Here is a 124,342-nt window from a genome sequence, read left to right on the forward strand (position 1 = left end):
GTTCTTAACCTCTTTGACCTCGGGGCCCAACTTTTTAAGTACAAATATGCCTGGGGCCCGTTCAAATATTAACACTGTTTTGTATTTACTTATTGATATAATTATAGGTTGGATTTGTATTCAATGACTAAAATAATAAAATAAAAAAAGTTTAACAATCAAAAACCTGATACAGTGATCCTCACAAGGACATTTATTTATTATTTGTATGTAAACCTGCACAAACAACACTACCTAACAATTCATGGAACAGACAAAGTTAATATAATAATTTCAAAGGCCTGAGCCTGGCGTAACACAAAAACAACTATTACTTTTACTGCAGAAGCGATGGAAGGGGGTGCGGCTTATCTCTGTTACTTGTCTCCGCTTCAGGATGACCAGCAGCCGGTCTGATGACCTGATGTGTCGGCTCGGTGCCAGCGTCTCTCTGTTAGACACAAACTAACTTACAGGCGTTCAGTCCCAGTTTCATAAAGTTTTTTGAGGCCCTCTAGGTAGCGCTCGCGGCCCCCCCTATGGTTAAGAATCACTGCTTTAGAGTTGTTGATGGATATATGGTTGTGAGGGAGAAGCTGGAGCGGACCGATGTGGACTACGTCTTTGCATGGATCCTGGATTACCTGGGGGATACCGTAGTCGGACCTGGTGTACTGAGGCATTGGGGCCCCACAAGGAACCCGCTCCATTCCTCTTCTCCATATACACCTCAGACTCAATACAACAAAGTGTCGAATATGCCGGCCTTATTCCCATGTGGGATGACAGGTAATACAGAAATCTGAAACAGGACCTCATAACATGGTGCCAGCGGAACCGCCTCCTCATCTGGTAAAACCAGAGAGCTAGGTGTTGGATTTCCGTCGGGTAAAACCCTCCCCTCCGGGAACCAGATAAATCCAGGAACAGACACTGAGATTGTAAGTATCTTTGTGTTGTTGCACTTGAACAATAACTTGACTCATCACATCAATGAACATTATAAAAAGGGATGGAGGACACTGAAGTATTTTGGAGGGCAGGGAGCGCTTCTAAAGACATTCTTTGACAGATGGCCTCAGCCAGCGGCGGGCTTTTTTTTTTGGTAGGGTCAGCCAATTAGTTTTAGTAAACATCCCAGTAGGATTCAATGCAAAAAAGGGTATCAAACACGCATTATTACTTTGCAGTTAAATATTTAACATTTATTCCAAGAATTCAGTAAATCAAAAAATATTGTTTTAATAAATAATTGTTTAAAAAACAATATTCAGCATATGATAACTGCCATACCGTAACTATTATTAACATCCAGCCGCCACTGGCCACAGCCATCTTCTAAGGCAGCTGTTTTTAACCCGTGTCAGTACTATTACTAGTAATGATAGCAGCGCCATCAAGTGGTTGGAGAAAGGTACAGGATTTAATAGCAATAAACAAGGCTGTGGTGCATACGAGTTATTTTCAACCACTGTAACGCGGGCAAACCAGTGTGCCATGAAACATTGTGTGCCGTTCCAGGTGTGCCATGACAAAATGTCCAATTTCCCAGAAATATTATTTTTATATTACTTTAACAGCATGCAAGCTACTTTGCACCTGACCAGGTCAGCCTGGGTTGCTTTTGAATGAAATTAACTGAGTAAACAAGGATTGCTCATTAGCATTAGTTTTTGGGCAGCTCATGCTCCTGCGGTCAACCACGCATGCGTGATGTTTTTTTTTTCAATGGCTAATATCTACTGGCAATGCCTTCGCGATCAACCTGCGCTATGACGTAACGTTTCAGACTGAAGGTGAATACAAGCATATTCACAGACAATACGAGAACAAATATATGTGGGTTTTTTACATTTAAGCATGTGAATGTGTTGAGGTGGAAATCCTAACCACAAGTATGTAGTACAAGTAACCACAAGTCTTAAAATGAGCATGATATGTCTTCTTCAACTACAAACGACTACATGTCGATAAAAACAGTCATTTCATCTTGTAAAATAAACTCAACAGAATTTTTTTGTTGATCCAAATACTGCCTTTGTTATTCTTTCCAACATTCACAACTGCTGGTGACTTGGTCAGAAAAACAACAACTTAATTCACTGTCATCCAGAGTCTTCACTTTGTACTCTCCTAGTTTCCTGTTCCAATGCCAGAAAAACCTTACTTATTTCTAGAGTCCCCTCTAGAAGGCGGTAGTGCTTTCAGGGAACGGTGATGTTATGACCAAGGAAATTTTCGTCCAATTTTTCCTACTATGTTTAGGACGCCTTGCGTTCTGTCTCCAAGGTAGAGTGGTTCCCGCCTGTCAACCTATTCTCATTTCCCCTTATCCAGCACTACCTCTGGCGGTCATCCCGGATTCATAGAACTTTCGTTTTAAGCAATCTAGATACAGTGATATATGTAATATGATTGTCAGAAAATCGGTTTGGAATGTTTAATTTTGTTCTAAAAGAGTTGTATATCTAGTTATATTGATTTAGGGATGGGATATAGAAATGCTCTCTGAATATTTAAGCTGCACTGTGCCCTTGATAATAAGTAACCCAGTACTCGTTTTACCAGTTTAAATATGAGCGGTCACATGCTGACAACACATAAAGGTTTTTAAATAAACTTGATGTAAAAGCAGCCGAGCTCTTGATTTATAATTAATACATTCTTTAAAAGGTGTATAAGTTAACACAAATCTTTTGAGTGTTTTAAATATCTTGGACCAGGAAGCGAGCTGTGTTCAGTACTGGGCACATCCCAGTATTCAGCGGCAACAGTAGTGCAGGATTACTTCCAGAGAGTGAGTCGGGGCTAGAGAGACACCGTTTGAAGCTGGCCGGGTGACTTTACGTTCAAGGGCCTTATCTTTGGCTTGCACTTTGCCTTGTCTGTTCCAATGGGCCAGCCTTTAGTTTATGGAGGGTCTGCGGCTTAAGGCAGGATGTTTCTTTCTATTGGTTTTGATGTTTGGTAAATGTCCTTGAACAAAAAATGCTTTGCAATAAACCACTTCTAAAATCATACCTTGGAAGTCTTGATTCATGTGTGATGTCTCTCCAGGTAAATGGTACAGAATGCAATGTTTTACTAGAAACAATGTTGCATAAGCAACAGGTGTGTGCATGTGTGTTTTTTTATGTGTGTGCACACACGTGACACGAGGAATACCCTTCAGCAGTTGAAACAAAGGAAAGAACAGGTGAAGCTGCCAATGTGTCACAGACCGCATACAAACACATATTACAAAATGCAACAAAAAGCACATTATTCAGTCATCTCAGGTGCAAGAAACACTTCACTTCACACTGGGGTGAATTTTACATGAATCTCATAAAAGCATTCATGGAAATAATAATCAACTTTTAACTTTTTTTTTTTAAATTTCATCAGATGAGTACGTATGTAGGGCTGTAACAATAGCAAATTTGTGTTGTGCAATTATTGCATCAACATTGTAAACCATAACGCAGCAGCATTGGTCCTTATTCAGGAGGTGGGGAGACTCTTGCGTATGCTGCACTCTGGCTCCCCTTGGCCGGGGCGTAACAATCACATAACATCCAAAAGTGTTAACCACAGACTCATGCTACTGCGATTATTAGATCTTATAGAAAGATTTTTACTTGAAATAGTTTTAGTGTTTAGCTATTTTTACTCTCCTCGTTTCATGTTTTTATTAATCAGCAGATAAAAAACAGACAGACACAAGGTTTAAAAAAAAGATATTTATCATGTCAGTACCCATGATGTTTCACAATACAAAGGCATGAAAAAAGATTAAGAACATTAAAATCGGTATGGCATCTTCCAAAAGCTAATTTTTCATTCATAAATGTGTCTTGCGATGTTGGTCACTGCAGTTTCTTACAACAGAATCACAGATTTTCTTTTCTCCAAGTGGCCAGAAATCATTAAAAAAAAAAAAAAAACTTGTATAGTGTAACATGACATGAAGAAATAACAATCAGCAGACATTCTGTGGTTGAGAGACGTATTAGTAACATTTAACATTCTGCACAACATGAAAGGCCAAGAGTTCGCTGGGTAGGAGACGGTCCTGCTGTGCCCTTTGAAGCGTGCCCCCTTAAGTGAGATAGGCAAGACGATGTCCGTGATTCTGCTGCACCTTGTTTCCTGTTCAAAGCAAAGTAGATCTTAGTTTGAAATCAGGACCAAACCTTCTGTGATGTTAGTCAGATATTAATCTAAAGAGAACATTTGATGTCACCAATACTTTCTAATCTGTTTTCCACTACCTACAATTAAAAGAAATAAAAGCAATTACTAGAAAAGAGCCATGTTGGAGTTGTATTTCAACCATTACATCAGAGGGGCGCCCTGCCCCTTGAGCAGGCCGTTTCGTCCCCACGCATACGCGTATATGTGCACATACGGGAAACACTGCAGCGGTGATGGACCCTGCATACTTACCGCCTTCCCTCTGGTGCTCCAACATACACCCTGGGCCTTACGTATCTCAGCTGCCTGGCTCCATCCCACAGAGCATAAATATGAAAATTAAAAGGTTTATTTCTCAATTCAGAATTTATAAGAAGTGGGTTTGAAAGACAATGGGGAAAAAAATGAGAACAAATAGGTAAGCTACCATTTAAGTGGCTCTCGGTTCTTCCATTTAAAGTTATGCAATGGTTAGCATTTAGCAGCAAGCAGGCAGAGTAAGGGGTGGTAGGAGAAAGACTTATAGAATCCCATTATTAGGATTCCCACTGCAGATTGTGGCAAGTCCCCCCATGCAGCATTCAAGGGCTGGATCAGTCTTATTTTTATCAGAAATATGCACGTAAGCATAAATGTCACACAGAGGAAGGTTATTTAAATAACTCCAACTTTGATTTTGTGTCAATTTTGGGGCCACTGTGGACAAAATATATTATATACCACCTTTCAATACAAAGTGCTTAACAATATGCACAAGTTTTAAAAAATACAATCAAGCAGTTTATAATAAAACAAAAGCGCTCGTGTTTCTGAGCCTCTCATTTTACTGACAGTCAGCACAAGCAGTCTTGGTTTAGATTCTGCTGTCCCACCCTTCTCTCCATCAAGCCCAGCAATATGGATAGTTTCTCCAGCAGTGTGGAGTATCTGTTGGCTCTCTGTGGAGGCCCGCGGAGTGGCGCTCTACTTGTGGCCTGCAGATCTGGTGGCAGACCGGTGGGCTGGTCTCTGCTGGAGGCTATGGTTATAGGTAAATGGTATTCTAAATTCTGAATTTAGCAAAGAAACTAACCCCTGGGCATTGAGCACAACAATATAGATATAGACAGTCTTATTTACTTATGTGGATCACAAAATCAATTCATCATTTTGATATAATTGTGCATGTTATTTGGGCCACAAACATATTCCCACAGAAATTTCATAAGCTTATTGAATGTTTTATGTACAAAATTGCCATTTCTAAAGTGCAGATGAATGCAGTGGAGGAGCTGTACCTATGTGTTGAGGTGACGGCCTCCCTGTTGCTCCTAACTGGGTTTGGGCTTCTCTGCAGACTTCTGAATCTGTAAGAAGGAACGAGAGGCAAACCACATACAGACGTTAGTGTGTGCTCTCAAGATGTAAAAGAGAGGAAATGCCAGAATGCGCTACTTAAAACCATAAGAACATACCCACAGTCACTCAATTATTGTATTTCCAACCTCATTCAATGGACAAAAGGATGATTGCGTTGATACAAAGTCATTATCAGCAAACAGAAAGTAGATGCAGCTTCATCTAACTACCAGCGGAGGGCGCAAGTGTTCTTAAGCCATTAAAAGCCATTTAAAACAAGAAACAACAGGCCAACACAAAGACTAACGAACAATTAACCAAGACCCAAAACACCCAGAAACTGGGGACCAGAAAACAAAAAGCTGTATTTGATGGTAATGAAATTAATTTAAAAACAAGGAGATGTGTAAATGGGAGCGGAGGGAAATCTGTCAAGATTTCGACTGAGCTGCAGATGGTTGAACTCAAATTAGGCAGTTAAAAAAAAACGCGCAACAACAGGCAGAAATGTTACTGTAACTGTACCTGTGATTGTTCTTTTAGGAAATCTGGTAGCTGAAATTCACCTTTAAAGACCTGGAAAAACAAAGAACCAGGTTTAGAACTAAACAAATTAATTGAACCTGACTTCATCATCTGGATTACCATGGCGAAGATTTACCAAATCATTCCATCACAAACTGCTTAGCTGGTCTTGGTGCTGCATTCAACATCCATGACCAACTAGGTATTATTTAAGAAATAATGAGAGTTTAAAAGGAGTCAGGCTAGTTAGGTCCTATTTCTAAGTGTATCCCTTTTTGTATAAATTATGAGACTAAATGAACACCAACGTTAGTTATAGAGATTTACAAATTCTCAGCTTGGATCAATTCCATTCATTTTATAGATACTTCCTTAAGGCAATATTATTAGAAACCATTCCATAACTTTGTATCTTTCGTCGAGCTCTCATCTGAACTAGCCTGGCGAGAAAAACAAGTTACCCTTTCTTAAGGACACAAAAAACCTGAATGAGCTGCACTTTCCCGGTTTCAGGCAAAACTAATATTAATTATTAGGATACGTCACTAACCCCTCACATAAAACTTTTGGGACCATCCTTCTTCACCAGATACACCCAATACGATGCATAAAAAATAGTCAGCGCATTTTGTTTTACCTCTAGAGGTAAACAATGCAAGAGAAAGAGTGACAGCATAATGCCCTCTAGTTGTGCACTAGGTCAGACGCTGTCTATTTCGCATGCTCCAGATCAGTCTTCAGAGAGAGGGCAGACTGGTTTGAGTTTGAGGCGCTCCCGTTTACTCCGTCAGAGTTCACATTTTCAAATCGTTCAGTGTTTGAGGCTCTCGGGCAGACTTTTCGAGCCCTTTATGAACCCTTTCTGTAAATCAGCATTTTTACAAGATTTCAAGGTCCTCTACACTCTGCGATGATGTCACACACTGAGCTACGTCAAACACCCCGTGTAAATGTTTTTCCAAAACTATGATTACAAGAAAGCCGTTGGGAGGTATGCGTATTCCCTTTTGGCACATAATGTCAAGCCCTACGTTTGAAGAATTTTTGGGAAAAGTAAAAGTAATTTCTCTTAGGAAAGTCATAGCACACGATTCCCGATGGGTCCCGACACTTTCATGAAGTTTGAGACATGTGCGAGCAACGCTGCAGGGGGAGAAGAGAGAGTTGACCGCTTCGGAGGCCCCAGTCAACATGGTCTATGTGGCAGCAAAGTGCTTTTCCAGTCATATTTACACAATTTAAAAGCACTCACACGCAACAACTGACCAGGTGACCGTGAGGGTACAGAGATTAGGGGGTAGCTAGGGATTGGGCCATGGCCTCATTGCCCAAACGTGTCCATGTGTTCAAAACACGGGGCAGAACCAAGCTGGTAAAAAGGGAACCATCCAGATTTGTTTTAATTACTATTATAGATAAATATAAATATAAGTATTGTATTATTTATGTGGTATTTAATCAAATTCTGGTATCGTGACATCCCTACTGAGTTCTGATACTCCCATCAAAAATAAAACGAGTCCTGTCAGTTCGTAGACTGCATACTGTTTAGGTCACTATGGAATGAACCTTGAATATATTGAAAGTTATGCTCATTGCACCAATTGTACACACAAAAACTATGAAGATAGTACTTGTTCATCAGATGATCAAGAGTGTCAGTACTACTTGTTATGTTTCAGTTGGTTTTATAAATTATTACAATTTAAAGCAAAATAACACTGGTGGTTGATGTTTAAAGAGTAACCCGAAACCTAAGTTCAAAGAAATGTGAGATCTGAGATCTGAGAATGTATTCATGATGACTCATTATATTTTTAGTCTGGCTTCAGTTCACCACCTCACCCTTGATAAAATGGCTGTATGCATGAGTCAGATTTCCCAATGCCGGTGATCACATTCTCCCATCAAAAACATCTTTAGAAATTACAACCATTGCCTGGTATAAGTATACATTGCATTGCTTTGTGCTTTTCATATGCTATACCATTATTAACCATACATTTGATAGTAAAAGCATTAGTTGTTTTCTGTCTTGAATGAACTCTCACGACCTCTTGAAACATTGCTTTACCTGAAAGATGTTGAAAGGATAGCAAAGGGATAATATGGAATATTAGCTTGTTTGCAACAAGTTGTACTAGAATACTGATATTTTTAAGTTTGCTTTAAAGTGGCATCAAAGTGATATATTGTCACCATAATCACTCCCTGTACGGTATTACAGTTTATTACGCAACTCTTTTCATGGAGATTACTACAATTTTCTTCAACGTTCCTGTGAGCTTGCTCCTACTTACTCCTAGGCATTTTGTAGCTTAATTAGCAAAAGGTTATTTTGTTTGAAACCTTGGTTTACACTTTAGTCCTCCTTGTGCGACCCTGACAGACTAGCCATCACTTTAAGGTTCATGTTGTTTTTGTCTTCTCTGTTCTATTGTACTGTAATGTTTTACTTATCGGATGTCAAAACGCCGCCTACAATGTTTTCCTGTCTGAGCTCACTAAAGGCAACTTCCCACAAACTAAATGTCAACAAAATTGACTAAACGAGAATCAAAATGACCACTACAACCCTGTAGGTGGAAAAAGACCCGGGAGTGTCCATCCGCAGAGCCCACTCTCGCAGAGACCAGCACAATAAGGTCAGCCAAGGTGCCTGCTGGTATAAGCTGCAGGTCGGTCTGACGTGCCAAACTAAGCCCAGCAGTGGCTTGCCCTTAGGAGGTTCAATGTGGACACAGCCAAGTCAGTGTCTTTGACAAGCTGCCAGTGTGGAGCCACCATCAGCAGGGGATAGTGTGTGCGTCTACTTTCACATTATGTGGGTGGAAGGATTTCAGTGGTGTTAAGCCCTCAAACAAAATGTTTCTGTCTGAACTGCACTCTAAAATTCTTTCAGACCGGACGTATGCTTGAAGTCACTGCTGTATGTAAAGGTAGGCGGGTGGAATTAGTTAGAAAAGTATCAGTTTTGGTATGGACTGATCATTTCTAACTTTATCTTTGATTATTTTTCTGACTGTGCTATTTGGTAATTGCGGCAGTTCAGGTTATTCACGGCCAGCAATGCAAAGGTGTCTTTTGTATCTTAGTAGTTTCAACACAATAAATGACTACAACATGAGGTTATTGGCCTCAATCCCTAGTTTGCTAGCTTCTTCATTAAAGCATTTTAATGTACTATTAAAAACAAAAAACAAAATACACTTGACTGCGAACCGTTCCAGTGAGAGTTGGAAGTCACATACCAACGATACCATCAGGAACACGTGATCGGAAAAAGCAGCAACAAGATCTGCAGCACCCCAAACTGGAAGGCCAACATTCATTGGAAACAACTCCAACTTAATGCAGAGAAAGAAGAACAAAGCTCTCGCTTTGACTCCTCAAAAGGCTTGTGATTAACAGGCCTCTACCAGATCCGGATTCAGCGTCTGGTCACATAACGTTGGCTGGTTAAAAAAACGGCTGAACTCGAAAATGGCAACGGTAAACATTTAGAACTTTTACATTACATGTCATTTAGCTGCCGGTTTTATCCAAAGAGACTTCCAATAAGTGCATTTCAACCGTAGAGATACAAACTAAGAACAAGAAACAAGAAAGTGCAATTTCATCAAAGAACTTAAGGATTCAAAACTGCTGAGACAAACCAATAAGGAATGCCAGGACAATTAACTTGACTTGACATATAGAGTTTATGGAGTAAGACATGTGAATCTTGTGAGGTCCACATTAATACATCTTTTGGCCACCTTCATTCAATACTCGTTAAATACTCAGTTGAGCTTTAGAGCAGAAAAGTATCCGGCCCAAAGCACAGTACGCTAGATGAGGAAGTTTGAAGGCATTTGTTTCTCATCCCCCCACTGAGTCATTAGCATTATTGTGGAGAAACAAATGAGTTATTGATCCCAATATCCATTTCTCACCAGGAATCACAACAACTGCAACACCTCTTAAAAAGCTATTGATTGTGCTTCATTTACACCAAGATGGAACAGCTTCACTTTAATGGGGCCTTACAAACAGTTTTTGTCGTCATTTTAACAAATTCATTAGCTAGTAAATAAAGTTAGATTTCTGAGTTAAATCAATGTAAACTCAGAGTGTCAGTAAACGTGTCTTCACTTCTATGAACAGAGAGCTGATACCACTTAGAGTGATAACTTGTCCTGCTAGTCCTTACTGGTCACATATGCAGTACAAGTTGTCCTGATGACTGCTTCCAAAATATTTCTCCTCTGAGCAGCTACCCCCAAACTGCATAATATGTTTATTAATCAGGGCAAAAGAGGAGATGAGACAGATGGTAAATATTTGGATGAGGCTGGGTAAAAATTCACACAACAGCAGAGAGCACATTTCCACATGTGGCTTCTCACACAGTGTTTTAGTTCAGAGCTGTTTGCCAGACGTTTTATACAACGCAGAGCAGGCATTTCGTTTTTTTCCACAAAATGTAACAACACAACCCTACAATCATAAGACACATGTTATTCATATGACACATACTGGTTTTGTACAGCACAGAAAATAATGAACATTAGATTCTTTGCACTCTATTTTTAAAAGACACTGGTCTCGGTTTCCTCTTGTCTCTTTTTGGACAACGTCATGTAAGAAAACATCTGTGACGTTTAACTTGAGTCGAGGTCGATACTAATCGAGACGAACACATTTGATTGGCCGAGTAGTGTTGCATTGTGTCAGATGATTTGTTCAGGGTGACTCCTTTCAAAAAGCAACAAAACCTACGCAGCTTGAAATGGAAGCCGTGTCTGCTGATGTTGGCTCTGGTGGCAGCACTAGCAGCCACAACAGCTACTCGCTGGCCAGCCAACAATAAGCGAGGAACACCTGTTCAGGTGGCTGACTGACCTTTTTACAGTCAATGAATGAATGTGTTTACTCAGAAAAAAAGACTGCGTTCTGATAATAATACCAGAATTATACACAATACTGTGACATACATGTTTTGCCATAGCGCCCAATTACATTAATTACATTCCCAACGGCCTCAGCTGCTATGGGGCTACATTAGCATTGCAATTTGTCCAACTTTCAAGGTGAACATAGTTGACATAAAATCTGATAAATCATCAACCTTTTGCCAGTTGACCTTTAGCTTGAAACACTGAGACCAGCATGGCAATCAACTATCTAATTGTTGTGTTTCAACTTTAACCGGTATCAGTTATGATATACGACTGACCTTGCTTTGTGCAGACCATCATTTTTAAACAAGAGATTTTACGTCTGAGATTGAGTTCAGTTCAGAGCAGAACATTCTCCTAAACATTATTGTACCATTAAGATTTTCCGTCATTGGAAGTAAGGGGGCTAGTCAAAACCATTTCCACTTACTTGTAACTTTGTATCTATGGAGACCTTCATTTTAGCAAAAGACATTATGCAACGACCAAGCATTAGCTGCTTTTTATAGCTGGAGTTGTTGCATTTTTCCCAGTTGTCTGTGGTACATTTCAAATATTATTCAGGTTTTCATGGAAATATTTAGGTATGAATCATGCTTGAGGAAAATATCCAGGCAGCTGGGCAGAGTTCCAGACTGTGTGGTTGGAAGCAACCAATCAGAAAGAATTGTTTAGACATTTGCGCAGTCCAAAAAGCTAGAGGTCAATCTTGGAAAACATGCCAACAGTAAATGAACAGACATTCTTCAGTCTGAATTACCTCTTGATCCTAAGCTCATGTCTCCAATGAGCTCGGGAAGTCATCTTCTTCCTAGTTGGTCACATCATTTATACACATTTTCCAATGTCTCAAAATGAGTATGACCGTAACTTATGGATGTTAGCACTGCTTTCATTTTACAATTCATCAGCCTGAGAAATTGGGAACTTAAGTGCTGGGAAACTTACAATCTTGGCCTCCACAGACCTTGAGAGATCAAAGTAAAACAGAAGAGCATAACACTGTGTGTCACCTGAACTTAGATTTAGTAAAAATATTTGAGTTGTAGCTGGGAAGCCTATGCAGTTGTGGAACATTTTTTCCCCTTCATCTTCCCTCCGACTGTGGGTGGGTGGGGATCCTGGTCGTCGCAGGCCCTGCTAACTCCACTGCTCATTTGTCCTTGGGCAATTCACTTAACCCAAACATTGCTCCTGTTCAGAGTGTGATTGATGTGAATGCTAGTTACTGCTGGGCTTGTGGCACTGTGTATCGTAGTTCCTGTCATCAGTGTGTGAATGGTCGAATGATGACGTAGTGTAAAAGTCAGTCGAGCCTGTAAAAAATTAATATTTGAATGTAAAAAACAACAGCAGCGGCGCGACTAGAGCTACAACAGCTTCAATCTGGTTTGATTATTTGCTGTTTCATGCCAAGGAAAAGTTCAAAGTTTACCACAGCACAGCTCGCTCTGAGCGTTGAATGTCGGTTCTATACTCAACTCTATATGTTAAGAACATTTGTTTCAATCACTGAATGAAGCCTGCCAAATTTATGTTTGTGTAAATAATATGTTGTTAAATATGTTTGAACTTAAAAGAAATTACATATACAACTAGTTCTCGATGTATTAATTTGTCCCGTTATTAATGTGCAACCTCAGCGAGGAAAGGCGCTGCAGTGGCGGCTTTGCGCATGCACGCGTGACTTCATTCTGGACGTGACGCATGTCTCCTCCATAGCAACTAGATATTTGGATATATGTGAGTTTTTAAAGCAAATATTCCAATTTCATTTTTGAGCAATTTTGACAGCTTTATGTGATCATTTTTAGTGCAGAGATATATTATTCAACATCCGAGTCAATTAGGATGAACAAGTCCAAATATACTTGGTTTCAAAACCGAAATCTTTAGCTACGGTGAGGGGAACATTTTGGCTTTAAGCCGAAAGAGCGGCGAGCCTCTGGACATGAATGAGCCGGTATGTCGACTTTGGTCAAAAACAGTGGCAACGAAAAGGGGCAACGCAACTAAACAAAAATCTCATCTAAAACGCAACCATCCCATCTAGTCTTTGAATATGAACTACTGTCTGTTCCTCCAGACTGCGCGCCTGCCTCTTTGGCCCAATATACATACCGTATTTTCGCGACTATAAGGTGCACTGGATTATAAGACGCACCTTCAATGAATCTCCTATTTTAGAACTATTTTCCTATACAGGGCGCACCGGATTATAAAGGCGCATAGAATAGAAGATACTGCAGTAAAACGTTTGACTGGGGCTGCGTTATGCATCCACTAGATCAAACTTTATTAAGCGTTCACTCCCATGGTAACGTTGTTCAAACGTGAATGTGGATATTAACAATATCTCTGAACCTCCAACTTTCGTCCTTGGTTAATGAAAACATTCTTGGCAAATGCTTTCGTGCATCTTGCACCGAGAGGCAGCGCTGGAACAGACGGTGGCGCCTCACGGCGGACCGTCAGCTCGATCCCGAGATACTACGAGCTTTTTAACTACAGCAGCTTTAATATACGCTGTTGGAGCTGGAATTACCGCGGCTGCTGGCACCAGACTTTCCCTCCAATGAATCCTCGTTAACCAGTATGGATCAACCAATTGATCCATATATATGGCGCTCCGGATTATAAGGCGCACTGTCGTTTTTTGAGAAAAAAAAAAGGATTTTAAGTGCGCCTTATAGTCGCGAAAATACGGTATACCATTTACTAGGGTTTCAATTCATGGTTCCAAAAGGCTTGCGCGTGTTGCAAAGCAATTGAGGAGGGACAACAAGAGACCAGAGATGCAGCTACAGAAGAGAAGAGCTGTGTCTGTTCGGAGGGTTTTTGGTTTGGGAAAATCCGACATAAGTTTCATCAGATCAGAAAACGTTTTATTACAAAGTCAGTCGAGCCTCCGGTGGCAACACTAGCAGCCACAACCAGCTAACACGCTAACTAGCTAACACACTAATGAGATAACAGGCTAACGAGCCGGCCAGTTGCGAGCAAGTTGGCCAGCGAGTGGCAAACAGCTGATCAGGTCCTTTTCGGGGTCAAGGAATTTGTGTTTACTGTCACATACCGGGATGCCCTCAGAATGTTTGTAAATACAGTGATATCGATTTTTGGCCATAGTGCCCAGCCCTAACATTTACCATAATCAACTGGTGTTTTACTGTGATTAAATCAGTGTATGAAGCTGAAGCCAAATTCATCCGTACTCACCCTTCTGGTGTTGTCCAGGACTTTGGGGTCAGGCCGGCCATAGTTTGGGGGGTTGGCATGTGGGTCGTAGCCCAGTCTGGACAGCATGGGGGCGATGACAGCCATGTCTCTCACTACATCAGCTGGGATCTTTCCCACCCACTTGGACAATGCCTCTACATTGACTGGCTTGATGACCTGGTCTGTGGACCTCTCCACCCTGGAAAGAGGAAAAAAAAGTGTTTTTGAGCTCTCAGCTGAAGCATAGTAGTGAAACACATTTGCAATGTTTAAGACCCTAGGTCGATTTGCAAAGATTTGGTTAAACATTTTCTATACTCTGTATTTGTTATGCATGCAAATGATTAACTTCATTTAACAATCTTCAGTCTGCCCGAACTGTTTCCCAGAGTCTACTACCCCCCCCATAAGTTGTAAACCTATGGGAAACACTATCTACATGCAACTCACAGACTGATCCTTACTGTTAACTTATTTATGTTATCAATAGTCATAGAGGAACCTATTGTATTTCAAGGAAATATTACTACCATTTGTTGCCCATTTTTATTGTTTTTTAGAGTTGTAAAAGACCAAACTCCTCCCAGAGATCAATTCAGATTCTTTTCAAATTCAGGCAGTGTAATCTTGAGACCTTTGCCTTTAAAAACATGAAACTTTGTGAGCTTGGTGCACTGGCCAAATACCACAGTTCGCCATGAAAATTGAAGTCGGCCATACATTATCTAATCTGCTCCATATGTCAGGACCTCCTTACCTTCGACGTCCATATGACCATTTTTAATCCTGGTTGATGCACCACCTGGTGCCAACCTGAAGTTACATGTTTTTTTACTTTACACCCTGCTGCTCGCAGATTAATCAGATCTCTCTCAAATGTTGTCATTAAAGATATTATGTTAAAGTTTGTAATGCTGTACAACAGTTTCCCAAAGGATAAATTGAATTCTTGTCGTATATTTATTGTGTTAGTTAAAACAAATCTCACTAGTGCATGTGATGGGTTACAGATTCACTACTCATATTTGAGTTAACAGTGGAATTACTTGTTTGATGTAGCCTACTGAGCATTATTAGCGTTTAAATGTTTTTATGTTACTGTATTTTAGAGTAGAAACTATGTAGTGAGTGTAAAGCTTCGTGTTTGTGTTCAAAGCAGTAGAAACTGTTTTTGCATTCCTTGTTTTACACCTTTGAGGTGATTAGGAATCTCATTGCTTTCTTGGCAAGACCCATGCTGCATGTGTGGTTGATGAGATGATTGGTTTAGGTTTGGCATTGATCTTGAGTAGCTGAGGTCCGGATAGTCCATTGGGCATGTAACTTTGGGGAGATATGTTCATAGGAATGAATTGTGTTTCCTTCAACCTACAACTAAAAGAAAATGTATGTAGAACTGCATTGTGTTCTGAAGCACCAAAAAGAACAAAACAGTATCACTACAGTGGAACTTACAATACCATCTCTATCAAAGCATTTTAATTTTCCATGAATTAAAACCACTTTCTGGTGGTTGGTCTCACTCACAAGTCCCGCTCCTCCATGGCTTTGTTTCCACGTCAGATTCTGTACATCAATATTCCAGTTCACTTTCCTCTAATCCATTTACTTTGCAATTGAATCTTCGTCCGGTACAGTCTCCTGCATGATTAATACACTGAATTGTTTTCTTTTCATCTCAGGGGAAGGGTGGAGAGATGGGCAGAGAACCAAAAATCCACTCAGCAAAAAAACAAAAAAACAAGCAAGGAGTCACTTTAGGTACTGCATCGAGACCAGAGACTGCTAAATGTTGTGGTGGAAAATGAAAAGATAAAGACCTGACAGAGTATAGCAAGTGCAGCTCAGCTTTATTCTCATGCAGGCGATGTTATGACCAAATAACACGGGTGACGAATCGATAGAATATACCCCGAGCCGGTCTCTGCACAACCCTTTGAAAATTCACTTCCTCCGCAACCATTTGTTTTATTTAAGTTTAAATGGTGGCACTGGCTAAAAGATTGAGGAAGTAGAAAGATGAAAGAATTTTATTTGTATTAATTCAAGCATAATAGGCTGAAAAGTCATAGAACACATTTAAAGCGTTTTAATATTTAGTGTTAGATTTAAATTTAGAAGCAGTTCAAAATATTTACAGAAGAAATAGAATAAAGCTTAGAAGAACAAGTTAAAAGCATTCCAACAAAAAGGCATTTCAATTATTTTATTTTTTTCCAGTATCTCAGCCAATCCTTGCTCGATTTCAAAGCAACCCTTCCCTTTAGTCGTCAGAGCAAATAGAATTGACCCTGACACACATGAAGAAGAGAGACAGCGCTGTTAGCCAGTCAGAATCAATAACGTGCAGACCAGTATGACCCGGACTAGAAAAAGATTAGTTTCTCCCTAGACCCTAAAAAGAAAAGGAATGATTTCTGTGTAACCCAGCATATCCAATTAGGGCTGTGCAGTATGGCAAAAAAATCCATATGTATTTAGAAGATTCTGACAGTATCCCGGGATAGCTTTTTCAAGTAAACACATTCAATAATTGACCCCGAAAAGGACCTCCGCCGGCTACCTGAACAGCTATTCGCCTCTCGCTGGCCAATTTGCTCATAACAGGTCAGCAAGTTAGGGTGTTAGCTTATTGTGGCTGCTAGTGTTTTCCCCAGAGGCTGCGACACACTTTGCAATAAATCGTTTTCTAATCTAACTTGCGTCGGATATTTCCAAAAGCAAAAATCCTCCAAACAGACACAGCTCCTCTTTTGAGCACAAGTTGTGTTGGTGCATCTCTGGTCTCTCTTTGTTCTTCCTGTATCACTCTTTTCCGTGTTTTCATGTAGCAGTTGTGAGCTGTACCCAGCATGCAGTTCGGCTGCATTCGGTCATTTTTATAAATGTACAATTAGTGTTACAAATTGTTGTGTCGTGGTGTTTTACCCTGTTAAAGTGTCTTCGTTGTGGGTTTTTCATTGTTGTTATAAGAGTTAGAACCATGACTCAATCTCAACACACGTAAGACAAGTTTCTCAGATCGCTGCATGCTCCGTGATGACGTGTAAAAATGAACTCTGCTGCCTGCCGAAAAGCAACATCAGTTGTTATGGCGTAACAACGGCACGTGAGAAATTCATACTGTACGGAAATCTTGAACTGGTATACCGCTCAGCCCTATAGCCGGTGAACATTCATTACTTGAAAATGCCATGTTTGGAGGATGTATAAACCAGAGGTGGGATCAAGTCACTGTTAGGCAAGTCACAAGCAAGTCTCAAGTCATTGTCCTCGAGTCCCGAGTCAAGTCGAGTCAAAGACGAAGCAAGTCAAGTCGAGTCACAAGTCACAACTAACAAGTCTCAAGTCGAGTCACAAGTCGTACCATTTTAGTTTCGAGTCATTTCGAGTCCTTTTATTATAGTGGGGACGGGGAACCCTGGGTGATGGTGCGCTGCCTCACAGACCTAGACTACGAAGGGAAGGGTAATGGTGGATCGACTGTGACTGTGTTATAGTACTGTAACGCTCACCCCAGTGCTGCAGCGTAAATAAGGAGGCGATGACTGGCTTGCAACTCCGCTGCATTTATTTATATAAAACAACTCAACTTCGGTCACTGTTGGCCGTCACCACGCCGAACGAACACTTCCGCATTCACGGCCCCCCAAAACTCGGGTTGTCTCGCGTAACTACAGCTGGTAACGGAGCATAACGTGAACACATGCAACATCTGCATAACTGATTAACTAATAACTTTAACTCAGCTCATTACACCACTTTAAAACGGACGTTGACATAATGTTGGCGGGGATTTCCATCGGAGTCTGAATCCGGGTTCAAAAATCCCGATTTTTGTAACCATGAACGAGCTGTCTCGTTGATACGGTCAAATGGACTGCAGTGATTGGATGTCGTGCAGCGCGCGCTCTCTGCATACAGGTGGCGCACATTTTTTTGACAGATGCAGATAAACAGAGCGGCGCGGTGGTGTGAAAATGTTTTCCCCCAGTTTTCATGGGAAGTAGCAAGTCTTCTCGAGTCAAAAGGCTCGAGTCCAAGTCAAGTCACGAGTCATCGGTATTCAAGTCCAAGTCGAGTTGCAAGTCATCAAATTCATGACTCGAGTCTGACTCGAGTCCAAGTCACATGACTCGAGTCCACACCTCTGGTATAAACCGCTTAGCTATTATTGTGGCCCAGGTTCTGATGTTTTCGTGGTATGCAACATTGTATTAGTTTGTGATAAGTGGCTTTTATTTGCCGGTATGTGGAATAAATATTGGCGATGATGGGGATGGGTGCCCCCACTGGTCAAAAAATCAACAACAATAACATCTCTATCTGGATATATAGATCAATGAACAACAATTGGAATTGTTCGCAAAAAAGCAGCAACACCCTTATTTTATTTGACCAGTGATCAAATCAATCATAAATCAGCTGCCCTCCTACTCAACAGCATTATAAAATGAGGAGGACAATGTGTGTTTCCTGTAATCAATCTACCATCATTCACAGCCAAGCTGCAGACAAGGTTATGTACACACAACCCTCTTCTTGGTCTTAAATGTGATGTCACAATAAAAACCTTTCTGCCCATCACATGACCACTTCCCTTCAGCCTGATGCTCTTAATTGGCCTCTGACTTGTCAATTATTCATTGCAAGGCCTCCAATGCTCGATGTGGTGTTCTGTATCACCACCAGCTGATAAAAGAGAATCAGATGGAGGCATCAAGTTCACTAATGGGATGAAGCGATGGGGAGGAGTGGACCGCCCCACCTGCTCGGAGATAAATAATGGAGCAAGTAGCTCAGCAAGGCCTCCACTAAATCAAGGTCAGATAATTGATGATATTGCAATGGGCCCTACTGAGATAGTCTTAGAGTTAGAGACCCGCAGCTGCAGGATGCTAGAAAGCAAATAAAACACATATATATATATATATATATATATATTTCTGTAAAGAATTTAGTTGTGATCAATTGTGAAAAAAAAGTCCTAGTAATGAAACAGAAAACCTGTGTGGCTCATTATACATGGAAATGTTTACCACTACCAACAAAGTGTGGCTTAAAGCTGCTTTAACAAGCGAGCGCCACATAGCTACAGGTCAGAGGAGTATTATGGTGTAAACCGCTCAATAGAACACCATGGAGCGTTGCATGCAAGCAATCCTGGGAAAAAAAGCCTAGTTTTCAGGAGGGTGTCATCTGTAATTTTTTTTACAGTCCATGCTTTTTTGAAGATACAAAATATTTTTGTATCCAAATTAGCATCAGTGATAATTCTGATACAGAGGCCTTGTACAGTTATACAATTAATCCAATATAAACTGCACCAGATACCACTCGTCTTTGTTGGGCAGTTGAGTCTAATAGGTGGTCAAATTGAATTAATGAACAATTGAATTAACAAGTTAAATAACTATTTACCACTATGTAGGGTGAGAAGCCATTGATCCTTTGAGTTGCCACCAAATCTGTAGTAAAAGCCTTATATAACATTAGCGAGTGTCCAGTCCAGCAAGCCGGTACGTTATAAGTAAGGAATCTATTTTTTGAATAATTGATAAAACTGCCCACAACCTTTGAAAACGTTACTATGCTTCTGCAGCCCAAATAAAGTGAAGAAGTTAAGGACAGCTAAGGCGTGGACCACAGTGATTCTCTTTTAAGGCTTTGTTCAACTGATTGTAATCTACCATTAAACCATGCAAACACTTCAAGAAAACAGAATGTAGAATTTCAAAATGTAAACCAAGCAAGCGGTGCCCAGCTTCGTCATTTTTTGTGTACCGCTACGGAGCTAGCCATAACTCATCCAGACCGCAAAGCCCATGAGGAGCAAAGCAGTCTAAAATCTGCACGATTAAAATGTTATACAATGTAATTGACACAAAAACATTGCATCTGTTTTCTTTGCATTCTTGTGGTGGCACAATGTAACTGAGGGCATTTCTGTCAGCTACGTTTGTTTTACATTAGAGCCTTTAACAATGCGCGTAGCTATATTTTTATTTTTTTAAACAAAACTGGGCGAACTGCGCCACGAGCTACACGAAGGAGCAGCATGGCTATAGTTGTTGACAGCCTTGCACCTAAACCAATGGATGCAGGGAAGTATTACTTTCTTGGTGGGAAAGCGGCTGTGTCCAGCGCTGTGTTTGCTAACCACATGGTGAATCTGTTTCGACCTTGTCAAGACAAAGCAGTGTCTCCATGCCTATCTGCAACTTGGCCCAGAGCACTTTGGTTAGGGCCGCTATTCATTAATATTTAATCAGATTCAATTTGTGGTGGGGTGACGTGTGCACTAATCACTCTCTCCTCCTCCTCCCCCCCCCCCCCCCCCCCCCCCCCCCCCATTTTGTATAGTTTGACCTCCAGTTTGTTTTTTCTATTTCAAGTGGCTCAGCATTCTACCATTGTGCAGGTAGAACATTTAAAGAGTCCTCACCTGTTGAGCCGGAGCCGTCAAGTGTTCTTGCATGGATGAGGAGCACTTGAGTCAACGTGCTATCTAAACTTGAACCACCATACACCATGTTATGGTGAGCTTCTGGATCCTTCAGCTTGGTTCACTGGATTGATTGTTGTGACACAATAAGTATAGATACAACATTTTTGTTGTTGCCATTATCAAAAATAATAATAATCACTTTGGGGAGCTAATGGGAAACTTGGTGATGCTAATCATAATAAAAAAACACATTTCATTTTATTCAAATGCAACCCTGTTTGACTGCAATCCGTGTAAGTCATAACCCAAAATGTGGAATAATTGTGTAGTTTTCATACAGATTGTTTTGTGCTTACGGTATGGAGCGCTGTTGTAACGTTGGTTGAATAGATAGCTTTGTCCGTTTGTTAAAAGATTAGCATCATGGAAAATCCATCACTTATTGTTTTAAGTTCCCTTTGATTAAGCAAAGTGTGAGCTAAATGTGAACTATGTTCACAAAAGTTGTGTAATTTGATTATATGCTGAACAAATCTGAAACATCTGTTGCCAGCGTCATTACATGACTGGTAAGCCTGGAAAAATAGATATTGAACTTTGCAGCGACAAGAAGAAGCTGTGAGGGTTATGCAAGATGGAATCTAAACGTATTACAGTGCAGAATGAGCAGATTTTATGACTTTGTTCACAACGACAAGGGTAGGATGCATCAGCGTCAGAAATACAAGGGCAAGAAATATAATTTTGCCCCCGATATCACTAGGAGGCGGGCAATAAATGTCCCCATAATTTCCTCCAACCATAATTATAATTTAGTTAACTAGCGAGCAAATCCAATCTCCGTCAACATCTCAGGATCAAAAGAAAAAATCCCTGCACCCAACGACTGTCGAAAAATGGTAGATAGATTAGCTTTGGTTGGAGGAAGACGACAAGAGAACCACCCGCATTTTTTGCAAGGCTTCCGAGGCACTTAAACTTGCCAAACAAACTACCAAAGTTGTTGTCAACCGAAAACATTAATAAAACACATGTCCTTCCGTCACCAGATGACCGAGCAACATACCATCGCCTACGGTGAGTGATAACTAACGTAACGGTCTACTGATAGTTTCCGGTAAAACTATTGCTGAAAATAATTGTGTTGTTTTCAGGTGATTTAACATTGTTAAAGTAGGCATTAAGCTCCTTACTTTTCATGCCAAATACCGCTTTAATTATGAAAGTAACAATTCTCTTAACCTGAGTCGGTAAAAGGACGCTAACGCCAGTGAATAATTCCATCGAATTGGCATCCTTGCTGTAACTACTACAACTAAATGTTCTAGGGCCACGGCCCTATGATTGAGAATCACTGTCCAGCCGATGGGGAGATTTTTGGGTGAAAAATTCGCCCGACGCCATCTGGTAAAAGCCAATAAGCGGGGAGATGTTCCGCTCGTCATCACTTTCCTCCTGCTGCCACAACGTGAACACACTTTATGAAACTGCCGCTCACCGGAGACACACACACACACACACAGCTGAGACTGAACGCCAGTAAGTTAGTTTGTGTTTAATCGAGAGACGCTGGCACCGAGCCGAGATAACCGGTCATTAAACCAGCTGCTGGTCATCCTGAAGCAGCGCTGGAAGCGGCGGTCATTCAGACGCACTTCCTGGAGGAGTCGGTGAAATTAAAGCTGTGTGCGGCGACTGATGACGTCAAGAACCCAAACGCAACACCGTTTGCGTAATTCACACAACAAATAAAGAGACAGACAAGTAACGGAGATAAGCCACACACATACAACGGGATGCAAATTAAGCTAAATAACTAACTAACTAACTAGTCGGGCGAGTAAAGCGTGGCGAAAATTCGCTTGGATTTTGGTGTGAACGCGCAAAGCATTGAAGCCGTCCAAATTAAAGATCCATCGCGCGTGGGGAAAGCAGGTGGATTTTTTTTTTTTTTTTAAAGAAAGAATAATGGGCTACAGATGCAGAAGAAGTCCGTCATCTCGAAGATTAAAAGGCAATATTTATAATTGCACTTTATTTCAATTTTCTTTTTTCTTCTTTTTTCTTACTCCATTTTATTAATTACATTTTCTCAATTTTGTTCATGTTTTTGCTTGTTAAATTTTTATTTTATTTACTCATTCAATACAAACCCAACCTAAAATGACATTGATTAGTTAATCCAAGACAGTGTTAATATTTGAACGGTTCCCCGGCCATTTTGTACTTAAAAAGTTGGGCCCCGAGGTCATAAAGGTTAAGAACCCCTGTTCTAAGAGCTGTTCACATTACTCACTTGGAGAGGGACACTCCTCCAGCTTTCCCAATGAGCTCCTCGTGGCGGAGGACTGCATCATTCCACGGAACGTCAAGGAATTTCAGCAGCGTCTTCATCCATTTCTCAGGATGAAGGACCAACTGTTCGTAGTGCACAGGTAGGCATTTGTCAGCTGCCTCCAGGCACTGAGTGTACATGGTCTCTATCGCCCGATTCCATTTGGTCAGGCAGTCGCGGTAGCTGCCCAGGTCAAATCCAGCGATTGTTACCTTCCTCGAGATCATGGAGTGGACAGAAGCCCGGCCGTCGCGAATCATGAGCAAAAACTTGGCACGTGGAAAGATTTTGGCCAGGTAGGACAGCGACTTCAAAGCAAAAGGGTCCTTGTTACAGAGAAAGTTGGCGGGCTCTCCGTGTTTGACAATGATTTCCAGCAGGAAGGCCTGCATGGCAGCGTCCAGCACCTCATCGGTTACGCCTGCCTCGTCCAAGCGCATCTTCTCTCGGCCCGAGCGGCTCCACATCTGCTTCATGGCCAGAATACGAGGGATGACGCGGGTCTCTTCGCCACAGCGCACCTCCGGGTGGGCATCCAACATGGCTCGCATTAGCGTGGTCCCACTGCGGGGGACACCCCCAATGAAGATGAGTGGCATGTCTTTGTTGTAAACAAAAGGCATGCTAAGATTCTGGCCGGTCCGTAGGGTGGTCCGCATGCTGCCCCCCAGGGCAGACAGAGGCAGGATGGCACCCAACTGGCCATGCTCTTCGATGCGTTGGTGGCACTCCATGGCGTGGCGGCCCAGGTAGAAGACCGTGACCGAGCTGATGACCAGACACGCCACCAATAAGTTCTGTTTCAGCTTGCCAATCATTTTGCAGGCCACGGGGTACGATTTCACCACAGAAAACAAACTAGGGGCAATCAAGGTTCCCACTCTTTATGGTAGGTTGCCGGGAACCGGGCATGGATCAAGTTCCCTGGTGTACAGCAGCCGTTGAGTCCCCAGCTCCATGAGGCCTGAATTGTTAAACAAAAGAAATATAGTTGTAATTATACAAGAACTAAAACTCTGCTGTCAGCTGATACGAGAGCAAGTACATAGAACCAAAGATAGCTCTGGCTAGACATTTACCAGTCAGCCTGTGATTGTGACATGGCCGTACACTCAAGCTCATTCTGCAGATAGGTCGATATGCATTTACACACAAAACACACAAGACTAGCACATCAATTTGACAGTGTTCTAGCTGGAAACTTTCCATTTGCTGTTTAGAAGTATAAGCTGCAAACCAGCACCGCAGCTGGTTTATTAAACCTTTTATTGATTTGCTTTTTTTTTTTTGTCTCTGCTCTGTACAGACTGTACACATGCGAACTTGTGATTTGAAATTTTGGGCTATACAAAATCAAATGAAGACTGGGGGCATTAAAAACAAAGCAAATTGGTTTCTATTTACGCATGCTCCATGTCACCGTATGACGGTTTACAAGCCATCAGCATTGACTTTGCCATCTCTGTGTGACAGGCTGCTTTTCATCACACCGGAGCAATGAGCCCAGTGATCCAGACTTCCCCTTGATCGTAGCTGAGGGATTGGCTGGATGCACATTCATCTGGACAAAGCACAACAGAACGACCAAGACAACGTCATCGGCTTTGCTCTAACTTTCCATGTTTTTTTATTGACTGTGTTCGCTCAACAGACAATTTTTCCCTGACTTTTGCTGAGAAAAACATCAGGAGCAACATGCCAAAGCTCTAGGTGAACCCGGCTGCTCACGCTCCATGTGTCCAGAAAAAAAACTTGAGGCTAAAGCGTCAAGCTTTTCTTAATAAGTGACTCTTACATAATGAGCCAAAGGCCTGCTGTTGCTATTAGCAACGACATGCCTTCAAATGTTAACCCTTAATTATACAATGAGGAGCATTTGCAATCAAACATTATAGCTATTGGGACTGAAACATTTAAAAATGTGGAAGGACTGTACAAGGATCATAAAGGTGTAGCATCTGAGAATGTTCATGTATTTGCCGTTGCTTTTAGCCCCCCCTTATCTCACATCTGTGACCTCTTGGTGATTCACTGTTAGAGGGAGGGGAAGTCATAAAATGTGCCTGGCTGCCAAGATGTTAAGTCTATTAGTAAGAGAAGCAGGTCGGCTCCCCAAGGCTGCTGCCTTAAAGGGGAACTCCGCCATCCGATTCCCTTTAGCAGTTGGAAGAAATGAGTGCAGCTCAGGTCAAGCCTCTCTGACATCTAACATCATTCTCTTTAAGGAATTCCTTACCAAAAACAGCCACTGAACAAAATGACAGACAGAAGATACTAAATAACTAAATGCACTAGTCATCTATAATATTAAACCAAAGAGTTATTACAAGTTGGTATTAACACATGTCTGTCAATTCAAATCATCACAGCACTTTTCATATTCAACACAAATTTGATCATTATTAAAAAAAACTAAAAGGTGTTAATTTATACATTCAACCTGTGTTTGTCTCCCTTTTGTATGCCTGGTTGACTCAGACCAGTATTGTGTTACATCTCGCACTGGTGCTGAAATGTGTTTGTGTTAAATGGATTGAGGCTTTCTCCTCTTGTTATTGATATAGTATCCTACTTGCAGGATTTTTTTTTTCAATTGATCTGTTAGGGGAAGCAGTGGAGAATGACACCGCTCTCCATGGAGCACCGGTGAAACCAAATCACATCAACACTTAATAACTACCTCACGAAGCCCTGGTGGGAGAAATGAGCGATACCAATGAGGACAATAAAGTAACCGTAGGGTTCTACTGGCCTCTCAATCGTTTCTTCTTAGACATACCCAGGTTGAAAGGTTTCTTCAATTAGGTGTTTGAGTGGATGAAGGGTTACTGGCATAGGTGGGAGAGAATCATCTGGTATGAGCTATCCGTCATATAATGCCTCACAGAACTTTGTTGCATCTGTCCACAATTATTGTAGAGTGGAGGGATTCAAAATGAAGCAAATGTTGGGGGCTGAACCATGTACTATGCTGTATCCATTTGTCCTCCACACACACTATAAATTACAATGTCCGTGGAAACAGAACTCCCTCTAGTGTAGCCCTGGGGGGTATTCCAGAAAGGAGGTTCCACAAACTCTGAGTCTATCCCTGAACTCTGAGTTGATTTACCCTGAGATAGGAAACTCTGAGTTTTGGGTTTCAGAACCGCTGTTTAGAGTTGGTTCAATCAACTCGGGGTAGGTTGACTCTGAGTTGAGCGCATGCGCTGAAGGCAGCATGAATGGAGCCATGATATAACTACTTACCATGGCAACAACCACAAACAATCGGCACACGTCACCCCTATTGAGCTGGAAGTATTAATGAAAGCGTACGGCGAGTATGAACCCTAATTAGAAACAAAGCAACACGCTACTGCAGCAAAAGACAGAGAAACGTCTTTCAATAGTTCCAATATAGTGTCAGTTAAAATGTAATGTTCACACTAATCATAATCCATACGTTTTACTAATTCCCAGTGTGGAAATTACATTTTTACACTACAATACACACAGGCTTAGAATACACACCATGCTCATATTTAATCACAAGAATGATATCGCTTGTAAAAACTGGTTCAATTGTATTGAACCTATAATGTATTTTATTCATGTGCATGCTGTGGATTTCTTTAATGGCTCTCACTGGTTTGTGACCAGGGAACAAACACGTTTCACACTTTCCTCACGGCTCTACATTGCAGTAGTTTTACTAATATTTTCCATCACCAAATATTTTAAAAGAAACTGCAGTCTGCATAAAAACGTAATACTACACAAAGAATGTGCTCGGATGTGAGAACATGTCGACGATGGGGGACGGTAGTTATGGACATATTTGATGGACTGTGAAGCGTAACAGGATGAACGTAACAGGATCTTACTTTGTTCATATGTGGAAACTGCTAAAATCCACCTGATTCAGAGTATGAATGAATGAGGAAATGAAAGTGTGCTGTGTCATTGGCTGACTGCTATCAGAGGGAGGAGCCTGTGAAAGAAACTCAAGGTTTCTTGAAGAAAACCTGCTCCCGACAGGTTAGGTTCACAGGCTCAGTTACCATAGCGACTGACCCTGAGGATTAGTTACCTCCCTTTCTGAAACGGACAACCCAGAGTTTCGCTCATTTCAGGGTTAACTTACACTGGTCTCTAACTGCTGCCCTCATACTGACAATGGTTCCTCCTTTATAAAGCGTCCAATGAAACATTTGATCTGGTACATTCCTGAACGTCCCCTCTACTAGAGGATCAACCAGCTGGACTTTGACCAATACCTTGTTCACAACCTCTAACAGTCAGGCTGCAAATCAATCACATAGTAGGAGCAAACACAATCCACCTCCAGCTGGACTGTGTTACAGGAATAATGGATGTCTTTCTCCAACCCCTGGTTCTGAAAAGTAAAGCCAAAACGGAAACTCCATCGGCCTGTGTCAACATCGCAACATTTTCTGAACGCCAGACTTGACCGATTTTTTTCCAATGTCAAGAAGATCGACATTACAAATGATTTCGTCCCCCAGACAAAAGTGTAGTGTATGCCAGATATAAGCACACAAGACAGTGTTTCCCGTAGGTTTACATCTTTCGGGGGGGACGGATCGGCTGACAGATCTGAAAATAAAGCTGCTAGAATGGCCCAGCCAATCACCTGACTTAAATCCCATTGAAAGAACTGAAGATCAAGATTCATAGACGAGGCCCACGGAACCTTCAAGATTTGAAGACTGTTTTTGTGGAAGAATGGGCCAAAATCACACCAGAGCAATGCATGCGACTAGTTTCTCCATACAGGAGGCGTCTTGAAGCTGTCATTACCAACAAAGGCTTTTGTACAAAGTATTGAATAAATATCAGTAAGTATGTTCAATACTTTTTCTCTGTTTCATTTCACATTATTACACATAACTTTATTTCTGAACTTCTTTGTATGGATGTATTACTTGGGTTGTTACCAACATCTGGTGAAAATTCCATGTCAATAGCTCCTTTAAAAATATATTTACTGAGAAAAATGGTGACGTGTTCAATACTTATTTCACCTGCTGTATATACACCCTATGGTGTTTGTTCTGTAGATAGTTCTAAATAAAAACACACACACACACACACACTTGGTTGCCAAATGACAACACTAATGGACCCAAACCAGAATATATATCATGCCAAGACTTCCAGAATCAAGAATAACTCTAATGTTGGTTTAAACAAAGCTCCGACTTGAATGTTACGGTCCTTTGGACTGAATAATTTCTGCTAGATTTGACCTCACGTGGTTGCAGAGGTGCAATATGTCTTCATACTGCCTAAGCAGTACGCTTTCTCCATTCTAAATTAGTTGAACCATCACTTCCCCACGCGAAAAGTAAACTAAAGCCAGCTAATGTCTTACTGGAGTATACATGCAGTTTACGCAGGAAGTGGTCACACGATGCACCCCTTCCTGCATTGTGAAAAGTGTGTTTCCACATACTCTGTTAAAGTAAGGAAACATTGAGCAATACACACCCACCAGTCCAATGCAAGGATTGTAACTGACGCATGACTAATCAGTGAAGTGACACGTTGGAGTAGATCTACCAATGACTCGACAGAAGTGTGTCATTGGGAGGAAGGCCTCTAGTAGTATGAACACAATTTGAAAGGCAGCCGGACACAGTGGTCATGGACCGTCTGTGTGGGAGTGTTGCTCTGGAGATTATTATTATTATTAGGTTCTTGTTTTGTGTGCTGTTAGGGCAAGTTAACAGCACAATAGTAAAATTAATTTGGCCCCGTCCATGGAAAGTTGCAAAAACAGAAAAAAATGCATCCAGAGCTGAAAATATACTTTGGTTTATCTCAACAATTTTAATATCACTCTTGCAATTGGGGTTGTAACAAACAATTCCTCTTATGTAATAATCAAACCAATAAAAAAAAATTCAAACATTACAAATATTTTAACCACCGTCTGTGATAGCCGGCCTTTCCCTGACTTTGAGAATCAGTATTTTTACAGTAGTTTGTTCTCTTTTGTGGATAGACATAAAAAAGGTAAAGAGTACAATGTTGTCATTCCTGACATATTATATGAATTTTAGGTTATCTGCAAACAACCACTGTAGATGTAATTGGCTCCAAAAGAAAGCCCTGAAATCTGGCACCACTACTTGGTACCCTACCCCAGGTGTCAGTAAGACCAAAAAAGAAAAAACTTTTGCTCGAAGGTAAACTGCTGACAAGATTAGCTAGCACATTAGCAAATAAAAATGTAAATTGTTATTCACTTATAATATCCAGTGAGTAAAGGCCAACTGAGTGCGAGCAAACTCCTGGTGCACTCTGGATCGTTGTTAAGTTAGTACTCACTGTAACTTTTGCAATCTTAAAAAAAAAAACAGCGATACGGTAACTTATTGTTTGTCCTTCATACAAGATGTTAAGACATGTAGTGACTGAGGCATGCATGGAGACCACTGTGCCTTCAGCTTTGCCCTCCTTCATAATGGACTCTTTATTCGAAAGGAGGTGTCAAAGTTAACGTGTTAATCTATGAGATTAATGTAGTTTAGAATGCGATAAAATATTTTAAACCCCTGCGTGCATGGTGTCAGTGGAGAGATGAATTTTTTTTTATTTAAAGTAAAAGGCACAATATACAGCAGAGAGAGGAATTCCTCAATGTGTCAAACAGCAGGAGGATGAGTGGGAAACTGACAACTTTAGGACCGATAGGGCAAGGAGCATGTTGGTAGCTTCCATTTCAACATTTACCCTGCACGGCACACTGTCTGCAGAGGACCACCAGTGAGTCCCTAAAAGACAGTGGTTGGAAAACGAACTGGCTAAAGGTCGGGAGATTGTTGACAATTGGACAGCAGTCAAATGATGAGAATTGAGAGCACAGCAAAGTGCACGAGGACAGCAGGAAGAGTCGTTGGTTCAACTTGTTCCACCTGGTAAAATCTGCCTGGGAGATGACCAAATATGTGTCGTTACAATGACAATAAATACAATTAAACAATCTATTGAGTGTAACACACACACACACAAACACATTTAAATCCTCTGAACAATTCATGAACAAGCTATTTTTTTCTGATAGATTGACATCTTCAGTAAGCACTCAAGATGCTTTAGGCGCCTGACAATCTGGATACATGAAAATATGGACGCATAAGCTAAACCAATGTGATTAACCAATGTGAGTCTTGGTCATTTTTTTCTTTCTTTCAAAGCTGCACTTACAGGCCAAAACACGTACACAACCTTATCACATTCCATTATATATTTAAGTCATAGACCTGCCCGACCTCAAACCAAACTATTACGATCGTGCATTTAATAGACGTCTCGCTCATCGGGAGACGCACAGCTCAACCGACGTCAATGGAGGGTTCCGTTTGTGATATGGTCTGGTTAATTCAACAGGAGTATCTAAACCCCAAGCCTAGGAATGTACATGAAACGTGGACGTTACGTGTGTGATGAACGCTCCTAGGGAAGAGGGCTTCGAAGATTTAAGGAATCGAAGTGTCATGGAAATTTTAGGAAGCGTAATGTGAACCATGCGTATTGGAAAGTGCAGAGTGTTGCTTCCTCACGTTTGTAAAAAGAAAAGAAAAAAATCTTAACGGTGTGTTTGACCTAATGTCACGTCAGACGATAATCACGGCAGATGAATCCGCTTACCTTACGGGCGACATGTAACGGCCCGATCCGTCAACGTAACGTTACATACCAGAACAAATGCATTCACTGTATGGTGTACATTTATATGTGATTATATAAGCCGTGATAACACTCGTATCCGATCTTCGTAGCAAACACGCCGAGCACGAGCAATAGTGTCCCCCGCGGGAGAATTAGCCATGTTGAGGTTAAGAAACTGACATAATACAGTTTAAAAAAACAAGCTGCACACAAATGTGCGTTTGATTGTCGTAGCTTTCGGGCTAAAATAACCCAGCAGAGAGGACATGGCCACAACATCACAGCGCCAAAAAAAACACCTACCTAATGCTGCGGATACGGCGCAGGAGACTCAGGTTTTTGGTCAGAAAACTCTCACAAAATCCAGCGCCAATGTCAGGACAGTCCTAGTGTCCTTTTCACTCACTTTCTGGGCGTTTTGTGTGTACACAACGGTACACTTACCGTGTCCGCCACACGATGGACAGGCTCTCTGCCCTGGTTGACTGGAGATGAGACCTAGCAGACTGCTACAACTTGAGTGCGCTCCCGATGTAGAAAGAAGAGCTGTGATTGGTCTACAATGCAGCGAGGAAGTTGTGTGTCAGAGACGCCGATTGGTCAAACATCAGGGGGCAGATTTAAAAGCACAGTACGTTCAAGTATTTTATGTAATGTTCGACAAAAAGGCAATAATCAATTTAACTTAATTTTTCCATTCATCAATATATATTTCAATATATTATCAATAGAGTGGTAGCCTAATGATCTATTACGAACATTGTAATACAATAATATAAAGTGGAAAATATAAACATCCAAGATATATATGTGGTGTGAACTCCTAATATATACAATATAAACAATGGATCATGAATCTAGTTAGGGATCAGGGATGTATTTGCATTATCAGATATGAAGTAGCCTTTATATAATGCACAAGTGCATGATAAATAGAGAATGTTCATGATTTATTTCCATAATATTGCCCAGCACTTAACTTAATATACCATGCTTCCTGCAAGTAACTTAGAGTCAAATTGTGATGGTAAATAAATATATATTTTGGATGCCAACAACCTCCCTATTGCCAGATATTGCCTCCTTTATTACTAAAAGTGGATGGAAATGAAAGTATTTTCAGTTGCAAGTCAGAAGTGAGCCTAAGGTGTTATTATCGGTCTATAATAGCCTCAAAACACCTGTGGATTGCAGGCGGCAATTCAACAACCTGGTGTAATTTTGCAGTAAAAAGAATATTCATCAATTAGACACAGATAGGTCTTAAATGTTACGGTATGTGGTGGTGGACCCAAATGCAGAGGTTACAAGGTATGGAGGAAAACTGGTTTGTTGGCAGGGACGCAGCTATGGAGACGGTGGGGAATGGCAGGGAAATCCAGGCAGGGAGCGGGAGACAGACTGGGGAACCGGAGGGATGGATAACTGAAAGGACACAAAAAATAGGGTCAGCAGAAAAGCGGGCAGACAAACCATTACATTTCTATTTGCAAAGAACACTCTTCAACAAGCAGCCAAGCGCAGTCACTACCAGGTAAGTTGGACAACGATCTGGCAGTGAGTGCATGAAGAACCGGGGTAGACATACTGCAGGGTGATTAGTTGATTGAAGGCAGCTTGTTAAACTGAGCAGGTGAGGTGACTTCTCATCAAGCGGTCTGAATAGGCCTCAGACCAGAATCACGCCCCTACCACACAATACTGGCAGAAGGCTTGGCCTCGCCGTAACATTAAAAGATGCTTCTCTTTGTGTGTTTTTTTGTGGGGGAAATAATTTCACAAATAAACAGTTACGATCAGTTTCGTGAATCCTACAGGGCCATGGACAAAAAATGACCACCAGGGTGCCAAATATAGATAATAACAGTACCAAGATTGCCTTTCCGTTTAAAAAAATAATGACCTTGAGAAATACTGCAAAGAAACAAAAAAGGATCTTGCTGCTGTGGTCATGCAGAAACTTCCATCATATCGAATGACTGGATATATGATATTTATTTTAATATTTAAACAAATATTGATCCATCCCGGTAAAATGTCTTGAAAGTTAGTGGACAGTTGACACCTACAGGCTACTAAATAACATGCTCCTTGCCATATAGAATTGATTGCCGCAACATTGAGGAGTTTAGTTCCAATTAGATTGTTTGGCCAACACTTACAGCGGAGCACAAACAATGTAACAATGCACATTGTGGAAATGAGTGCTGACTGCATTCCTTTGAGATGTGGCAGTAGGCCATTTATACCACTGCTGATTTATTTCCCTAAATCCGAGATCCCCCCTGATACAAGGTGGTGAATAACGTCCATTGAAGGTCTCAAGAGGTAGATGAGGGCAAACACAGCTGCTTCCAAAATGTAGGTCCTGGAGACATGAGTCTGTTTGTGTGAGAACAAGTGGGGATAATGAGAAAATGGGAGGAAATGAGTTGTGCTACAATGCCCATCTCCTCTGGGAGGAGATGCACGGTCATGGTGTTGAGGTTAGAAATCACTTATAGAACAGAAGTGCAAATGAACAGCACTGGCCCAATACATTTAAACATAACCTTTTGGGCTTTTTTTCTTTATGTTTCCCTTGCCATAAAAAAAATATTAATTTAATTTTACACATATAACGACACAAGCAAATCAAATTTCTGCCCAGACATAGCCTTACTGTGCGTTGATAAGGTTTTCCCTGTTTCCTCAAGTCTTTTTTAACCTCGCATCCTCTCGGTCCTTCACCAACGAGGTTTGGTTCAGGGAAGCGTTGGGTTGAAAAGGCCTAATCGTTGAAAGCTGGAGAGCCTAAATGCTTAATCAACATTTTCGAAACATTTCGGAAAATTGATGTGAAGAGATACTACAGTCAGTCTTAACCGTGTAGCCCAACAACAGTTCATTTTCAAATCATCTGTATTTGTCTTCAGACAAAAACTAGTCTGATGTAAATTTTACATTTTTGTTTCTTCAGCCATCTTCCATAACTGTAATTCAAGATTTAACAGGGTTTTTGATGTTATGGATGGATGGATAAGAATTCCTGAATATTGACAATTTTGCATTCTGACACAACAGATTGGTCAGCATGGACAGATACATTTCCCTGCTCAGTGATCTGCAATGTTTGGTAAATAAAGCATTTGTATAATAAGTCTATTGTCAGTAATAACATCAGGAGGTTTGCTCCCATACCCTATATAAACAGCCAATAAAGTCATCAGTCATAAACATTGTTTTGCTCTGAGCCAGCATACACCCAGGCTTACAATTGATCCGCTGTCATGGAAGCCAGAAAGTCATACACATGATTAGTTATGATCCACTAGTCTGATTACTAATGTGGTAACTTTTAAAATGTTAGGTTAATAACCAATGGCTGAAAGGATAAATGAAGTACGATGGTGAATCATGTCAATTGTGCACTCGATCGAAGCATCCTTTATTTTTTCCATGTCATGCATCTTCCACAGAAAAGTGAATTATTGGTCTTAATGGCTCGGGTGGAGTCTGCTGCACCAGAATTTATGTTTAGGATGTTGACCCAGGCAAAAGAACATTAGACCATTTTCACATTATGCATATTGGGTGGCAGTACCATTCCCAGAATCCTTTTGCTGGAAAAGGAAAGCAACTGGTGAACAAGACTTAATGCATTTATAGTTTAATTGGCCCTGACATTTTATTGTATTTCCTTCCCACTTTGCTAATTCTCCAGGGAGCCCTGGCCCCGGCTGGTGCCTCATTGGCGAAACCTGAGCTTAATTAAGGCAATAGACTACTCCAATAAGGACATTCTGATTGTGCCATGTCAGAGATTTGGCCTCCAAGTTGACTCCCAGAGTGGGAGAGTTGGCTTCAGAAAGTCCAATATGTCGTCCAAACATGCACATTTAATTTGACAGGGCCACCACTAATCAGGTCTTGGGCTGAAGTTGCAGTAACTGATAGCCATGTCGATTGAAGTTGTGATTCTGATGCTGCCAGGACATTTCCTTCAGTAGTCCTATCATGTTGTGAACTATGCCTACACTCAATAATTGTGTAAATATTTAAATGCTGGCAGATAACCAATTCGATAAAACTATGGTGTCGATATGACTACTTTCCCAGGTACCGCCATTCGACCACTGCAGCTCATCCAGAATGCAGCAGCTCGACTGGTCTTCAACCTTACGAAATACTTCCACACCACACCACTTCTCCGTTCTCTTCACTGGTTACCAGTGGCTGCCTGCATCCAGTTCAAAACATTGGTACTTATGTAGCATGCTGTAAATGGATTGGGTCCAGTCTACATCCAGGACATGGTGAAACCCTACATCCCAACCCGCACACTCCGCTCTGCATCTGCCAAGCTGCTTGTTCCTCCCTCACTGAGAGAAAAGCACTCTGCGAGATCGCGACTCTTTGCTGTCTTTGCTCCCAGATGGTGGAATGAGCTCTCTGATGACATCAGGACTGCAGAGAGCCTCTACATCTTCCGCCGAAAACTCAAGACACACCTTTTTAGACTCTACCTTGACTAAAACACTAGCAAACCGTAGCACTAACAAATCGTGGCACTTAAATTGTAAGTCCTATTAATTGGACTGATCCTAGATTGTGTCTGTGAATCCTCAAAGACTACCAATGTTGGTTACAGAGTTCCTAAAGGTTTGTGCTTGGACCGATTTCCTTTACCCTTCATGTCACTGGTCACCAATCAAGGTCGCTGACCTTGGGCTTAAAATGACTGACTGTACTTACAACTTGAGGCTTTTTATTTGGCCTAAATGTAATAGAATGAGATCAAAACACTTCAGTTCCAGTTTTCAAATTGATGGGACCAAGAACACACTAGATGAAATAAATTGCAGTAAAACATGAAAAAGAAATTATTTGTTACACAATATTAACAAGAAAGAACACATTTCCAATGAGCATGCAGGATGAACTACCAATGTTTATCAACTGAAGTTACACTGAAAAAAGTGCAGTTCAGCTGTGTCCCATCTAGGGTTGGGTATCGTTTGAATTTGAACAATTCCGATTCCGAGTTTCGATTCCGGTTCCCAGCGATTCTCGATTCCGATTCTTTTAAGAGGCAGGGTCAAAAAAGTTACGATATTTTAAATGAGCTAGCTAACCAAGGGTCTTTCTGAAGGAAATAGTCCTTCTCCATCAATGTTAATTCTATGAATTTTTTACTTTTTATTAACTTTACTATGAATTTCTAACAGGGCTGTTAGAACTACATAGACTACTACAACTACAATATAAATATCAAACTATGAACTTGAATATTGTATAAACATGATAAATTATGAATACATTTTAACAGGGGTACACTTTCCTCAAGAGAGCTTTATTTTTGAAACTTCACAAAAACATTTACACATGAGTGTATGATACTGCAGGTACTTTAACGTTAACTTGCTCCCACTGATGGGCCCTTGAAGCCAAAGGAAGAAGCAGCGGAGGACGGTCGGCGCGGCGTGTCAAACACGGGGCACACATTTACTTCCACTCCACGACCTCGGAGGTGCTTAATCATATTTGACGTGCACCCTCTTATGCATGAAAAAATGTTGCTGCATTTGTTGCATTTTGCAGAGTTTTCGGTTTGTCTCGAAAAGTGTAACCACACTTTGGACCGCCGACGCACGCTATCCATGTTAGATCGCGCTGTTATGCCAACACCTCCGGTGGACGCTTCTTCGTTGGTGTTCAGCGGCTTCTATTTACGGTCGGCGCCGGCGGACTGAGAATCGAAACTAGGAATTGAATTTTAAACTTTTGAACGATTCCGGGTAAATCGCAAAGCTAGTCCCGATTCCAATCGATCCTCGATACTCGATACCCAAGCCTAGTCCTATCACAACGCCATCAGAAGTTAAGTGACTCCAGTGATGTAATGGCTGTGACTGAACAATGTCTGTGTGCCATGTAGTTTGGCTCATAAGCAGAGACAGCTGTCTGTCTGTAAGCCTCCTGTACTTTAATTCCTGACTCCTGTAATTATGTGAATGAGATATTCGATCAGTCAAATTAATAAAACATGCCTAGGTTTCTTAACCGTCAAATAAACAAACAGAACTTTCAGAAAAATGTAGAGTCTTAGACAGTCTATGGGACAGTGAAAGCGTGTGGTGTTTACCAGGTATGGCTCGAAAAGGTCTTGTAAATAAATGGCGGCAGCATGGATAGCACTCGTACAGGAAGTCATCAAGATGGGATAACATACATTTTTGGATGTGTTGCTACGGGCATTTTGCCTTACTTGAACAGAAAAGCCCGACCTATAAAATCTTATCCTGTAAATTATCCATCTAACTCAATTCGCCACGTACAAGGAATGGGGCCCTGTTCGGAATGGATTAATTATCCATGAATAGATGTTCTCTGACGATACCATCAAGTGCTCCCAATCCCACAGATGTCTACAAAGGGAGATCAATTCATGTTTTTACACTTTGTTTTGGTTTGTACAGCAGTGCATTAAGACAGAAACAAATGCTATCAATAACGTGCTTCCAAGCGCGATGATGCAGTTACCTAAACCAGCCATCTATTTAAGCCTAACAAAATGTAAATTCTTTCAGCAATTGCAGAAACATGAGTAATTATCCTCACGTATATCGCTGCAGATTAGGCTAATTCATTGAAAATTGTAGACCGATTCTATGCAAGCCAGTTAGACATAACGTTAAAAAAACACAATATTAGGTGTAACAAGTCCCTTCAGGTGTTGACGATGATGAATTGTCATGATATCATGCACTTAACAAATCGGAAACAGAAAACCACACAGTTTAGCCTGTGTGGAGTATTTGAAGAAGTAAGATTTCTTTTGTGGTTAACGAACAGGGGAAGTATTTAATTCCATCATGCAACTTTATTTTGGTCATATAGAGCAGTGGTTCTTAACATTTTTTAATGACGTACCTCCTGTGAAGTATTTTGACCCCCTAACGGACGCATTTTTGGTTGAGAAAAAGAGGTAGTACACAATGCTGTGCCATCATCGGATTTATTAAACTCTCACCAATGAAGAATGCATTGCTGAATTGAACCGAGTGCTTTTTCATTTACATTTGAAGAAAGAAATGATCTTTGTCAGTTTCGGCGGCAGGGAGGCAACTGCTGTGGTCCAGCTCTTCTCCAGGCACAGTCTGTTTCTTTGCTTTGTTTTGATCACCGTTGTTGCAGAGAAGGAACCCTAACATAAATATGTGGAGGCAAAGGAAGCTGCTCCAAAGCTTTTTGTGCAAGGTCAGGGTGTTCCTGCCTCACACACACACACCCAAAACTTCCAGGAGTTTCTCCTAATCAGTGCCAGGTAGCTTGCTTCCCTTTGCTTTGGACAAGATAAATGAGTTTCTAAACCAATCCTGCTGTGGAGATTTCTCCTCCATGTCAGGAAAGTAGGAATGAAAATCTTGAGTCAAGTTGGGAACCGACTTGACTGGAGCTCTGTACAAATACTCACTGGAGGAAAAATTCCATATTGCCGAGGTAATTTTCACAAAAGAAGTGTTACAATCAAAAATATGTTCTCCTGTGGTTTCCCCTGCAAAGTTTTGTAGAATAGAATGTGCTCATACATGTCATTAGTATCCATCTCATGAAAGCAACAAATCATGCATTTCCATTGACATCTGTAGGTTCATCCTAAAGTGCAAAAGACTTGCTCAACAATATCTGTATCTACTCGGCAGGACAAAGAAATTATTTGATAAAGACGCAGTCTTTCATTCCCTGCTGGAATACGCAGGTCTTCTACAGCCCTGGACTGGGTGGCAAATATCCTTACAACCAAGCTAGGTCAGCCTCCATCTGAGTTCTCCTCACAGTGATGCTTTCATTTGGTTGTTTGGTCTGGTTGGACAGGTTGCAGTGCAGTGATGGTTTCTGAGTCTGCTTTCCATGAAATAATCCAATCCACACACTTCCTTTTCTGAAGTTTATGAATGTATGAAATATTCTAGGAACACATAATGCCCTTCCTGCAGTACTTTTTTCAAACAAGTACTGGGAAGGTACATGTGTTTTTTTGTTTCTGATCAAAGACAGACTTCTGATTTTCATTGTTAAATTTGGGATACAAAATTAGATGAGCCAACAAAGGTTTTGAACTGTACTCTTTTCCATAGAAATGTTGAATAGTACTGTGTGAATATAAAATTGGAGTAGCTAATGGAAACGGGGAATGGAAAATTCTTGCTTGAGGAAATCCTAGATATTATGATGTTTGCTCAACAACCTTAATCTCAGCCGATCAATGTACTAATGAGTACAAATGACTCATAATGGCTCCATCTGTCTACGTAGCTCTTATTGACTAACAGACTTGACAGATGTTAAACAACGGTGAACTTCCGAACAAATCAATATTCCACGTTGAAATGCATGTATGATAAACACATGACACTGAGAATATTGCTACTTCTATAATACAAGTAAATATACACATGTTCACACACATAAAGGGAGATGGCAAGTCAACGGACTTGTAGCCTCACTGTATGTTCTCTTATGTGTTTGAGAAAAGTCAAATAGAAATTACTGCTTCATTGGACATACATTTTACTACATCGTTTCCAAAATATCCATCAAGCAATTAAACTAACCAATTCTAAGTGTTTGTAGTGAATGACAGGAAGGCAGCAGAGTCTCAAGTGTTTAGGTGCTAAGGAAGTGTAATTATATAAATATATATGGATCTTATAATGAAGATCACAACTGTAGTTGGTTTGGCCCTACTGTGTGGAAGTTGCATGGGCTTCCTCCCACAGTCCAAAGATAAGTAGGATATTTTAATTGGTGACGCCAACATTGTTAGTCCAGGGTGTACCCCATGTCAGGCCCAATGACCATTGACTCCAGATCACCTCACACCCTTTATAAAAATAAAAAAAGCAGTAAAGAAGTTGACAAACAAAATCTAAGAAGCAAAGTTTCCCAACCTGTGTGTTAAGACACAACGGCTATTTATCCCAATAGTGGGACTTAGATTAACATCTTACAGACGTTGGATTGATAGTTTATAACTGAAATGGATCAACTTGAGCTGGGTTAAACAAGTCATAAACCTGGAATATCCCTTTAAGTCCGATAACTTTACCAACACAGAATACACTAGGAAACAAAACTTTGCGGCAATGAAATTGTAGGCAATGAAATTGAAACGGTGAATAGATCAAGAAAGTTGTGCTGGGACAGCGATACCTTTATTGTTCACTTGTAAACAGTGCATTTCTGGACAGTAAACTAAAGTGGGTCTGCGCAGGCCCACACCACTTGACTCAGCTCTGGTAGTGGCACTCCACTCCAATTACGACAGCCTGGCTCCTTGTGATGCGATTGTCAGACTCGTCAGGGTTGTAGATCAGAGTAAAAGCATAAACTAGGGTGTTCTCTTTAATCTGGGGAAACAAGAACAACCAATTAACATTTGTTGCCTAAAACATGTGATTGCAACGAGTTACATGAAGAGAATCCTCACCACTCGCATGCTGCCACAGTTGTGCAGCTCATAGTCAAAGACCAGAACATTAGACCAGCTGTCGACCTCAGTGGCTGGACAACCACCAAGGGTGATATCCTCTGGGTTTATCAGCTTGCCCAAGCCTAGCAAGTCCTGGCTCACTTCCACCTGGATCCGGCTTTCCCCACACCTCACAGCAACACGATCGGCCGTCGCTGGTTGTGCCAGTTCAAAGTCAACAGGGGTCTCTTTCACTACATCCACTGGATCTTGTGGAAACCTCCAGGACAGTTGGTCGACTGAAGGTTGGAGCACGTCAGCACGTCGAGTAGACTCCCAAGAGTGGGGTCTCCTAGGTTCTACTGCAGATTTATCGTCATCACCCCAGGACTTACGCTCTCTCAAACCAAGGAAGTAGGCCTCACTGATGCTGACACACGCAAGGACAAACACAAGAAGATGTCTGGACGCCATTGTTGCAAACACAGAATGAACAACACATGGCCACTGCAAGCATAAGAAGGAAGTGACTCCTCCCTCCAACTCGTTAGTTGAAACCCTTTGCACATGTGTAGATGTCAAAGCTGCGCCTCATACTAATTGATGACAGGAGATACCAATGAATAATCATAAGCACAACAACATGAAATAGAATAAATACAATACATCATTTGCTAACGATTTAACAAGGAATCGAAATTAGGTGTCAAAGTAACTAAGTACTTGTATTCACATGATTTTCCCATATTATTACTTGCCGTATTGTGTACTTTCACTAAAGAACTTTTAGAACAAACAAAAGCATTGTTGTGAGAAGTCAGTTGGAAGCTAAGCTAACACCGACCTGAGGCTTTTCCACCTCCCAGTCTGTTCCTGGCTAAAGTCTAGGTCAAGTGAAAAGCCTAACCTAACCCAACAGAGGCCCACATCTTTCAGGACAGAGCATAGGAATCCGGTGGGACAAGACGAGGCACACTGTCTATACATCAATGATGCTTGGTCGCCAAGCACAGTCAAATGTAACACACAGTCCCCCTTCAAGGGAGACTATATTGACTTCAATATAGCCGGGGGAGGGCTAGTCACTCTCACTTTTTTTTAAAATGTAATTTCATGTTTTTTCAAGGGGGGGGGCATTATAATGGAAGGGAAAACATTGCATCTGTTTATATATGTATCTTTGAATGTGGCGCTATCATATAACGATCATTTGTTCATAAAGCACTAAGTTGCACAACATAAACAGATAGTTTTCTCAGTGTTTGAAAGGCAATAGCTAACCAATCTGGGAACTTTCAAACTTGAGAGGTTGACTAATATCTTACTGAGTTTATAGCAGTTGGATAGTTTATACTAGGTATTAACAGAAATGGATCAAAATGAGCTCAAGTTATAAATCTGCACAATGACTGAGTCCAGTGACATTATAGTTACCAAGCCTCAATTGATTTACTTTACGCTCAGGCTTTGGACACAAGTAAGTTGTCTTGTGTTAATGTTATTTTTTAAATAATCATACTTGATTTAACTCCTATAACTTGAGATATTCACAGCAATATGAAAAAGATAAGCAATGAATAATGACCGTTGTAACATTGAAAGAAATCTACATTGAATTTATTTTTAAAAAATCACAAAATCAATATTATGTAAATTGGAATTTAAACTTTAAGACAACTGGCCTTTTGAACCGAAAGGTGCAAGTTCCCACAAATATCATTTGACAACCACTTAAAGTTTCAACCATGGACCATCATTAGCACAATTCCGAGTGGCTTCTTGAAAGACTAGCACTATCAAATCAGAACCCAGACAGAAGAATTTCTTACACAAATGATTTATCACTCATGCAGAATACCAAAAGGGGATTTTCCATTCTGTTAAGAGGCTGCAGGAATACATCCACTAAATTAGCATTTGTACAGTTCAGCAGGTACAGTCACCAGTAATTAAATCCTTTCGCTCAAAATGTGGAGGCATAAAAACAGCAGCAAAGTTAGTTATTTTCACCCGCACAGTGAGATCTGGGGTACAGGACTTGCAAGCCAAATTACCAGATAGTGTACTACAGTTACTTAGCACACGAGTCAGGTATTGTACCATATTCTGTGAGGAGTCATTGATGAGAATCAGCAATGGCTTTGTGCCTTGGTGAGTTTAGAGGAATAGAACAAGAGCCAGTGTGCTGGGACAGCGATACCTTTATTGTTCACTTGTTAACAGTGCATTTCTGGACAGTAAACTAAAGTGGGTCTGCGCAGGCCAACACCACTTGACTCAGCTCTGGTAGTGGCACTCCACTCCAATTACGACAGCCTGGCTCCTTGTGATGCGACCGTCAGACTCGTCAGGGTTGTAGATCAGAGTAAAAGCATAAACTAAGGTGTTCTCTGTCATCTGGGGAAACAAGAACAACCAATTAACATTTGCTGCCTAAAATGTGTGATTGCAATGCATTATATGAAGAGAAGCCTCACCACTCGCATGCTGCCACAGTTGTGCAGCTCATAGTCAAAGACCAGAACATTAGACCAGCTGTCGACCTCAGTGGCTGGACAACCACCAAGGGTGATATCCTCTGGGTTTATCAACTTGCCCAAGCCTAGCAAGTCCTGGCTCACTTCCACCTGGATCCGGCTTTCCCCACACCTCACAGCAACACGATCAGCAGTCGCTGGTTGTGCCAGTTCAAAGTCAACAGGGGTCTCTTTCACTACATCCACTGGATCTTGTGGAAACCTCCAGGACAGTTGGTCGACTGAAGGTTGGAGCACATCAGCTCGTCGAGTAGACTCCCACGAGTGGGGTCTCCTAGGTTCTACTGCTGATTTATCGTCATCCCCCCAGGACTTACGCTCTCTCATTCCAAGGAAGTAGGCCTCACTGATGCTGACACACGCAAGGACAAACACAAGCAGATGTCTGGACGCCATTGTTGCAAACACAGAATGAACAGCGCATGGCCACTGCAAGCATAAGAAGGAAGTGACTCCTCCCTCCAACTCGTTAGTTGAAACCCTTTGCACATGTGTAGATGTCAAAGCTGCGCCTCATACTAATTGATGACAGGAGATACCAATGAATAATCATAAGCACAACAACATAAAATAGAATAAATACAACACATCATTTGCTAACGATTTAACAAGGAATCGAAATTAGGTGTCAAAGTAACTAAGTACTTGTATTCACGTGATATTTCCATATTATTACTTGCCGTATTGTGTACTTTCACGAAATAACTTTTAGAACAAACAAAAGCATCGTTGTGAGAAGTCAGTTGGAAGCTAAGCTAACACCGACCTGAGGCTTTTCCACCTCCCAGTCTGTTCCTGGCTAAAGTCTAGGTCAAGTGAAAAGCCTAACCTTACCCAACAGAGGCCCACATCTTTCAGGACAGAGCATAGGAATCCGGTGGGACAAGACGAGGCAGACTCTCTATTTTAAAAATATATATTTTTTTATTGCAAGCTTTTTCAGAGTGGGGCACCCCCCTGTTATAATGAAAAGGAAAACACTGCATCTGTTTATATATGTATCTTTGTATGTTGTGCCATCATATAATGGAGATCAATTTTTTATAAAGCAATAAGTTGCACAACATAAACAGATGGTTTTCTCAGTGTTTGAAAGGCAATAGCTAACCAATCTGGCAACTTTCAAACTTTAGAGGTAGACCAATATCTTACTGAGGTTATAGCAGTTGCATAGTTTATACTAGGTATTAAGAGAAATGGATCAAAATGAGCTCAAGTTATAAATCCGCACAATGAATAAGTCCAGTGACTTTATAGTTACCAAGCCTCCATTGATTTACTTTATGCTCAGGCTTTGGACAAACTCTCCCAGCTGCTCGTGCCCGACTCCACCTGCAAGTGGATCACTGACTTCCTGTCTGACAGGAAGCAGCACGTTAAGCTGGGGAAACATGTCTGCCTCTCGGTCCATCAGCCCCGGTTCCCCCCAAGGCTGCGTTCTTTACCCTCGGCTCTTCTCCCTGTACACCAACAGCTGCACCTCCAGTCACCAGTCCGTCAAGCTCCTGAAGTTTGCGGATGACACCAACCTCATTGGACTGATCTCTGGTGGGGATGAGTCCGCCTACAGGTAGGAGTCTAACCACCTGGTGACGTGGTGCAGCGAGAACAACCTGGAGCTTAACGCCCTTAAGACAGTGGAGATGGTTGTGGACTTCAGGAAGAACGCATCCCCACCTTCCCCCCTCACCCTGCGTGACTCAGTCACCAATGTGGATTCCTTCCACTTCCTGGGCTCCATCATCACCCAGGACCTCAAGTGGGAGCTGAACATCAGCTCCTTCATCAAAAAGTCTCAGCAGAGGTTCTTCCTGAGGCAGCTGAAGAAATTCCACCTGCCAAAAGACAATGATGGTGCACTTCTACCATAGAGTCCATCCTCTGCTCCTCCATCACAATGTGGTACGCTGCAGCCACAGCCAAGGACAAAGGCAGGTTGCAGCGTGTCATTCACTCTGCAGAGAGGGTGATTGGCTGAAATCTGCTGTCTCTCCAGGACTTGTTCGCTTCCAGGACTCTGAAGCGGGCTGGAAAGATTGTAGCCGACCCCTATCACACCGCATTAACGGTTTGGGGCCCTTCCATCCGGCAGGAGGCTGAGGTCCATCAGGACGAAGACCTAGCGCCACACAACAGTTTCTTCCCTTCGGCAGTCTGGCTCATCAACAGAGCCCCAGTCCCCCCCTGACTGACTCTCACTCATGTACATACAGTCACTTTCGGTGTTGTCTATTATTGTACCATCTTCCATAATGCACCAACCGCCAAGTCAAATTCCATGTATGCCTGACATATGATGGCAATAAACTATTCCTGATTGTCAAGTTTAGGGGAATAGAACAAGAGCCAGTGTGCTGGGACAGCGATACTTTTATTGTTCACTTGTAAACAGTTCATTTCTAGACAGTAAAGTCAAGTGGGTCTGCGCAGGCCAACACCACTTGACTCAGCTCTGGTAGTGGCACTCCACTCCAATTACGACAGCCTGGCTCCTTGTGATGCGACCGTCAGACTCGTCAGGGTTGTAGATCAGAGTAAAAGCATAAACTAAGGTGTTCTCTGTCATCTGGGGAAACAAGAACAACCAATTAACATTTGTTGCCTAAAACATGTGATTGCAATGCATTATATGAAGAGAATCCTCACCACTCGCATGCTGCCACAGTTGTGCAGCTCATAGTCAAAGACCAGAACATTAGACCAGCTGTCGACCTCAGTGGCTGGACAACCACCAAGGGTGATATCCTCTGGGTTTATCAACTTGCCCAAGCCTAGCAAGTCCTGGCTCACTTCCACCTGGATCCGGCTTTCCCCACACCTCACAGCAACACGATCGGCCGTCGCTGGTTGCGCCAGTTCAAAGTCAACAGGGGTCTCTTTCACTACATCCACTGGATCTTGTGGAAACCTCCAGGACAGTTGGTCGACTGAAGGTTGGAGCACGTCAGCTCGTCGAGTAGACTCCCACGAGTGGGGTCTTCTAGGTTCTACTGCTGATTTCTCTTCATCACCCCAGGACTTACGCTCTCTCATTCCAAGGAAGTAGGCCTCACTGATGCTGACACACGCAAGGACAAACACAAGAAGCTGTCTGGACGCCATTGTTGCAAACACAGAATGAACAACACATGGCCACTGCAAGCATAAGAAGGAAGTGACTCCTCCCTCCAACTCGTTAGTTGAAACCCTTTGCACATGTGTAGATGTCAAAGCTGCGCCTCATACTAATTGATGACAGGAGATACCAATGAATAATCATAAGCGCAACAACATGAAATAGACTAAATACAACACAAATCATCATCAGTTGCAATATTTGAATACTGAGACGTTTCAATTATGTGGTACTTTGTGACCAATCCATTTTGTGATTAACTAAAGACAGGTTTCTGCATAATGTTCAAATCCGCCAAGGGCAAGTTTACTTCTGAGTGATTTGTATGATTAATAAATTTGCTACTTTAGAAATTGTGTTTTTTACATTTACATTTATTTTGTTGTCATGATGTCTGTTAAACTGCAGGTAAATTCTTAACAAAGTGTCTCTGGAACAGCACAAAAAGCTCCAACCCCAGGGTGTACAGAAAATAGATCTTTGATATTTGTCCTTTCCCTGGTCAACAGAAACCAGCAGGATCTCAGTGCCAATCTGCCTTCAGCTAATGGAGCCTTTTTTGATAGGTCATTCAGTTATTTAAAGCAGAGGTGGTCAGAAACAACTGAAGTTGAGGGAATATGTGTAAAATTACTGGCATGACAGATCTTTTTCAACCCTGGTTTTTAGTTTTAAGAAGAAAAACGCTAAGTAGTTGAGTTGCAAAGCCAAACTGACAGTTTGCTTTACAGTTCATTTATTAGCTTTTTATCATCCAACCCGTATTGATTTTTGACTTACATTTGGTGGTACCAGGTAGTAACAATCCATACTGATTTCAGCATTAGAGTCGCCGCTAAATATAGTATACAAATTATATAAAAAAATATCAATACATTGTTTTCCTGTTGGGTCAAGAACTGGTGTCTCCAGTTGATTTAATTCACGGCCGGTACACTGCAATTATGTAATATTCATTTAGGCCTCAATGGCCACAATTGCAACATTAAAGTGAGCCTGTTCCAGCTGAATTAGGGCCCTTAAATACACAGCAAATTTCTGAGTGATAAAAAACCTAGTGTTGAGCAGCTAGTGATAAAATCTGGTGTTAATTTACAAATAGTATATGCTTTATCACTTGTTTAGTGATAATGCAGAGTGTTTCTTTTGGGTGTTCACACAAAATCAACATCTGCGCATGTGCAGAGCATTTTCAATCTCTCCGCCCATCAGTATACTGCCTCAATTTCGCGCTCTTTTGATCCGCCCTTTCATCTTGAGTTCACCATTTCACGGTAACGAATGACTGAAAGTGAAGCGGTGAGACTACTAAATTCGTTAATGGAGGACGATGGAGGTAGACGTAAGTAACTTCATTTAATTTGTGCTAATTTTAATCTTTTTTTAAAATAATGCAGCAGTTTTAGCATTTTCTGTGTGCACGTTATTTTAGAACTGACTGGATTGAGATGGTGTATGTTAGTGCTAGCATTATAGATTTTGTAATTTGGCGAAAGTAACGTTATCTTTATTCGGGTTCCCTATCACTTAAGACCGTTTATATCTTTCATCCAGTAACTAACGTTACGGGTTAACTTCGTTCTGGTGTTTTGAAATGTCATGCAAACGAGAAAGCAGCCGTTTAGCCGAGTTAGCTATTGAAATCATATTTTCTTGTGTAACTTAGCGCCCTGGGGTTCGAGCACCGACGGATTCGGCCGAGCACCGACGGAAACGGCGTGACTAAGAGACGAAAATGGACCTTAAAAAATAAAAACTAAGAATAAACATGCTAACTTTCGTTAACGAGACGAGACGAAAATGTTGGTGGTGACGAATTCACAATACTATTATTATTTTGTTTTAATCGCGTACGTTATTACGGCGGTCCGTAACTGCGGTTATTAACGTCTCACGATGACGTCATCCACGGACCGCTCGGTCACTGTGGGGTCCCGGTGGTTCTTGTCACCGATACGGACCGCGACACTATGTTACGCTTTGGTGAGTGTGAGCTTCCTTGGTTTAGCTGGGCTGTTTCCGTTTAGCTAACTGTTAGCGGCTAAAGCGGAGCTCCATAAACCGATGTGTGTGGAGATGAAGACCCGTCTAACAGCTCGGGGCTGGTCGGCCAGCAGAGATGTTCATGCGGACCTGACTGCTCCGTTTTCTGGTGACGGTGCCAGCGTTTCGAGACACGCGCACTTCACACGCCACATCTCGAGAATACGATGTTAAACGGCCACCGTACGTTCGTTATCTGGCAACAAAAATTGTTTTGGCATAGGCAAGTGGTAGTTTTTGTGTGTGGGTATTAAACAGAATCTGTAGTAAAACACAAAGTGACCTATAGTACTCATATTGAGTCTGTTATTTTGCTTTTTCCTATGAAGGACAAGCACCCACTGGCAAACACATAAGATAACACCAGTGTGCTCACACTGTAATGTTGTCAGTCCCATGCATTTGGTGACAAATACAATTCTTATTAGTTTACTGTATGAATTTGTATCTTAGTAATCTTTCTGTGTCATTTTTGTTTGTATAAAATGTCATTCAAGTTTGCTTAACTTTTACAGGTTGGACAGTAAAGGCAAGAACACAATACATGGACACTAGAAAATATATAAAACTCAAAGAGCCATGCTTTTTGGAGTGTGTCACTGAAGGTAAGTCTATAAATTAAGCTATATTATACAGTAAATGCACAAAGTACTTTGATGTCTTCATGATAATATTTTGGGGGGTAGTAATGAAGTTATTGATTTACAGCAAAAAAAGCATTTGCCATTCGAGAACAGACACCTGTTAAGGTAACAGATGACACCTCTACAGAAGTGGACGAGGATGTATTTCCTGAACTTGTTGCTGAAAGGGGCATTTGCTTTAGTTTACATACTAATAATGGTAATTATGTTTATACTTTTCTGGTCTTATTTTTAAATTGTGGTGATGTTTACATTTTTGTTAGTAATATTTGTATATACTATATACAGATTCCACTTCTGCACATAAGTTGTCCCCTCTTCTGACTGATGGGAACTCTGTCAGCAAGACTTCAACCTTTACTGAATGCAATGAAGGCAACAAAACGTCTGCATTTCATTCCAAAAGACCCAGGTTGGATGATTCCAAGCTTGCAAAAGAGGTTGGTAAGACAAGGGATTTAACCCAGCTTAAAGAAAATGTTCATCAATGTTTATCAAAAAAAAAAAGCTTTTGTATAGATTGTGTACATTTTGGTGTTGTCTGTTTAGACCATTGAAGACATCCTAAAGTGCAAACCTGGTGGTGTAGAAGTCATGCAGCACTATAAAGACACTGGTAATCTCTCAACCTCCAAAAGAAAGGAGATGATTAATATATTGGTTGCACACATGACTGAACAAGAAGGGTAAGCTTTGTTCATTTAATGTGTTAAGATCACTGTACTTACAACTTATTCAAATGTGACCCTGCCTGTGAAATACTATTAAATATTTATTAATAAATAAATACATCATCTAGTTGCTTAACCCGTGGTTTCTAAAGTGATCCAACATTACTTTTACGCCAAGTGTACCAAGAACCGTTTTTATAGATGCTATTGTTTCTACCCCAAGTAAACAGGAGGGTTTGGTTTCATGGTGTATTGTTTATTATTGCAGAAGGATACCGCTTAAGGCCACAAGAGAGATGTATGCCCTTGGCATTATTACTCTTTCCAAACCTAAAAGATCCTGAAGGGAAGACAGGCTATGTAAGTATATCTGCTTGTTGTTTAAGATATTTGAAACTTAAAATCATAGCTTTTTAAATTTATTCATTTTTCCCAAATTTGTCTCTTTAACAGGAACAATACTATGACACACAGAGAGGCACAGGTTTTATTATGAATCGCCTAAAGACGGTTCAGAGAAACACTAATTGTAAAATGCCCTCTCAATCAAATGAGAAATCTTGTGACCCTAGAATGGAGGAAATCATCTGCCTTACAGATCAGCTAACAGCTGATGATTGCCAAGAAGCAATCTCACTGCTTAAACACAGCACTGATCGTGATATCATCTTCTGGAAGATGAAAGAAACGTTTCAGTACCGTCAGGAGATTGTAAAGGACCCAAAGTCGTCCACCTCCATCTTTCACATTTTTCCTAGATTCCGGGACACCAAGGGTCTGGTGAGTATTCATGCTAGCTGACTTAACAATCCAAAGTATTAGATTTTAGCTTCTCTGCTGCAACCTTCACCTAATATGAACAACTTTGAATTATGGATGATAACGATTAATCAATGATCGATTAATTGTCAATTAATACATTTGCAACTGACCTTGAGTTTTAAAGAAGCATGCGCCAATGAGCAGTTATAAACTATCACTCACTTACAATACAACACGTTTGGCAAGAAAGGCAGCAGCAGAGAAATTCTATGTTTAATATTATATTGTACAGCTCTAATCTTCAGTATAGCTTGAATACGAACCCATGTTGACTGGCCATTGGCTTTACTTTATCAGGACTTAATGTTGACTTCTTCACTGCAACTTCAAACTACCATATGTAACACAAATACAGTGAGCATTGACTCACTGTTTAGTTATGAATGTGGCATATCTTTCAAAAATAAATACACTGGGGTTGTGTGATTAATCACCATAAAGTGTTAAATGTGTACACTTAAGGTGTTGAGAAATTATCACTCTTGAGTGATAAAATGAAACACTAACACAGTGTTTGAATAGTAAACACTTTCTTCAGTGTTGTTTTAACACTAGCAAAGATGGACCTGTATGTTCACCCGGAAAGTAATAAATTTAACACCCATGGTGACAAATCTCCCAACATATTTTTGCTGTGTACCCACAGTTTTCTTTTGCTGAATATCACAAGCTGAATATCCCCAAACCTATTAAGGGGTAGAGTGGACAGCATAGCATCTCAGAGAAACGGGCAGCCTCTTAAGGCTAATGGGGCACTAACTTAAATCACCTAAAAGGCCTTGAGTGCACATTATATTTGCCATGATGTCGTATGAATGTTATTTGAGATGCTTTAGTTCTTACAGTTTATCAGAATAAGTTCTAAATGTTGGTTTTTGACTGTATAATAATGATACAAATCTGTATCTTCACCTAATGGTCTGTGTGATTCAGGACTGAGAAGATATTTCTTTCGATTTCTTTTTTAGTCCCATATTTTAACATTTGGAACATAGTCACCATTATCCTCTTCTTTAGTTCTCTGCTGCCATCTGGTAGCCACACACTGTATACTTTTTCTATACTGTACAGAACCAACATTTTTTTACTTAAAATACTCTACCTTATTGACATGTTCTGCGTCATATTTCAACATTATGCGGGCAGTTTGTAGGATTTAGTAGTGGGGTTTCCAAGCAGAAGTACGTTGCACACCCCCTTGGAGGAGCCAGAGTTAGCATTGTCCGTTCTGGGCTATTGAAGAAACAGGCTGGCGCAACATGGAAAATTGTTACAATTGAGACCTAAGCAACAGCTTATTCTAAAGTAAGGTACGGTGTTAGAGTATTCTAGTGTTAAAATAGAATGACCTTCGTTTTAATGTGACACATCGGCTCTTTTTTACAGTAGTATTAATCCTGACATGTAGCTGTATATGTACATTATTTTACAGAAAATATATTTACTCCATCTTGGTTTATTTTTCCTTGTCTCTTTTTTCCTGTGTTTGTTTCACTTCCTGTCTTCGTGGTCATTCCTCTCTTTTTACTGTGATCACTCGGGCTCTGTTGAAATAGTCTTTTTTGCTTAAGTAAAGTAAGTAAGTAAAATGACCCCGGAAGGATTTCCTCTTTTTCTCTCTATCCTCTTTTCTTTCTCCTCAACGTCTCTGAGCCTTTCCCTGTAATAATTGTATTGTGAACAATGGAGGATGACGTGTTCTTTTGTTTCCTGTTCACTGCAATATTGACTGATGCCTATTGGATGTCTCTCTATTCTTTGGGTGCTACTTAGGTATGTGTCCAAACCTCATTCTAGTTATGATATCTTCTTATTTTTTTCCTCCTATTAGTTTCTCTCATGTCTCGAACATTCTTTTGGAATTTATGATAATGTCGACTCTTCTGCCATTTTATGTTTAATTTGAGTTTTTACTGAAAAAAAGTTTTACAGTTTTACTTTTCAGCAATACTATAATTTACAATTACGTTTCTCTCTTCTTTTCTTGTTGCCATCTTTGCAAATATAACCCTGATGTTTACAAATGCGTTGCTTGAGTCTGATCCTATTAATACTTACCCCGGTCACCCATGTTCTAAGGACATGCGGGCAAGATAATGCAAGATAATGGACCTTTGGAGAAAAAAATGGAATTGTTACTGTTAAAACTCTCATATGTGGTTACTATCTGTTCAATGCGTGTTATTTATATTTTGAATATTCCTAGAGAACTTTAGGTTGTGTCTCTTGTTTGTCTGGAGTTCAGTTTACATTACATGTCATTTATCTGAAGCTTTTATCCAGAGCGAAAAGTGCATTTCAACCATAGAGATACAAACTCAGAAGGACAAGAAACAAGAAAGTGCAATTTCATCAAATAAGCTGTTTTACAACTTACTATAGACAAGAGCCAAGTACAAGTAGGGTTTTTAGTCGCGATACATTCTGAAGAGGTGTGTCTTTAGTTTGCAGCAGAAGATGTAAAGGTTGTCTGGTGTCCTAATGTGATCAGAGAGCTCATTCCACCATTTGGGAGCAAGGACAGCAAAGAGTCATGATCTTGCCGAGTGTTTTGCTCTCAGTGAGGGAGGAACAAGCAGCTTGGCCGTTTTAGTGTTGCTTTATGATTATAGTGCTGCTTTTTAGTTTTAGTGCCGCCTTTTTAGGGCAGCTCATTTAAGGCAGCCGTTCCTCTATATATTTATCCAATTTTGCACAAACAAATGTTAACCTGCTGTACTTTTTATGTATGATGATCTGTTGGTTTAAGTTATGTTTACTGTTAGACCAATATGTATTAAGTGAATTAGACATATTGTAAGTCGCTTTGGATAAAAGCGCCAGCTAAATGACATATAATGTAATGTCATTATTTAATGGATTTTAGACAGAAGACCTGTTATACCAACTCAACCTTGGAATTAAATTAAAGAAATGTAATAATAGCCAGGCGAATGTGTTGAAGTAACTAAATATTTGCTAAAATGTGAGTTGATATATATTTTATTCAGTAAAGAAAATTTAGTAAATATAAACCAATTTCACATATTCAGTAAATGTAAATTAGTTTCACTCAAATATTCAGTCATAAATACATTCTACACAAATGTTTAGTTTAAATGACTCTTGATGTTATAAGTAAACAAATTCATTTTCCCTGGGAAATTGATTTGGATTTACTAAATATAAATATCTCTTGTTTATTTTTTTGATGAGCAAATTATGAAGCTCATGTTTCATAATAGTTCTCTATAGAACACTTCTCATAGTGGTAATGCATAAAAATAAATTATCAAAATATTGAAATGCATTGTAAGAGTATGTTGGGATAATGCATTTTGATTTTAAGTTCCTTTCAGGTTGGGTTGTGATGGGGCCTACATAACTTACCTAGAGCATATTTCTTATTTGTTTTATATGTACCTATATATAAATAAATATATAAATGGATAAAAGGACATTGCAAGACCCACCTAACCACCAACCCCCGAAAAAATTAAATAAGATTCTTCCTTCTTTGTCCTGAATTAATTAATAATAAACCCTTCTAAAATAATTGCCTATCATTTTACTCTGTAAATGTGTATGTAAATAAATGAGAATTTATAAATGTAAATTTATTTCAAATATTAAGATTGAAGCTGGGAACAGTGCAAAAACGTCTATTTACACATTTTTTTGGTTGTTGCACCGTGGGTGGATGGGTTTACATTTTATAATTATTATTTCATATTTTAGTTAATTTTTATTTCTGACCACAAGCAATGACAAACAAAATCTTAATACAAAACAGGATTCAAATGTGGTGTTTACATATTAAGTGTTGCAACAGACACTTCTTCTTTGGATAGATTTTACAAAGGAAAGTTACAGTTCCTCTAGTTATAAAAGCCTCTCCAGTACCAGCAGGTACAGTTAAGGCCTGACGCGATGAGCAGGACGACGAGAAGGGTGACGAACAGGCCCAAACCGATGATGGTGGCAGTGACCGCCCACACAAACGTCCTTTTGGACATGTCGATCATGGGTGACCGGAGAGCCATTTGCACCCTACGTGCCCTCCGGCGGTCCTGAGGAGGGTAGCGGGCCAAGTTGACATTCTCCATCCGCAGAGAGCGAACCAGGCATGCTCTCTGGTGGCTTAGCTGATCAAAGGTGTGTTTACCATGGTAGTGGCCCATACCACTCTGACCTGGAGTGGGTCACAGATGAGTTTGAAGTTATGACTTCTAAATTTAAAAAATGAAACATACATTTTACTCAATGGAGTAACTGCGAGCCATTCATTTAGAGTCCAAATCAGGTGTGTGGTTGCCTCTGTCCAACAGATCTTATCAATGCTATGGTACTGACAAGTGCTTTTTCCTTAATAACCAGATGTGCCCTTAGACTTGTAACCTGGCCCTGGGTCAATGTCTCAAATGACTGTACACCAACACTCAAGTTCACCTCAACCTAATAGAGCTTTTTACTGATGTCTTGGATACATTACATGTTTTTAGCCGTCTCTTTGGTCCAAAGCAACTTACATTGCATTATAACCCATGTATTACATTTTGCCTGGGGAGCAATTAGGGGTTAGGTGTCTTGCTCAGGGATACGTCGACATGGCACATGGGGCAGCCGGGATTTGGACCATCAACCTTGCGGCTCCCAACGCATCACACTATTCTATGCGCCACCATCGCCCGGATACTATAGGGGAAGTAAGTAGTAGTAACGCTCTTGATGGACGCCCGAACCTCATTGCAATGAGGGAATCGAACGTCAACCATGAGCTAGGTGGAGATGAGATGCAGCTCTGCAATCTACTGAGTGCACTTTAAACGTTTAGCTTGTAGATTTGGTTGGACGGCCTACAACTTTACTATTTACTGTACAAAACCCTGCATGAAATTTGTAGGAAGTAGGATGCTCATCCATCTACGTTTACAGCCTATGGGTTTCTAACAAGTAAATCCTGCCATGCACTGCCCTCTACACCTAAACAGTGTCAACCATGCTCTTTAAAGGAGTCTTACCGACACCACCAAATGGGAGTGAGCTGAGTGTGTAGTGCATCATAACGTCATTGACAGTCACTCCTCCGCTCGTGGTCTCCTCAATCATCCGTTTTGTTGCCTTCCAGAGACAGCAGGAGAAGACAAGATAAACATAAAGAACATTCAACATTTAAATCTACTTTAAAAATCCTCACTCCTACGGTTTCTTCTCACCTTCTTATCAGAGCAGAAGATGTAGAGTGCCAGAGGTTTCTCTCGCTCGTTGATGAAGCGGATGGCGTCATCCATGTCACTCACAGCCACTATAGGAAGCAAGGGGCCAAAAATCTCCTCCTGCATCAGCCTGGAGTGGGGGGGCACGTCCTTTAGCACTGTTGGGGCTGCATGTGCATGAAAAATGTTTATTAAGTATTTTTTCCAGCAGTGAGACTTACAGCAGGTGAAATAAGTTTTGAACAAGTCACCATTTTTCTCAGCAAATATATTTCCAAAGGAGCTATTGAAGGGAAATTTTCACCAGATGTTAGTAACAACCCAAGTAATACATACATACATACATACATACAAACCAAAACAAAGACCTTCAGAAATAAAGTTATGTGTAATAATGTGAAATGACACAAGGTAAAAAGTATTGAACACGCTTGCTGATATTTATTCAATACTTTGTACAAAAGCCTTTGTTGGTAATGACAGCTTCAAGACGCCTCCTGTATGGAGAAATGCTCTGGTGTGATTTTGGCTCATTCTTCCACACAAACAGTATTCAAATCTTGAAAGTTACATGAACCTCTTTTATGTTCTTTTATGTTTCAGTTCTTTCCATAGATTTTCAATGGGATTTAAGTCAGGTGATTGGCTGGGCCATTCTAGCAGCTTTATTTTCTTTCTTTGAAAACAGTTGAGTTTCCTTTGCTGGGTGTTTGGGATCATTGTCTTGCTGAAATGTCCACCCTTGTTTCATCATCATCCTGGTTGATGGCAGCAGATTTCTGTCAAGAATGTCTCTGTAAATTTGCCCATTCATCCTACTTTCAATTATGTGAGGTTTGCCAGTACCATTTGTTGAAAAGCAGCCCCACACCATGATGTTCCCACCTCCAAACCTCACTGTTGGTATGGTGTTTTTAGGGTGATGTGCAGTGCCATTTCTCTCCCAAACATCATGTGTATTATGGCATCCAAACATTTCAATTTTGCTCTCATCTGACCACACTACATTCTCCCAGTATTTCACTGGCTTTTCTAAATGTTGTGCAGCAAACTTTAAACAAGCTTCAACATGCTTTTTTTTTCCAACAATGGAGTCTTGCGTGGTGAGTGTGCATACAGGCCATGGCGGTGGAGTGCATTACTTACGGTTTTCTTTGAGACAAAGTACCTGCTAATTGCAAGTCTTTTTGAAGCTCTCCACAAGTGGTCCTTGGCCATTTGACAACTCTTCTGATCATTCTTTTCACTCCTCTGTCAGAAATCTTGCGAACATTCAGAAGCTTAGAAATGCACCTATAACCAATGCCATCATTGTTTTTTGCAACAATTAGGTTGTGAAGGTCTTGAGGCGGCTCTTTGCTTTTACCCACCAGGGGATGTGTCTTGTGTGACACCTTGGAAATGACACCTTTTTGTAGGCCATCAGTTGGGACTGAACCAGCTGATATTAATTTGCACTGACAAGGATCTGGATTTCTTTTTAATTACTTATAGTTTTCAGCTGTTGTCTTGGCTTTCCATACCTTTTTGCACCTCCCTTTCTTCATGTGTTCAATAGTTGTGTCATTTCACATTATTACAGATAACTTTATTTCTGAACTTCTTTGTTTTGGTGTCTTATATGTCTATATGTATATATTACCAGGGTTGTTACCAACATCTGGTGAAAATGTCATGTCAATAGCTCCTTTGGAAATATTTTTACTGAGAAAAATGGTGACGTGTTAAATACTTATTTCACCTGCTGTATTTATTACATCACTGTATCTTCCTACCAATGTAGCGCTGTGAAGCATCACTCTGCCCTCCCACCACAGGGGTGTAACCCTCCATCAGACCCATGACTCTGAGGAAATGCCGCTGGTTGACGATCCGGCCATAGTCTGGCGAGCTTTTGGGATCAGCGCCATAAAATTCCTGTGACAAATCAGAAGGGTTTTCTAAAAAATTGCAGTGCAGTTTCATTTCGATTCAGGAGTCGGCGTGAAAAGTTTAGAGGACGATACCAGTAGAGTTTGTCGGAGGCATTCCACCACTCGGCCCTGGATGCAGGGTTCACACAGGATGAAGTCTGGAGCGATGCACGTCTGACCGCAGTTCACAAACTTTCCCCATGTTATACGCCTGCACACAAATGGGTATGGAGGAACACATGGCCAATAATGCTTCTTTTCATTTAGCTTTTAGTTAATTAGCAATGCCTGTAGTAACCTTTACAAGCAAACTGCTATGTTAACTCATCCAAAGCTTACCAAAAATGTAAAAAATTGCATTGCTTCCAAACCTCTTCTAAACCACTATGTCAAGTTTACAGTTCATTTTCTACCTGCCATTGGTATCTAAGAGGGGCAGTTTACCACTTAACATTTGATTCACTCTTGCATACACTATTGAGACACTCTCACACATACTAATGAAACAGGGAGTATACAACACCTGGCTGGAAGTGAAGGGAGAGAGCAGAGTGGGAACAGGCCCTACGCAGAGGATCCAGGAACAAGGAAAAGCTTGGGAAAGAGGTGGAAACTTGGACCCGCTGGATTGATTCCAATTTCGCCTGTTTTTTTAGTTAGGTTGCCCTGCCTCCCCCCTGGCTACCTCTCGTGACGTTGTCTCAGTAGTGTGTGCCAGAGTGTCTCAATATTTAAGTCCCAATTCATTAATTTCATTGCGGTTATAATGAAAATCACAAATTCTAATTATATTGGATTAGGCTTGTGTATTGCAGAAAATAAGGGATGTACTCAATCATTTTTTACTAATATTAGATGTAGTAAATAAAACCCACAAATGATTTACTTTAGGATTCAAGTCCTTTTGTAATAGCATAGCGGTTTGAATGGAAAGAGATACATGCCTGTAAGGTAGGGAATCCACAATTCATTAAAAAATTTTCTTGTAAAATCTTACATTCTGACATTCCATAAATCAAATACTCTTAGTTAGTTTTGAGAACAATTGCAACCACAACCATACACACATACACCCACTTGTCCAGTTATGATGTGCTTAATGCAAGACATCGATGCACTGTGTTCAGAGGTAGTGGGGGCGCCTAACACACTGTTCAGCATCCGCCTCTTTGGTCAAAGTGCTTAACTCTGCAGGTCATCGTGTACACATTGCTATATTAGCCAAAACGCGATTTTGGTCTGTGTGTGAAAACTCCTGAGAGTGGCTGCCCTGACGAGTGGCGTGTTACCGGCAGGCGACCCTGATGTCACAGTCCTTGTCAATGTAGCAGGGGCTCTTCCCTCCCAGCTCCAGGGTCACTGGGGTCAGGTGGCGAGCCGCAGCCTCCATCACCAGTTTCCCCACAGCGCTGCTGCCGGTGTAGAAGACGTGGTCGAATCTGAGCCTGAGCAGCTCCTGTGTCTCTGACACTCCACCAGTTATAACCGGATACAGATCCTAGAAAAATAAACGCCTATGGTCTCTTTTTCATATTTTTACATTTTGAGAATGCAGCCGTGTCACCTAAATGGGATAACTAAAGTGGGGTAACATGTAAAGCCCTTTTGGAAACCCTTCAGACACATCTAGGACTATGTTAGCTCTGAGGGAGAGTGAGTTCTTACTGATGGAGGGACACACTATGTTAGTACAGGGCTTGACGTCACAGCAGTGGTAATCATTATTCCATCAACAATAGCAGCTGGTGTTCAGACCTTGTCCAGATAGCGAGGCAGCAGAGCCCGAAGGAGGAGAGACGAGCATTCACTGAGCTCTGACGGCTTCACCACAGCTGCGTTGCCTAGAGAGAGAGAACACAGGTCTCCGTGGATGGAATGAGGTCACTGAGTGACAACACACACCAACAATGCTCACAAACTGAAGTTTCTCACTCAATTCTTTTCAAACTTGTACTGCAAATTACATGTTTATATATTTCAAGACATTAACTTATATTATCAAAAGTATTTAAAAATAAGTATGATCTGTCATCTCTATTGGGCATTAAGGGGCAGTGGGTAGGATGTAGTGACATCGAGTGATGAGGTGAAAGATGGAAACCAATTGAACACCTTTCGCTCAGAGACCTATGGTGGCCTTCAGGTAATGTAACAACCCAGAATTCTCTCTCTGGAGCCCGTGTGTGGTTTGTCAACCTGCTGTAGCAACATAATGGTCCAAAATGACTATGTGATATGAAGTACATTCTCTAATGAAAATGAAACCGATCTTACACTGAGGTGATAACGCATTTGTTATGAATATTATATTCCATGAGATGAGATGAAACTGCAAATATAAATAATGCTATATGTAATACACGATAGGCCCCAAAAGAAGGAAAATGGCTAGTTTGCCATAATCATTTCATCCAACTTAATTAGCTCAATATAATGATAAACATGTGTATTTTCCCAAATTGAAATAATACATTGGCCTTTTTTTCTCCATGTTGTTATGATGCAGAAGAAAGGGATAAAACAGATGGCAGTTGGCTTTGCTTCTCTTTTCTTTAAATGACTTTCACCAAAATAAGATTTTAGGAGAATTCCGTCCGCAGGCCATTCTGGTGCACATGGTAATGTCTAGGTGAGCTATAATGAAGTATCAGGGCGCCGTAGACAGAATGGTTTCTTACCAGCAGCAATGGCTCCAACCAGCGGCAGCAGTGTGAGGGCCCATGGGTAGTTCCAGGCCCCGATGATGAGCACCACTCCCAGAGGCTGTGGCTGGATGTAGACCTCATCTGAAATGGTGAGAAGGTTCCTCTCTACAGGCCGTGGAGCCGCCCACTCGGCCAGTTTCTCCGAAGCCAGTTTGATCTCGTTCTCGATGCCAATCAGCTCCAAGAGTGGTGTGTCGTACTGGCTCTGAAAGAGATCCAGCATGCTCATCACATTGTTATTATTGTTCCATCAAAAGTCCCATGCAGCACTGTACTGTGTCTCGACTCACCCTGTTGATGTCCTGTTTGAGAGCTGTGGAGATCTCAACCTCATTCTCGGTGATCAGCCTCTGCAGGCCATGAAGCTGTTGCAGTCTGAACTCTAAAGGCCGAGTCCTGCCGCTCAGGAAGGCCTCCTTGGCCCGCTGCACCGCCTGCCTCTCCATCGATAGCTTGAGGACAACAAAGAGCCTCTGAAACTGCAGACACAGAGTGAGACAACTGCCTTGTCCGTTTGGAATATACTACTACTGAGCTATCAAAATGTCCTGGTATAACTTATATTTACTGCACGGTCCAGCAGGGCTAGCCAAAGACCTTTGGGTCAAAGACTTTCCTTCCTCACAATACAGATCTATTAAACTAAAAGGTGCGGCAGGAAAAAGTCCTAAAACCCATAAATGATTTGGCATTTTCCATACCAGAAACTCAAATGGGTGTATTGGTTAGACGCCTCAAATGGTATATGTCAGCAAACATCCCTCCCGGGAATATTGAAAAGTGATTATCTCGCTGAAGAAAATGTTTAAGTAACTTTAGTGTTAGCATGGCACAGAGATTATTTTCTTCAATAGTCCACACAGAAAAATCCCATCAGATTTTGGTTGAGAAAAAGAAAGCAAACTTTGAGGATGTCCAAAAAAATAGGTAATTTCTGTAATCATAGATACAGAATAACAATATATTAAGCTCCTACGGGTCTTATTGAATCTCCTAGAGTGATGTGAAAAGGCAACACAAATTGCATGGTGTGTATAACAAACCAACCTTTATGGCAGTAAACCAGCTAAAGTAAACGATTGTTCTAAATATGTCTGCCTCAAAACAAGTAGTCAGCAGTTGTAACGTGTGAAACAGGTGAAAGAAGATGGGAGACAACTGTAATGTCCGCTCAGCAAAGTATACAACAAATAGAGAACAGCTATTTGAATATAACGGTGTTCCCTTTGTTCAAGTTTCAGTTTCCTCTTCTATTTAAAATTAAAATACCTCTGCTGACCTCTTTAACACCTTTTATACTTATACTTTATAAGTATTTTGTTGTCTTTACAAAAAGCTCACATTCTCGCCAATGACACTTTTGCAGTATTTTTCAAGCTATAATGGGGAAGTTTTATTGGTTGGCTCGACCTTATCTTGTATTGTAATTTGCTCTCATCTACAAATCGAGTGTCTCTCTCTCTCTCTCTCTCTCTCCCTGTGCTGTCATTACTCAAGTAACAATAGCCGTCAAGGGAAAGGGAAAGTTTTTTATTGCTAAATGATGACGACATTAGAATCGGCATCTGCTATTTGTAGCCAGGATATTCCAGACCTTCTGAATGTGTTAATAGACACATATTTTCAGCATCGTGCGTAACCTATGACAAATATACACATGGTTTGATAGGATCTACGCTGGTTGGGCTCTTAAGACGCGAGAAAGAAGAAAAAGAAGACTCACCAGCAGCCTCGGGTCAAACCAACATTCAGTGGATTCTCAATAAAACATCGGTCCACTGCGCTGGTCCAGATGCCGACACGCTGCGGGCTCACCGCTGACTACGCGCTCACTGTGCACTGCGATCAGCTGCTCTGGGGTCAGTTTACTGGGAAGCTTGCGCTCTGTGACCAGGAGCTTCATTCAGAGCTGCTGAAGCATTGAGACCTCAATGATAAGATCACATCCAGCCCCCTTTTACAACCTTTAGTTTAGCTAATTTTTTACCAGTCATCTCGCGGGTCAAGGTAATAAGAACAGTCAGGAATTACAATAACCTTGGGGGGGTGTTAATATTATGCCCCTCTTAAGATATTACTGTGAAGTGAATAAACAACAGTTGGACAATGCTTTTTAATACATTTATACTTATATACTAAAAGCACTCATTATACACAGTTTTATTACCAATGACGGAAGGTTTATAGAAACTAGAACTAGAAATAGAAAACTCTCCAATCACTTAATGAAATATTAAAATTGCAGATTATATTGCCACAAACATGCTGTGAAGCAATATTAAAGTGTGGCAGCATTTTAATATGTAACATAGACTACTTAGAAACATATATGTAAGAGACAACAGTCTGCCTTTATGGCAATGATATGGACCAGTAAATCACAGGAGTGGGGTGTTTATACTCTTTTGGCCAGGAGCCGGGTGGCGGTCCCAGGATAACCAACAGCTTGCAAGTCAGACCCCTACTTTGCGCACCCCAGCTTCACTGAAGGAATCTCTGCAAGAAACATGAAATCCATAAGTGTGAAGAGACAGATCCAAACAGTCTGAAGCAGGGATAGCAGATGAAACTGGATGCCATTGAACTGTCCACACAAGCACAACAAGTGTGGATGCCAACTAAGGTGGTGGGGAGGACTAAAACAAAAGGGGCCATTTAGCAGAGGCCAGTGGTGCATGCTGGGTAATTAAAGGGAGGCTCGATGGGGGGCCATTATGCGGTTACGTTTCTTGGACAACACCACACATTGTCTGTCAGAGACAAAGCCATTGTTGTAGGACCGTACGGGTATGTGGGGATGGAGGGAGGAGCCCTTTCTGGTTATCTTGGGAAACTGTATTTTGTCTTTATTTAAAAGGTCATCACACAAATGCCCCACTGTTACAAATGAAACTCACATCCCACTTTATTTTTACATATTATTTTACATAGTACAACTGTAGAAAATCATACAAATATTTCCTGTCATTAAGTGTGGGGGATACAAATATCTGGTTATATTAAAAGATTTGGTATTTTCTCAAGCTTCTACAAGGTGATGATGCAAATATCCATGTGTCTAAAATCTCTCAAAATAGTGTAAAATGTAACTGTTGCATGATACGTTTTTTCTGTTTGGGTGAATATGACTCCATCAGCCAGTCTCGGCCCTGATTAATACAAGCTCATATTTTAGTCCAAGGTGAAACAATGGGACAATAAAGTAAGTAAATTATTAACAAAGATTTAGGACCACTATATCTAGTTAGTAGGGCAAGTCCTTAATGGCACGGTAGATGGCAAACAGACTTGCGTGGGTACAGCGCCCTTAGGTAGCATGTCATCATTCACACACTGAACACCCACACACCCTAAGAATAGACTACAAATTGTCAAAAAAATGGGTGACATTGCAGTAACAGCCGTTCTTGGTATGTGAAATGGACTTTACACTCACCGGCCACTTTATTAGGTACCCCATGCTAGTAACGGGTTGGACCCCCTTTTGCCTTCAGAACTGCCTCAATTCTTCGTGGCATAGATCCAACAAGGTGCTGGAAGCATTCCTCAGGGAGTTTGGTCCATATTGACATGATGGCATCACACAGTTGCCGCAGATTTGTCGGCTGCACATCCATGATGCGAATCTCCCGTTCCACCACATCCCAAAGATGCTCTATTGGATTGAGATCTGGTGATTGTGGAGGCCATTTGAGTACAGCGAACTCATTGTCATGTTCAAGAAACCAGTCTGAGATGATTCCAGCTTTATGACATGGCGCTTTATCCTGCTGAAAGTAGCCATCAGAAGTTGGGTACATTGTGGTCATAAAGGGATGGACATGGTCAGCAACAATACTCAGGTAGGCTGTGGCGTTGCAACCATGCTCAATTGGTACCAAGGGGCCCAAAGAGTGCCAAGAAAATATTCCCCACACCATGACACCACCACCACCAGCCTGAACCGTTGATACAAGGCAGGATGGATCCATGCTTTCATGTTGTAGACGCCAAATTCTGACCCTACCATCCGAATGTCGCAGCAGAAATCGAGACTCATCAGACCAGGCAACGTTTTTCCAATCTTCTATTGTCCAATTTCGATGAGCTTGTGCAAATTGTAGCCTCAGTTTCCTGTTCTTAGCTGAAAGGAGTGGCACCCGGTGTGGTCTTCTGCTGCTGTAGCCCATCTGCCTCAAAGTTCCACGTACTGTGCGTTCAGAGATGCTCTTATGCCCACCTTGGTTGTAACGGGTGGTTATTTGAGTCCCTGTTGCCCTTCTATCAGCTCGAACCAGTCTGGCCATTCTCCTCTGACCTCTGGCATCAACAAGGCATTTCCGCCCACAGAACTGCCGCTCACTGGATGTTTTTTCTTTTTCGGACCATTCTCTGTAAACCCTAGAGATGGTTGTGCGTGAAAATCCCAGTAGATTAGCAGTTTCTGAAATACTCAGACCAGCCCTTCTGGCACCAACAATCATGCCACGTTCAAAGTCACTCAAATCACCTTTCCTCCCCATACTGATGCTCGGTTTGAACTGCAGGAGATTGTCTTGACAATGTCTACATGCCTAAATGCACTGAGTTGCCGCCATGTGATTGGCTGCTTAGAAATGAAGTGTTAACAAGCAGGTAGACAGTTGTACCTAATAAAGTGGCCGGTGAGTGTATATTAGAGGTTTATGTCTGTGCACACCTTCCATTGAGAAGCGACATGCAAGCGAAAAACACAAATGTCTTAGTGTTTTCCTTTGCACCTTTTTTGTTGTAAAATAAGTTATTCCCGTGGTCAAGTCACAATGCAAGCTGCCAGACAAAGAACTCTAGTTCTCAGAGAAACCATGTTGCTAAGTTTGCAGAAAATCCAATCATTATTGTTGCTGATTGTTACTGAATTCACTGCTACTGAGCAGTTCCAAATATTTGAGTCCTAGCACTCTTAGTTTGGGGATATGGAATAGTATATATAATATACGTATTGTCAGGTGTGTTTGTTCAGACATACACAATGCACTTATTTAACTTCAAACATGACAATCAGGTCATTACATAATGTAAATATATGAAACGTATGCTGACTTTTCTCAATAAAACCACCAAATGAAAGAAGTAGCCACATCAATCACATCTTGGTATAATTAACAGCAATATTCAGTGATGCTTTGTATAATAAGTCCATGTAATAAGCATTAGTAATAAGTTCAAAAGGCTCTGATAAGTTGCTTAATAGACGTGTATTACCCTTGGTAACACTATACAAGTGTTTTATATAGATGTATTGTAATTATACCAGTGCCTTGATTTGTTGCGCTTTATGATAAATACAATCTAATCACTTATTTATTACCAGTTAATAATGGTTTCTGGAGCAACAAGATCTAAGGTGAGAATAATCTGTCTTTGAAAGTGAATAAATCCTGTATTATCCACCAGTATAAATACCAACCATTCCAGTACCTCAGTGCCAGTAGTAGACAGAAATCAGTGCACGAACTTCCCTCGTGTAAATGTCCACGTGTGTTGACAGCTATCGTTATTCTCCAACATTTCCTGTAATTTTGCATTGTTAATATATATAAAATATTATTACCACAGGCAAAACATAATGGGTTGTTAAGAAATTGTTAAATAATTGTGTTATTAACATTTATGAACATTTAATCATGTCAGCTTGCTCGGTAGACAAAAAGATGTTTGCTTTTTTGACACAAATCCAGTTCAGGGGATGTTCAGTCAAGATATTTTAGGCCCTCATTCGTTCACATTCTCACTCTCTCACTCACTCTCTTATACTTCTTTTCCATCAGCTAGCCGTAAGCATTTGCTCTTCAAGTTCTATTCTCCTCGGAGTCCGTTTCATTTCTGTGTAAAATGGATACAGTCCTATCTGGAAGTATAGTCATACATGAGCAGGGAGCACAGGAGGGGGCGGGGCAAACAGCCCTGGGGCGCACCTGTGCTGAGGAGGAGGTATGGCTAAAAATTCTTCCCACGAATAAGAATTATTCAAAAGTGCAACTCCTTAAATATCCAAGCCTCAAATGTTTGCCGTCTGAGCTGTGAGTGCTGCAACGTGATTGAACAGCGTACACAGACGTTTTGTACGACTCTTCAAAAAAAAGCACATAATACAGTATACACACCCAACTGCCACTTTATTACGGACACCTTGATAGTAAAAGGATGGCCCCATTTGTGCCTTCAAAACTACTTTAATTCTTTGAGGCATACTTTCAACAAGGTGTTGGAAACATTCCTCACAGATTTTGTTCCATATTGACACAACAGCATCACGCTTGCTGCAGATTTGTCGCATTTGTGATGCAAATCTCCAGTTCCACCACATCCCAAAGGTGCCCTATTGGATTGAGACCCCACCACTGCACACGTTCAAGGAACCAGTTTGAAATAATATGAGCTTTGGGACATAGTGCATTATCCAGCTGGAAGTAGCCATCAGAAGATGGTACACTGTGATCATAAAAGGATGGACATGATCAGCGCTAAGACTCAGGTAGGCTGCGGCATTTAAACAATGCTCAATTGGTACTAAGGAGCCCAAAGTGTCCCCCACACCATCACACATCCACCACACAGCACAACAAACTCTGACCCTACCATCTGAATGTCGTAGCTGAAATTGAGACTCATCAGACCAGGCAACGTTTTTCCCGTCTTCTGTTGTCCAATTTTGGTGAGCCTGTGCGAATTACATATAGTCTCAGTTTCCTAGTCTTAGCTGACAGGAGTGGCACCCAGACTTCTGCTGCTGTTATTTGAGGTAACTTTCTATCAAATCCAACCCTATTAAGATAAATACCAATACAACATTTCCATTCAGCTTTCATTTGAACTTGAGGGCTGAAGTTCAATTTATGCCCGGTCTGATCTAAGAGATGACCATGAAATCCGGTATGTTTTATTGTGGGGTTCTTCCTATGTTGTCGGGAAGAAAACAAATCTTGTAATTAGGATCTGCATTGTTGACCTTGAACTGAAAATGTTGTTGATGTTCTCAGTAATTTCTCAATTGTCCAAATATAAAATCAGCAACTTAACTTAATGTAATGTGCACATGTATTTATCAACCTTTCATATTTTCTATTTAAATAGAGGAATAATGTGCTCCTGGGAAGAGCATGAAGCTGCTCTCCCTCTGTTGTAGTCCAAGCCTCTGCTTGCTTAGCCGTGCATGTTGTAATGTAGATTGTACGTAGAGACTTCAGTTATCAAGTTCCAGCAAAATTGAACTGTTTGGATGCCAGAATACACACTATAATTGGAGGTGAAATGGCACTGCACTTCACCCTAAAAACACCATACCAACAGTGAGGTTTGGAGGTGGGAACATCATGGTGTGGGGCTGCTTTTCAACAAATGGTACTGGTAAACCTCACATAATTGAAGGAAGGATGAATGGGCAAATTTACAAAGACATTCTTGACAGAAATTTGCTGCCATCTACCAGGATTATGAAGAGGAAACAAGGGTGGACATTTCAGCTAGACAATGATCCCAAACACACACACTTATTTACAATACACCTCCAGTTCAGTAAGGTTTGATGGGTAACTAGCGTGCTCAGGCCACAAGTTATTAAGTCATTAAATGCCACAGCCTACCTGAGCCTTATTGCTGATCATGTCCATCCTTTTATGATCACAGTGTCATTGTGTGCAGCAAGTGTTGGACAAATGGAGAGGTCCAGAATACTTTAAAAGACTGACAAATGCATTTGTGGTTTAGTCGTGTTTCTTTTAATACGGTGCTTGAAGGCAACAGGCGTCTTACTGGGAACAACAGGGGCAGCCAACGGCTATTCTGGGGAAACGTTAACAGAGTCGTCTTCAGTCTCTGGCGTGTGGGTCGATTACTAACCCGTGGTGCGGTACAATAGCGTTGTGTGTAAATACATTACATGAGACTTCAAAGATTTAATGTAGAGGATTCCGACAAGTCATATAAATGTGGAAAATACTTTCTCTGCAAGTTTTTATAAAATCTTAGAAAAATCATGTTCATTGACAATAAATCATGGCGATGCTCTATTTACAGATGTCGGTTTCCTACAAAGCAACATTTCATAGTCATAGGAACGTTGATGAAAAAGTAATTTAGAATTACAAGAAAAATGGAGACCCGGTTTAATTTTATTGTTCTATTAAATTACTCTTATTAATTGCTAGCGTAATCTAGAAAGTATTTTAGTCATCACCGAGTCTAGTGCCAAGCATTGGATTTGAACGTGTAAGAAAAATGACCAAAATATTTACTGGGGTTAAAGTGCAATGGTACATGTAAAAACTACCAAATTGTCTTCTACAGGAACCCCCCCTAGAAGCTACAGGCGTGTAAAGTAATACATTGCAGATACCAAAGCCAAAACTTTTGCACCTCTTGGGACAGAATTGGGGTGTTTTACTTCCTTTGCTTTGAGCAGAAATGCTGCCAAGCCAGCCAATGTGGCCAGCAGTGCCATGCGCCGCAGCCTGCACACGTTGACCTGCTTGAGCATGAAGAAGCGCGCCCAGCCCAGCTTTTTGTCAGTGTGGGGCGGGTAGCGCATGCTGTTGACTCCCTCCATCTTCAGCTGCTTGATCAGACAGCTGCGCAGGTGGCTGAGCTGGTCGAAGCTGTGCCGACCATGGTAACAACCCATCCCGCTGTTACCTGAACGGGGAGCGGAAGAAGAGGTCAGCCGTGTTCTCCCACACTATAACGGAGCCCTAAAGGCTGCAGGGCGGATGAACCACTGTCCACTCACCAACTCCTCCAAAGGGCAGAGCGCTAACAGTGAAGTGTACAAGACAGTCGTTCGCCAGCAGAGCTCCACTGGACGTTTCTGCGATCATCCTTTTGATCAGCTGATAATCAGATACAAAGAGCACTGTGAGTGCGAGCCTATCAACACCAGAGCATGTCAAAATACTACACAAACCATGCCATCAAATGTTGAAAAATGGCTGTGTGTGGTAGTCACCTTGTTGTCATGGGAGAAGACGTATATAACCAGAGGCTTTTCTCTCGCGTTAATAAACTGGATGGCCTCGTCTGTGCCGCTAACAGTGATGATTGGCAGCAGCGGTCCGAAGATCTCCTCCTTCATCACTTTAGAATCCCCCGTCACATCCTTCAACACAGTGGGGGCTGCAAGAGCAGAGGAAGAAGAGGCTCACACCCAGAGCATTGATACTGCTTCATACACAGTGGAAAAACAACATAGTGTAGTCATGGTTGCCAGTGTGCAGAGTACCATGGGCAGAAACAAAATGTTTACCTTTTTGACATTATGGACACTACTTAGTAACCAACATTTAACATATCGATGAGGACACGTCTAATGTCATTAGTTTACCATTGTGCAAATAGATGGCAATTTTTAGCTATGCCTAGAACCATCACTTTAGCTGATTAAGTTTGACATCTAAAATGATCACATATCCAAAATACCTTTAACAACCAAAACAGACAAGCCCAAAAATGATCTGATTAAATGGCTTCTACATGCCTAGAAGAGGACATTTACTTCTGCACAGAGGACTAACATTTTGCCATTATACTTATATAACACATCTGGGTAGAGACCGACAATAAACTGGTTAAATTCTACGTCCCTCCACCTCTGAGCCACAGCTGCCCCGATCATGGCAACTTTTCAAGAACATTTAAAACATACCATGATCAGTCATTAAGGACTACCATCCGCAGAATATACTGTAGGATAATAAGTGCCTACAGGTCACTAACCACCAAATCAATTGTCATAACTTTGGGTGCTTGCCAAACATACAGATCAAATTTTCAGCAACCAATTGCTCAAACAATGTACCTATGTAGCACTGGGATTCATCACTGTCTCCACCAACAGCAACTGTGCTCCCCTCCATCAGAGCCATGAGTCTCTTAAAGTGCCGCTGGTTTATAATGCGTCCATAGTCCTCAAACGTTTCTGGATTATCTGTGTAAAACTCCTGCATTGTGTAAAATAGATCAATTACTTTCACATATTTTACAGAGTCACACACATTTTCATGGGGAAAAAATGAACAAGCCATGGCTCTAACCTGAGACTTTTGGCTTGTGTTATAACCAGTGGTGAATTCTTTTAGTAATGTTGCGGGGGGCAATGGCACAGGAAAAGAGAAGCCCGGTCAATGAGCTTATAGGTGGATGATCCACCAGATTCCTGTCTTATTATGGACATATTACAAACGGAATCTGAGACAAACCTTGATGCACTTTTGGATCTCTTCTACTACTTGGCTCTGGACGGAGGCCTCACACAGGATGAAGTCTGGAGCAATGCACGTCTGGCCACAGTTAACAAACTTTCCCCATGTGATGCGTCTGTATTGGGAGACAAAATGAGGAAAGAGCCCCCAAACCTTGAAGTTACACTTGGTTACGTAGCACCCCAGCTGTTGTGCATTTTGCGCTGCAATGCGTTTAAAGTAACGGCAGTATTTGTGGGACACATTTTACGGTTCAGACTGACCGACATGCAACACGAATGTCACAATTCTTGTCAATGTAGCAGGGGCTCTTCCCTCCCAGCTCCAGGGTCACCGGGGTGAGGTGGCAAGACGCAGCCGCCATAACTATTTTACCCACGGCGCTGCCGCCAGTGTAGAAGATATGATCAAATCTTTGCTTCAGCAGCTCCTGGGTCTCTGACACTCCACCCGTCACCACTGGGTACAGGTCCTAGGTGGAAATAGGCACCTGTTAGAACTACATATCACTCACACCAGATGGAGCTAAAGACATAAGTTATTACATTATTAGGAGGCTCACATTGTCCAGATACAGGGGGAGCAGTTCCTCCATGACCTTGGCAGATTGAGAGCTGACCTCAGATGGCTTTATTACCGCTGCATTACCTAAAAAGGTGAAAGACAGAAACGTGAGTGGTGACAAACTGCAGCGATCTGCTGTCCCTACAAAAAGGTGATGAAGTTAATGCCCTACAAATACACCCCTGCTACGTATGTGTCACACACACCCCCATGGGAGACTCTTTTTGTTCTGAACAAGGATTTTGTTCCTTTCCTGGTGTGAACTGCCCCAAAATTGAGTAAAGATGGAGTAAAGATTCACTCACAAAATGACTATCTTGTTAGGCGCAGACCTAACTGGCAGCCCAAGCAACCAGTCTTACGGTTACAAACCGCTGTTCCGTGTACATGACAAAAGCAACGCCTGTTTTCAAATGGCGTTATTTGTGAGACGTCATCAGCCATGGCTAAATATGGAGAGGGAAGAGTATCCCACATTATCCCAGTAAAACATGAATCCGATAAAATTCCTGGTATATAAATAGTGGTAAATAAGAACAACCTTCTTAATCATGTAAAATAAGGTAATTAGCATAGTTTCATATTTAATGAAAATGGTATTACCTTGAGAATAATAACTCATTGACACATTAAAGTGATCAGGCCAACAACACCATTTGTTTTAGCACATTTGTCTTTTGCTTTTAGCTGTGCTTTTTAACAGTGCGTGTGTACAGATTAATTTAATTATTATCATCATCATCATCACTGCAGAGTATTGGTTGGTCACTTGTAAGCTTGTGTTATCATTCTGTCCTCTGGTCCACGCCAGTGTCTCAGCCTCTCTGCTGACATGATTAGTTGTTTGTGAGTTTTGTGTGAAGTTGGTGGAGCTCAACCTGACAGGTGTGTTTTTTTTTTTTATTGTGATAACTGGGAAATGTCAAAGTACTCAAAAATCTCGCAATGTGGCAGCATGGCATTCTGGTCTATTATTTGTCATTGGATGAATTAATATGTATGCTTCTCACGTGAGCCAGATTAGTGTCTTAAAATCCTACCATAGTCTACACATATAGCCTCTGTATCTACACACACACACTATGCATACTAAATAAGCCCAGTGACTCAATCGGCAAATGCATATGGGTGCATTTGGAGTGTTGCTGATGTCTAGGTGAGCTATAAAGAAGTAGAACGGTTTCTTACCAGCAGCAATAGCGCCAACCAGCGGCTGGAGGGTAATGGCCCACGGGTAGTTCCAGGCTCCAATGATGAGCACAACTCCCAGAGGCTCTGGCTGCACATAAACCTCATCAGAGATGGTGAGGAGGTTCTTCTCTATTATCCGTGGGGCTGCCCATTCTGACAGTTTCTCTATAGCCAGATTGATCTCTCCCTCCACTCCCAGTGTCTCAAACAGCTGGGTCCCATTTTCACTCTGAAAGCAGAAGGAGGGACAAAACTCAGTGCTCATTCCCAGTTTGTATGTCAACTCATTCAAATTCAAGTTTGTGATCAATGTATTTCTGCTTGAAAGATCAATAGTAACTCTATATGCACCACATTGTGTGCGTCTATTCAAGCTTTTCTCATGGGATCTTGCTCCCATTAGGATCCCATTAGTCAGCCCACATGCCAAGGTAGCTTGGCTCACATTGAGTTTGGATCTCTGTTAAAATTCCATCCGTTTCTTGACTTAACCCTCCAGGTTTCTTTTTTTTTTAAGAGAATGAAGTGAGCCAAAATACAATATAGCCTAAAAATAGGCTGGGTGCGGTTTCATTTTCTTTCTTGTCATTGTGGCAAACCATTTTCATCCGCCACATCACATCCATGCTCTGTGATGAAGCCTCAAGCTTTTACAAATACAGTTTTTTTCTGATTTAAATACTAAAATAATCTGAAGAAGACCACGCGCCCAAACACGTACATAATAATCCAGTGTCAGTGGTAACGTCAATTAGTGCAGTGTTTCGCCTACGTCTACTTAACGCTGATTGGCCAAACCTCGACACGTAAAGTCACGTCAAAGAGGTTTTATTGCGAAGATCACGACATCCCGATATCTCACTCCAATCTCAGAAACGCTGGCCGGTCAGTTTATTATTGATCTTAAAGAAGCGCTGCAGTTCCAGCGCCTGAAAGTAATACAGGTAGCCCGTTGGACGAATGTTGCTAAAGGCAGTCAGCCATGACAACATTCAAATATTACAGTAGATTGTTAGGGGCCTACTGAAACCTCGTCCCGTTTGAAATAGCCCACCTTGCCAAGGTCCTGTTTGACCGCCTCTGCAATGTCCCTCTGTCTCTCCGAGATGAAGCGGAGCAGGTTCTTCAGCTGGTGGATTCTGTACTCCAGAGGCTTGGTCTTCCCCGTCTGGAAGGACTTCCTGGCTCGCTGTACAACCAGCAGTTCTCGGGACATCTTTAATTAGGAAAAGAATGTGACCACGGTTAACCGTTGACTTCCCATGAGGCAAAGAGCATTGGCTCATCAGGATTCTGTAGCAATGGCTAATGTAGTGAAAGCAACTTCTAGCTAGCAAGAAGTTTGCTAATTCCTGACGCGCTGCACCCGGGGGGGCGCTACAGCTAACTAGCATTTCAGCTAGTTGGACGGGTGTAGTAAGTGTCATTACTGAATAAACAGAAGGCTAAGTTATCTGTATCTAACTTAGTGCTGTGGCTTAGCCCTCTTGACAAATGCTAACTATGCTAATGTAAAGGAAACAAAGGTAACACTAAATTACACCTGAACATCAGTGTTTTACCTCGGCTCGCTGGCTGCTACCTGCTGTAGTATTTATGCTGCTGTCATTGGACGCAAGGCGCTGCTGCTGCTGCAGCTTCCTCGCTTTGTTAAATGGAGGCTGGCAAATACTATCGTTAAAGGTGTACAACCGCCATTAACTCAGCTGGAGGAAGAGCCAAAGTTGGGAAATAGGAGAAAAAAATAATGATTAATATCAAAATGTTATGAACCTCATCTATCCAGTTTCTTTAAGTTAAGAATTGTTTTTGTCTCCTCTTTGTTCCACAGTTCAGCTGTTTCCTGTCGCCACATTCACACAGGCCTGATATGAATTTCTTTTGCCTTTGTTTATTGTAGCCTGTGTGCCCTCACCTCAGGTTGAATATGATTCAACATGAATGTTTCATTATCAACCAAATTGAGAGAGAAGACGGGTGATTCAATGGAACATGTCCTTTTCATTATAATCTGAATTCAGAGCGATGTATGATATAACTGACACTCTAAGGCCGCAGTGCTACGGGGGGCGTTACGGGACGATCCCCTTGTGATTGCTCTCCCACTCTCGTCGGTACTTTTGCATACTTCAGGTGGGGGGGGGGGGGGGGGGAGGACTGAACTGTTATATTTTGTCAGTCAAATCATAATGGACAACATAATCCATGGCATTTCTTTGTCAGGTAACTTAAGTGCTTCAATGTAGATGCCAATTGGGGGATTGTTTCTGTGTGGGCGGGCGAGCTTGGGCGTGCCTGCGATTGAGCTACTGTGTGTCATGGTGGGTGTATTTATGAGAACCGAAGGAAGTGTAGTGTTGTTGTCATGACTTTACTTGTTTATGAAGCCATCTCATCTCTCATCTTAAACCACTTGTCTGGCATTGGTTTCGTGGGGGCAACAGTACCAACAAGGGACCCCCAAAGCTCTGAGTGGGGGATGCCAAGGCGTTCCCTGCTGAGAACCATGGCCTCAGATTTAGAGGTCCTGATCCTCATCCCAACAGCTTCACACTCTGCGAACCGCTCCAGTGAGGGATGGAAGTCATAGACCAAAGATGCCATTAGGACATCTGCAGCACCCCAACTGTAAACCCTCCTCCTTGATCATATGAATAATTATTTAAAAGTATGTCAAATCGTTGAACAATTTTATCAATATCACACATCGTTTTTCTATTGTTATTTTTATCCAAATGTTTTATCCTCTGAGAAATCAACACCTAAAAAAGCAGAAAGAATGAAACAAGGCATTTTCATGTTCTCTTTTTAATAACAAAAACTCTTATTGGTGTTCAATAAAGAAGAAAGACAGACACCCCTTGGTGAGGGACACAAGTGTTACATAAACATTTCTCTTTTAAAAATTGGTGCTAGGAGGAAGTTGCATTATCATAGTTGTGACAGAATGCATTCCGATCAAGCTGGAAAAGCGTAAAACAACGAGGTACATACATTCTAGAGGTTCTACAGGGGAAAATGCTGACTTGGTACCCATGCTTCATCCAAACAGTCTGTCTTCAGTTACAGCCCATGGACAAAAATCGTAAAGATTCAGGCAGGTTTTCGTCAGTTATACGTGTCAGTCTTCACTCCGTGTGCAGTAAAAGGCTTTATGTGGTTCAGAGTGCTCGTGACAAGGACAAGGGAAACTGTAACCCAGATATGTCTCAGAAAAGGAACAGTACATCATTTATAAACATTTTTACAGAGGAAAGAATTTATTCACACCTGTACAAAAGGAGCAGGCCGTTGTCTATTTGAACTAGAAGAAGGCTTCTCCGTCTATCGCTGTATACTACTGGCCTAAATGCACACCTGGCAAGTGTACGTGTGTTTATATACCCTCACACATACAAACAGTTGGAACACTGCAAAAGATTCGATGGGAGGCAGAGGGACAGAGTCAAAAAATAGGCAGTAAAGACAAATCCACTATGAAGAAATTTGGGGAAATTAACCAAAAATCGGTAGAGATGACACTCATCTCAGAAGACTAACAAAACAATGTCTTGATCTCAACATTGAACAGTCCTGATAGAAAGAGTTCTCTGTAAAGTTTTGCAGCTGCCACAAGTTCTATTTTGTTCTTTGGCACACCTCTGTTGTGCCAAAATAGGTTTCTTGTCAAACCCTTGGCAGACACAAACAAAATGTATCAAATTCCTCTATGTACATGTAAAGATTTGTGCTCTTTGACTGACGGGCAGGCCATCTGATGGTATCATTGACACCCCCCAAAACTCAAAGTGTGACCTCACACACACTCAGTCCCCTCCCAAAAAGAGGGGAATATAATCATCACATGCACCACATACAAATATTTACATGTTTTTTTAAAAAACAAAACAAACTGACAAAACATAAAAAGCTGTAGTATCACAGCCAAATGAAACTTGTTATTAAGCTTACATGTCAGTTTCACAATTGGTTCCATCGGGGTACAGGTGGACGCTTATTGGTTGTTCAGCAATACAGTGGTAAGAGGACAAAGGCATGACACCCCGTCCCTCCCCACTGCCCGGGCCTACAGACCGTGTGACATGTGAGCTGAGTGAGCCACCGTTACTTCAGATTCACCTCGACCCCTCCTCACTGTGAGCAACATAATCTACATGTCTTCATGGGTTTGTTACATTCCTACAAACTGGGGAACACTGGAAACAATGGGACATGAGCCTTTTGCAGTTTCTTTCCATTTGGATGCGCAAAATCAATATCAAGTTAAAGAGTGCCAATCAAAGCTCTAGTACACCTATGGGATTTATCAAACCATATTTATTCATACATTTTGTTTTGATGTTTGAGAGCAACTACATCATGTCAATGGCCTTCAAATGCCTGCACTCAAATTTTAGTCTATTTTTTTCATGTCACACACCACTACTGTATCCAGAATTAATTACACTTCCAGTAGATTGAGAACTTGCGTGAAAAATTTAATTTAGATAGAAAAGGTCAAATATTAAGTAGCACAGGCCAATAAATATCCTGAGGCACACCCCTTTAAATATATGAAATCAAATCAGCTTAAAAGAGAAATGCGGTTCTAATACATAGTTGATCCAGAGAAAAGAGGTCCCACATAGTTTTGAGTTGCTGCTGTGATTGCTTTGCCTTATAGCAAATGTATGCATTCTGTAGACTCGTTCTTCATGCACACAGAGAAGGTCGGTTTTGAAGAGCAAGAAGGATAGTTAAACCCTTCACACTTACCATACACTTCTCTTCTCCTCAATCCACAATAAAGTGCTTGAGCAAACAACACATGAAAAAAAGGTTTCCTTTGCTCACATGGCTGTCTATTTTTTGTAACAAAAGTTTGTGTTTGTAATTTGCCGTGAGCCTTTTGCTAAATTCTTCCAATTCCTCTTGACTCAAATACTTTTTTCAAGATAGGCAGGAGAATCAAACACCAACGTTCTTCTGAACCAATAAATAAGAAAAAAGACAAACTAAACACAGAGTAAATAACCACTAATATCGCGTGTGAAGCAGGCTCATCTATGTCTCATAGTCCTGTCCGTCCTTTTTCTTCTGGTAGAAAACAAAGGATATCTTGAAAGATGATAGTTCGTTTTTTATACATGTTGATCCAGTGTTTTTCATAGCTGAAAAAAATGCACTTTTCTTCAAAGTACATGCTTTTATGTCCACATGTAGTTTCAGCCTTTGCTTTTTTATACTGGATCCGTTGTCATCTTTGGTTGTAAAGTCGCTTGTCCCAGCTGTTTCTGTGATGCAGCCAGTATGACCATAGATACTGATTCAAATGAAAACTGCATGAACTGCTACAAGAAGGAACGGCGGCCTCGTAAGGATGGTAGTCGATAGTCTTAGGACTTGGTCCCTCTCTGTGTGTGTGTGTGTGTGTGTGTGTGTGTGTGTGTGTGTGAATGTGAGGGCGGCTACTCGTAGAGTGTGACGGTGCAGTAGCAGAGGGCGGAGATCCTGCGGTCCACGCTAGCCTTGTCTGCAGGGGGAATTCACAAAAACAATGTAAGTAGTTTAGAGTGTCTTTATTGCACACCTTCACACTGCATAGTTTCAAGACATATTGTCAGGAATCAGTCAGAAGTAGGGCTAGACAACCTTCAAAAAAGCCTAAATGTGTGATTGTAGAGATGTACCATGACATGTACCATTCTCTAACATATTATCACTCCACACTCATTACACTTGAATCCTAGAGACATTTCTCAGTACAAAAATTTTATGAATGTCTTTGAAAACATTTTAACATTGACCTTAGCCCACTGCAGCAAACCTACATCTCTATGACCTAAGCTGCCACATTGGGGGACAAGGTAAACAAAGAGCTTCACATAAAACCATTAAAAACATCCAAACATAAGGTGAGGAGATTTACAAACAGTTAAGAACATTGATTGAAAAACAGAAATTACGTAAAATACCTAAAAAAAATAGAATTAAATGTGCAGTGTAGTTTAAGAATTTCTTTAACAATTCCGAAATACAGAAATGGTCAATTAAAAGCAGCAGCAAACAAAAGTATTTTATCTGGATTTAAAGGAGCTGAGGGGTTCAGAGTTCGTGGCGGGTCATAAGGTATCAGATCAGAAATGTACTTTGGCCTTAAACCATCCAGTGCTTCCAGTACAGCAGAAGCAGGATTTGAAGTCAATTCTTTGTTTGTTTGAAAAATAAGAACATCCCATGTTTTAAAGTCAACTCGGTCTGAAATTAGCCACTTTAAAGTCAATGGTTGTGAATCGTTTGATGGTTAACATACGGAATGTTTTGTGGGCTAAGCACGTGTTTAGGATGTGAAGATCCAACACAAGTCGGAAACCTCTTAGCCAAGTACGCAGAGTAAAACCCTTAGAGTTATGAGTGTTTACAACGGAAACAGCTGTTTCAGGTAATAGGTAATCCTGCTAGGAAAGATTGCGCTGCTTAAAAAACGCTGTCTCTGCATCCTGTCCATCCTTTGCATAAACCTGTAGCCGCCTCTTCAGTCCTCGTAAAACTGTTAGAGGACGAGTGAACAGCTGGAGGGCAGATAGCGTATCACACACCTCAGAGCTGCCCCAACTTCCATCACTAGAGGCTGAGAGAGCAGCAAATGACTGCTGAACCATGGTCATGTCTCCTCCTCTGCAAGTATATGCACTGCCTGATCCAAAGAGCCCATCCATACCACAAGATCATCTCATACCTCAGGAGTAATGTGAGCCAAAGACACGCCAACACCAAATCCTAAGCATTGTCCCTTTAAGACCAAATCTGTTCAAGTGACTGGGGGATGTGTGTGTGTGTGTGTGTGTGTCTCTCTCAGTCTGTACTCACACTTGACCACGTTCTCAATGTCGGTAGGGTCCTGTAGGATCTTGGAAAGGCCGTCCAGCAGCATGGCGGCCTTGCTGTAGCGGTAGGCTATGTCTTCTGTCTGTTTGAACATCTCGTCCAGCGCTGCTGACTGAACCTGACACGATAGCATTACATTAGGCGGACGAGCGTAGATCAGAAATGCACTTTACTCAACATACCGCGTGAAAAATGGGGACAATGTAAAAAAATACCAGAAAACAATCCTTGTATTGGTTATTTCTGTACTGTGTGCCTGACACTCACAATCTCCACAGCGTGATTGTAGATGAGCTTCTCCGCTGTGACACTGTTGATTTCGTCCACAAAGCGCTGCTTGTCGGAGAAGAAGTGGTTGAGTCTGTCCGTCAGCCGGCGGCAGAAGGATATGCAGCTTTTGTAGCGCTCATTTAAACTCTTCACCACTGAGGGAAGACAGATAGAGGAAATGAGTACCTTTTGCATCCACTCGTCTTTTATAATTACAGTGTTGTAAAATTATAAGAAAATAGACACAGGGACGTTGTCCATAACAACAGTGTGCTTCTCCTGCTGAGGCACAGCTTCTTATTTAATGCACTAGTCAAGTCAAATAATGGGAAATGAAATGTCCTTACCCTGTTTGACAGCAGATGAGGGATTGAGTTTGGCTGATTTAATCTGGGCCTTGGCCATATGGAGAGAGGAAGCAAGGAGCTGAGCTGCCTTCATGTACAGCACCAGCTGCTCCACCTGCCTGTAGGGGGCAGCACAGCCAGAGTGTATAAAATACTGCAGCAACACCACTGAACAAAGAGCCTCTGTGTGATATTAGTCGGATTATTGACATTATCGGAGGGTTGAACTTTACTTAAGCCATTCCTTACCCCCACTCTTTGCTGAGCTGGCTGATCTGGTCCACAACAACACTGTCCTGGGGGGGGTAGAGGGAAGCGGCCGAAACGCCGAGCTCTGTCCCTCCAGCGCGAACTGCCGCCATCTCCAGGACACAGTCAGTGAATGAAAGCATCATCCGTAGGTGCATCAGGGTATCTGTATGCTCACGCTGGACCGGAGAAAAACAAAAACACAACAAGAAGATGAGAGGAGTCCACCAGAGAGATGTCTGACTTCCTGTTAAATAATGTAAGCAGACACCAGGCATTTAAATCCCACTCCCTCTCACCTCCATGAGGGTCTCCTCAGGCAGCTCTGGTGCTTCAAATGTGATGAATCCGTCCAAGCTGGGAGGGGAGGTCCCATAGGGGACGTAACGCAGGCTGCTGGGTGCCCCCTCGGACCCAGGAATAACCTGCCCGCCCCCAAAACCACCTGGAGGAGAGGTACCCAGCGCCATGCCTGGAGGAGAGCCGACATAGACCCGGCCGCTGGTGGAGCACAGGGAGCCGGCAGAACTGTTGGAGCCCACTGAGACAAGGACAAGAGGAGAAGGCGGAGGACTGTGAGATTAGTACCTAATAAACACTTTCACTCAGAACACCTCACAGCCTTCCTGCTTCCAACTCTTCATAGTTTATTTGCTTGCACTCTAGCTGAGCTTAGGGGACGAGTCCTCACCTGAGGTGGTGCGCGGTCGGGTGCCCAGGTGGCTGCAGGTAGGAGGAGTGCTGCTGCTAGGCGGTGAACCCACAGTGAACAGGACAGTACGAGGGCTCCCTGACCCACCATGAATCAACCCGCAGGGACCTGCAGGGGCTTTGGGACGAGGACATTAAAGTCTTTTCATTTGCTGTCATACACTGGTGTGGTTTAAATGTGGCATCAAAACTGCACTATAAGATATAACAGAATCACTCCTTGAACTTTGTGTTCATACTTTTGTATATTGAAGAATACAGAAAACCGTGCTAATTTAATCACTTAGTCAACATCTGTTAACTAGGTGATTAAAATATGGCCGCCTGTGGTAAACTGTCTATTGTGTGTACAGCAGTGTATACCTGTGTCCATCGGTCGCTCTGTGTTCAAGCTGTCAGTGCTGCCCTGATAGGCCTGTCCGCCCAGAGTGATTCTGATTGGCGGCTCAGACAGACGACCAGTACTCACAGACCTGCAGGAATAGCACAGATAACGTCAGTGCAGTGTCAAGTAGCAGACAGGGTGACGTTTTTTGGTAGAGGATAGGCGGAGGTGGGTCAAAGGGATCGAGTGCCCTTTGCTCAACATGCATGTAAATATACACTATGTTCTTACACACATGTATCAAGGGTCTTAAATGAATAAAAATAACTTAAATAACACAAATGTGTAAAGTACAACCATTAAAACATCTTTCAACCCAGCACCATATATGAAAAGGCAAGTAAGTAACTTAAATTACGATCAACTGTGCAATACTTTATATAAAAACCGCGATAACCCAGACCTATGGACAGTAATTCAGCAGTGTAGCAGAAGGGCAGGGGGGGTCAAGCAAAGTTGTTTCAGTAAGGCCCACCTGCCAAAGGTCCGACTGGCCTCGGGGGCCGCTGGGCGCCCCGTGAGGTAGGGGCTGCAGTGGTGGGCGCAGATTTCCCGGGCATCCGACAGCGTCTTGATGGGCCCGGGACTGTCCACCAGTGCCATCAGGTTACAGGACGCCTGCGTCTTGGGGATCTTGAATGGTGCCGAAATGGTCTGAATGGAAGAAACATTAAACAGTGACACATTAAAAACATTCTAATTAATTTGGTATTGCTTGTCACTTAATAACATCTGCACTCACCTTAGTCGGGGAGCCAATGATTGTAGGCAGCGGAGACTTCTGCAGCCAGTCGGATGTGCGGGGGGAGGAGCCCAGGAGCTTGGTGGGGGAGGAGCCCAGGCTGGCTGGTCGGCCGAGCTGAGGGGAATGACTGCAGGAAGAGGAGGGCTGCACCGGGTCTGATAACTGCTTGTGGAGTTTCTGCCTGGTCTGGTAAAACTCTGTCAGGGTGGGGGCGCTCTGGAGCCGAGGCCCAAGGAGGTGGGAAGATGGGACCGGAGAGCCTAGAGAAAGCAGAGGGGCCGGGTTAGAGTTCCTTTCAAGTTTACAGAGCGTCTAATGTATGGTGTTAATTGGGAATTCTCTTTGAGCTGAAGGCCAGATCTAAAAATGCATCATTTTTACTAAGTCACCTGGTGCACCGCCAGCCATTTGGCACTATTCCAATTCATGCATAGTTTTTTTTCTGTAATAGTTATTAAAAATGTGCCCTTTCTACAACCCACCATTCCTACGGGACCACAAGCTGAATCTAAGTGGTCTAACAGGTTTGGCGTGGGGAGGGGGGGGACCAGGCTGCCTGAGAACTGACCTCCTGAGGAGCTGCGGCTGCGAGGCTCGTGGTTCTGCAGGTGGCAGCAGCAGTGACCCAGCTGCTCCGGGATGGTGCCCACTGCAAGGAAAAACAAAGATATAAGCATTGGGAATGGAAAACACATCTGGAAGGTTTTATTAAAAAGCTGCCATGCTAGGAGACATGAGAGGTAGGGATCTCCTTACCAAGAGGTGAGGGGGAATAAGGCCGAGAGCTGCCGGTGGAGAGACGCCTGCTCACGGTCTGAGGGACGTCTGCAGAGCTCGGGGACCCTGACCCCATCTTGGCTAACCCCATGGGACTAGTGTTGGAACGCCTCACAGTGCCAGACCTACAAAATACAAAAGAATGTTTTGGGCTTTCAGAGCCATGAGGAACACGCTCTGCCTCAGGCAACACGGAACTAATCAACAAATACGAAAACAGATTTGAGTCACATGGATCCAGGCCTGTGTTGGAGCTTTTAACTCATTTAATCACTGAGATACACAAAAATTACAGAGCTTAATAATGTGATTTACGAATCAATTGTTTAAAAAAATGGTTTTAGTTTATTTTAATTTAGTGTTTCTCACCATACACTGTATATCAGAGGTGGACCAAGGCAACAAGACGTCAATCAGTTGTTTTTTGGACCATTGATTTGAAGCTTCACGTTAGACGTTGCAGTTGTGCTCTTGGTCTTAGTTTATAGAAGTCTTTAGAAGTCTATTACAGTTCCAATTTGTGCCTTACCTTACAGAAAAGGGAAACATTTAAAATTGCACTGTCTTGATTTGCTTTATAATTCATAGGAATACCAGACCAAGGCCATCTCTTCTTGGAGGACAGCTGAAGAAAGACACAGCTAGGGGTGAGAGGATCCTCTAGAAGCTATCTATCTGACCAGGCTTCTGCTCCAAAGACATGGTGAAAATCCTCATTTTCAGAGCTAATATCAAAATGTAGCCACTTGTTAGCCACTGCATTTTTTAACACAATAAAGCTTTAAAATTCACAACTGGGGTAGTAACTGATATATTTAATAATCTAGATCAAAACCTTACAATCCCTTAAGTTCAGACCTTATTTTGCCAAAAACCTATTAAATAATGGTTGACTTAGTACAAGGGAACTGGAAGGGCCAAAGTGCTGGCTGAATTTAGGACTTATTCCTGCAACACTGCACAAGAAGAACTGTGGAATACGGTGCCACCCTTCTTTCTTCCTCTTCTATCTGCTTTGACTTCACATCAAACCACCAACAAACCCTCCCAGCAACAAGGAGGCACTGGCTGTATTAGATTTAATTTCAGTAAACATTATGGCTGATGTAACAACAGCATGCATTTGCATGACCTCGCCATGAAATGTGTTCCCAGTGGTGAGTAAAACATTAGTCACAAGTGGATGTCAACAAAAGAAGGTCCATTCCAAGTGTTTCATTACTAACCACAAGGTCCTTACGTAATGAAACTGTACACATTTCCATGCCTCACGAATACCTGTATGATAAAGTATCTGTGCGTCACATAAGATCTAAAGAACAATCTGTTTTGGTTAAACTATAGTTTATGAAGGAGAGACACAAGACTAGACCAAACTCTTGACATTTACAGCCTCATATGAGCTACATTTTTGTAAATCTGAATAGCTGATTAAGCAGTCAGTGGATTGGGTGATATGTATCACAAAGCCTTATTGTCATGCGAGTTTCTGTGTGTCAAGAACATGTCCTGTCTTCCTTCTGTTTTCTGTTCCTGTAATACTGCAGCATGAGTGTCAAGAACAAATAAAAAAATATACAAAACAGTTTAGGTGACTTGTTGTTACGTTGTTCTCTGCATTGGCCAACTTCATTCTTACTTGGCTACACAAATATTTCAAAGAACACAATGATGAAAGTTTGTTTGGACGATTATATAATGATGGTGATTTGTCTCACATTTGTAAGAATGTGTGTGAACTCATCCCTTCGGACCCAGCAGAGACGGCTCTTACCTGGGGGAGCTGAACACCATGGTTGTCGGGCTGCTTGAGAGGTTCTGCTTGATGCGCTGGTAGTTGCGGATCTGGGTGGGAACAGGGATGGGGATGGTCTCAGCCCGTGGGGACACCAGGGTGGGCTGTCCCTGGGTGGGATGCGGCTGGCTGGAGGGGAAGAAGAGGGCCGTTAGCCGGTTTGCTCGAGGAAGCTGCTGGGTCCACGTCTGGGAGACATCTTCAGGGGTGTTAAAACCCATAATCATTCTAATCTCCAAAAGATTACTGCTTGTTATAATCAGAACTTGAAGCAAGACAATTCTTAAATACAGGGCCTCTGTTTCTAAAGCCTCAGGTTTTCTGTTTACTTCAGTGTGGAGGCAGGTTAAAGAACTTAAGTTCAGCCTGGCTTATCATGAGGGGAGTGAGCTGGTTAAAAAAAAGGGGGGGGGGGGTGTGAGGGTTCCGTGTAAACACAGAAGCAGCACCAATCAGCTTACGGGTCGCTCTGCTGGGGGCAGGGCTAGAGGCGGAGCTGGCAAGTGACACATGTAAGGCTTTAGCAGAGGGGAAGTGCAAAGAGCCGCAGCTCATTTGCATTCTTTTGTTATTCCAGAAGAGACAAAATGTTCTCGAACAAAGAGTCGTGACCGAGTCACCCGTGGAGGTCCTTGCTTACATATAGAATGCAAAACAGAGGAGGAGTCGGGAAAATGGCCGTTAGAGTGTGAACAGTTGAAAACCAGCATTATGTAATGATGTGGAGGCAGGGAGGGCCAACAGGGGGTGGGGGAGGGAGAGGAGGAGGAGGACACGTGAGGTAAAGACTAGACCAGACAAAGGACCAGGGAGAAGTTGCTTTGTCAAATTCTTGCACTTCTGTGATATAAAACGGACCGGGTGCTGTTCCTCTCCACACACTTGTCACGAACACATTGTATAATGTAACCGGTGATTAAAGCGTTCTATTTTTTACCAGGTTGCTTAAAGCTTTATTTATCCCAGCAAAGGCTTAATATGGAGGATGATTTACGCTTGTTTGTTAATAATCTGTCACTATTCTCCCGTCCTTCCACTAATCCCGTGTTTTATTTACAACAATCATCCCTCCCCAAACATTCTTCTGTTCTCTCCATCTTCCAAAGTTCCCGACCCACACACTGGTGGTCTCCCTCTTTGATTTGTGGCTCAGGGTTTAAGCGGGTGGCCTGCTCATCGGAGGATCCATCCCGTCAGCCTTTGGCAAAAGGTTGTTTCATCGTGTAAAAACGAAAATGAATGGGATTTTTTTTGTGGGGGTTCTCATGGTAGCCTCTTCCATCAATGTGTGAATGGGTGAATGATCACATGTAGTCATTGACCGGTCGGAGGACTAGAAATGCACCATAAATAGGCATGTGCATTTAACATTTAGCATTTTTTCCTCAACTCCCACCAATTTAGGACACACAGGGTGCAGAGGATAAACAAGTGGGTTAGGAACTCCTCGAGGACGTGTGTGCCGTTACTGACTTGGCAGGAATAACTGCTGCAGTGAAAAACAGGAATTGGTTGTTCTTATGTCAAAGGTTTGCTAATGGCTGTAAGCAGTAAAAAGTTACTGCAATGGAGAAATAAGTTTGAAGCGCAGAGGTGTGAGGGAAGGAGTAGGGAGGGTTTGACAGAACAACAACCAGACAAAACATATCAAATGCAACGGTTTTGCTTGAGGCTTTTTACACTTTCTGGTGATTAACAAATGGAGGGCGAGCAAGAACAAGAACAAAGAGGGTCAGACTTTGCATGGGGTTTCAGTGGGAAACACGCATATTTAACACGCACCTCCATTTCTTTCTAAAAGGCCTTGGTAAACTGGCAGCATGATAACATTCAATTGCAAAATACTTGCCTGCCAAATGTATAATGTATGTCTAGGGTTTTAACTGTGAAAGGTAAAGCCATGTCAACATTACTACATGCACAACTACACTAAGTATTAGAGCAGTAGAAACACACTTGCAGTGGTGGGGTAAGTTTAAGAAAACGAGCATGAAAACTGCAGGGATAATATATAGCTAGAATACCTTGCTACACATGACGTCCAGTTGAGGGTATGCTGACTATTGTTTTTAAAAACCACAAGATCGCACACATCTGTTCATGATGACACGTCACTCCATTTCCAGGCCCACAGTGACAACTGCATCATTTTGATTATTTAAAATACATCTTCCACTTATTACTCTGCCTATTATGGTCTTAAACGAATGGACAAATGTAGATCACAGCATTACAATTCCTTACCAGATCCCAAAAGTACACAGAGTATTTCACCTACCATTATAACAAAAATGTCTTCTGCTATTGTTCATTTGACGGCAGTTCCACAAATGTCGCAAATATAAAGCGAGGTGCTGGTAGCAGCGGGGCAGTGAGCACCAGAGTGATTACTACAACCTCTGATATCAGGTCAATACATGCTGTCTAGAGTACAATGAGATTGCAGGACATGTGAACGCGTTTTAAACTTTCGATACACAGCGGAGACCAACTAATACTCACATTTTGTCATTGCGGGTGAAATTTGGGCAGTGTGTAAGTCTATTCATATCACACTGCCTTGAATGGGTCAGCTGCTTTCTTTAGCACAGCACCACCATGTCGTCTGACTCATGGCTGATTCATAACTTACATATCGGTGACAAAACGACACTGCAAGTGTGTAAAATCTATAAGTGTGTGAAGCTGAGAGGAAGGGCATTATCTGGTTGCCACAGAGAGCATTAGTAGAATGAAGAAAAAGAGGAGGCCTTAATGATATAACAACGCTTAAAGAATAGATGATTCAACCAGACACACGCACATGAGGCGCAGTGTGAAATAAAACCTGACTCACAGCAGCATGTCACACCTCCACCGGGCTGCCAGTGAATCCTGATAAGTTAGGGACCCCGCAGCGCATTTAAAACACCTTGTGATTAATTCTCAGAGGCTTTACAGACCCCTTTAACGATAACAAATGCATATGTGATGTCTTTCAGATGACAAAACACGTCATTAACGTTCTTGTACATGTTTTTTCCTCAATTCATTTCACAGCTGTTTGTATGCAGGTTCTTTACGTTTGTACAGAGCCAGACCACCAGTACTATGCTAAACGAAGCTAACGGAGTAACATTTCAAAAGGATCAATCAATCAATCCCTCAATTAATCGCAGAGCAATGGGATGCACACATCCAGCACACATCAAAAACCGAGCACAATAGGATCAAAAAGTGATATAGCCTCCTATGGCTTTATTGCCCATCAATGCAATGTTTATGTGTAGCTTTCATTTCTCTTTCTAGAACTTAATTTCTCTTTGTTGCAGCCTTCAATAGGGTTCAATATGTGCCGTGCTGTTTGTCATGTTGGTATTAATGAACATTATCTGGAGCTTTCTTCATTGCATCGTACTCACCCCCCACACATGAGGAACTCTGTGGACGTCCGGCGGCCTGTTCCCATTGGCTGGTCGTCTGAGGGAGAAAGAGGAGAGAGAGAGAATAATGAAGGTGCAAAAAGGCTTTACCGATCTAAATACAATACGTTATTAGGCAATTGAAAGACACTCAGCTGACACACTTTATTCTCTGTTTATATGTGAGGACTGAATAATAATAATGATAATAATATATTTTATTTATTCAACAGATCTCAGTGTGCGAGAGAGCCAGCAAAACATAGTTAAAAATAAAGTAAAAGCTTGTAAAAACTTGTAACATAGACTAAAGAAACACCTTCCTGACTGGCAGGTGGATGTGTGTGTGTGTGCGCGCAAGTATAGAACATGACAGACATTTTACCAGTCAAGTGTGCGTATCAACTGCCTGAGGACTGATTACGGTCTACAATTACACCATTAAATGGTGAGCAGCGGTCTAACTTACTGGCTGTGGATTTGGTGACATGTGATATGGGAGTATGTGTGCTGAACTTGGCAACGTGACATACAATCAAATGATAGAAACAAAACTACTTAACCAATCATATGGAAGTATTTCAAGATGGCCATCCGCCTTCGTAAGACAGGCACAAAAGGGTTAGTTGAGAGCGCTAAACACGTTACGTGAAAAGCTGTTATGCTGTTGTGGAGGCACAAGAACTCCCTCTGAGGAGACGTCCTTTCCAATGGCAAGGTAAAAAATACCGTAACACTAAATAAAGTTCAACTTGATGCACAAATTGTGACTAATTCATATGGTTCATGGTGCCACATTTCTGCAAATATATACATTACATTACAATACAATGTTTTTAAATTGCAGAGCCTCTGGCACGGGAAGATTTAAATTGTAGCTAAAGTCTTAAAACTTTGATTAAACCAACTTTCCTGTTGTGTACAGCAGATTACAGTATGTGTGTTGGCACTCACAGCTGTCAGTAGAGAGGTGAGGCACGAGGACAAAGTCATCAGTGTCACAGGACGAGTTCTTACTGCTGGTGCTTCCTGCAGACTCTTTGGACAGCTGCAGGAAGTTGGGCGGTCCGAGTGGGGGGGATGACAGACCATCTTCTGTTAATGTCTGCATGTCCGGGAGAGACTGAGTTCATAGACACAGACAGAAGGAACTCAATATCTACATCACTTTCCTCTTTCACCTTCCTTGTCTACCGCCCAAGTTCTCACCTTGGTAACCTCTGCCTGTCAAACCACCCGCCCCCTGACCTGACCCTATCCCGTGTCACATTTTCTGGTCCATTGCTCCTGACAATCCTTTTCTCTTCCATCTTATCAACACGTATTGTCAACTGGCTGCTTCCCTAACTCTCTGAAGGAGGCAAGAGTAAACCCTCTCCTGAAGAACTCAAACTCTGGAGCGAGCTATTTTAACCGTCTCATTGACCCTCACCAGTCAGACTTCAGACAGGGTGCCCTCCTCTTTCCTCTGTACAATAACTGTCTCGAACTGTCTTCTAGTCACATGACTTCTCCTGCCATAACTATGCTGATGACACCCAACTTATCCTTGTCTTTCCACAATCTGAGACACAGGTAGCAGCATGAATCTTTATATGTTTGACTGACTCTCAGTAGATGATAGTACACCACCTGAAGTGAACTTTCCCTCACTGCCAACATCACAGCAACAACCCGTTCCTGTGGATACACGCTGCACAACATCATGAGAATATGTCCCTACCTGTTTACCTTCTTGCCATCTGCCAGCGCCATCCGACCTCGAGATCTCATCCAGAATGCCCAACTGGTCTAAATTCCCCCACGCTACTCACCTCCTTCACTTTCCTTCACTGGTTACCAGTTGTCTGTTTGCATCCGTTTCAAAACGTATTTGCCTACCGTGTGGCATCAGGACAACTTAATGATAATCTAAAGTTATTGTACACTACCCTGAATACTATCATCTAAAGATATAGTTACTGTAGATGGCATTGCTTCAATCACCAGCAAGAGACAATGCCACTGGCTCCGATGAGTCCCTTAAGACTCATTAAGTTGGTCAAGAATGCTGAAGCACGTGTACCAACATAAATTAAGAAGGGAGTTCATATTACACCCAGATTAACTACTCCGGAGTGACTCCCTGTAATAGGGGAAATAAGGAAGAGAATCCTCAAATCTTTCTCCTCACCTACAAAGCCCTAAATGGTAAGGCCTCACATTCTTCAAAGGCAGGGGCAGATAAATCTCACTACATTTAAGTGTAGGCTTAAAAGCTCTTTGATAATGTTAATAGTTTAGGGCGGCTAAGGACCAGCCCTAGTTATGCTGCTATAGGCCTAAGCTGCTTGAGGACTTCCTAGTATACACTAAGCTCCTTTCCATTTCCACGCATTCACGCTCCATTAATACATGCAAGAACTTTGCTTCGTCTCTTGAGGAACTGCTGTTTGTAACTGCTGGCCTGGTCATGGTATTTTTATCACTGCCGTTATAAGTAATAATACATTTTTATACTATTATATTATTTTTCTGCTATTATAAGTGATTGTCAGATTGTGTAGTTTGTTACACCATCTGAGGCAAATTTGGGAAATTGGGCTATACAAGGGAAATTTTATCAAATTGTATTGTGTATACACAATAGTACTGTTTTTACAACAAAAGTGTAATCCCCATTGAATGAAGATTCATGATGTAATCTCAAACTCACAGGAGGGGAGTTGTAGTGGATGCTGGGTGAGCTGCCACAGGAACTGTCTGTCACTGCATTGGAAGCACTAGGGACTGGCACCGGACAAGCTGAGGGCAAAAAAAATAGAGATAATTTATCTTCAAGCAGTATAATGTGAATATATTGTGCTGTAAGTTATCTTTCTTGGGAATATGAGCTTGTGCTTACATTTCTTAATCGTACACAACGGCTCCAGGAAAGGATGGCTAAAAAAAGTATCTGCAGAGGGAGGGAACAGATCAGATCAGAGAGCACCGACAAATTTGTTTATGTGAAAAACAAACCCGATTAACACATTTATCACCGCTATATTCCCTTTCACTCACCAAAGTCCATCCTGTCCTTCTGATTCCTCTGCAGCAGCCCCAGCAGAAGGTGGCCAAGTTGTTGGGATGTCTCTCTTGGGATGCTGGTTAATTAAAGCATTGAAGCATTAATACTTCTTGTGGGGAGCAAAAACAACAAATCCTACAAATTCATTGTATGTCACATTAGGTGAGATGGATCAAATAAGGTCTTGGTAACAACCCCCACCAGCATTCCACATAGACCCATCCCATTCTGTTCCTTATAGTAGTGGCAAGTACTCATGGCCTTCTTCAAAGACTGTTGCTGATGAATATTGGTGTTTAAATTTAATGTTGTCAATCAGTGTTTTGTGCTTTTTTTAAACAGTTTAGCACCGGGAAGAAAAACAAACGACCCATCCAGGTAGCAGCAGCCTCTAAACACTCCAATGCGAGCAGTCAAAGCTGGACTGTAGATCAAGCTTTGCCTCGTTACTCCTTCTCTTCACATGTCTTGACCACGGGCTTTGCAGATTTACATTTCTGCCTGTTGGTTGGGTTAAGATGAACCACACAGATGAGCCACACAGTGATTCTTAAAGCTTCATAGGGGGGGAAGAGCAGTATGCATCCTTTATTACAGCGTAGCAGTGGTCCAGAGCGCCTCACTCACAGAGGCCTGAGGTGGGATGCAAACACCGGCTACAATAAACAAGGAAAACTCATGCAAGTAATAAAAAGGTGCACAGTCAATGAAAAGAGTTTCTAACTGAGGGACGCATGATTCCACCAACCCTGTGTTGAGTTGTTGCGATTTGGTATTTCAGCCAGGAGCCATAGTGGTGGCTCGATGGACCGACATTGGCAGCCATACGCATACCATTGATACGAAACAACAGACGCGAGCACAGACATGTCATCTATCATCCGTGGTCTCAAAATCTCTACCACAGATTCTCCTCAGAACTGTCCCCTTTCATCACGGACAGCCACGGTCACACACTGCAAAAAGAAGCCTAAAGGAAAAGAGGGAGGAGGTTCTGTGGCTTACATTGGTTGTAGATTCTTGTTCTTTTCATAGAACATCCTCAGGTCTTGGGGACTATTGGCCTGAAAATACCGATACAGAAATTAGATGACAAACAGATACTGAATATCTACCAATACGTTTTTTACTGGTTGGTTGTGCACAGTATTAACCTGGAATGGGGGCTTGCCGACCAGACACTGGTAAATGACTGTCCCTATGCTCCACAGGTCGGCCCTGGCATCATAATTCTGGGACATGATGACTTCTGGGGCCTGAGGGAGGAAAGGCCACGTTAAGCAGGGAGAGTTATGCAACACACCGTCAATGAAGCTGCCACGGCATCTGGCTGTAGAGCAAGAAATGTCTCTATGTCAATCCGTCTAGTCTTTGCTTGTGCCAAGAACAAACAAGCACTAATCAACTATTGGTGACTATTTCCACCTCACAAAAAAGTCCTGCACATAAATATTATTTTAAGTTAAGAGTTGCATTATCAGCACAACGTAGTGAAATGTATTGAACTGACTCAGTTTGGGTTTTCCACGTGGTCCATTTATTTCTTACAGGAGCAGGTTTGATCATTTGGGGACTCCAAGTAAAAGCAGTCTTGCTGGATATTTGTTCTCTTTGTCTAACTGGAAAGGTTAGCATCAGCAGAGGCAGAACGTATTTTATGATATTAACTATTAATTGTAAAACTATTCAAAACACAGTAAAAACAAACTGCCTAATTCAAGTGATCAGAGAAAGAGAGGGATTCACTGCACAAGTCTGCGGAATCTGGGGTGATTGTGAATGAGTGGAAAGCACGGCCGTGCTCCTATCAGAGGACTGGTGGTTTGATCCCAGGCCTTGCTAACCTGCATGCCGACGTGTTCTTGTGTGAATGCTAGTTACGGATGGGCAGGTGGCGCTGTGCATGCTAGCTTGTGTCATTAGTATATGTGCTGGTGAATGAGTACATTGAGCGCTTTGAGTGGTCGGGAGACTAGAAACGCAGTATACCAGTCGATTTACCATTTACAATATACTCAATGGCTGATACGTGGCTGAAACTTCATAATACATCTACACGTGTCTGGGCCCTTTTTGGAAGGTGGTCACGGGCAGTTGTCTCAGTTGGCCTCGCTGTTTAGTCTGGCCCTGGTGTTGTTGCTTTGGTTTCAAACCACTGCATGCCATTGTGTATTGCTGAGGAACCCAGTGATGAGTGTATTGTCATTCGCATGAAAGGTTCTTGAGAAATCTGGAGGCAGCGACACAACCACGGGCCCAGCATTGGGCTCGCTCTGGACCGACACCCCACGAGTGTAAAAACGACTGACCTCAGATGCAATTCTTGACACACACACACAAACCAAAGACAGTAAAACACACTGACCATGTACATGGGTGACCCACACAACGTGGCTGCCATCATGTTGCTCTGGAGGTACCGTGCAAAGCCAAAGTCAGCTGCAGGGCCGGAAAATCAAGAAAAATACATGTGTTATTATTACTAGGAACACAAAACACTTTTGTTGCACACTGAAGAAAAGCGAGACAGACAAAACAGTAACACGTGCACAATACATTTCTTTCACCTAAATGCACTCATTACAATACTGTAGTGTAAAAATAAGACATTTTCATTGTGGATGGCAAAGGCGTTATCCACAGATGTATGATAGTGAATATTTACAAAGACTTCAAAAGACTTGTCCAAAAGTTGGACCAACTAAAGGCAGCATAACTTTGAAGGACCCGTTTTATTTATCTATTTATTTATTTATTTCAGCCCTCTGACAGAGTTCTGAAAGGACCTTTTCTACCTAATTCTGTCACCTATTTTGATGCGGATGCCACTGATGTTGGACCTCTTGCGACCCGCGTACGACAGCAGGATGTTCTGTGGTTTCAGGTCACGGTGGATGATTCCCTTGCTGTTGAGGATGCGCATGGCAGCAGCAATCTGCTGGAGGAAAACCCTCAGTGTGTCTTCTCTCAGAGTCCCCTTTGCTGAAGTAAAGGAGAGATATGGGCATGAAGATAAAACATTTTTTTATTTTGAAGAAAAATAACAGGGTGCCGTTAGGTGAAGCAGCTCCTTATGGAGCTCTCAGGGCTCATCTAGCCAATTCAGTACTTTGTTATTCACTTCAGTTTTAATTATGCCAGTTTTTCTTTACATGTATTCATATTGATATCTCCCTCATGTTTCAGGTGTCTAGACTTCACCGTGTGCAGCCGCCCTTCCTGAATATGTCTCGTTGACTCACCGTCCCCTTGAGTACTTAAGTGGCGTGCTCTGTGTTGTTTGTTGCTAGTTCGCCTTGTACCATTTGTCAAGCATGCCAGCACTTTTGTTTGTTTTGTCATGTAAGTAGGCCTCCACCAACCGGTCAAGCTACATCCATGTCTGTGTCTGTCATTTTATCTTTCAAATATTTGTGTAAATTTGTAAAATGTGAATGGATTCTTGACATGTAGCAACAGTTTGAGGTAAAGTGGATCTTTAAACCACTAAAATGTAGTTGATCCTCCAGGCATTCATGAGACACTGGGTTCACCAGAATGGGATTGATGGACATACAGACGAACAACCCAAAAACACAAAGCCTCCGGCCACATCTGTAGCTGGCACGGACCCATGAAAAACTGCATGATTCAAAACTGTATTTATCAGCCTCACTTAATTTAAGCAAATTATTAGCATATTACTGTAATAATCCAAAGAAAATGGTGTAAATTGAGGCAGGATTCCTCTCGCTCCATCTAACAAGTACTCGTTAGTACAGCGTGGGCATGGATCAATCCAGTGAGATTACCAATATTAATCTAGTATTTAGGGGTTTTCGGGCTTGCTGCCAACCCCAGTGGACCAACGAAAAGTGAAGTCCTGTTCTTTAATGGAGGATGGCCGTTATCTACACAGTGTTCACAGACTGGAACGTGTTAAGTAAACACAGAAGCCCTTCATTCAGGACATCAAAGTCACAACGACTAAAGAGATCAAGACTGGCAGCCAGCCGGGGCCAACACTGGTGGATTTAAAAATACATTTATAATGTCAGAGGAGTTCTTTAGTATTACTCGAGACTCCTGGTAGCCCCCTGTCACCAACAGGTCTCACCTGGCCCATTAGGTAACCGGCAAGTTTGTACATGTAGTGCAGGTACAAAATACAAAAGTGGTGTGATAAGTGAGCTGTTCCAGCAAATCAATCAGTTATTCTGCAACAGAAGAGTAAACACCTGTGGTTATCTAACAGATGTATTGGCAAACTGCCATCCAATGGCAGGGATGTGAGAGGCTCACCAGATTTGAACTCTCTTACACAATTCACAGCAACCAGAGTGTGGTGACAACTGTTCAGATGTGTGTTCTAGTGTTCTAATGAAGGATCATGTGTAAATATTGTGAACAGTTTCCCCACATGTGATGTAGCGAAAAGACTTCAGCTAGAAACTCTAAAAAAGGTTAACCTTGAGTTGAGATTTTTACAATCATTTCCATTTCAATAGTCAAGAATCAACCCTGCAAGTTAAATTATGTTGATAATTGTGCAACAGGTATTTATTGATTGTTTATTATCTCTGTGAACTACTTAGAAAAGACACAACGTGCATCCACAGATGCATTGTGTTGAAAGTCAACAGTTAACACGGTTACTTGTTAAATTGAAACACCTACTGGTCTGCAATGGTTGTGATCCTGTCTGAATTCTGCAGAATACAAGTCCACTGTTGGAATATCGATTTGGGCAACTCTACATGAAACAACCAGACATTGTGATGCTGTCTACAGTTGGAAGTCCATGCGGCATAGCTGGGGAAAAACAAGCGTGCCTATTTTTGATAACGCCTGTTCAATTACGGTCATCCACGCTGCATATGAAAGTTAGATATCACTTGTAAATTCAGACCCACGGCTCACAGGTTAATGCAAAACTAGTGGTCGAACTTGGAGTGTGACTTTTCTTTGGGGCTTGTTGAGTTCCACATGCTATATCTCAGACTTTGGCCTAGAGGATTGTACTTCCGCTGAGGCATTAGTAATGACCAATGGTCTTTATCTTTCCGATTCCCTTTTGTCGGTCCTAAAATATACAAAACATCATTCAACATTCCAAACATCCCTTCCACTGTCCATTAGATACATATCCAGTGTCAGTCAACTTGATCTGTGACTAGAAATGCTGACCTTTAAGGCATCAGAGGCATAAACAATAGAGAAGGAACCCTTTGTACAAAGCTGTAGTTGTTCCCATACTCACATGGAAAACATGGAGAAATATTAACATCCACATGTGCATATGTACACAGTAACATCCCCACATAATAAAGAGTTAGATTATTCTACAAACTATCACACTTGGATACGAAATGACCACATTCCCACTCGTTGGAGCACAATAGCTGCAGGCATGGCATCTCCTCTGCAGTATTTGTCACTTTGTTTCGATGAAAAATAACTGTCAGATTGATTAGTGTGATGCTTACCTTGCAGATAGTCAGCAAGATCCCCTCCATTACAGTACTGTGTGGGGAGACAAACAATCACTACCAGCCATAACTAAGTTCAGGTTCAACAATGTAAAGCCGTGAAGCACATTTTGGCTTTATGCATGCGTGTGCGCGTGCATGCGTGCGTTTGAGTGTCTTTATCTTTGCGGATGAGTGTTAGCGCTAATCCTAACCAAGATTATGGCTCATCAATTAATCGTCTTAGCTGTAGGTTTATCTGTGCCAGTGAGTTCTAAGGAGAAACAACTCAACAACTGTAGTGTAGAAGGGTAAAAGAAAGGGAGTGGAAAAACAAGATGAGAAAGGCAGAATTAAGTTATATTCTACTCCCTGAGTCACGTATGACCTCATTAAGGCTTTTGCTGATGGTGGAGTAAAGTGCGGTCTGAGTCAGCGCTTTGGCACTGGATTATTTTAAAAATATGTTTCCTTTTAGAAACAGCAGTGAAACAAGTGTGATTCCTAGGTTACTTCTACACTTTTTAGGCATGAAAGTTAGCTTTTAGATTCTCCATATGTTATTGCTTTTGTTTTTTTATTTTTTCTCTGCAAGAATGGCAGACAATCAACTTTTGAATTGAAGTTGCATTGAAATGCTTTGTGGCTTTGGTGGTTCCTCGTAGCAGAGACATTGACACCAAGAGACACTACATGTTTTCCCCAATTTGTACTATTAAAAACTAGAATTTGATGTATTGTAACACAAACAATAATGATTTCTGTTGAAATCTGTTGGATGCATAAGTATTCACTCCCCTCATACTAGAACCCCTTTTAGGTGCAAATACAGCTACAAGTCATTTGGGGTAGGTCTCCGCCAGCTTTGCAAATTTAAAGATGGAAATGTTCGTACATTCTTCTGGGGAAAAAAGCGGAAGCTCACTCAGATTGGATGGAGATTGTCTGTGAAGTGTTGGGTTTGTACATTTTGTAATGATAGATTTATGGTGTTCTGTGAAATGTTCAAAGCGTGGGATATTTTTTTCTAACCTAACCCTGCTACATACTTACTTACAGCTCCAACTTTATCCCTGTCTTCACGATGTTGATCTCAATGGCCGTCACTGAACAAGTGTATTTATACTGAGATTAAACTGGGGACAAGCGGGCCCTATATGCTAATTATGTGACTGAAGAATTGGTTGTACCAGATCTATGTTAAGGGTTTTTAGGTTTTTACAGTACAGGCGGTAAATATATATGCATTCAACACTTTAGATTTATATTTGTAAATCCATCCATTTTGTGTTTGTCTATTACATAAAATCCCAATGAAAACAATTTGAATCTCTTGTTATACTATATTTAAATGGTGAAAAATCCAAGGTGACAAATACTTATGCAAGGTCCCGTACATCACTTATACTATATTTCATTTTTTTATAAAAAGGCATTACTAAAGAAATAATGAAATAATGCCAAACAAGACAAACATTACACAACACATAATTAGAGGATATGAGCTTTGAATCATCGAATACCCAGACAGTCCTGTTTCTATACATACCTCCATGACCAAGAAAACAGAGTTGGGTGTTTCCTGGAAGAGAAGAGACACAGAATCAAATTATCCTGAAGCAGTGGTCAGCTCCTCTGCAATCCACAGGACATCAAATACAGCACTCGCCATTTACGTTAACAGTGCTACCCCCGAACATATAACCCTTATATATAATATTTTTGTCTTATGAAAATGCATTCAATGCCCATGACATCGCAAGTTATGTGTTGATAGAAAAATGAACAACTCTAAATCAACGGGAAATTTTGACATCTATATAATGCTAAGACCACTAGCCACAGCAGTTAGCTACCGCCATTAGCTAAACATCTAGCTACAGCTATCAACGACAGCCAATCACAGATGCTAGCTACATCCACTAGCTACTGCAGCTAAGGCCACTAGCCACAGCTGCTAGCTACAGCCACAAGCTCTGGCCCAGTGTCCCGAGGCTACTCAATCAATGTGAGAGCCCTCGGTAATTGGTTGTTTGTTTGGTTTCTGAGTTAGGTAAGTCTTTTCCAATCCTATACATTGTTTTCTCCACTTAGGGGCAGCTGGTTGTGGGGGAAGGGACACTCCGAGGATTACATTATGACACAAATGAATTCTGCAGCCCAATCAGGAGACAATGGGGCGGAAGCAGAGCCCACATACTTTAGAGGCTAGCGAGGAGGACTAGCCATTGTCACAGAACAACACTCTTACACAATCACAAACGAGAGCGTCCCCTTTACCCAACTGAACAGGATACCAATAACAACAACAAAGGTACTTCTAGGACAAGCTCCTGCTTTTTACTACACACGATGTACTATTTATCTAGCGGTTTTCTCTGGCTGCTGCAGTCGCTTGACTTTGGTTCTTTCCCTAATTACTAAGAAGTGAGATGCATTTCAAGAGGCAGGTGCTCACTGCAGCACATAGGGTAGCCTGTGTTTGTGAGGTATTTGAGGAGCTAGAAGCTCACACTCATGAAAGTAGTGACCGCTTGAACCGTTTACAATAACAAGTGTTTTTTCCTACAAGGCACTGTTCACACATTGGCTGCATGATAAATAAAAAACTCAACTTGAACTTTGGACATGATAGCTCTGTGCAGGAAGAGGGCGTGCTCCAAAACATTCCTTTACAGAACAAAATATTCCAAAACAACTATGATATAAATAGCCCCTCTATTATCATAACCTCATGAGCACACTCATGAAACGATAGAATCTGCTGGATGGAAGGAGGGATGAAATGATTTCATCATCCCAAGTGTTGAGAACTGACAGCACAACACACACAAACATTTGGGACATGTGAGACAAATCAGCACTGTGGCCAGTTAGTCGTTGAGTTATTGCATTCACACTCGAGCTTAAGGATCTTGTTATGCAACAATATGGGGGATGGGATATGGCCAAATTGGAGAGGGTGGAGAAAGAACATAGAGAGAGTGTGTGTGTGTGTGTGTGTGTGTGTGTGTGTGTGTGTGTGTACGTACCAAGGGGAGGGGGTGGGTTAAGAATTTGTGGTGAGCCAGTCTGCGTTTTGTCACACAAGCAAGAATTGTAATCCGTGGTATTCTGGGTAAACTGGTCTCATTTAGGAGATAAACCTGTGCTTTGACACCACGTGTCTCACAGGATGAAAGCAGCAAGGGAACAGTAACTCGGGTTAAGAGGGGAGGAGGTTTGTTATTGTGTAGTTTGTTATTTCACAGATGTGCTGATATGGCCACTTACACAATACACACGCAAAGCAGTGCGCAGACAAAGGAACATAATGTACCGTAAACATGCACATCATAGCTATAATGCACTTCCACATGGAAATGCATTATACAATGAACTGCAGACGTTTAGACGTTATAGATATATACGCTCAGAAAATGTCTTTTGAAAAACAGACACATCTTCTGAAGATTATGCGAGTGGGTTGGCTCATGTGCTGGTCAAACATCTTTCATCAACAAAGATTAATTTTCTAAACCTGATTAGGTCATGGTTTTGCTGGATTAAAACCATCTTAAAATTAAGATTGATTCATTTGAACCGTTCATTTTGACATTCCTATATTAAACTTCATTGCATCCAAACTCCAAATTACAATTTCATCCAGTAAATAATGTCAACCGTACACTTGCGGAAGCAAATCTTATAAAAAGGGAGCCTTTTTGAGATAGATTTCAGTAACTTAATAACATTCCTCAAAGAAAGCCACATTCAACCTAAGGTTATGATGCTGCTGCACCAGTAGGGAGTTGTTCACATGGTCATTACTGTGCTGCTCCATTAAGCGAACATGCTTTTTCTCAAAGAAGGAGAAATTAGACTAACAGACTTTAAGATGGCATGATAGAGAACTATCGAATGTTTTGTGAAAGAATACAGAGCAAGTATCACAGTTTACTTACTAGGCCTCAACTAATGGCATTTTTTAATGTGGGTAAGATTGCATCTTTACAGTGATTCAACTCCCATTTGAGAAGCTGTGTGTGTGTGTGTGTGTGTCAGTGACAGTGTTTTTCTTCTGAGCTTCTGTCCCAGGCTGTTAAATGTCTGGAAAGCAAGGCTCTGTAAAGAAACAAGGGGCAGGGGGCGTACTGCATGTTTCTAGGAAAACTCCCAAGCTCCAGAAAACCCACAGCTATCCAACTTCTTTTCAGCCCTCCTTATATGTCAGTCCTGCCTCAATTGCATACACACGTGCATGCGGACGCACACACACAGAGAGACAGAGAAAGCACAACATTAGCTTCTTTGAATATTGCCTTAACAATCAACAAGCAATCACTTGTCTGCTGTTAGTTTGATGATGTGAATGTTAAATACTGCTTTGATATAAATACTTAATAGGGCTGTACATAAACTAGTTTTTACGATTAAAAGAGCACAATGTTCTTCATAGATTTAGCCTCTTAAAATGAAAAAGTATTTAAAGTTGACAGGGGATGATAGAATGTAAAAAACGAAAATAATTAGCCCTCCTGTTGTCCTTTCACAAGAATCAAGACTGCAGAACTGCACGGTGCAGCATAACGGACAGAGAGGAAGGAGAGCTAGCCATAGACCAGACAAAATACACATAATGATGTTGTCTCGCACGAAGAACAAATTACAAATTTACTAGAGGGGGAACAATGAGACGACCCTCCAGCGGGCCGCTGGTGTCAATTTGTCTGCCCAACGAATTAGAAACAGACTTCATGAGCGTTTGCATAATAATTAGCATGAGAGCAGGTTCACCCTGCGTCAGACAGGCTCTGGAGAAGCCAAGGACAAAACCATGATGCCTGCAAAATTGCTCAGTGACCAGTTTGGTGGTGGGCCAGTGATGGTCTGGGGAAGATAACCATGGAGGGACGCACAGACCCCTCCAGGCTAGAAAAAGCAGTCTGACTGCCCTTCGGTATGGTGATGAAATCCTTGAACAAATGGTCAGACCCTACGTGGTGCAGTAGGTCTTGGGTTCCTCCTGATGCACGACAATGCCCGGCCTCATGTGGCAAGAGTATGCAGGCATTACCTGGAGGATGAAGGAATTGATGCTATTGAATGGCCCTCACAATCACCTGACCTAGACCCAATAAAACGCCTCTGGGACATTATGTTTCGCTCCACCAGACGCCGTCAGACTTCTTTTTGATGCCCTTGGAGAGATCTAGGAGAACATCCCACAAGACCAACACTGTTGTTTGGCAAAATGGAAGAGCCTGCCAAATATTCTTTTTACTTTTTGGGGTAGGCTAAAAACTTTAATTTCCATCAGAAGATGTGGCTTCCTTTCTTACCACATCACAAAATTCATATCAACTCAAACTTTTTTATTGAACATAACAATGAGTTCATTGTACTCCACAGTCACCAGTTATCAATCAATAGAGTATCTTTGGGATGTGGTGGAACGGGAGATTCATCATCGATGTGCAGCCGACAAATCTGCAGCATCTGCCTAATGCTATCAACTCCTTGCTGAAGGTACGTCACGAAGAAGGCAGTTCTGAAGGCAAAAGGATATCCAACCTTTTACTAGCAAGGTGTATTAAATAAAATGGCCGATTGGTGTATAAGTAAGTAGGTAAGTCCTGCAGCACAGACTACCAACAAAAACTACACCTGGTGAGGCTGGGGGAAGTCAGACTGGAGATTCAAGGAATAACAATGTGTCGAAACAAGAAACTGGCAAAAAGGCAGCTGCCAGTTGCTATTGCGTTCCAAAGGGCTGAAACGCAGCAGACTCTATTGACAGAGTCCAGCAGGGAGGAGATGCACATGGTTACACAACGCAACAGACAGACCGCTGGGACACACACAAAGAAGCAGCTGCTAAGGAAAGCACACAAGGAATCAATGCAGCTAAAGGGGTGGCATGGCAAAGTCAATCCAAACGGAGACTAAACAGGCAAACACAATGAAGACACAGAAAGAGGAAGTGCATGAAAAAACAGCTGAGCACCCAGGATCCAATCATTATCTGTTCAAAGATTCCGTCATCTCTAGTACTATCTCTAACAAAGCGTGCCATCGGTCCATAATGAGTAACCCAGCATCAAATAACATCTCCAGGCATTATACCACTGTTAAAGGCTAGAAACAGTCATCTTTCAAAGACATACAATCAAATGTTCTGTCCCCAGAGATGTGCAATCATTATTACAAGCCTTTTTTTATATACTGGGATCTGGAAGAGGGTCAGGAATATGTGCTGTTAAAATACTAACGCAGATTCACCCTTGACTTGGTTGTCAGTTCCTTCCCAGAATTTTACATCCTCAAAAATATACCTGTATATACCTGTTTATGACTGAATTCTAAAGTTGTAATCCATGGGGGAATACTATTGACTCCGTCATTCTCTATTAAGATAAAAAATCATTAATAATAACTTACCTGGACATCGTAAAGTGCCACAATGTTTTCATGCTGCAGCTCCTGAGCAAAAACAGAACAGAAATCAAACATTAACGTGCTACAGAAGCCAATGGAATCTCTTTCACCAACACCTTTTAATGTTTCTATCAAGGAAGTTGAGGTTCCTCCCTGTTGAAGGTGCAGAGGCCCAAGTAAGATCACTCTTTAAATACATTGAGCAGAAAGGTCAGAGCCAATTAAGCATTAACTCACCTTCAGGATTTTGATTTCTTTGCCAAGAAGGATCTGGGACTTGGACAGGTTCTTCTTATTAATGCTCTTTATGGCCACCTCCCAATCTGTCTTCTGAAAATAAAGATTATATCAGCTTTAAGATGAAAACTTCCCCATCCCCCTGTAACCCCCCCCCCCCCTCCCCTTATCTTGTATCATGTGAACAGGACTCTGATAATCACAAACACATTCACAGTGTGCACACTGTCTTTACTTTACCTCCGATCGGCTGGAGACAAGAAAATGATGCACTTTTGCAAAGCAACTCCTCGCATGTATGGAGACACTCACTATATGGGAGACGGTATATTCTAAAGCAGTGGCTCTCAAACTTTTTTTTTGTGACGTACACACAGGGACTTGTTTTCAGCAGCAGTGCTGCGACGCTTCAACCACGACTCCTTTGTTTGAGCTTTCAAGGCTGCAGTGATGGAGGGTGAGAACAGGGGCGAACAGGGTTTTTAGGATAATGAAATATAATAACGAACTAAACATAAAATTCAGTTTAGCAACTTGCACATTTAAAATTGACTAAGAAAAATCTCACGTACCCCCTTTTAGGGACACACTGTTCTAATAAGTCTGCATGTCCCATGGGCCAAATCCAAATCATGTTTTCATAAGTAGGCAGAAGCAGGCTGCCTGGTAAAAAGTGACCCGTTTGTCTCATTTCTCAGTTGGCAGGAAGTTCTGAAATTTTCAAATTTATGTGTACTGAAGAAGTGACATCTAGATAACTTTATTATATTATTTTCATTAACATATGTGCAGTGCATTGAGTTTTTCCTGAGTTGCAGCACCGTGTTGCAACTGCATCACAGGGAGGAGCTGTGTATCTATTCTTTTTTTTCTTCATTGGCTAGATGGTGTTCCCGATATAGTTTGTTATTTAATGTTCAAAAGTTTGTAGGTTTGGTCGGGGAACTTCAGGATTCTTTGAGTAATATAATAATAAAGTGGTTTTAATTTTTAAAAAAGTGATATATTTTTTGAGCTTTCACAATACACAGTCACTATTGTGACGAACAAGAAACAAAGCAATCAGGTTGTATACATTTTACAGTGTATGGGCATGGTCGTCTCTTATTGGTTAAAATCATGCTGGTGTCTGAGTAACTATAAGTTTATTAAGCAGGGACAGAGCATATTCCACACCATTTTTGCATACATTCAGAAAAATCAAATCATAGCAAGGCAAAATAACAATCTTGTATATACGTACATACCACTATATACACATCATAAGAAAGCAGACTACAGGACTCCTTTTATTTTTAAACATGGTTTGTGTGTAAGCTTAAAACAAAGCCTGCTGGCCTAAACTGCACGGCCAGCATAACTACGCGAGCGTTGACGTGAGACGAAGGAAATTGTAGCCTTCCCAATGACACCAGGTCACTTGGGTTTCTGACAGCCCAGCCGGCCTCTGGCGCTGACTGACGAGGCGCTCAGATGACAGCTCGGACGAGGGCCAGGCCTCCTACCTCCTCGAAGAGCTAAGTGAGACGGGCCGAATGATCTCCCTTCGAGATGAGCTCATGGAGCAGGTACTTAAAGATTTGGAGGTTTCCCGAGCTCAAATGCTCTCAGGACATTAAGCTGCACACGCTCAGGACACAGGGGTGGGAGGTTGGATTCTGTGCACATGAGGAAAAACCCACTTATAGTATGGACAAATTAAATCAACATGCTCAGTTGAACAGGAAGCTAAGGAAGTCCATGAATAAAAGGCTCTGGTATCCAAACAAATCTGGGTTAAAATACGATTTTCTTCTTCTGCGGTTGCACTTCGCCTCACGCCGCTTGGCAGAGAATAAAGCACATGAGGAAGTGTGTGTGAGTGTGTGTGTGTCAGCTGAGCTGCATCCATACCCAGTTCACTGACAGCCTGTCCAGCCAAGTGTGACTGAGCTACAAACACTACCCCCATAGAATCTCTTAAATCCTCCCACTGACCCATCACGTAATGAGCTAATGGCTAGCTAGTGCACCGCAGAATGAGGAGTAAAGCACTTTCCTTCTGCTGAAAGTCATGCTGCAGAGATAGAGGCACCATGTCGTCCCTTCAGAATAAGGCATGACGTAATGTATGGATCCTGGCCGGGTGCAGCGGTGTGAGGTACGGGGAGACTAGCATCAGCAAAGCTGCAAAAGAACTACAACCAGAAAAAGGAGTGGCTACATGCTTAATGTCTCGTTTGGGCCTATGAAGAGATCGACTCCGGTCATGACCTCAAAAAATGTTCTACAAAAAAGGTAGACTCGTTAAGAGTCAGCTGACAGACATTTCCAACAGAGGGGGGAATTATCTGGACTTTTGAGTTATGTAATGCATGTTGCGAAGCATTGCCACTATGAAAATATAAGTTTTGAACCATCATCTGAAATATTTACATCTGATTTGTCTTTATATTATGTCTTTTGGTCTTGAGCCTGATGTTATATCTGAAATGACACTCATTTTTCAAGTTTAACCTGTTATTAGCATTCAGAAAGACTACTTTCCACATAATATTGGGAACTATATTCTTCTTAGTTGCAGTCTTAATGTTTATCCATGATTATTTACACTTAATACATTTTACCCAAATAATGACAGACCTAGTGGCTCTAGCTGCTGTCCTTTGTTGCAGCTTATTGGATATTTTGCCGAGGGCTCCAGCTGTTACATTAATATGTGAAGCACAGTTGGCAAAGGATGTTAATGTAATCAGAGTTTGACATGGAATTACATTTCAATAACATTGAGGTTTCTTTTTAGGAATTGGTTTTTCTGGGATATTAAATGCAAAACCGCTTCTGCTTTTTGATTACTGAATAATTGTCTAACATTACAATGTAACAGAAGCAGATAACATCAAACACCTCTGTGTAAATCAGGTGGCTCCAACAGTCTTGTTCCTCATTAGGTGGAAATAATCCCATCAAATAGACTGGACAGCAGACGATTGGACTTTTAAAAGTGCACACACACCGATTACATGCCAGGAGCTTTTGAGCTAGACAGCAAGGCACCCATGGTGGACCGATGTGCAGCTGCACGGCTTCCACTGAGGATGGCTAAATGTTTGCCGTTCTCAGTTTCCCAGGCCATCGGGCCGAAGGGATCAGGTGCTGCTCAGCGCCGGTAGGCGCATGCAGCATGCTTTGGTGTGGCTTTCATTGAGGAATTCAGGGCAGTCTCACAGCAGTGAGTGAAAGATGATGTCATCTCCTTCATGTCCGTCACAAACAAACAAACTCCCCATTCGTTCATTGTTAAAAGTTAACTCTATTTCAGAGGATTGTGTTGATCATATAATTGGATGCAGTGATTCAGTATAAATGAGTCCTGCTCCAGCTCTTACATAAGGGAGGATTATACATTTAAAAAGGAGGCAAAAGGAAAAACACTGCATCCCATGCGCCCTCCTTCCTCACTACGTCAGCAAGTCATTCACTGCTGCCTGACTCATCCCTTTCATGAATGAACCAGGCGGCCATGGATGCACTTATACAACTAGCAGGAGGATGAAACGACACTGAAATCACATTTCACAGCATGATTGGTCGGATCCCCAAACCTGATCAAAATGTCCCGCCAGAAAAATGTGCAATATTCCCATTGGGAAAGAATAAGTGACAACGTCGACTGCACAAAAGCATTCTGCACTGACCCAGATTTTTCAATAAAGCTGCCTACTTACCCCCCTTCCGTCGTGCAGGAAAGGAGGTGGGGGGGGGGGACTCTACGGACCGTTCATTTACCTTTCTATGTCTTCCTTTGAATACCACAGCAAAGGCTCCATGTCCGACCAGGTCTTTTCTGCTGTACTCAAAGTCTCCCACTGGCTCCATGGTGGTAGGCCGGGGGTCCGGCCGATCCGGGCCACTGCTGGATCGCCTCAATTTGTTGGGCTCCTCGGAAAACGATCCTGGAGCGAACGATGCTCTCGATCAGGTCGATGCTGCGTATTTACTTCATAACAAGCTGATCTCATGTGCCTTATTGCATGAATAAGAGATCAGGACGACTCGGGACATAACGGATGGAAATGCCCTCTGAATCGGTTGGTATAATGGTAATATCACGCAGAGCAGATGGCGCTGAGCGTGGCAATCCGGAGCGAAACAGTATCAGCGCCAGCCCGACAGTCTTTGACCCAGTTCGATAGCTGCAATCCAGTTTAGCGTCACTCTCCAAGGAGGCTCACTGACACGCTGCGTGTCCCCGGTCACCGTACCTGTCTCGGGGGGATGGGGCAGTCTACATGATGCCCACCCTGCTGGAGATGGCCATGCAGAGGTGGAAGGCAGCTGCAGACAGCGAGCTATCGGTTAGCCTGACAGTGACATAGCAATGTGGCAGCCCCTCGGGTCATCGCTGCTGTCCGCTCTCTGCTAACACGCCAGCAATAATTCGCCAAGTACCGTGACGCTATCCCCGGCTTGTCGATCCAGAAGAATTTTTGTATCCGTTTCTACACGTCGGAACGATGCGTGCGACTAGCCAAGACCCGCGAGCTAGTCCACCGACAAGGCTTGCGTTGACCAACGCGGACGCGAACACAGGACCGTTGTTTGTGTGAAGGGCTGGTCCCGTGAGCCGTCCTCTCCGACCAGACGTCCAGCAGACACGGTTCTCTCCTCCGGGGACACACGCACGAGACACGGAGAGGGCATCAGCCGAATCCGTGCGATAATAAAGCACACCTGGTGGTTCCCTTCGGGGTCAAACCTTACAGACCAGCTGGCGTTGATGTTAGCACCGGAAGCCCAGGTCGTATTTTAGTAACAGCTGACTTCCACGCGAAGCTGCGGGATGGTAGGGTGCTAATATGAAGGGTTCGGGTTGTAAGCACTGCGCAGCTTCGTCACGTCACGTGAGCATGCTGACGGTCACTTCGACAACACTGGAAGCAAGTGCCGTGTTGTTGGTTTATACCCTGCCTTGCGCGGAAGATTTCCTTCCGCTGCAAAAGATAGTCCCTTCCTGGAGGTTTATTCAAGCTTCAAACTAACTTGATCGTCTATATTTTAATGAATATCCTAATCTCATGGATATATATTTTTCGACGGGAAAAGGTATTTGAAGAATGCATGCAAAGTGGCTTGTTAGATGTATAGTTTTTAATTGTTTACTACTGAGTTATAAATGAAATTGAATTTGCCACAAAGGAACAGGAGAGAAAGTGGCTAATACTTGCAATCAATGTCTTCAGATGATATAATTATATTTTAAGATGGGACATGATTTAGTAAGGATTAAAACACAGGTATAGTTCAAAATAACCTTACGAAATGTACAGAGTTTAAGCACTCTCAGGCCGTGGCTCAATGACAACACAGCAATTTTTAGTAAACTAGGGTAATCATACGCTTCTTGAAAAAAGAAAAAATATCTTCATTAATCCTCATTTATTATGAAAATACATTTTATACAGCGGTAAAAGGGGAGAGTTGAACACGTAATCAATGTTATTTCTGATGATGGCATCTGTAGCTATTTGACACCCTCTGGTGGCTAAAAACATGCAAAGTATTATAAGCACAACGTTCATAATAATTTGCATTATGAACACGTGAACGCAACGTGAACATTATGAACACAACGTGAACTCATAACAGAAATTCAGCGGTTCAATCCCCAGCTCCTCCAGTCCATGTCCATGGATCCTTGGGTCAACACACTTAAACCCCAAATTCCTCCTGAAAGCTTTGTGTTAGTAGTGAATGGTCATAAGTGTGTGAATGGTTGGAGGATGACACGTAGTGTTTAAGTGTTTTGAAGACTAGAAAAGTTAATTTACCATCTCAAGGCATGGCTATTCAGGGCTGCAGAAACATGTGGTTGGTTATTGGGGGATGATGGAAGTCATTTACATGAATCAGTTATTTTAGGTGTCCAAAAGTAGCTGGAGGTAGCACATCTGGTATTTCCCCCCTGTGTTGGGGTTTTAAATAGTGTGAACTGCTTGTACGAGTTGTTAAAGTGGAGATTCTCTTGGCCCCTTGGACACTGAGTACTGAGTTTTCAAGTTAGTCTTGGTACAATTTTAATGTGACTTAACTTTACCAGTATGAGTGTTAAAATAACCAGATGTTAGTGACTGGGATGACAAAACGAGAGGGAGTAGATAAGCTGATAAACTTTGTCCCTTAAAGACAAAATTTGAAACATTTGACTGCTGTGAAAATGTCAATTTAATACTGATGATCAACGTTAGTAAAGGACACCATTTAAAGACGATGTGATCATGTATAGCGTTTGGCCTATGGTTGCATAATGCCGCCCTTTCTTGGCACCTGGGCTGTAGTGTGTCGGGTAAATGACCAGAGCTACTATTGCACCTTTAAATGCAAGTAAGTCTGCTAATCACATTATACTACAAATACTTCTGCTTTAATATAAGCTCCACAAAGCTCTAATACAACAGAACAGTGAACTGGCCCGATTGCATGGGGGATCAGCCACATTTCTATTCATTTTCTATACTTTGTCACTGAGTTTACTTTCCTGCACTTAGAAAGTCCATCAATATTTTCTTTTCATAACATTTTAACAAGACAAATTTTCATAGTTTTGCACCAACTAAAATATGTGTAAACATACAGGTTTTGGAAATGACCCTGAACTGAAGTTTGATTTATTAATGAATATTCATACTTCACAGCTTTGCTGGTGGGGGGACAGACACTGTTATCAGATATATATCAAAATGAACAGGCTGCCAGACCTGTTGCTGTTGGTGCCAGAGTCCTTCTGAATAACAACCAGAGGCAGCTTACTTCTTCATAGATATGCAAACGCAGGAGAATAACTGCCATACTAGGATTTTTTCCAGTCCTTTGTAAGGCTATTCATTTTTTACTTTTGTTACTGATAAAACACACAAAAGAAATTCAACTGTTAACGCATAAAGTGATCATTTACTTTAAAAGTTATCTTTTGAAAGAATGACATTTAGTTATAATTGTGCCTGGTTTAACAATAGGGAAATTATTTCTAATAGTGTGGTGCAGTCTGAATCCTCCGCCTAAAAGAAGAGTGAAATCAATTTCTTTATTCTGGTGGTGCTGTCAGTTCTTCTTGGATTTGGCTGACTTGTGTCGTGATGTGGAGGTGGAGTTGTATGTGGAGGACAGCAGCATGGTGAGGAGCAGCAGCAGGGGCACAAGCAGATATGGGATGTATATGGAGACCAGTAGCCAGCGCTCCTTCAGGGTCTGGGGACCAGCATGGGGTTTCATAGGGAACTGGTGGAACAGGATGTGAGCTAGGATGGGGACCAGTGTGGTGGCCACATGTGTGGAATACACGATGGCAGGAGTCCGGATCCATTTACAGCCACCTGAAACACAAGGAACCCAGTGAGTGATCAAATGAAGCTGCAGAACACACTCTGGGGTCAAAGGTCACTCCAGTAACTCCATAGACAAGCCTTTGGATCATCCAAACGTATGCTGCTGTTGATATTTCATTTGAAATGTCGTCTTAATGTGTCAAATTAAGAAGATTTAGAGCTGGGGAACATAAATCCCTGCGAGCTAATGTGAAAAGATATGCAATAGGTCGAATGAGTACTTCTGTGTCAACAAGCAATGACGACGCGTTCAGGTACGTCTCTTCGACGTCGTTCGGTATGAACCAACCTTTCAGGAAAGCGTAGGCTGCAACCGGGAAAAACGGCATTTGAATCAAAGCCTCGCAGAAAATGAAAGACTGGAACCATTGTGGCGGATCCAGCACCATGGGGTCTCTGAACTCTTGCGCGTACCACTGCAGAAGGTCCTTCAGCTGGTGGAGGGAAAGATCCATGGTGCCATTTGAGCAGTCTATTGCAACTTTGTAGGCAAATATACAGCTTTATGAGACACTTACTGGCTGAGGATACACATGTCCGGGCAGCAGGGCTTGTAGGTCGATGAACAGAGTGATGGGAATGTGAGAGGCAAAGTAGAAGAAGAAGAGAACTTCCAACACGCGGACAGACATGGTGTCAGAATTATTCGGTCCTGTAGATGTCAAAGTGTGACTCGCTGCAGTGGCGCGTCTCAGAAGGCGGGGACGCGTGTTCACAATGACGAATCCCATTGGCTCGCAGATAAAAAGGGGCGTTTCTAAAGCCCGGTGCTGCTTCACGTGCTCTTGGTAAATTTAGCTCTTGCTCAAACAAATATTTTGTCATTATGGAAAGTCAAATGTAAGGCTTCAACAAAAGCTTTTTTTAAATTGTTTTTAATTTCGTTCTTTTATTCTTCTGAGCGTTATCCATTAATGTAATTATTCAATCCATTAAATCCATTTAATAATACATTACTTATAAGGTATATATGGACAGATGTTGTATAGATGTCATTGGAATGCATAGTGGTGAAATGTAATTTCTGTTTTGCCGATAATACGTTGTCAAGAATGTGTTTTGATGTGTTCTACTTTTGGGTAGGGTAATTAATACACAACGCTATATTTGAATTACCAAACAATAGTTTAAAAAAAGGTAGATTAAAAAAAAAGTATATATCTAAGATAATATGAAGATTTACAAAGTAAAAGAAGAAACAGAACATGACAAAAATGACATACATGTATGTACATACAGTTGAAACCAGAAGTTTACATACACTGTGCAAAAAGACAGAACGTTTTTCTCACTGTCTGCAGTTAAATCAGACTCAACCGCTCCTGTTTCAGGTCCGTTAAGATTATCGAATTTTTACTAAATGTCACAATAATGACAAAGAATATTTGAGAATGTTTCTTTACTTTCTTCAAGGTCAAAAGTTTACATACGGTTCCTTAGTATTTAGTAGCATGCTGGAATTCTGGCCCATTCCTCCTGACAGAACTGGTGTAACTGAGTCAGGTTTGTTGGCCGCTTCGCTCACACATGCCTTTTCAAATCTGCCCCCAACTTTCGATGGGATTCAGGTCAGGGCTTTGTGATGGCCCCTCCAAGACATTGACCTTGTTGTCCTCAAGCCACTTTTTAACTATTTTGGCAGTATTCTTAGGGTCATTGTCCACTTGGAAGACCCATTTGCACCCAAGTTTTAGCTTCCTGGCTGACGTCCTGAGATGTTGTCTTAATATTTCCAGGTAATGTTCTTTCTTCATGATGCCGTGTATTTTATGAAGCGCTCCAGTTCCTGTTGCAGCAAAACAGCCCCACAACATGATGCTGCCACCTCCATGCTTCACAGTTGGGATGGTGTTTTCAGGTCTACAAGCTTTCCCCTTTTTCCTCCAAATGTAACGGTGGTCATTATGGCCAAACAGCTCCACTTTAGTTTCATCAGACCGCAGGACATGTCTCCAGAAGTGAAGGTCTTGGTGTCTTTTTGCAAACTGTAATCTGGCTTTTTTTTGTTTTACTGTGGATAATGACACTTCAGCCATCATCTTCACAAGGTCTTTAGCTTTTGTTCTGGGGTTGATTTGCACATGTCGGACCAAAACACGTTCATCTCTGGGACACAGAGCCCGTCTCCTTCCTGAGCGGTGTGATGTACATACAGTTGAACATTCCCATGTTTATACTTGCGTATAATTGTTTGCACAGATGAACGTGGTACCTTCAAGCATCTGGAAATTACACACAAGGATGAACTAGACTTGTGGAGCTCCACAATTCTCTCCCCGATTTCCCCGAAGTAATGAAAAATTCTCTAAAATTTTCTGTTTCTCATTATTGTGACATTTAGCAAAAGTTAAATTAAATTATTTTGGTAATCCTAACGGACCTGAAACAGGAGAACTGATTTAACTTCAGATGGTGAGAAAAAAGTGTTGTGTCTTTTTGCACAATGTATGTAAACTCCTGGTTTCAACTGTACATCATTTACCATACTGTCTGTTCATCATCTTACAGTTTATTTCAGACACAGCATGAAATATGTCCCCAAACAGATAAATGTAGCCTTTAAATTATAGGGATAGAATTACTCTATCAATCCCTGGGAGTTAAACACACATACTGGTTCAGAACGGGACCTCTTCTGGTGCCTTGGTGTTTAGAGAGGACCTCTATATCTTCTGAAAGGGATGCTGGCTGCCTGCAGACATCTAGCATCCTGATATTAAGCCTCATCTTTCACCAATGGATCACTCTCAACATTCACATAATCCTGCAAAAAAAATAAAAGTTACATACTGAAGAAAATAAACGATCTGCTGCTTTTCCTGCTAAGACAAAACTGTGATGTAACTTGTCAGCTCAAAATAAAACACTGGCGGATCTTTCTGCAGAGGAATGGGTGTTTCTGACATTGAAAGTTGCTTTAGGTATACTGCGATAGCGAAAGAATGAAAATTCAAAGAAACATGTTCTATTTTTGGGCTTGATTGACAAGTCATATCTTATATAAAGTGAGCACTTCATATAAACAGGTGTAATTTAAAAATAGTTAACTCAGTTGGTCTTCTACGACCTTTCACTAAAACTGCAGAATAATTCTGTTACGGTCTGTCAACATATCAGGTATTACGTAAAACAACTTTAGTTTCAAAGTCAAGTCATTTGACTTTAATATGTTAGGAATTTAAGCAGAAGAGCACACCCAGTGCTATTAGTTAAAATATTGTGATCATGAATAGTGGTAGAATTGTAGTTTGTGTGTTCTTAGATATCAGTTATTATATTATTATGTTAGATTAATATCTGCAATATTAATTAAATACATTTTTTATAAGTAATTTAACTACTGTAAACATGACATCCAGCCACATTATAATGTTCAGCCTGGGAGAAGGATGCTTAAACCTTCCTCAACGGATGTTTCCATATTTCTCCCCAATGAAGGTTTTCTTTGAAAGTTGTTTCTCCTGCTGGGCCATTCATGAGCGGAAGATGTTAGGAAAGCCTCCCAAGGCAAGTGGTTTGATTTTTAGTTAAACATAATGGTTAAGATGTTATAAAATCTGATGATTTAAGATGTGTTATCATTAAAGTGTATTAGCTATAAGATGAAGATATTATGTGTGCATTGTTCGGTTTACATGAAGAAGCTTTAGGTCAAAAGGTGTGATCATTGAATGTCTTGTAATATTAAGTGAATTGGGATTGGTCAGGTCACTGAGGGATTTCAGGAATGTCAGGAATGCCTGGAGGCAGAAAGATATTTCACATTGACAACCTGACAGGAGCTAGTGTTGAATGTGCAGCCAATCGAAAACGGCTGCAACACAATGACTACACTCTGTGAGATTGGAAAAGACTATTAGGGAGAGGACAGGCAGACTCTTTGGAGATCCAGGCTTTGAGAATGGAATCAACTGTGAGGAAGGAGATTCTCTATTTCGCAAAATGTTATACTATTCATACTATATGTCACTTGCTTCTGTTAGTTATGCAAAGGGAAAAAGGAGCTGAGCCGTGTTCTGCTCTTAGACCCCACAATAGTATTGTGGTGGAGACTATTTTTGGCACCATGATGTATTTCCTGTACTTAACAAATTATAGCAAGAAATGCATTGAAAAAAGATGAAGAACAAATGACTCCAGCTTTTAAATGATGACCAAACCAATTATGTAAACCAAAGAAAAGAGAGCGTAGCAGGGCATTCCTTACCGCGTCGTTTTCTATGATGGCCTCTAACATGCGAACGACGTCCGTGAACGAGGGTCTCATTGAATACAGGTCCAGCCAACAATCTCGCATGATATGGAGTCTGTGGGGTTTTGACATTGAAGGGATTCACAGTGTTAGGAACTACTAAGAACTAACTATCATACACAATGGCAAAAAACGCTTGATGACGTTATAGTCCTGATGATAAACGACAAAACTCATTCGGAATCAGAAAGCACATTCAGAATTATAGTTAGGATCAATACTAACTAACAGGATCAAGACCTGATGTTGAGCACTCATGATATCGAACTAATAATACTGACATTTGGTGATGTGGGGTAAGAGGTCAGTTTGAATCCTGGCTGTGCTAGAAAACAAATGACATGAGTTTTCAGCTGCTCATCAGATCACGTTAGTACTGATAAGAACTAATAGTGGTGCTAGTAGATCCAACCAATCCAATAAATTAAACAGTGGGGAGTATATTTGAAGATACAGCTCATGGTGCATAGACTAGAATAGATGCCAAACAGCGCTTGTCAAATGCTTCTGGGATTGTCAGTCTTCATTTACATCTCTGGTCTGCAGCCTTCAGGGTTTGTGTTCTTATGACCAATACAGATGTAGTACACCACTGCGTCTGATTTCTCCACGTCAGGGTATGGCATTGTACCTGAAAAAAATAAAGTTTTATATTGATCAAACCGGTCATATTATTCTACTTACGGTCTCAAACTGCCTACTGTTTTTGTAACATAATATGATTTCATTTCATGTTCTCATTGTTTTTTGTGAATAACTGTCAGAATCATCAAGATCAAATCAATCACTGTCAAATAAATATATCAATATTTGGTATTTCTTTCATCTGGCCAGTCGAATCACATTGTTTTTGATCTTCTAATAATTTTGTGTCATACATCATGTGTGTTATTACGTGTGGATCCAACCCACCAAATGTCTGTATCTCCCACAGGACAATGCCAAATGCCCACACGTCTCCCTTGAAGCCGTAATAGTTGCTCTTGAAGTACTCGGGTGGGTACCAGCGCAGCGGCACACGCTGCTGTATAAGTAACATGCAGGGGAAAAGGTCGTCAGCGTACAGTGTCAGTGGTAACCTCACTACTTTGATATCACCACAGTAAAAAAATGAGCTCAAGGTCGAAACTCCTTCAACCCCCCTGCAACAAATACAGATTATAGATTCATATTAAGTAGCAGGGAGGTGATAAAGGCTGTGGTAACATTATGGTTAGTCAAAAAATATGACAAAGTGAAATTTAACTACTGGCATAAAATGAAAACCCTTTTAGTTTGAATACATATGCATTAATTCATTCATACTCTACACAATAGAATACATGAAAACGCAGCCGTATAAACACAAGAGTTCACTCTGTGTGTGTGTGTGTGTGTGTGGGCTGACACTGTCTTACCCGTGGGCTCTTCCAGCGGCTGCTGCGGCGGCTCACCATCCCGGTTAAGTCTCGAGCCAGCCCAAACTCTGCGACCTTTACTTCCCAAGGGAACTTATTGACCATGATGTTTCTCAAAGCCAAGTCGCCGTGCACAATCTGAAGTTAAGACCACATAGACACTGCTTAGCATGGGCCTGTGACAGGTTGGTGGGGAACACCAACAGGGTACTTCATGGCGGCCTCTATTGCCGTTACCAATTTGGAGCGCAGGTGCTGCATGGCCAGAGCGATGTGATAGGAGGCGATGGTGAGCAGGCTGTGCAGCTCAGGGTCTGCACTCAGGGAGACTTTGTGGGTCTGCAGGAAGGTCCTCAGAGTGCCACAGCTCACATTCTCCATGATCAAAATGTAAGGCTCTGCTCCAATCAAAACGAAGAGAGAGAAGGATGGAGGAATATATCCAAGGTGTCAGCTACCTTCCTTGGCGATATTCAAGAAATTGAGGAATAGAAATTGTGTGTAGACATGTCTCACCATCAGTGGTGTTCCAGTCCAGCAACTGGAGGATGTTCTTATGGTGTATCAGTTTCTTCATGATGGAAACCTCTGTCTCCACATGCTTTGAACGGACACCTCAAGGAAAGAAGAATAGGGAAAAATTTGCTGATTCTAGGAAGACTAAATAGTGAAACTTCTCCATTAAAATCCGACAGTGCATCAAGGTAATTGTCAATAACAATTACTAACAATATGAACAGAAAATTGTAAAATGAGTAAAACAGCCAAATGGTTATTAAATTCACATGAAATGAAATTCAGTTTAAATGACCATCTTTAGTTACCATGGTACAGTCATACAGTCGATTCATCGAGCGGTATCTGCAACCTGAATAATTTGCTTTTTTGCATGACAGACCACGGTCCAAGCATTCTTTATTTTTACACTTGCTATGGACATCAGTTGAGGGATGGCGTTTCTCGACAAACAGCGCAGTAAAGGTTGGGTGTGATTTTAAATGTAAATTGAAATGTTAACATGAAAGGGTTGATTATTGATTAGCTTTTATAGCTCTCTCTGTTGGTCAGTCCACAAAGCTGTCTCCACAAACATTGTGCACGGAGTTCAGGTCTGTGAGGTGTGACGGTCTGTGTTTGTCTTCATGCCAACGTTAATTTCACTGGGCCCGGCCTTTACATCTTGCTGTCAGAGGCCCACACCGTCACTAACTGCTAATTAAATATTATTATATTAAAATATAATATATATATATATATATATATATATATATATTGGTCAAACTGACTCAACAGCAAAAACTGGTTAAAGTCACAAAGATAGAAGTCTTTGGACTACAGTGTAGAGATATAGCGGGCTCTTGTCTAGAGCAGTAAAGTAGGTCACTGCCTCTGGTTCGTGCTCTTGTTAAGGCTGAGGATGACTGACTGACTAAATAAGTTCCTATATGATTTTGATGAGCTGACCTTGCTGACAGTAAGATGAAATATCCAAATTATAGCAATACTATGTGCACATCTGAACACATAATCTGATTTGTATGGGCAAGGGAAGTTGAAGGGTTTTTACCTTCATATTTTTTTAGTCATTCTTCTTCCCACAGCATTAACATCCTGTGAATTTCCCAACTAAGGATTTGTTTTAAAGAACCGTCTTATCTTAAACGTCTTATCTTATCATAGACTTTTTATTAGTTTCAAATTGTTGCCATATCCTACACATAGCACCTTTAGACCCACAGTTATGTTCCACTCCTAACCGCAGAAAGTAGTGACTCAACACTGACACATTACTGATGTAGTACCATGTTTACACCAACATTGGCTTCTTTATACATCCAGCAGACCCATTAAATAAGCAGTTAGCTTTAGCTTTCATTTTGGCTCTAATTCAGTCTCCAATTAGTGACAAAAGCGTAAATGCTTTATGTTCAACATTAGTAAAACAAAAATCGTCTAATAAAAAAAGATCCTTGCTTAAAACGGACGGTAAATACAAACTAAAGCGGCATTTCAGTATTGATTGCTGCTTGCATTGATACTAATCTTTATCTTTAAATGAGTCATAGCATGTGTTTTATTATTTTATTTCAATATGATTTATTCATTCATTATCAATTCTTGGTGTAAAATGATGCCCATGTTAAAACATATGTAGCATTAATCCTTTCTGATTTACAGGTTAGCAAAAGAAGATATGGAAGAGGGAGTCGTATTTAGACAGCTGAACACCTCACCATCTACTTGGTCAGATAAATAAAGGATTTTCTGACTCGCCAACTTGACTTTTTGCCTACACGGCAGCTGTGCCCCAAAGAAATGCTGGCAAGCCTAAACCTCCAGAGAGGGATGTACCTTCCTTGCTGATCTTGCAAGTGAATGTGGTGTGGCCTTTGCACGTCCCTTTGGTCATCCTGGCCTTGTAGAAGACCCCCTCCTTTCCCGCTTTGATCAGCTGGAGCAAGTTCAGGTCTGACTCGGTAACATGAGAACCCTTGAACAAATGCCATAAAAGAGCTCTTTGCAACAAATATGGGCAGAAAAGCATTGGATTAGCACAGATGACAAAAATGACGTGCAGTGGGCAACGTCATCTTTGTCAGCTCATCAAGAACTGTCTGATTTGGGCTCTGGCGTGAACAACACTGATACTATCTGTGGCACACGAGTCATGAGGTCAATGAAGAGCATAGTTCACATGGACACTTAACATTCAGTTTCTTTCATGTGAAATTTTCCTGCTTTAGCTGAGTGCTTGTGTAAATCAAGCACCTCTAAAATAGGTTAAATATTTGATGGCAAAAAATATGTGCATGACGTGGTGAGGTCGGTGGTGTATCAGTAGTACCTGCTGCAAGCCTTTCCACAGCTTCCTGGAGGAGGACCTGGCTGTGCTGCTCTGCTGCAGGGGATTTAGTGGAGACAGCTGTTCCTCCCCCTCTGCTGGCACTGGCCTCACAGGCGTGATGGGAGCTTCCAGCCGAGGAACAGCATCCAGCTGCAACTTACTCCCTCGTAGCTCTCGAATTGTCCGTAACAAAGACCGATACCTGCAGAGAAAAAATTGTGTACAATAAAGTACTGTCAAACCTTTATACAGTGTGAGTGTGTAAAGGTTTGACAGAAAAAAATTGTGGAAAACGGTGAAGGCAGCTGCACCAGGGGGTGTAATTTATTGAAAAAAGAAAATGAAATCCTCATGCAAAAATATATGGAACTATTTCCAGGTGGAGGCCTACAGGCCAGCGATAAAATATTTATTTAATTAATGAAGCAAACTATCTGCCACATAGAGCCTGGAGGGTATCGGTGAGGTAGAATAATTCTTTGAGTTAGGTATTAGTGAAAGGCTTGTTTTTTTTTAATAGCAGATACCAATGAAAGTTTCTCCCAATATGTACCCAAATGTCATTCGCTCTACAGGACCATATATGTTGCCAGAGAAAGTCTACATTGAATATACAACATAACAGACCCTCCTCCCCCGCTGGCAGATGTCTTTGCCCCGAGGAGAGAAGACAGAAGCTTGTCCTAGCTAGCTCGCTTTGGCATTTGCGCCTGCTCTCCTGCCAGCAAAGCTCTGTGGTGGCCCCAAAACTGGCCACAAGCCTGCAGGAACCAGAACGGCATGAAAGCTGCTCTGCTGAGGTCCGAGCTACGTTGTTGCAGAAGGCTAAACAACTACGGTCAGAAAGAAACGTTACCAGTGTGCCTAACTGTTCGTGGGATGAAGATATGGCCTGCTGTTGTGCTCATGCTCTGTGACAAGTAAAGCACCAACGCATGTACACTCACAGAACAATGTAGGGCTATTATTAATAATCATGTATTTTAATTGCATATAAAATTTCCATTTGGAAGGCATAGTTTTAACATGAATGAAACTAATAAACCCAATGTGTTTGGAATACATAGCAAACAGGTTTATGTATTTTGCCCATTTGACAATATTCATTTGCAGGTATTTGATATCAAATTATTAGGCTGTTTAAATGTAAAGGATACTACTGTGCCGATACATGCTATGCAATGTTAATTTTGTTGACAAAAAATATGACAAAAAATATTCATTAATGACATTTTTTCAATGAGACGAAAACGGATGTTAAAAAATAAAAACTATGACAAAATCTGTGATAACTTTCGTTAATGAGAAGAGACGAAAATGTTGGTGGTGACAAAGTCACAATACTTTTTTTTAAAATTCGCGTTCACCTAACAGATGTACAGCCCAGCCAAGTTTATAATTGTGAAAGCTCAAGTTATAAAAAAACACAAATTGAAATGCAACTGCACTTGTTGATGTAGATTTTAAAATATGATAAATTTTTGCTTTGTACAAATCTTTGGGACATCATTTAAGCCTCCCTTACTTTCTTAGACACATGATTCCCAGCAGTGTGACCACCAGGACGGTGAAGGACAGAGCCCCTATGAGGGGGTAGACAAGCAGGTGGAGGAGCTGACCTGAAAGAGAAAACATGACGGAGACAGTGAGCTCCAACGTACACTCACAATGTGCCACTGAAGCCCAGTTGATGTAACACCCCAAAGGTCACCTGAACACGCATTTCCACTGGTGGAATCATGTGACATTCTCTCTTCTGCCGAACAACGTCTATGTCTGAAAAGTATTATCATAGCATTTAGGAGAAAAAGGAATTGATCACAACTCTTTTAGATTATTACCTACACAGAAGAAACGTTTTACAAGTTCAGTGGAAGTACATCCTATCTACATCAACCCTGAAAAAGTACAATAACCCAACTTAAGAGATGTATCAAGATAAACCTTAACTTGTAATGCTTTATCAAGTAACCGCCTTACCTTTGTTTTCTGATGAACACCAGTCTGATAAGTTATTGTCTAAAGAAGAATTGTTACATTGAAGCAGTCTGTATGTCTCTGTTCAATGCTTATTTCGTTTAAAGCTATACTTTAAGAGTGCTAGAACCCTTGAAGGATTCAAACAGGTGTCGTGTTATTCTCCAGCCGGTGGGTATTCTGAGCAAGAGGTCTCATTGCGTGTCAACCACAATAGAAGGAGAGGAAATGAACGGAAGCAGCAGGCGGTTTGAGCTACACGACAGACTACATGATGTTGAGCATGAACTATAAACAGTGATCATGTCTGCTCTTTTAGACTAATCCTAAACACTGAATCATAGGCCTCACATGGCTGCTTACAGATTAGGTCGTAACGGACTGAAAGGTTTCAGATCAAACGAAAACGTGGCACATGAGTATCCCATTTAGGTCTTAAACCCTGACCCACTAACAGATTTCAATGTAAAGCTTCAAACATTTAAAGCTATTGAATTTGTAGGGAAAGAGTAGAAAAAAAGCATACATGTTTATTTTTAAACCCAAATGTATACATTCAGAACCATAAAAATATGCCAATAAAAGATAATATCTTGGATTCAGTAAAATAAATCTATATTGTCAAACTAAAGACTATAATAACAGTTGTCCCTGTCTTTGTTAAATGTGTAGTGCATCTTACTACTGTGGTTGTCATTTATTGCATAACAATCCATTTTTTGCTCATCATACATTTTTTAAATCATTGACCCGTTAAGTAAGGAGCTCCAGCGTCACATAAAGATTTGCTCACATCAGAGAGATTTCAATCTTTCGGCTGCAGGGTTTATTTTTTGCAAACACCCTCATTGTGGTTACCCCCGTCATCAGCAGCGACATGCCTCTCAAACCAATATGCGGAGGGGGAGCGAAGCACCACGGGGCGGACGGAAGTCAGATTTTTGGTCATGAAAAAACAACTCTTGTAAAGATGCATTAAGATTATGGACCATACTTGGAAAAGGGTGATACAGTGACGGATTGTGCTGGGAGAACCCATTTCAGACAACATGAGGTCTTAGGTCCACGTTTACAAACCTTGTTGATAAGCAGAGGAATAATGACAAGTACAAAGTTATAATGGCTGCGCTGTACAATGAATAACATTAATGGAATATATATTTAATTTAGTGTATTTGGTGTCAATGACGAGCATACTACTGAATATTAGAGCAGTCGTTCTCAAACGGGGGCCCGTGAACCCCTCAGGGTATGTGAAGGCACTCAAGGGAGTATGTGAGAATTTTTTTAAACTTAATATAAAAATGAGCATCTATTCCAAAATTGTTTAAAAAAATTGTTTTCGTAGGGGGTAAGCAGCAGATGCAGGTCTGAATATCGTGACACAGTTGTCTGGACTTCATTAAACGAGACCAATTTGGGTATGTACAATTCATCCTGTTGGAACTACTCAATGTACCAACTTCTATTAAAAGCAATAACTGCATTGATCAGAACACAGACATAGTTTGGTGTTGTCGTTTCCTCTGCAGAATTTAATTTGTTGCTTGGGTACTTTGTTACAGATCAACGGTATCACTCCATATACAACTACAAGTACAGTATTTTGTACAGTTCATACTGAAATACAGTTTTCATTGGCTTATTTACAAAAACACATTTTCTTATGTACATGTTTTCATGTCAGTGCAACGTCACTTTCTTTCAACAAACATCTTACAAAAAAGTTCTTTAAATTAACACGTCTGGTTCAGATCCAACAGAAATGAACTTAAATAAAATGAGGCTACAGACAGACAGACTGCTCAGTAGTAAATTGCACTTCCTGCCAATATTTCCACCTACTCTTCTGGGGTGTGTGGTTGTGTGTGTGTGGTTGTGTGTGTGTGTGTGTGTGTGTGTGTGTGTGTGTGTGTGTGTGTGTGTGTGTGTGTGTGTGTGTGTGTGTGTGTGTGTGTGTGTGTGTGTGTGTGTGTGTGTGTGTGTGTGTGTGTGTGTGTGTGTGTGTGTGTGTGTGTGTGTGTGTGTGTGTGTGTGTGTGTGTGTGTGTGTGTGTGTGTGGGAGGGGGGGGGGGGGGGGGGGGGGGGGGTCTTAATATATTATTTTACATGGGCCCAGGATCCCAAAGCCCAATTTTAATTTGAGTTTAAGTTGAAATGTGCCGATCGCAACTGGAAGTCATGTTTTTGCTCCTACAGTCGAAGCTACACAGTATCAGCCAAATGGTTGGAAACATTTTCTCATTCAAATCAATGTCCAAACCTTTGACTGCCACTGTTAGGTGTGGGGTAAGCTTAGCATCCCAAGTAGCTGTCTTAGGCAACATTCACAGCCACAATAGAAAATGGCAACTATTCAAATAAAGGAAACCTTGCAAACTGGCTTCCCAAGGGACCGATCCCTAGCAAAATGATACCATTGAGCCGCGTTATGATGGCAGGAGGGCGGAGGACAAAAACTGCTGAGCAAACAAACATAACAAGCACTCATCCCAACATTTCCATTTGTTCAACAAACATACCCTGCAAAGCAAAAATAAAGTTCCATTCAGTGACAGATACCTCTCTGAATACATCCATGAAGGCATCATCTCCTCATAAATACAGCAGCTAAAATGAGGTGGGCACAGAGGTTCCTCTCCTCTCTTCACAGTGGTCAGACGGAGCCCTCAGAGGACCTCCACACATGCTGCTACACAGAGTCCTGCCAATGGACCACAAGCACAGCATGTCCCACTGACTAGGTCACATCAAACAGCCAAACCTTCACACTGAGGAACCAAGCAATATTCACACTCGACACACAGACAACAAACGATATTCTAAATGTGACAGTTTAGTAAGAGGTCTGACTACAGGTTCATTTTTTGAAGAACAGTAAAGCGAAACGCTCTCACAGCACTGGCTTTATGGGCACATGTTTTGGTAACCTTATATTCTAAAGGTGTGAAATCTAACAATAGAATTGTCAGCATTTGACATCGAGAGGAATTTCCTGAAAACAACCCCAATATAAATTAAATATTACACATATTGATGCATTGTCAATCTAAAACCCCGACAATTTACACTGCATTATTTTGAAATGAAAGCTTGCCATCTAGGAAAAAAAGGCTAGCAAATAACTAGAATTTGTTTGAAAGTGTATTTGTTAAAAATGTTTCACTCTCCAATTAGCACCAAATGATACATGGGACTCATTATCGTCTGAGCATCCCAGTATCCCAGTATCCCTTGAGAGTGTGGGCGCCTGAGGGATCCGCCCTCTTTGCCTGGTGGCTCATCATTCACTGACAGGCTGCCAACTTGAGTGAAACTGTGCAGGTGTTCATTGTATGGAGACGTTGAGACGTCATATGGGTGGTCTTTAAAGAATAACGAGTGTCTTCTGGACTCGGGGGGGGGGGGGAGAGTGCCACAGCACAAGAAACAAACCTAAACTTTTGACCGAGTGTTAAACTGAACGCCGCCACTTCTACTCAACAAGGTTTGTCTCACTGTGTGAGGAAAAGTCGTTTGTTTCTAGAGGGACCAGTTTGAAGTCCGTGAAATGTCCTCATGTGATGTCAGTGTCATTTGTCCAAAAAAAAAAAAAAAGAATTAAAAAGAGGTGCGCTTACTGGACCTCTAGAGCAGTTTAACCGCTACTATCATAAGAATCGACAAGAAAAATGAATGCAAATGGAATGGAACAGACAATAGCTCACATTCTGCTACATCAATTTTGATCAGTTTTTTAAACTGGCCTTCGTGGCTCCGGCACGGTTCTGGGAGTGTGTTGCTTTATCAGTGCTGGGCTCATTTAAGTTACTCTATAAATAGTAGAATGTTAAAATGACAGGTAAAATCATTTTGTGAGTGCAATAAAGTTATCCCCATTATCCCAACTTTTCAGTACATTAGTATCACAGATGAGTTTGGATCTTAAATTTAAGAGTTGAAGCAGTCAGTTCATGTTGCTACAGTGTGAAAACAAGCCTGACGCCTCTGACAAAGCACTGTGATTAATTTCAACCGCTAACCTGAATTGGCCTCAAAAAAAAAAAAAAATCAACAATAAAATAAAAACACATTTGCAGAATCCCGTCGAAGGGAAGTATTA

General features: G+C 41.6%; 9 protein-coding genes and 1 long non-coding RNA gene across 16 annotated transcripts; 1 reads left to right on the forward strand and 9 right to left on the reverse strand.

Moving 5' to 3' along the window:
* Nucleotides 1-3,686: 3,686 nt before the first annotated feature.
* Nucleotides 3,687-31,195, reverse strand: tpst1 (tyrosylprotein sulfotransferase 1). Of its 4 annotated transcripts, none has more exons than XM_062561296.1 (6): nucleotides 31,085-31,195; nucleotides 22,922-23,924; nucleotides 14,178-14,376; nucleotides 6,019-6,069; nucleotides 5,433-5,501; nucleotides 3,687-4,110 (listed from the first exon to the last, which is right to left on the reverse strand). In XM_062561296.1, the coding sequence occupies exons 2-5, from the start codon at nucleotides 23,776-23,778 to the stop codon at nucleotides 5,466-5,468; spliced, it is 1,143 nt and encodes a 380-aa protein (XP_062417280.1). In that variant the 5' UTR covers nucleotides 23,779-23,924; nucleotides 31,085-31,195; the 3' UTR covers nucleotides 3,687-4,110; nucleotides 5,433-5,465. The 4 variants fall into 4 exon arrangements, with proteins under 4 accessions (XP_062417280.1, XP_062417279.1, XP_062417282.1 ...); XM_062561295.1 differs by having other exon boundaries at nucleotides 30,944-31,173; XM_062561298.1 differs by lacking the exon at nucleotides 6,019-6,069 and having other exon boundaries at nucleotides 30,944-31,174.
* Nucleotides 31,196-39,802: 8,607 nt separating this feature from the next.
* LOC119221350 (zona pellucida sperm-binding protein 3-like) lies at nucleotides 39,803-40,583 on the reverse strand. The gene is made up of 2 exons (XM_037477624.2): nucleotides 40,113-40,583; nucleotides 39,803-40,032 (listed from the first exon to the last, which is right to left on the reverse strand). The coding sequence occupies exons 1-2, from the start codon at nucleotides 40,566-40,568 to the stop codon at nucleotides 39,913-39,915; spliced, it is 576 nt and encodes a 191-aa protein (XP_037333521.1). The 5' UTR covers nucleotides 40,569-40,583; the 3' UTR covers nucleotides 39,803-39,912.
* A 1,535-nt stretch (nucleotides 40,584-42,118) lies between these two features.
* LOC119224749 (zona pellucida sperm-binding protein 3-like) lies at nucleotides 42,119-43,053 on the reverse strand. The gene is made up of 2 exons (XM_037482458.2): nucleotides 42,572-43,053; nucleotides 42,119-42,491 (listed from the first exon to the last, which is right to left on the reverse strand). The coding sequence occupies exons 1-2, from the start codon at nucleotides 43,025-43,027 to the stop codon at nucleotides 42,372-42,374; spliced, it is 576 nt and encodes a 191-aa protein (XP_037338355.1). The 5' UTR covers nucleotides 43,028-43,053; the 3' UTR covers nucleotides 42,119-42,371.
* A 1,903-nt stretch (nucleotides 43,054-44,956) lies between these two features.
* Nucleotides 44,957-45,761, reverse strand: LOC119225428 (zona pellucida sperm-binding protein 3-like). The gene is made up of 2 exons (XM_037483705.2): nucleotides 45,278-45,761; nucleotides 44,957-45,197 (listed from the first exon to the last, which is right to left on the reverse strand). The coding sequence occupies exons 1-2, from the start codon at nucleotides 45,731-45,733 to the stop codon at nucleotides 45,078-45,080; spliced, it is 576 nt and encodes a 191-aa protein (XP_037339602.2). The 5' UTR covers nucleotides 45,734-45,761; the 3' UTR covers nucleotides 44,957-45,077.
* Nucleotides 45,762-48,450: 2,689 nt separating this feature from the next.
* Nucleotides 48,451-49,688, forward strand: LOC134126946 (uncharacterized). Of its 2 annotated transcripts, XR_009955888.1 has the most exons (5): nucleotides 48,451-48,632; nucleotides 48,722-48,873; nucleotides 48,983-49,119; nucleotides 49,373-49,464; nucleotides 49,558-49,688. It is a non-coding gene; the product is annotated as an uncharacterized LOC134126946 (long non-coding RNA). The 2 variants fall into 2 exon arrangements; XR_009955887.1 differs by having other exon boundaries at nucleotides 48,983-49,464.
* A 3,204-nt stretch (nucleotides 49,689-52,892) lies between these two features.
* Nucleotides 52,893-61,717, reverse strand: LOC119221571 (aldehyde dehydrogenase, dimeric NADP-preferring-like). 2 transcript variants are annotated; one of them, XM_037477636.2, is made up of 10 exons: nucleotides 61,463-61,717; nucleotides 60,030-60,191; nucleotides 59,713-59,944; nucleotides 58,790-58,875; nucleotides 58,324-58,532; nucleotides 57,128-57,245; nucleotides 56,897-57,038; nucleotides 55,122-55,288; nucleotides 54,927-55,026; nucleotides 52,893-54,097 (listed from the first exon to the last, which is right to left on the reverse strand). In XM_037477636.2, the coding sequence occupies exons 2-10, from the start codon at nucleotides 60,183-60,185 to the stop codon at nucleotides 53,784-53,786; spliced, it is 1,524 nt and encodes a 507-aa protein (XP_037333533.1). In that variant the 5' UTR covers nucleotides 60,186-60,191; nucleotides 61,463-61,717; the 3' UTR covers nucleotides 52,893-53,783. The 2 variants fall into 2 exon arrangements, with proteins under 2 accessions (XP_037333533.1, XP_037333532.1); XM_037477635.2 differs by having other exon boundaries at nucleotides 60,030-60,218; nucleotides 61,463-61,716.
* A 5,722-nt stretch (nucleotides 61,718-67,439) lies between these two features.
* On the reverse strand, nucleotides 67,440-73,426 carry LOC119218555 (aldehyde dehydrogenase family 3 member A2-like). Its single transcript, XM_037473084.2, has 10 exons — nucleotides 73,271-73,426; nucleotides 72,763-72,924; nucleotides 71,706-71,937; nucleotides 70,516-70,601; nucleotides 70,217-70,425; nucleotides 69,951-70,068; nucleotides 69,551-69,692; nucleotides 68,702-68,868; nucleotides 68,486-68,585; nucleotides 67,440-68,391 (listed from the first exon to the last, which is right to left on the reverse strand). Exons 2-10 carry the CDS (start codon nucleotides 72,922-72,924, stop codon nucleotides 68,063-68,065), a joined length of 1,545 nt encoding a protein of 514 aa, XP_037328981.2. The 5' UTR covers nucleotides 73,271-73,426; the 3' UTR covers nucleotides 67,440-68,062.
* Nucleotides 73,427-74,498: 1,072 nt separating this feature from the next.
* ulk2 (unc-51 like autophagy activating kinase 2) lies at nucleotides 74,499-107,309 on the reverse strand. 2 transcript variants are annotated; one of them, XM_037480480.2, is made up of 27 exons: nucleotides 106,174-107,309; nucleotides 102,406-102,498; nucleotides 102,172-102,213; nucleotides 97,301-97,333; nucleotides 95,770-95,806; nucleotides 93,113-93,286; nucleotides 92,670-92,743; nucleotides 91,459-91,560; nucleotides 91,310-91,368; nucleotides 90,298-90,380; nucleotides 90,140-90,190; nucleotides 89,951-90,039; nucleotides 88,273-88,378; nucleotides 87,256-87,313; nucleotides 83,834-83,983; nucleotides 82,039-82,184; nucleotides 81,851-81,931; nucleotides 81,280-81,542; nucleotides 81,013-81,191; nucleotides 80,516-80,625; nucleotides 80,133-80,270; nucleotides 79,741-79,982; nucleotides 79,442-79,620; nucleotides 79,193-79,311; nucleotides 78,843-79,000; nucleotides 78,558-78,693; nucleotides 74,499-77,220 (listed from the first exon to the last, which is right to left on the reverse strand). In XM_037480480.2, the coding sequence occupies exons 1-27, from the start codon at nucleotides 106,261-106,263 to the stop codon at nucleotides 77,156-77,158; spliced, it is 3,057 nt and encodes a 1,018-aa protein (XP_037336377.2). In that variant the 5' UTR covers nucleotides 106,264-107,309; the 3' UTR covers nucleotides 74,499-77,155. The 2 variants fall into 2 exon arrangements, with proteins under 2 accessions (XP_037336377.2, XP_037336368.2); XM_037480471.2 differs by having other exon boundaries at nucleotides 88,210-88,378.
* Nucleotides 107,310-108,591: 1,282 nt separating this feature from the next.
* tmem97 (transmembrane protein 97) lies at nucleotides 108,592-110,467 on the reverse strand. The gene is made up of 3 exons (XM_037471093.2): nucleotides 110,288-110,467; nucleotides 110,059-110,203; nucleotides 108,592-109,757 (listed from the first exon to the last, which is right to left on the reverse strand). The coding sequence occupies exons 1-3, from the start codon at nucleotides 110,399-110,401 to the stop codon at nucleotides 109,486-109,488; spliced, it is 531 nt and encodes a 176-aa protein (XP_037326990.2). The 5' UTR covers nucleotides 110,402-110,467; the 3' UTR covers nucleotides 108,592-109,485.
* A 206-nt stretch (nucleotides 110,468-110,673) lies between these two features.
* On the reverse strand, nucleotides 110,674-120,394 carry si:ch211-167j9.5 (tyrosine kinase receptor Cad96Ca). The gene is made up of 12 exons (XM_037471083.2): nucleotides 120,244-120,394; nucleotides 119,975-120,039; nucleotides 119,789-119,882; nucleotides 118,264-118,465; nucleotides 117,771-117,909; nucleotides 115,935-116,033; nucleotides 115,656-115,816; nucleotides 115,419-115,556; nucleotides 114,934-115,045; nucleotides 114,553-114,652; nucleotides 113,977-114,076; nucleotides 110,674-112,533 (listed from the first exon to the last, which is right to left on the reverse strand). Exons 2-12 carry the CDS (start codon nucleotides 120,009-120,011, stop codon nucleotides 112,486-112,488), a joined length of 1,230 nt encoding a protein of 409 aa, XP_037326980.1. The 5' UTR covers nucleotides 120,012-120,039; nucleotides 120,244-120,394; the 3' UTR covers nucleotides 110,674-112,485.
* Between the last annotated feature and the right edge of the window lie 3,948 nt (nucleotides 120,395-124,342).

Source organism: Pungitius pungitius, chromosome 3 (assembly GCF_949316345.1).
Source record: "Pungitius pungitius chromosome 3, fPunPun2.1, whole genome shotgun sequence".
NCBI lineage: Eukaryota > Metazoa > Chordata > Actinopteri > Perciformes > Gasterosteidae > Pungitius > Pungitius pungitius.

Bases quoted from the DNA above. Each gene is read 5' to 3' on its own strand.
- tpst1 (XM_062561296.1), bottom strand. From the start codon at position 23,778: ATGATTGGCAAGCTGAAACAGAACTTATTGGTGGCGTGTCTGGTCATC. The intron at 6,070-14,177 runs GTGAGTACGGAT...TTGTTTTTCCAG, and splicing joins TCCTGGACAACACCAGAAGG to GTCTTTAAAGGTGAATTTCA. The intron at 5,502-6,018 runs GTACAGTTACAG...TCCTTCTTACAG, and splicing joins TCCTAAAAGAACAATCACAG to ATTCAGAAGTCTGCAGAGAA.
- LOC119221350 (XM_037477624.2), bottom strand. From the start codon at position 40,568: ATGGCGTCCAGACATCTTCTTGTGTTTGTCCTTGCGTGTGTCAGCATC. The intron at 40,033-40,112 runs GTGAGGATTCTC...TTGTTTCCCCAG, and splicing joins ACTGTGGCAGCATGCGAGTG to ATTAAAGAGAACACCCTAGT.
- LOC119224749 (XM_037482458.2), bottom strand. From the start codon at position 43,027: ATGGCGTCCAGACATCTGCTTGTGTTTGTCCTTGCGTGTGTCAGCATC. The intron at 42,492-42,571 runs GTGAGGCTTCTC...TTGTTTCCCCAG, and splicing joins ACTGTGGCAGCATGCGAGTG to ATGACAGAGAACACCTTAGT.
- LOC119225428 (XM_037483705.2), bottom strand. From the start codon at position 45,733: ATGGCGTCCAGACAGCTTCTTGTGTTTGTCCTTGCGTGTGTCAGCATC. The intron at 45,198-45,277 runs GTGAGGATTCTC...TTGTTTCCCCAG, and splicing joins ACTGTGGCAGCATGCGAGTG to ATGACAGAGAACACCTTAGT.
- LOC119221571 (XM_037477636.2), bottom strand. From the start codon at position 60,185: ATGGAGAGGCAGGCGGTGCAGCGGGCCAAGGAGGCCTTCCTGAGCGGC. The intron at 57,246-58,323 runs GTAACACGCCAC...ATTTGTGTGCAG, and splicing joins GACATCAGGGTCGCCTGCCG to GCGTATAACATGGGGAAAGT. The intron at 57,039-57,127 runs GTATCGTCCTCT...GATTTGTCACAG, and splicing joins GCCTCCGACAAACTCTACTG to GAATTTTATGGCGCTGATCC.
- LOC119218555 (XM_037473084.2), bottom strand. From the start codon at position 72,924: ATGTCCCGAGAACTGCTGGTTGTACAGCGAGCCAGGAAGTCCTTCCAG. The intron at 68,586-68,701 runs GTGACTACCACA...TCTGATTATCAG, and splicing joins TCTTCTCCCATGACAACAAG to CTGATCAAAAGGATGATCGC. The intron at 68,392-68,485 runs GTGAGTGGACAG...CTCCCCGTTCAG, and splicing joins TCTGCCCTTTGGAGGAGTTG to GTAACAGCGGGATGGGTTGT.
- ulk2 (XM_037480471.2), bottom strand. From the start codon at position 106,263: ATGGAGCCAGTGGGAGACTTTGAGTACAGCAGAAAAGACCTGGTCGGA. The intron at 97,334-102,171 runs GTAAGTTATTAT...CTTCTCTTCCAG, and splicing joins TGGCACTTTACGATGTCCAG to GAAACACCCAACTCTGTTTT. The intron at 93,287-95,769 runs GTAAGCATCACA...CCTTTACTTCAG, and splicing joins TCTTGCTGACTATCTGCAAG to CAAAGGGGACTCTGAGAGAA.
- tmem97 (XM_037471093.2), bottom strand. From the start codon at position 110,401: ATGTCTGTCCGCGTGTTGGAAGTTCTCTTCTTCTTCTACTTTGCCTCT. The intron at 110,204-110,287 runs GTAAGTGTCTCA...TCCCTCCACCAG, and splicing joins GACATGTGTATCCTCAGCCA to CTGAAGGACCTTCTGCAGTG. The intron at 109,758-110,058 runs GTTGGTTCATAC...CTTGTGTTTCAG, and splicing joins AGCCTACGCTTTCCTGAAAG to GTGGCTGTAAATGGATCCGG.
- si:ch211-167j9.5 (XM_037471083.2), bottom strand. From the start codon at position 120,011: ATGTCACATGATTCCACCAGTGGAAATGCGTGTTCAG. The intron at 119,883-119,974 runs GTGACCTTTGGG...TTTCTCTTTCAG, and splicing joins CAGTGGAAATGCGTGTTCAG to GTCAGCTCCTCCACCTGCTT. The intron at 114,077-114,552 runs GTAAATGAAGAC...AAAACCCCACAG, and splicing joins GAAGGCTGCAGACCAGAGAT to ACTCCATATCATGCGAGATT.